Below are 144179 nucleotides of genomic sequence, written 5' to 3'. Positions count from 1 at the left end.
TTCTATAACGATTCAAACTCACGAGTAGTTTCGACAGACGAGCAGTGGTTTTAACTAACCGAAGCCTAAACTTTACCACTTAAATATTAAGTCACGCAAAGCTAAGATTAAAACGATTCAATTTCAACGTAATCGACGGTAACTGAGTCGAGATGGCCCAGTGGTTAGAAACAATGATTGCGGGTTCAAACCCAGGCAAGCACCACTGAATATTCTGTGCTTAATTTGTCTTCATAATACCTTTCATTCTCGGCGGTAATGGAAAACATCGAGAGGAAACCTGCATGTGTCTTATTTCATAGAAATGCTGCCATATATGCATTCTACCAACCTGCATTGGAACAGCGAGGTGAAATATGTTCCAAATCTTCTCCTCAAAGGGAGATGAGGCCTTAGCCCAGCAGTGGGAAGTTTACAGGCTGTTGTTGTTGTTCGTTGTTGTCGACGGTAACTCTCGTTGAAATGCGAATTTTCAACGGGTCTTAGGTTTCATATTTGTATTGAGACAGTATTAGATTAGACGTTCATATTCGAAGCGGTAAGTTGTCATAAATATTTAGAGCTTCCTCTCGTCTAAGTTGGGCGAACTACATCGAACAGTTTTGTTGACCCAAAAGTTATAGCAAGTTTATCGTGCAAACAGGCGAATCAGCAATTATTACTACGTAATCATATAACGATAACATTCAATATATTTAATTAAATACAAATAGCAATCTGAAATAGAACATGTCTCTTTGCTAAGCGCAAATTCGGAGCACTATAGCTGGTTAGCGCAATCAAAATCAACCAGGAGGATAACGAACCAGTATTATTTGACCTCGGCTGACAATTATTATTTCTTCATAGCTTATTGATGTTCTATAATATAAATAAGTAGCGACCCTCCCAGGCTTACTTTTGCAATACTGATACTAAATATACTACAGAATGTCTCACAATGTTCATAGTTTTGTTTCTTTACTACATTGTGCATGTATTATACATGTAAACCATTCTATTGAAAAAAAAAAGCACTTAAAAATCAGACAAATCAGACATCTTTAAAATTACACAAATTTTAAAGATGTAAGCATGCATAGGGATACCTAGTGTGTAAGCGACTTTGTTTTATACAGTGAAAATTGAATAATATTTTTTTGGCGGACGAGCATATGGGCCAACTGATGGTAAGTGGTCACCATCACCCATAGACAATGACGCTGTAAGAAATGATAACTATTCCTTACATCGTCAATGCGCCATCAACCTTGGGAACTAAGATGTTATGTTCCTTGTGCCTGTAGTTACACTGGCTCACTCACCCTTCAAACCGCAACACAATAATACTGAGTACTGCTGTTTGGCGGTAGAATAACTGATAAGTGGATGGTACCCAGACGGGCTTGCACAAAGCCCTACCACCAAATAAAGTACATAAATATATAGTATCACAATAAAAGCTCTTATTACCTCATCTGTTTTTATATTATACAGGTGATACGACTCTATTCCATCATAGAAAAGACATTGCAATCCATTCGATTTTTCACACGAATGAAATATTCGCGAAGAAAAATTTTAGGAACGATATCGGGTAACTACAGTGACGTTAAGATAAATTCGATAGGCGATCGGATTTTTCATTATACGCTACGCACACCCCATTTCCCAATTTATTGGTAGCTCCTCGACTATAATATGTTACTCATGTAATTTATAAGATACCATCAAGTGTAAAGACGGTTTTGTCTATATACCGAATAGTTTATTCCCATCGGTATAAGTATTGGGTCTTCCCTCATCAGCGATAGAGTTTCATTCCAATGTGTAATTATACATACCTTGATTGAACGTCAAATATGAATTTAAATTTCTTATACAATCTGAAGTATTTCATTATATGTATTAAATGGGATATTTTGGTATAAAATGGGATACGTCTGTACTAATAAAAGTTTCTTTTATCATTTCTTTTTTTGGTACGAGTCAATGTACCACATGATGATAAGTGATCACCATCACACATATAAATTGGAACTATAATATATATTTAATACCCTACATCAGCAATGGGGTGAAAATGCACCACCACCTATGGAGTGCTACTATATAGAACTATCTGTAGAATATCTGCTGAGTGAGCCGCAGCCTTATAATGATTATATTTTCTAACAAAACAATCGCTTGATTAAAAATTTTAAATTTCGAACAGTTTCTACAGATACTACGAAAATCAGCATCAAGCAAGTATTGAAGTAGGAAGTACGAGAGCACTATCTAACAATATAAATGTCTAACAGGTAAGTAGTCAATTGACTTAAAGCTCGTTTTCCTTGTCTCGGTTAGTTCTCCGGTAAAATATTACCGTAATAAGAGTCTGATAATGGAAGAAAAAAAAAGATCATTAATAGACTTATGATAAAAAGGTATATATAGTGTTCATTTTGAAACTACAGTAGATCACGTTTTGTATTCTAAGTTATAATTACACATTCATTATTATAATTATAGAATTATAGTCTATACATATGGTTACATAGAAACATAATCGCAAAGACTTAGCTGTTATTATTTAGACTGATCAAAAACAAATTTTATATAAAACTTTTTATACAGTAACTTTGTTTCGTTGTGTAGTGTTAAAATATTGTGTCGATCTTTAATAGATGAAGTGTTGACGTTTTATAATACAAAAGTGTTTCATTAAAAATTCCAATTCATAAAAATTGTATAGAAAGTGTTATTGGTTCAAGTAAAATTTTCTCTTTCCACATTAAGAACAGTTTCCTACCGAGTTAAATAAATGTTGGCAATTTGCGAAAGCGTTTATCACCCAAAGAAAAGTTCTAACGACTCTCATGCACGCTTAATCTTGAGGTTTAATATCTCAGATGATTAAATGCATTTCATTTAATGAAATCATAAACAGAACTCTTTTAAATGTAATGTTATCTCTTGTCATTAATTCCATGGAAGAATACGTATCATACTGAGCGTATTTGCGTGTAATGTAAACTCAGAAACGATTATTACGTTAGTAAAGACGTTAACACTAAAGGTGGAATCAGACTGTAATGATTGTGTTCATTTTCCATTTTGTTCATTCATTCAAGTGATTCGCGTAAACAAAAAATGAAACAAAAGTGACAAATGAATGCATTTCGATCCAACAATGTGGGGCATTGGCATTCAGCATAGAAATGAATATTTACTCGAGTTCTTCAGAGTCAATGTGTCTGATATCATATTGAAATTTATACAATGGTAAGGTATCAATAGCTGTTGAACTATTAACTGTTGTTTTTGTGGAGCGATGTATAAATGTGGCAAGTTTGATTCTGTCCTCTTGACTTATTGTAATAGCCGTTCACAGTTCAAGCTTATACTTAAATTCAAAACAAGATCGGCAGGAAGAAATGTAGATATAATTGGAAACAGATAATTGAAATTGAGAATATGATCAAAGAGTATAATTCGTAATGTGTCATGATACAGTCTCGGTCGTTTCGTCTGACAATGCCAGAACAAATGAATCAATATGATACACATATGTACGAATGTTTGCCTCCGTAACGCTTGTAACATACAAGTCTATTGTAATGCTCTTCCGGCCAGTATCCATGCTTCTGTAATTTGTAAACTCTGTTGAATTAATATTATCTTGCAATACATATAAATACTCTTCTTGAATAACCTCCTTTAATATATAACAAACCCTTGTACAGATAATAATTTTAACTTCACAAAATTAAATAAAGAATCATGACAATTAAAATATAAATATAGGTATTATATGTAAGGACATTATTTGAATTATAATTTTTATGGAATAAATTAATTAATCATAAATGTTGTAAAACTAATTAAAATACTATTGAAGTGAGATATTTTTTCCCGGGGAAATGTATCTTCTTATCCCAAGGGGAAGTTTCGGAGCTTATTCTGCGAAGCAGTTCCATTGTAGATTGGGGAATTTACATTTCAGAAATTTATTACTGACATGCAGGTTTTTTTTTCATAATTAAGCACATGATTATTCTAAGCACAGAGTAAGCATTTCAAATTGTGATGATTGTCTGGGTTTGTACGGTAACATTAACGAGTGTTAGCCACTGTGTTATTGTACCCCTGATTAATAAAAAAAGCAATTTTCTTTTCAGACGGTACAGATCGTTTAAAGAGTTTCGTACATATTGTGTCTTAATAGTATGTGCTTGTACCTGAATGGTCATCACTGGAAGAGTTAACTGGCGCCTCTCATCATGTGAACTCGACCCTGACCCGATAGTCTAGTGTGTTCATCTTGAGCACTTCACACCTAATTGTAGAGGAGAGAGAATAGTAGTGTCCTACAATCATTACGTTGATTCAAAATTTAAAAAAAGAATATACGCCTTAAATTTTTCTTTAAATAATAAATTTCACTGGCACTTTTTCGTTTAGCTAAGACGTGTTCTCAATATGTCCCCATCCAACTCGAAAATTTATAATAATAGTCTACAAATTTTCTACGAAATTGCGAAGTGTGATACTGTTCGTTCGAAAATGTCACGTGTTACGACGGAAAAAAAAAGGGAAGGATAAAAAGCGTTATATTTATTAAGAGATATAAAATAAATATCGATTGTTATATGGGTTCGGGTGTTACATATGAATTTCAAACAGTAAGAATAATAATTTAAATAAAATTGATAATCCATCACTAACAATAATTAAATATTTGATTTATATAATGAATAAAAAGTAAAGTATAGTAACAGTCTGTAAGTTTCCCACTGCTGGGATAAGGCCTCTCTTCCATTAGGGAGAGGGTTTGGAACATATTCCACCACGCTGTTGCAATGCGGGTTGGTGGAATACATATGTGGCAGAACTTCTATGAAATTTGTCACATGCAGGTTTCCTCACGATGTTTTCCTTCACCGCCGAGGCCTTTTTTTTTCTCGCTGGAAAAACGCATTACGCGCTTCCCCCACGGAAAGTGGGGGGGTGTGTGGGACTCCCCGGAGCCTTGAACCCCGAGTACGCCCAAGCACACCGGGTTTACCCACTAAAAAACCAGCGGTACCCTCTCCGTCTTTCGGCGGACGCCACGGGATCGCTTACGCATGCTACCGTGACGCCCTGACGGTCGGCCCGTCTATACGGGCCTCCAACAGCTAGGGGGGATTCCCAGGGTACTGGCACCCCCCCTGGTCCCTACGGCGCCTATTGAGGCGGAGGGAGAAGGTGCGCGTAGCGCCTTTTCCTTCTCCCCGGTCGTCTTCTGCGGAGCGAGTCAGCGGCGGCATTCTTTTCCCGCTCCCGCTCCGCTGCTTCCTTCTGCGACATGACACTTTCGCAGAAGGAGCGCATCTCCGACCAGCACATTTCGCTACCGAGCACGGCGTTGATAACGCTCGGCAGCGAGAGGTCTCCGCCCATACTCGCCGTAAGGGTGTGCCTCTGGGGCCCCCACGCAGCACACTCGTACAGGGTGTGGTACGCCGTTTCCACTAGCGCACCACACTCGTGGCAGGAGGGAGATTCTTCCCGCCGCGCTATCCCGTGCAGGTACTTACCGAAGCACCCGTGTCCGGTAAGTACCTGCGTCACACCGCCGAGGCCTGGGCCATCTCGACTTATGAAAGTTGATATTAAAATAACCATTAAATTAAAAAGCGTAAACAATATATTGAACCATTAATAAAGAATGCAGTAGTAGTAGTATTTTTTTTTTGTTGCAGCGATGCTCCAAGCGATGTGACAAAACTTCAATTGACGGATGCAGGTTTTATTTAAGTTATCGCAATAGTTAATATCTACCTATTATAAATACCGGGCGTCTCATCTCCATCTTAAATGTAATTATATTGAAAGTTATTATATCATATTACTACTTACAGAAAAAAAACAGTGTCGTACTTTACTTGGTGGTAGAGCTTTGTGCGAGCCCGTCTGGGTAGGTACCACCCACTCATCAGTTATTTTACCGCCAAACAACAGTACTCAGTATTTTTGTGTTCTGGTTTGAAGGGAGACTGAGCCAGTGTAACTACAGGCACAAGGGACATAACATCTTAGTTCCCAAGGTTACTGGCGCATTGACGATGTAAGGAATAGTTAATATTTCTTACAGCGTCATTGTCTATGGGTAATGGTGACCACTTACAATCAGGTGGCCCATAAGCTCGTCCGCCAACCTATACCATAAAAAAATACATATCGCACGCTAATTCCTTTTACAAAAGATTATATATCTACGATAGCATTATCGAAATTATATGAGTGTCTAATATAATTTAACGACGAAATCAAGAACATAGTTCGTTTGTAAATGTACACTAGTCGAAATTTTTCACCTAAAATAATGCTTGTTTTATTTGAGCATGTAGGCCATGTTTCTCTTAGAAATGAAGACAAACAGGCAACGTACGAGGCGACTCTCATTTCTTTTTTGGATGGATTTAACGGCTATGCAACAGAACGTTGCCGCCTTCGTTGATTTTCCAAAATATTCTAAGGATTTATTTACGTACGTTTACAAATGTTAGGTTAGGTTAGGTTAGGTTAGGTTAGATATTATCAATGATGTTGATATGAGATACATTTATTAAATTTATTTGTATTTTCATCATTAGTAAAAAAAATAATAGTTGCTCTTTTCTGTGTTAAATTCTTAGTTATTGAACATACTACATAATCTAGACACGCGGTAGCGCGTCAGCCAAGATCAGGTTAATATGTAAGAGAATAGTCAGGCGGGTTTTTTAATGTAAGCAAAACGTGGTCATCGTCGGAATCTCATTTCCAATGTAGATATCATTATACTCTAATATGCTTTTGTTTATTTTCATAGATGACCTTTCAATGTACAAATATATTTTTTCCTAATTATACCGTATTTTTAAATACAAAGAAAATAAAGAGTAATAAAGTTTCATATTAAAATTAAACACTGAAAGAATTTGCTTTATCAATTATTACTATTACATATTTAACGATGTGACTTTAAAAAAAATGTGGCATTTATTGCGGTGTCAATGACTTTGTCTGGTTTAAAGAACGGATTATTAGATAGTGTCTACGTAGCTGCATTGCGAACGACAACTCTACAACTAAAGTATATGTGTATTTACGGGATCCTTTATTTGTTTTTCGTAAAGTTAATCCGACCATTTATAGTATGTATATGCTATATTTGCTAACCATGTATTTAATTAGACATTATTATTGATTATTTTTTTATTGACTTTCGAAAAAAAAAATAATGAGAAAATACTCTAGTAAATATTGTAGGTTCAAATCCGATTTAGCATCGCTGTGTGTTATGTTATTTGTCTACAATAAATGTCTGTATACCACAGCGCGATGAAATTGCTTCAAAATTGGAGCTATTACTTATTTATTATTGAAAATACAATGCGGTCTTATGTAATTATTCGAAAGGCGCGAATAGGCTATTGAGATTTATAGAAAAAAGACGCTCAAACGATTTCCAATATAAATTATTCGGTAATTAGCTATCGGAATATAAATTATTTTAAAGCCCAATTTCGACCTCAATCATTTGCAACGAGTGCTCTATTAAGTTCACTGTTGTATGAATAAATGCAGCCATACCAGCTGATTTAAAAGGGCATGAAATAAAAAAGAGTTTAATGAACTTTCAGCTCTTATATAAAATCGCGAATAAAAGCTGTTAGCGACAATGCCTGAACGCAGTCATTTTATTTTATTATTTTATATAAAATATACGAGTATATATACCTAATGTAATATATAAATTTTCAAATAAGGTTACACGTCAGAAGTTATTAATTTTTGCACCAAAATAGTTTCATACAACCGTTGCAAAAAAAAAGTTTTGTGATCCAAATTTTACTTCGGATGTGTTTGTACAGCGCCTAAAGAAATTTGAGAAAATCACTAAAATCCTTGAATTTAACAACTTTTTTCCTATTTTTATTGAATTAGGTTCATCGTATCTTCGGTCCTGAAGGACAATTTGGTTGGACGAATTATCTTTTTCGGGTATTTACGAAACTATCGTCCTCAAATCGAATCGCAATAGAAAAAACGTGATACCTAATTGTGAAGATTTTAAGGACAAGGCAAAGATTCATTGAATTGAATTCATTCAAAAAAAAATTAAATATTTTTACTAAAAAAAATAATGCTTGAAAATTTTTGGCAATCTATTGGCATATCACAAAATGAAAAACTGACTTCAATGGGATGGCACAAACATACACATATTTATACATTCGGTGTGAAACAACCAATTTGATGCTTATTGAATTAAATTTCATTTCAGATAACAAAGAAATTGTTACAGTAAACACTACTATGATAAATATATTTTCCTTTTACCATAATAATAATAAACAGCAACAAAGTATAGGACATCTTTGGTGGAGATGGAGCATAAGAGCATGTTGTTTGCCGTCACGGCGTATGACTCGGCCTTACCCCCAAGGCGCGCCAGTAGATGTTTCACAATAATAAATAATATATCAACGTAATATAAATATTATACATAATAGAAATAATACACAGGATATAAAAGGCAAACATTTTCCTTTACACACAATAAATCAAATACAACCTTAATATGTTATATCATAATCAACTAATTTTGCGTAAAATAAGCGGAAACGAATACAATACAGTCAAAAGAAATTCATAGTCTCCATATTAAATCTCCTGTTATCCGACATTGAATCGGGACAAAGAAGAGATTTCAACAAGTTCCTGGCCAAAAGAGGAAAATTTACATTACAAAATAAGAAAAGGAACTTTCCAGACACGAAATTACAACCGTTGGGACCGGCCCGGTTGTAACGAAATATGGCCGCCCTCTATCGCACGTTCGCGAACATTAATTTATCACTTGCTTTTATCCAACTCTTCCGACTCTGAAATAATAGGGAAGATTCCGAAACATTTTCCGGATAGAGGCAATCTAAATGAATTATAAATATAAATTGTCTTCACTCAGTAAACGATATTCGATCAAGAAATCAATGTCTATTAAATACGTTACATATTTTTAGTTTAGCTTGTGATTACAGTGTTATACAAAAAGACAAATCACTTAGAGTAAAACTAAATGTAAAATGAAACGTAATTAATGTTATTAAAGTTATTGATTTCGGGATAATAACTTTTTTTTTTTTGTTTGTTAATGTCTTGTTCACGAGCTCAATCGAACAAATTAAAAAACTTGGTAAATATCCCGAAATTAATAACTTTAATAATAAAAATAACCATGTTAATTTAAAATCTTGTAATTAATGTTGTAAAATGTTGTGTGACTTGTGACTCCTAATTTTAAATTATATTAGATATATAACCCTGTTTATGATAATGAATGCAACTATGTAGATATAATAAACAACAAGCAAAAGGGATAAAACAATGTTAGTTCCCAAGCTTGGTAGCGCAGGAATTAGGGATAGTTAATATTCCTTTGAGCAGTAATGTGTATTGACAGTGGTGCCCTGGCTGGCTTACCCTCTATGTTTCCATCTAACTTTAACACGAAAACTATTAAAATAAAGAGAAATCATTAGATTCGCTTTGATCAGTCGCTGCCAAAAAAGGGGCATTGGTAGCTATCGGAGATTTTAGATAATCACTATAGTTAAATACCTAATAATTATTAAGTATGTTTAAGTATTAGTGATATTTTTTATTAAAAATAAATAAGTTACAACCCCCGTGGAATAAGTTCCCGCCTGTCTGAGTTGATTATAAAGCTAGTACGTTTCGAACGAGATAAAAAGATTTTCTCTTTCTGAGGATTTCTTAGTAATTTTAATTTGTTTTATAAGATATATTCGTATACGTCATACTTGTTTCATTAAAAATAAATTCTCTATAGATTTCGTTATTTAATGCTTGTTAGTAAAAATAGTGACACCAATTAAGCTCGTTAGTTGTTAGTGTGGTTTAGTGAAATATTTATAGCAAATAGTATTTTTTTATTCACGGCAAAAGTTATACGTAAATAACAATTATTTTATGCGATATATTTGCATAGTTGCAATGCCACATTCGTTAGTAATTTGACTTTATATGCGAGTGCTTTTAGGAATTATTTCAATGACAGTATTCAATGTAAATTTACTCTAAAATATTTTACTAAAATTCCAGTCAATTACAAAAACACGCGTTTTTATTAAACACCTATTATTCATTTCATTGTATAGGAAATGTAACTATTGAGTGGGGGGCTGTATCTGTTTAATTTTTACACCGCGAATGTAGTAAATAAACAGTGATCGATATTTGATGTATTTGATTGAAAGTAAAAGTATTATTTTTACGATATAGGTAGGCGGACGAGCAAAAGGGCTACTTGATGGCAAGTTAACGCATCGCCTGAGAAAGTCTAAGTACAGTAAAAAATATTAACCAATCAACGACTCACCTTATGGACTACGATTTTCTTTGTACGTTTGTAGTTTAATGGGCTCAATCACAATTCAATAACAGAATGTATCTTAGCCAATAATTGCTGATTTAAACACAGGCAAGCTCGCTGAACTTATATGTGCCTAATTTGTATTTATAATACATCTCGTGATCGATGCTGTAAGTAAACATAGAAAGGAAACCTTTACGTCTAGTTTCAAAGAAATTCTATGTATCCACTAAACCGCATCGGAGCAGTGTAGATGAATTAACCCCAAATCTTCTTCACAAAAGGCGAAGAGGCCAAGCAGGACATACAAAGACAGTTACATAATACATACCTTCAATCTTTTGAGAACCCATTTACCGCCAAAAATCAATACTCTCTATGTTGTGTTCAGGTCCGATGGATATAGTGAATCGAGGAAGTTGAATAGGCAAGGGATGAAACAAGTTTATTAATAAGTTGTTGACATTATTTATTATCTTATATTTTTCCATTGACTATATATATAGGCAGTGTCTTAAGGGAAAGGTGGCATTTTCTTTTGTATGTACATATTATATAGCAAACATTAGTTGTGATTTTGATTTTACTTACAGAAAAAGGCAGAAGGGTTACTTAAATGGCCTATCTCGACTTTAAGTATTTCCTAACAACGACTACTTAACTAACCGTGCGATCTTGCTTTCAACGCAGTAATTACTGCCTCATTTACCCTTCACACCGTACCATAACAATACAAAGTATGGTTATTGTGCGGACAATTAACTCAAGAATGGGGTATACCTACCCGAAGAGTTCAAAGCCAGCAATTACAAAAATAACTAAAAAAAATTAATGTACTAATAATAATTAAACCATTGCTAGTCAAAGTTCTAATTGCGGAGAAAATTATGAGCCAGTGAATCAAACTCATGAATATTTTTCACATTGTAGATTATTTATTTAATTTTAAAGGGAGCTTTCTCCAACATGTATCATTTTTTGGTTGCAAATAGGACAAGTGTGTGCTCAGATTTGAATGCAGTGTCTTCTGCTTTTTTAACACGTTCCCTGCGCCATCACTTTCAAAAAACTTTCAGCTGGTGCTTTGGAGACCTAAAAGATCTCCAAGCTAACCTACCATTTGGTGCGTTTGAGACCTAATCGGTCTCCTAAAGATACAGTTATCAAAATAGTTTATATCTTCCAAAAAAACAATCAAATATATTTAGAAGTTTTGTGGATGAAAGATAGCCTATTGCTTTATATTTTGCTAGGTTCGCACGCAGTTATGACATTTGAATAAACTACAAATACCAAAAAAAAATATGATATCGATTGTATCTCGTACCGCAACGGTAGATACTTCAAAATGTGTAGTAAGTAGTGATGGGAATAAAATAATATCTCAGTTGTCGATTGAAAAAGTTTTATTATAATAATTATGGAAAGTGTTTTCATTAAAACATGGTAGGCACATTGTTTGAGCACCTACTTGATGTACATAAAGCATTCAATGAGGCAGGAGAAGCTTTAGCATTTGTTTTAGATGTTTCTGTTAGCATTTGTGTGCACGAGCTAGGAGTAGATAAACCACTATGGCTACGAGAAACAGTACCACAAAATCTACGAGTAGGTGTCATAGGATCAGTAGGTACAGTAGGTGTAGTATTAGTCACCAATAATGTGGTATTATTGTTACTACTTTTTGGACTGGATATCGTATTCTGAAGCACACTAAATCGTTTTCCAGTATATATATTATTTTCATTTCTTAGCTGCGTGTGCTCCAACGTAGAAAGGTTCATCATTTTCTTTTTAGGGGCTTCAAATATTTCATAATCAGAATCACTGTCATTATTAGCCAATGGAGGGCAAATTTGAAAATTTTCCAAAATTTTTATTTTACTGGACGATGCAGCAGTATAATCCGGCGTTGATTTTTGTTGTAAATTTCACCAAAATTAATAGATTTTTTACACTTTTTTCTTTTAAAAGCACTCATTGTATAACAAAAATGATAATCAACACGTAGGTATATACGCGAGTGTTATTTCACAAACGTGCGCGCGACAACACTAAAACGAGTCACGCAGCGCCCGCGCCGCCCACCTTCACTCTCTTGCGTCTACGAGGCGTACGATTCCACGAGTACCGACATATCTCCTAACGCAAGGAATGAAAATAATTACAGTACTGTGCGTTAGGGACCTAATCCATCTCTAATTTTTTTTTTAATGTCCTTGAATTCATCTTTATGTATATTTGTCCTACTCATACCTAAAGAACTTTACACGTTAGATCCTCCCGCAAGGAGTGAAACAACACGATTATGTTCAACGCACAATACAAAAGTCCTGCAAGAGATCTGATAGATCTCGTAATGCAACGAACGTGTTAATACAATCTTTATATAAAGAATTTTCTCTTTTCTTAATTCCAGCTGAATATTTTTCACAGTGTACGGAAACCTTTGGGCTCTTGTATTTTTCTCAGGGGTATTATTTTGTGGACTAGTCGCGTGTGTTTACGATCGTCCAGCCCATTTCAGTCAAGTATAGTGGCATCCGTTCATTTGCCGAGGGTTTGTTTAGTACATGTTGCATAAACTATAGCTGTATGTACGTTTTACTAACATAGTAAAAATGTTATTTTATTCAGAGCGGCGTTCGAAACAACCATGAATATTTTCTAATTGTTTTGCATACGGTCCGCAGTGTACATTATTAAAACAATTACTCACTCTAGAGAAAAATAATTTGATCTAAATTATAACTTTTGTTCGTTGATATTAGAGGTTATTTTTAATTAGTTATATTTTTTAAATTAATCCCAGGTTTCCTTATTATGAATGTTGGATGAAAAGTTTTTGGTCTCCTGGGATTCCTAAAATCAGAATTTAAAATATTTTGTTTTGCTTGGAGTATATTTGCCTTGACACATAATCCATCCATTAGTAACGTGTGCATAACGAAAAGTAAAATAATCAGCAAAACAGTTGTAACACGTCTATCTCATTGGTGTAGTAGCCAGCTCGTTCTGTGGTACGAGTTCTAAGTTTTAACCTCGGATCAGGCCCATGAAACGTTATTCAGTTAGTCTCATATCAAAAATCTTAATAGCGGCTTGGAGATAGGGTGTTGCCAATGTTTACACTCCCCAGTCAGAGAGCTCGTAAAGCAGTTGAACCAACACTCGAAAGCTCTTTGGTCGTGTCGGTGTAGCTTCAGATGATGAGATTGAGAAAAAAGAATTCATCTATGGCACATATATTAACTCTTTTTTTTCACATTTTGATAATCTTCGACTTCCCGGGCTCTAATCCCGGTCGAGTTGATATAACAAAAAAAAATCATTAGCTTTCTATGTTGCCTTGGGTCTAAGTATTAGTGGCACCGTCGTTAATTTTGATTATCCATATCACAAGTTCTTTGTCTACTTACATTGGGTTCATGTATGCAGTAATAATGTGTGTAATGTTGTCCAATATTTATAACCTTTTTGCAAAATTGGTAACTCCCAAAATTGTCAATGTGATCGAAATCCATCTGGAAGACTTTATCGATGGATGACTTTAAAAGACAATATTTTACAATATTTATACAAACCAACGCCTTTACATCATTAGCCTTGTTATTATTATTTGCTTGCAGAATCACACTACATGAAAAAGGATTTGCCAAATTTTACGGACGATGGTTGCTTGGTGCCAAATTGGGAATACTTTAACTGGTGGCTTCACTCGATAAAACGTGTGTCGATGGCATTAAGAAATGTGCATAACAAAAAATACCCCTTAACTATGAAAATAATCATGACATTTCCTAAAAATAATATATTTTTTTCAAATAATAATTTTAATGAATTCAAGAGATATTATTCAAAACGTATCTGTGTAATTTACAAGTATATACTGTTAATTTTAGGGTAGTTGTAAGCTCTCTCTTAATCCAGCGTTTGTGTGTATAATTTTGGATAGCTATGTTCAGATTTGAAGGGTGAGTGAGTCAGCGTAATTACACCACAAGGGTTTTGACATTGTAGATCAAATGGTTGGCAGCGTACTAACAGTTTTGGGATTGATTTATACGCCAATGCAAATGATTATTATTGATGGAGAACATCATCAGCCTTTAGATAACAGATAAGTTTGAAATAATGTAATAATATATAATTGTTATAACAAATTGAATGGATAAATTAGGATTTATGAGATTCTTGCACAAAACGTTTTTATATACACGACGACATAGACGAATTTCTCCTGGTAAACATTTCTTTCGCAGAGTAATAAATGTGGGCAATTTGTGAGAGCGTTTATTACCTAAGGAAAAGTTCTGACGACATTTGAAATCGGTATAATTTGGCACTGGAATTCGTGAGGTAATCAACCGGGCTGTACGCTTATCATTTGTTTAATATATTTTATTTTGACAGTTAGGCTTAGTGTGGGTTACGTCTAATGATTCTTATTTATAGGGGTTCGGATTAAAGGCACATTTTGACGGCACTACGTTAATTTTACATTGAATTATATATTTATTATTTTTAAGGAAGAACAATTTTTATGTTATTCTAATTGCAGTATCATTTGCAATTGCATGTTGCGGAGATGAGAATGCTGAGAGGATTGTGTGGTGTGACGCGAATGGATAGAATAAGGAATGAGTACATAAGAGGAAGTTTGAAAGTGACACCGATAGCCGAGAAGTTATGTGGAAGGCGGCTATCATGGAATGGGCATGTAATGCGGAGGAATGAGGAACATATTGTGAGGAAGGCCTTGAGCATGAATGTGGATGGATATAGAGGTAGAGGATGACTAAGAAATCGTTGGATGGATTGTGTGAAAGACGACATGGTTAGAAAGAATGTTACTTGTGAGATGACATCTGACAGAGAAGTATGGAAGGAGAAGACATGCTGCGCCGACCCCAAATAAAATTGGGATAAGGGCAGGAGGATGATGACTAATTGCAGTATCATTATCATTACATTGTATAAAACAAAGTCGTTTACCGCTGTCTGTCCCTGTATACATGCACAATGCAGTAGAAAATGATTGAAGAACTGTAAATATTGAAAGACATTTTGCAGTATGTTTAATATCAGCATATCGTTCGAAGCCGGGCCGGGTCGCTAGTAGTCGTATAAATTGAAATTATATAGCACTTGAGTACATTAATTAAACTTCATCAGTTACAATGATGTGTCAAATATTGCATCTGATTTATATTTTAGTACATTGTGCTGGAGTTTTGAACAAATAGTTTATTTTGGTTGCACCTATTTAATTTGGCTCTCTTCTGCGCACAAACTCTTGTTCGTGTATTGAAAACACTTAAACTTTAGCAAACTCAAGGTACCTATCGAAAGTTAATAGTGAATAAAAAACAGGAGAAGGTTAATATTTCAGTGACATGCGCTTATACAACTGGAAAATTTATAATATTATTTCTCGAAAATCAATTTTCTCCGAAAGTACTGAAGCGAAGTTCGTGTCAACGAAAAGTCACGTATTATGGAGGTAACATACGTTGCAAAATAATAATATGTTTATAGCTTCAGTTATTATGATAGAGCAGACACGGGTTGAACGATAAAGTATGTAAAAATTGCTGTTTTATAATATGGAAATCGGAAAAACATATTTTTAAAAGATAGTTAGTTATATTTTGAAGGCATTTGCGATTGAAAGCAAAAACAAAATACTACTCCACTCTGTAACACTACTGCGCCTCATGTAATAACTAGCGACCCGCCCGACATAAAATAATTATAAATTGTAGTCTACGTGTTATTCTGATATATATCCTATATTAATGTAAAATTTCATCTCAATCCGTTAAGTAGTTTTTTAATTCTAAAAAAATTCCGCAGACATTTTTAACTTTGCCGTTTCATAAATTCAAATCTTTTATAAAAATTACAGGTAAAAAAGGCATATTATTCGATACAAGATTTTATATCTATAAATCATCTGATAAAAAAGCGTGGAGTTAATACCTCTTGACTTCCAAGCAGGATATATTAATTTAAATAATTGTATTTAACTAACTTGACTTTGTAGTTTTTAAATGTTGAAAAAGAAACTGCTGATTTTCTTGCCGGTTCTTTTCGGTAGAATCTACTTCCGAACCGGTGGTAGAAAAGTGCTTGTAAAAGCCTACTTGAATAAAGTTTATTTTGATTTTGATTTTGTGAAAGAGTAACAAACATACACATATCCATCCTCACAAACTTTAGCATATTAGTAGGATACCATACAAAAATGGCTAAAGTTTTTCTAACTTTACTTAGCGATATTGACAGTAACAAATTAATACAATTAACGAATGTTATATTTTGTATGGCACATACGAAATAACCATTGTAAAATAAAAAAGAAATAATTTAGAATATATTGTGGAGGGGCTCTAAATAAGTCCGCTTAACTAGAGACTATTAAGGCAACAGCCTGCAAATTTCCCACTACTGGGCTAATGGCCTCCTCTTCCATTGAGGAGAGGGCTTGGAACATATTCCACCGCGCTGTTCCAATGCGGGTTGGTGGAATGCACATGTGGCAGAATTTCAATGAAATTTGACACATGCAGGTTTCCCCACGATGTTTTCCTTCACCGCTGAGCATGAGATGAATTATAAACAAAAATTAAGCACATATATGTATATAGTGGTGCTTGCCTGGGTTTGAACCCGAAATCATCAGTTAAGATGCACGCGTTCTAACCACAGGGTCATCTCGGCTCAGACTATTAACTTGTCACATATTGTAATGCCAGAGAGTAAAACTTATTACTTATTAACTTATGCTTACTAGAGAGACCCGACCTTAAATATTTTATGTAAGCTGTGTTAAAGTATAAACACTATTTTTTATTTTTTTTTATTTTGATAGGGAATAGTGATCACATGACATCAGATAGACCATTTGTCTTAAGAAAAGTTATTGATTTCGGGATATTTACCATGTTTTTTATTTTTGTTCGGTAGAGCTCGATATTACGACATTATCTACGAATGTCTTGTTAACGAGAACTTGTGTGATCTTTTTCTCGTAAAATATCCCGAAATCAAAATTTTTAATAATAAAAACAACTATATTAATTTAAAGTCTTAAGAAAATTATGAGTTAAAAGTAATTGAGTTGTATATGACTAAATTTTATTTCGGCTATTTTAATAAATGCAACATTTGTTGCAAATTGTATACTAAAATGTCTAGTGATGTTGATAAATAACTTTAGATTGAGAACATTCATAAATAAGCACACAGTCCCCAAATGCTGTAATTTCATGTCTGACAAGATCCTTTTCTTATTTTGTAATGTAAATTTTCCTTGTTCGTCGCGAAGTTGTCGAAATCTCTCTTTGTCCTGGTTGAACGTTGGTTACGACGATATTTTATACGCAGTATGCATACTTCCATCTTCAAAGCTTCTAATAAACTATAAAATATTTAATATGAAATAGTAATTAAACAAAAAAGCAATAAACAAAGATAAACGAACGTCGTATGAAAATAAAAGAACATCGTTTATTGTACACGTATTCCATTTTATCAACGAAAATAATTCATTATAGTTCTTAGTTCGAAATACAAATAATTAATTCCTTTATTCGGATAAATAAGGTATCATAAATGGAAGGTCTGGAAATGTTTATTGAATCGTAATAGAAAATCGAGATGAAAGGATGAATTTTCATTTATTTTATTCCATTCGAATGCTTGACCGAGTACGAATGGTGTATCTGAACCAAATAGCTTGTCATCGATTTGGTTAATTGATTGTATACTAAGAACCATTTGATTGGGATAATACGATTACATATAATATATAAATATATTTATGTTGCTTTGGGTTTATGATTGATTGAGTCTATGAGACTGTTTGCGTGTATCTGTTTTATTCGTCTTAATTTTTATTACAAAAAAATATTATTGGTTCAATGAAACGATGTGTACAGACATATTGAAAACTGACTTACAAGACTTCGATGTAACAATCGATATAAACAGTATCGTACACTTCTTGATATTTCACGATGGCCTTCAGACTTCAGTTTGTTCATAAAGAATTGTCAGCAATGTGTTATTACATATTCAAACAGTAAGCTTTACATACTATGTAATGATGTGTTTAGATTTTTTTATGGAATAGGTTGGCGGACGAGCGTTTAGGCCGCCTGGTGGTAAGTGGTCACAATTACCCATAAACAACGACGCTGTAAGAAATATGAACTATTCCTCATACCGTCAAGGCGCTACCAACCTTGGGAACTAATATGCTATGTCCCTTGTGCCTGTAGTTACACTGGCTTCCTCACCTTTCAAACCGGAACACAACAATACTACGTACTGTTGCTTAACGGTAGAATATCTGATGAGTGGGTGGTACCTACCCAGGCGGGCTTGCACTAAGCCCTACCACCAAGAAAATTTAATTCCTTGTTTCCATTAAAATAGGTATTTTGAGTTGGGCCCATCCGCTTACATATAACAAAAAAAAGCGTATACTTAGTACTTGTTGATTTCGAGGCACGACGTATTACAATTAAAATTGTACACTATATATACAACTTTACTAAAAAATTGTGGAAAAGAGAACCTACTCAGTTTTTTACCGGTTCTAATTGGTAGATTCTGCTTTCCGAACCAGAAAATCTATATATTTAATTCATTACTATAATATGAAGATTTAAAAGTTATTTTATGAGCCTTATTCAAATAAAGAATGTTTTGATAAGATTATACGGTAAATTCTCTTCGAATTTATTAAATAGAAATTCTGTAATTGATTTATCGTTTCGCTATTTCTATAGCATGGATATAATTTCAAAAATAGATAGAGGTATTGACGAAGTTTATAAATTTTCAGTTTTACCAACTCAAAGGAATACTTTACTAAGCCTATGTTGTCAGTCTGTCTGGCAACTTTAAAACTATAATAAATGGCCAGTTATAAACACAGAATCTTAAGCGCGATGACAAATATATATAAGCGCTTTCGTTCTTGCGAATACATTATATCAAGTACAACTTATAATCAAATGACCTACTTACCAGTCAGCCTACCTATTATAAATTAATTATAAGGATTACGAAAAAATTAAAAAATATTTTTTAAGTCATGAAACTATTCATCCGATATTAGGCATATTATGTATAAATATTTTTTTTTTATTTAAAAGAAGAATATGGTTATACCCTAAAATATCTCCAAAATAACCATAATACAAAGTTATACGAAACACCCTCAAGTATAATTACATTTTTAAAAGTAATGGAATAACTGCTTACATCTTGGCACATGACCAAATTATCTTGCAGGGGCACTTGTTCGCGTGTAACTTTGAAATTCTTATCTATGCACTAATTTTCCTTAGTTCAACTTTTTCATTTACCATTAATGAATATTATAAAGTCGTTATATGTATACATATAATAAAATTGGAGTGTCTGTTTGTAATTTTGAAATAAACGCTTTTAACTAAATGTATACACATACACAGATGAACAGATTTTGATGAGACTTTCACTGGCAAGATGATGCAATTAGGCTAAGTTACTCAACTTAGGTTCTAATGATAACAGTTTTGTAAACTCAAATGTGCACGAAGTCGCGTGCACAGCTAGAGTTTTTAATATAATACGACGATACGACGAGCTTTTCATATAAGAATTTACTTCTAGATTATGTTAATTGTATTTAATAAGTACATGATATGGTTACAATATGGATATTGTTATAATTAAATTGATTGGTTTTATACTTGATCTAAAATATAAACAGTAATCCTTCTCTTATCATCTGTTACTTTTGGTGACATAGTTACCAAATCCCACGACATATTAAGTAATTATTTATATATTTATTCTAAAGACATTTAATTCGTCGTCAGTCTTTGAATTTATGATGAATGGATGGTGGTTCGCGTTGAAATCACTGGCATGAGATCGAGCATGGATCTGAAACGATGTTCATTGGCTTAGCCCCGACCTTGCACCATCAACTTATAACATAGCCATAAATAGCCCTCACCTACCTATTTTATAAAAAAAAGTAATCTCACCTACGCCAAGGATCAATGCAGTAACTATAGACGATAACCAATATGACATAGTAAATCAATCAAATGTGTATAACCTATAAAACTTAAATCACTTCTAGTATTTCATAGAAGTGTTATCAACTCTGTATATTAAATACATATACATATTTTTAAAAACATAAAGTATTAGCGTATTTTTAAATAGTATTTTTTGTTAAGCATACTTTTCACAGAAAAGTTAGAGCTAAATGCTCCATTTACTCGTTGTATAGCAAGTTGCCGCGCTGTAGAAAAGCTATAATTTACCCGTTCAGAACACGGCAAGCCACTGACAAATCTGCGCTTGCATGTAGTGCACAAGACAGCCGCGATACGCGTTCAAAATGCAACATAAATAATCCTTTTTAATTCAAAACATATAACATACAAAGTGATATTAGTTTATCGAATTGTATTCCATTCCATTGTGACAAAATTGGATATAATTTTACTCGGCTATTTTCCCTCTACGAGTGACAAATACATCATTCGCAATAAATAAGATTTTATCACATAATAACTATCAAAATTATAGTATCAGAATGCGGCGGCGTCAACGACTTTTCGTCCGGTCGAAGAGTGTCGTATAATTGGATTGTGTCTGTAGGAAGATTTGATAGCCGATAAAATGTCACTGTGGGAGAAAGATAGCTTTCTTGACGCTTTCCGATAAGTAATTCATATTATATATCGTTGTAAACTATTTATTGATAAATAATTAGTATCGCGATTATTATTAATAAAATGCATTTTATAAATTAAATTGAACGTATAATAATTCATAATTAAACATACAACAACAACCTATACATTTTTCACTGCTGGGCTAATGCCTCTTTTGCATTTGGGGAGAAGGTTCGGAACATATCCCACCAAGCTGTTCCAGGTTGGTTGAATAAACATGTGGAAAAAAATCTGTTATCTTAGTCACATGCAGGTTTCCTCACGATGTTTTAATTGAGCACATAAATAAATCAGTGGTGCTTGCCTCAGTTTGAACCCGAAATCATCGGTTAAGATGCACGTGTTCTAGCCACTGTGAATGAAACATAGCTACTATGCAAGTCTTGATTCCGTAGAAGTGCAATTCTGATTCTTTGGGCGTAAAATGAATCAGCTCTCTTCTCGCTAGTAGAATACGACAAGGTGTTATTTTATGTGGTTATCTTAAGATAATAATGACTTAACTAATATTACATTATTATATTTATTAGTATGGATGTACTTATTTTATAATGTCATCTCCGTCAAGATCTACGCTATGTGGTTTCTGTGAATTCTTTATATTATTTTCTTTTTTGAAAGACCTTCAGGGTGGATGGAATCATACTCGCGATTCGTTCTTTGGTGTGGTAATAAAATCGTTGCGAGTAGTACACTTAAAAACCAGAGTCCAATGATGATGATAATATTCAAAAATAATAAATTTAATTGTTAAAGATTTAGCAAGAGTTAATTTGTGGTAAGGATCGAATGTGTATCTACAAAATGTTGATGATTTAAGTGAGTGTTGAATATGTTAAATTGTTTAGTAATTCAAATCTGAAACCAAAAAACTGCCAGAATTATATTATTATTTGTTATATAAACTCACGCATATAATTTTTTTTGTAGACTACCTTACTTTACATCGCAAAATATCCACACTTGTTTGTACTGTAACGAATATTATTAGGTTATTGTAACATCAATCGTAGTAAGCGTAGCTATTCGACTTCTTTTTTCTACTTATTTTGTAATTTTCTCTGTATGTGATTTAAATGTAAGTATTTTGAGAAAATAAAAAATTCTAGCCGTTTACTATACTACAGCTATACTTCTATACTAATATTATAAATGTAAAAGTATCTCTGTTTGTGTGTCTGTCGAATTGTGAAATCAAATCGAATTCGATGAAATTTCGTGTAAAGCAAACTTGAACTTCAAGAACGAACATAGGCCACTTTTTAACCTTAAAATAAGATTGTGATATTTTTGATTATAAAGAAGTTAAAGAAAATCAAAAATATTTGATTATATAGCAATTACGTCTAGAAAGTGCACTTTACCGTACCGCGTAAATAAAGGAACAGAGCACATGCATCCGTGATACAACATGTGTCTCGCGATATGTGTTAAAAGGACGACCGGTGAAATACGCTATTCACGTATCTTTAACGGTGACATAAACCATTTGGCCAATTTTTGAAAATGGATATACAATTAAGAAATATTTTTTTATTATACTAATATATAAAATAAAACTTTATTAAGTCTTAGCCATTTAAGTATTAAAAACGTGTGTGCCACTTCCGATTTTTTACAGAAAAAATAGTTACATATCGTTGTAGAAACGAGTGAATTACAAATAATTTCAAGAAAATAGATATAGTTGGTAAGTCAGTAGCAGTCCACAAACGTTCACCTATTTAGCAAAGACCTATTCTTCAATGAGAAGATTTGGAGTTCAACCCACCACGCTGCTCAAATGCAGGCAATAGATATTTAGTTGAGATAGCTTGTTCCACTGAGCCATCACTCAATTCAGGTTCAATGATAACAAAAAAGCTATATCATTATAACTGAGAAAATATTTAATTTTAATGTTATGCAACGGTACACAAAATAAAATTGTAAATAATATTATTATTTTCTTATATAATTAACCAATGAAGTCCCAGTTTTTATTTAAAAAAAAATAATTTAAATTAACGCATGCCAGATATATGCGTTTCGATAGATTAATTAAACTTCAGAGGAATTCGTTTTGTTGACAGCAGCTGTCTGTCAACATTTTAGACGCTTGTTAAGTTTTCGACATTGATAATTATCTGATTCTGTTAAAACTTATTTCTATTAATTAATAATTTTGTGTTATGAATAGAACATTATTCTAAGTTCTTTTTATCGGTTCTTCTCAGATCTGAGATATTTGCTTTAAAAGTATTGTTGGATTATTGACATCGTTAAGAAATTATAATATTCTATAGGAATCCTGTATTGAATAATATTTGTTTAGACTTGATATCAAATTAACTATAATGTAATTTATACAAATTATCAATATTTATGTATGGATTTCATCTTCTCCAATTTTATCATTACTTATTAATCTAATTGAAGTTTGATTGAGTCCAAATTTTTGTTCTAGGTAAACAATATTCAATGGCCTTTCTGTATTCATAGCGCTATAATTGTTTGCGATATGTTCTTTATCGGAAGCTTTATCGCTTTAAATTGTTCAAAAATCAGCCGTAACATTATTATCCAACAAAAGAGGAGGAATAAAAATAAATCTTATAAAATTTCATACAAAATTTAATAATTAATGAAATATTTTCATTCTTCGGGAAGCGCTTGACTGTGAATCGAATAATTTCACTGTTGTATATTTAATTAATGCAAACGATTATGGGCTTGTTTTATCCAAAAATAAACTCGGCCAAGGGCTTTTGTGATAACGTTTAAAAGGTTATGAGTAAACCAAGTATAAAATTAATTAATGTTTCTACACTTCTCGTTTTTATTACTCTATAAAACTATTAATAACATCGTAACTATCCCCAATAGTAAAAAAAGTCACGATAGATATACGGAGTTGTGTACTAAATGACATAATTTCATTCATATGACATTAGATCAACAATTATCGTTATTTAACAAAATACTGTTTCCAATTTATTTAATGGAATCCGGGTATTGTCAACTTGAATGCAATTTCATAATGATCATTTGAGTATTTGAGACGATTCACGTCTATAAATAAACACATAAAGTCGGTTTAATCTGTATTAATATTATAAATGTGAAAGTAACACTGACTGTCTGTCTGACTGTCGCTAATACTACCAAACCACTGAACCGAATTTGATGAAATTTGGTATGAAGCAAATTTGATCTTCAAGGAAGGACATAGGTTACTTGTTTTGGGTAACACATGACAACCAACACCCTAAAGCGCGAGATAAGCAGCGGGCGACAACTAGTATAATTTATTTCGAACTGCAGCTTTGTTTCCCCTTTCACATATCGAGCGTCAGTAAAAAAAAAACTAAACTTCTGCTCAGTTATATCGCACGTTTGGCTTTTCGGTAATACATGCGTGAGTGTAGACAAAGTTTGCCAGGGGTTGAAAGTATGACGCATGAGGAATAAATTACTTTTACCCGTTTGTCGGTGTTTGTTGCCCTGTCAAAGTTCAACACCCTCAATCGTGGGACCGTTGTATCGTTCGGGGTGAGTAATAATATCACTACGAACAGTTTATCTTTGTTTTGCATACAGTTTTGTAGTCTGTTGTTCGAGATTATTTCGTATGACGTTTATTTTACTTAATGATTTATTTACCTTGTCGGTTGTAATAAACACTATTATATAATTATACTAATTAACTAAGACATCTAAGTATATAATGTAACAGTGTAAATATCACACCGCTGTATTTAATGCCTTCTATCCTTTTGAGGATAAAGTAGTATTTAGTAGTAATTTACAAGTAATTTTGTGGTACACGCGTAGTAGATCTGTTGCAGTTTTGTATGCGACATATAGAAGTTTCCTCACGATGTTTTCGAGACTGAACCTATAACCTTTTCTTTAAACTGTCGTGTTTCAACCACGGGAACAATTTAAAGCATTCTTATTTTTAAATTAAGCTATTTAGTGAACTATTAGATTGTTAAAAGTATTGTCATCGCTACATACAAAAAGTGTGGACAAAATTAACTTAATCGGATGAAAATTTTGTGGCGATATTTGATCCAATACATAGGAACAAGTGATGTTGAACACATACAGTTAAAAGCTACTTTAATATGTATTAAAAATAATACATATAAACTGTAGTATTTATATACATGTAACACATTTTTTATTCGTATTTTAATGTAATGTTCCTTGATATTTTTAAGGCGAAATTAGAGAACCTCTCTTATTATTTTATTTGTACAAATTTATGTAATACGCATACGTATTCTTGGCAGAGGGTTATAAATAAATATTTACATGTTATAGAAAATTATATATAAAGGTATTTTCGAATAAAACTATAAGAAATATATTGAAATAAACTTTAATTATTATTAATTATAAAGTTTTGTTTGATGTCAAAGTTTCTGTTATTCGACCGAGTTTACATATTGTTCAAATGTCGTAAGGTTATAACATAAAAGCAAGCATGGAGTTTGCAAATTGGCTTTCAGTGGCTTAACTTTATCACTAGTTTATAATGTATTTACTGAACGCGTCACAACCACCCTTCCGACATGATGCCTATTTGTTGGGTAGCTTTATCAGCCACCGGATGCAGCCGCTACTCCGCAAACTAATTAATGTTCTCTATTCACACTACATCAAACCATGTATTGCAATATCTATAACTAGAAAGAGAGGGACGAGAGGATCGCCGTTTGGGTATATTTTTTTTTTATCAAAGAAAAAAATGGCTTATTTGAAACTTTTCACTTAACGATTCAACCTCTTTGCAAACTCGATCTCATTTTATCAATTGTCAAAGTTTAAAAACTTAATCCACTTAAGGACCCTTTCGGAGAGTTCGTACTGCGCATGACGTTAACCTAGCGGGAAAACCAAGGACATTCGGCGAACGGACCCACTGCGGGTAGAACGCCTCGCTCCATGCCATTCAATAATGGAATACGGACGCGTCCGGTGACTTGTAAACAACGCGTGAATGTCAACAGGATTTATTTATTCCAATATTGAACTATCGAGCGCGTTCTATCAAATGGTTCAGACTTTTTTTTAATTTTATGTTGTGTGCCAGTAATAATAAAAATGAAAATAAGAAAAAGACTTTATTGTGAGTTTTTTTTGTATCTGCTGAGTTTTTAACTTTGACAGAAGTGCTGGTGAAGTTTGAACGATAAATATTATGTAAAGCGATCAGTGCCCAAAAACAAGACAATGAAGTTTTTAACGCTCATAGCGTTATGCGGTAAGTGTCTTTACCTGTGAAATAGGAGGGTGAAAAAAAGTAAAAACCTTTAGAAATATTATTTTTTTACGTTCCACTTTAGGCGTGTTTTAAGAGATTGTAAGAAATGGCGTGTGAATTATTAATTAGCTAATTTTCTCCAAAGTGTCTGGAAAATTTAAGTACTTTAATGAAACCATTTCAAGTTATTACGAAGGTTGTTTTTACGCCAACTTTATAAAAACTACGGAAACTAGTCATGACTGATAAATATATATCTTTAAAAGTACAAGTATAATATACGATAGTATCCGATATTAAGATAAAAAAAAAACTTTTGTGAGCAATTATATAACTAGCATTTATTAACTGTGTTATTTGGTAATTTTTATCCTTGTTTCTTTTTATTATTAAATTATTATGCGGACGCTACAAAAGTAGCAGACATTAAATAAATCTTGAATCTTTACCACTACGTAATATTAGTTCAGCACAAAGAATATTTTCTCGCGGCAAAAAGGGGTTTCCGAGTTATCATCAAAATACCGAAACGAAATGTCTGCAGCTTATTCGAACGTAATCTTTTATTATTAATCATCAGGAACATTATTATTAATGATATGATTTCCAAAAGATAATTAATACAAAAGGATTTTTATTACATGAAACATGTGACGTGTTCGTCTATTTTTGTAACGTGTATAAATATTTAAGTTATTTACGACGGACTTTAAGGAAGGGAGAGATACATTTCAATTATCTTAATGGATAATAGTAAGGGCGAGAAAAAGCCCCTGTAAGTCACCATTGCATATAAATTACTTAGATCACTGCCATTGTATAAAATTCATATAAAAACAAATGCAAAAAGTTTAATTTAAAATACAAATAGAAAAAAATTAACATCTGAGTCTTTCGAGAAGGAAATTATTATGATATGTATTTGTTGATTAGTTATATTTTATTATGTAGTTTTAATTTAATGATATCAAATGACAAAGGCTATCTGTGCGAACTGTGGTCTTTATCTCTGTATGTATTTTAAAATTGTCGGTTTCTATGATAAAAAAATATTTATATTTTAATTCAGTGGGAATTACCAAGTTATGCATATTTGAAATGATGCTTCGTAAAATATTTATAATGCATATTTTGATTGTACTATTAATATGATAGTTTTTTATTTAACTCATTGCCTTGTTTATTTGCTGCCTTGACTTGATACTTCGATTCTTATTTAAATTACTCTTTATAATATAAATTATAATTTCGATAATTTCAAACTTTATCAACATTTCAAATAAATTTAAAATAAGAACAATTCATTGTTTTGAAACAATAATTTTGTTGGGAATTGAAATAAAATATAGCTAGGTCATGACTTACGAATTACGTAATTGGTATCATCTATTGGGAATATTTAATAGCTTTGACCTGTATTGTCATACTATTTAAAATACTATGATAATAAAGCTGAATACGAATAATATTTTACTACACTAGTTTACATTTTAATAACTATTTGAAACAATTTACTCGGTAGTAGGGCTGTCCATCTGGATACGTACCAGCTACTCAAATACATATATTTTTCTGTTAAAAAACAATAGTATTGATATTTCCGTGTTTGAAGTGTGAGCGAGTTACTATAGAGAGTCGACATTGCCCAGTGGTTAGAACATAATCTTAACCGATTATTGCGGGTTCAAACCCAGGTAAGCAACACTGAATATTCGTTTATAATTCATCTCGTGCCCTACGATGAAGGAAAACATTGTGAGTAAAACTGCATGTGTCTAATTTCATAGAAATTCAGCCACATGTGTATTCCGCCAATTGTAACAGCGTGGTGGAATTTGTTCCAAACCTTCTCCTTAAAGAGAAAGGAGGCCTTAGCCGAGCAGTGGGTAATTTACAGGCCGTTGTTGTTGAGTTATAACTTATCTTAGACTTCAAGGTTGTTTGCGAACAGGCAATGTACTAAATGTTTAATATTTCTTAAAGTGTTATTATTCATGGGCTGTGATGGCCATAAAGCATATTGCTAATATCTCTTAAAAAACACATATCATCAAAGTATGAAGCATTATAGGATTAATGAAGTATACACGCGATATGTTAGTAAAATTTATAACAACGTCTATAAATAGAGGCGCTAATAATTGATTAGGGTCGAACGGAACGAGAAAATCCCTTCCTCATAGTAAGCTATAATTTGTAATTCTGTACCCCGATCCAATAAGGTTGTCTAATTTAGTGTACAAATAACACATGTGACCAATATTAACCTAACAAACCAAACTATTGTTCATAAATAAGGTCGAATTTAACATATAAGAATTATTTTTAACGGAATGATTGTTTTCTTTATTGTATTTCATTTGAATGCAAATTTTAATACAGACTTGTAACGTTAATTTCATAGATGACTTGCCGATGCTCTTATAAATTTTTAATTATAATTTGATAAGTTTTAATTGCAAGAAATGGATTATAGATTCGTATATTGAAGAGGATCAGCTAGAATATTAAGAGGTGGATATACGTTGATGTTGTTACGATATGTATAAGACGAAAGTTGCCTTGACATGCATAGTTTAATATACTGATCTCAATAAAAAAAAATTGTGATAGACATAGGAGCAAAAAGTGTACCTCTAATTAGTCAATGTACTTTGCTTATTTATTACGAATACGTTTATGTCTTTAAGTATGTAATAGAAATATATAAACATAACATTACAAACATGCTATAAATTTGTAAATATACTAACCAGCGAATTTTTCGAAAGTAGTTTTCGATAAAGATTACACGAACTATTTTACACGAGATATTTTAGATAGAAAAAGGATGCAACAAATTGAATTATTTGCCAAAAATCAGAAGTGTCAATCAAGTCATAACAAATTTCAAACGATTCTTACAAAGTCTCCTCTGCTATATCTTTAAACAAAAACAATGTCGATTTAAAGTGTATCTGTGATAAAAAAAACGCTTTACTGTACCACCAAATAATGATTATTTGTACTGCTGTTTCCCAGTTATGTTGGGTGTTACGTGTACAAATGACCATGCGTTCGTCATGATTTACCTTTAATATGCAATCCATTAAAACGTACTTAAATAATCTATATCTATATACATATATAATTCTTGATCCTATATAGAAATATAGCAGTATTTGAGAAACATTATTCAAACAATCTTCATCCTTTTAACGGCAACATTTTACCGGAAGCTGGCAACATTGTAGGTATATTAAAAATAGAGAATAAGCAATTTAAAAAAAATGACATGACTTTCAGATATTTTCTTAATGAAACCAAAGGCATCACAGACATAGTTTGTTTTAATCAAATGTCATGTATTTATGAATTGTGACGTTTTTTAATTAAAACGAAAGTGTTTGTCCACTGCACTCGCTAATGTGAGTCAGAGGAAAAACAAAGCTGCAATATTTTTCTAAAAATAGAAGCACATTTCTAAGATTAAAAACCGTCGTCGCTGAAACTGAATGCTTTATTTGTCTATGAATTTTGTCAAGAGTAGTAGTATGTTATTCGAGCCAAAACAGATGTAAGTTTTAATAGACTCGTTCATAAAATAAGATTCACGGTACCGCGTACTCGTGCCAGGATTCTGAAAAATAGAACGCATTCGTTTAAAAACTTCCAATGTGCCCCTTAATAAATCAGATGGGGATTTATTTTAAATTTTATCGCGAGGTGTATCTGTGTGTTGTGTAACAATAAATATTTATTATCTTCCACCATTAAGCTTTTGGCTTTTCGATGTTTTAATTTAAAAATAGAACACTATTTTAATACATACGATTATAAATGCGAATATCTATTCCATTTTCAAATTTGAAACACTCTTATATACAAATGTGTAAAATAAACACATCTTAGCTGTAATATCCTATATTATAACCTTTTATTTAAGATGTGTGCATTACACACATGGAAACACTATTTAATTTATCACCTGCAAGTTATTTGTAACCTTTTTGAAACTTGTCTAGGTGTGATAAAAGTAGAATTTCATTTAAATGTAATATAAAACGTTGAAAAAAATAACTTCAGTTTAGCCAAGTGTACAAGATTATAACCGCTGTTTTTTATTAATTTCTACCTGTGTCCTAGCAAAACCAGTGCTGAGGCACTACAACGAAGTCTTTCGAAGAAAAGGGTTTATACAGAGCAGAATTTAGATAAAACTACAAACAAACTTACAAAAGTACTTTATAATTATGAGAAAAAACGAATATAGAAAAAAATAATACAATATTGTTTAAACACGGATTTTTAACTAAAAAAAACGTATGTAAATCTATAACATTAGTACATTGTCATTTGTCTTATTCATTATCATACGTATTGTAAGTTATTTTCATAAGTACATATATTAAAATGAATAAATGAGTTTTTTGCATGTGCTTCTTAATCTAATATAATTATATTCAAGCTGCACTACAAAACTATTACTATTCAGACGCTTAAGAAGTTTTGGTGTTATCCATTTGCATTACCTAAATTGTTAGGTATCGCTAGGTAGCCTGATCTGCATAGATATTCGACTGAATTACTTGAATTTAAACGATAGAACATTCAAATTGATAATATAGTATTACAGTTCAATTATCGAACGATTTTTTTTTTATTAATTTTAAATAGTTCCCTTTGAATAGTTTCATTTTAATGTCAAAAGAGCTTAAAAACTATAATGAAAGATAAAGTGATATTACATTTCAAAATAACGTTAATATTATTTGTGATAGTGTTGGATTACTATTTCCCTTGAGTATTGCACCTACGTTGCCAATCTCCCAATTAATCAACTCGCACATTTTGATTTCCAAAATAAATTTATGTATTCCCCAAGCGATACCACTAAAATGATATATTTTAACCAAAAGATAAAATAAAATTGAAGTTATTTAATATTGACATTACACAAGAGACATTTATTTCTCATTAAAAATTATCTAAACAGTCTACACGTTGTAAAGAGAAATAAATATTACTAAAAATATTAGATGCTCCTCAAAAAAAAATATCCATATTATAATTTTAGTTAAAGCCCAGGCAAGCACCACTATATGTATATATGTGCTTAATTTATGTTTATAATTCAGATCTTGCTCGGCGGTGAAGGAAAACAACGTGAGGAAATCTGCATGTGTCTAATTTCATCGAAATTCTGCCACATATGCATTCCACCCGCATTGGCACAGCGTGGTGGAATATGTTCCAAACCCTCTCCTTAATGGAAGAGGAGGCCTTAGCCCAGCAGCGGGTAACTTATAGGCTGTTACTTTAAATTTAAAAATACAGATATTCGCTTGTTAAATTGCAGTGGAAGAAAGATTCCACAACGCTACTCCAATAAGGGTGGATACACATGATTTCCCTGCGATATTTGTGTTTGTAAAGTAAGATTATAACATATATAACACAGTATAATTTACGAGACGACATAGAAAAAATTATGATAAAAAAAATAGCTTAGTCATTTTCAAATTAGTTTAGCACCAGTGAGCTGTGCCTTAATCATACTAAAAGGCTTATTTAACTAATTCAAGACAAGATATAATTCTGTTAGCTTCAACATAATGCGGCCTAATGATTCGTAGCAGTAGCTACGGGTCAGTGACCTCGCAAACAGGAAAGATTTGTTAGATTGAATGCTGTCGAATGTGGCGTGGCTTTTTTATAAAAAATATATTAAATGTAGTAAAATAAAATCTTTATAGCGATTAAAGTGATTAACCGGAAACTATTTCAAAGCTTTATAAACTCCATATTATAAATATAAAACAAAGTCACCCGGCCGCGTTTGTATGCCCATATGTTCGCAATAAACTCCAAAACTATTGAACGGATTTTCATGCGATTTTCACTAATAGACAGAGGTGTCATAAGGAAGGTTTAGGTATATAATGCGATAAGGTTCTTGTGTAAGTAAGTTCAAATAGAACGACAATTGATAAACATGTCGAAAAAAAAGCAACAAAAATATAAATTATAGGAAAAAATATAAAGAAAAACTTATTTCCACTTGTGCGAGGCCGAAACAGACCGCTAGTTGAAAATAAAAATCAATTAAAAATTTAAAACGATAATTATTAAACGATAAGGATTAATATCAGATTTTATATTAGAAAGTAAAGAAGGCTTTACCCATATTTTAACGTACTGCTCAAACAAAGCAGCGCCGTTTAAATGATATAAGTACCGAACTCGCAGCCTTTCATCCATATTCTAGCTCGGGGGTGGAATTGTTCAATAGATTTCATGTTATTAATGGAACCACCTTTTATGTATCGTAAAATCCTATGATAATAATTGAAGGAGATATCACGTAACATACAAACAGTATAATCTCTGAATTCATAACCTCCTTCAAACGAACACAATAATACGTCTCTTACAAAATTATATGTATTTGTTTTGAAATGAGCAGCTATCGTGATTTTATTTGTATGGATATTCTACCGCTAAACAACAGTACGCAGTATTGTTGTGTTCCGGTTCAAGGGTGAGTGAGTCAGTGTTACAGACACAAGGGACATAGCATCACCAAGGTTGGTGGCGCATTGACGATGTAAGGAATAGTTAATATTTCTTATAGCGTCATTGTCTATGGGTGATGGTGACCACTTACCATCGGGTGGCCCATATGGTCGTCTGCAAACCTACTCCATAAAAAAAATTACATTAAATTAAACAATATCTACACGATTAAATTTATCCAATAAATAACAATGTTAAAATATGTTACTTTTATTTTAAGGTCAGCTTAAAGCACTACAAGATAACTCATGTCACGCTTATCACGTTAATATTCTAAATTTAAAACGAGTGAAACTTTAAAACACAGGTGACATTGTATACTATAATCATATTTTGATATAAGTTTTGTGTATGATATGGTTTTTGTAGCTTTTCAGTTCGGCATTACATTAAAAACATTTTTGTATTAAACAAGAACTTTAACAAAGAAAAAAACTAAATTCAAACAATATACTATTACAAAACAAAATTATATCTACTAAAAAGAAAAAAAAAATCGTATTCCTCTTCAAATTAATAATCAACTTCCTTTTTTACTCATTAATACGTATATAGTTTTTACAATTATTGTTATTTTTGGAGCTGATGACAGCCACGCTCGTTCCTCGCCAATCAAGAGAAAGAAGCGATACGATTCCCGTGATTGACACAGTATATTGTCATATAAGAGTTCATATGAAAAAGAAATATTCCTTAAATTGTTCTCGTATTATTTAAAAAAAATGCAGTCGAACTGATAACCTCCTTTTTTGTAGTCGGTTAATTATGTAGATGTTATTTTATTAAAAAATAAAAATAGCAGCCAGCGTTAAACTATCGTCGTGCATTTGACAAGAATAAACGATTTTATTTTTATCGGCTGTATTCTCTCTGAAAGTGAAGATCCTTGTGATACGAATAGACACGTGCAGCCTACGACAGAGAATATTGTAAAAATCATCAATTTTTTTCAAATGGAATAAAGAATACATTTGGATTAAACGGCTACAAATGATCAGGCTGCTCTTGCGTACTTCATTAGTTTTATTTTAATTTCTTCAAAGCATACATTTTGTACATGAATAATAAAGCAACAGATAATAAAGATACTTCTCTTAAAGTAAAATCTATACATATATATTTTTATAATCCTAGTATTTGAAATCTGAAGGGTTACTTAATTTAATTACAAGCAGCTTTAGTTGTTGAAGATTTTTTTCATGTACAATAACAGTACTCAGTATTGTTGTGTTCCGGTTTAAAGGGTGAGTGAGCCAGTGTAAATACAGGCACAAGGGACATAACATATTAGTTCTCAAGGTTGGTGGCACATTGACGATGTAAGGAATAGTTAATATTTCTTACAGCGTCATTATGGGTGATGGTGACCACTTTCCATCAGGTGGCCCATATGCTCGTCCGCCAACAAATACCATAAAAAAAATAAGTGGTCTACCTAATTGTAAGCAACTTTCACTGCTCAACATTGTCTATTTCTTACAGCATACCAATGCGCCACCATTGTTGGAAGGTACGACGTTCCTTATGCTTGTTATACTATCTCATTTATCAATCCGGAACACAATAATACTGATGACAATGCTTATACAATACTGGTGATGATAAAATATTTCATGAGTGGACGCTACCTCCCCAAATAGGCTTGCACAAAGTCCTACCTCCAAATAAAATAACTATAATGTTTAGTAAATACAATGAGTTATATGCCCATACCATATCACGCTACGTTTAACGAAGGTGCAACCACGTGGAGCATCTATTACTAACGTATGGTAATTGACTAACTCAATATTACTACAGCACCAGCATACAACAATGAAATCGCTTGGCATAATATCGTGTGTATTTAAAACGATTGAAAATATGTTTCGATTTGAAAATGTTGTAAACTAATTAGTGTGAAAATTTGACCAATCATTTATTAGCTTAAGATTTTAAAAATATTTAATCTTATCATGATAAATAATGTTTCGTGGTTAATTGGATATACATAAAAGGTAATTAAAATAAATTAAATACTTTAATATATTTCAACATAATCACTATTTCCTGAAGTACGCTTTTTTATTCGTTTCATGTATTACGTTTTTACTTGAAGGCGTTTCTAGAGAAAGTACGTTATGAGTTCCATTAAATGGTGTTCACGTTTACAATATTTGCCGGTTAATTAATTATTGTCGATACTACCGTCGAAGAAGTGTTAAGGTACTAAAAATCATCATATTATTAAAGCTTTGTGTTGTTTATATTGTCAAACATGAATTACATAATTAGGATCTCGCGTAGATATTAACTCGTTGCGTGTTATTTATACAAATCATTTTTTATAGGATATGTATTTTGTGTCTTGTAGTTATTTCTTGGTAGAATTCATATTTCAAAATCTTTGCTTACGATTTATTTTTCAATAGTACTTATATAAACTATTAAATAAAAAATATTTTAAATTTGATTTATTGGTTTCTCTTGAGGCTAGATGGCCCAGTGAGGCAAAATGGCCCGGTTAGAACGCATAAATCTTAACTGATGATTGTGGGTCAAACCCAAGCAAGCACCACTGATTATTCATGAGCTTCATTTGTGTTTATAATTCAACTCGTGTTCGGCATGTGTCTAATTTCATATAAATTCTGCCACATGTGTATTCCACCAAACTGCGTTGGAACAACGTGGTGGAATATGTTCCTTCTCCTCAAAGGGAGAGGAGGCCTTAGCCCAGCAGTGGAAAATTTACAGGCTGTTGTTGTTGTTTCTCTTATATTTCAATCACATGCTGCGCTGAATGAGACCAGTTTGGAAAAATTGACCGAAGGTTGTAATACAAAAGGAACAGGCATTAGATGTTATAAATTGATAAGACTTGACTCAATCATTGATATCAAAACACAATAATACGAAGTATGTCGTTCAATGGTACAACATAATATATAAAACTAGTTGTCGCCCGCGGGTTCGCTCGCGTTTAGGTTGTTAGTTGTCAAGTGTTATGCAGAAACAGTAGCCTATGCCATTTCTTGGAGTTCAAGTTTGCTTCATAACAAAGTTCATAAAATTCGGTTTATTTGTTTGATCGTGAAAGAGCGACAGATCGACAAACTGATAAAGCTACTTTCTCATTTATAATATTAGTTTAGATATAGATAATTCGTACTCAAGCGTGCACGAAGCCGATATACCAAGTAATGTTGACTTAGGCTCCTAAATCCTTGAATGCATATCCGTATATTACGTATTCAATTTATTTGTAAAAAATTCAAAGCGTTTCGTTTCGGGTAAGAACGAGACGTAGAAAAGACTAACTTGCATTTCGATTACTAAACGGTCGGAGAACTAATTGCGCAACTGTTCGCTAGAAACTTCCTTGTTGATTTTATTAAATGAGTTGAATTCATTTCGCTTTGCTCGCGGAAATTCCAATTTTATTTGCGATAGATTTGTATAAAATGTTTGTTAGCACTGTAATAGTTACATTGTTAAATGAAATCCTTACATAGTTTTAAGAAGGAGATAAAGAAAGTTTGTTAAATCATCAAGATCTCTTCTTGTAGAGTTTAAGTCGAAGAAAATTTAATTCATTTCTTTTTTTCTTTATAATGTATTTTAATATAAATTTTTAGTACTTAGGCTAGAGATTACTATTTTAGAGTTCAGCTTACGTCTAACTTAGGCTAGAAGAAGATTTCTAGTCTGTTGAGTTATTTATTAGATGTATTATAAAAGTGGATGATCTGTATAGTAACAGATATGGAATGCAATGAAGCATTCAGTTTAATCGTGTGTAAGAAAATAAACCTCATGTAAAAACTGTCTACTGGCAGACTGTGTAACGTAGTAAAAAACGTTTTAGGTGTCGGACGTCAGCGGCTAGGTTAAAAAATGAACGTTAACCATGTCATATCCTTTGGGGTTTTTCAACACCACAGTAAAATTTCATTAAATTTGGTTCAATAGTAGGACCGTGAACGATAACTGATAAAGAGACAGCTACTTTCGCTTTTATAAAATCCGTATAAAACGTGTAAATTAAAGTAACAGTCATTAAGGAGAGGGTTTTGGAACATATTCCAACACACTGTTCCAATGCGGGTTGGTGAAATGCAAATGTGGCAGAATTTCGTTGAAATTAGACAGATGCAGGTTTCCTCACGATGTTTTCCTTCAATGCCGAGCACGATATGAATTATAAACACAAATTAAGCACATATATATAGTGGTGTTTGCCTGGATTTGAACTCGAAATCATCGATTAAGATATACGCCTTCTAACTACTTGGTCATCTCAGCTCTATATCCGTATAAATATGTTTAATTATAGAAAAGAAAATAGTCTCCACACTTCAACCCTTATGCATATAATTTTTCATTGCTATAGTCTTAATGGTATATGAGTATATGCAGCATTTTCTACTAAGTTAAAACAGAGTAAAAATTATAAAAGATATCTCCATTATAAAAGCCATGCATGAGCCAACTCCGTGGCGATCGCTCATACGGTGTCGAGCAGTTAAACATCAATTTTTACATAGATAAATCTCAATTTATAGCGATCGACTAGTTCGAAAGAATTGATTGATTAAATACCCTTACTCAAGTTTAAAAGTATAAGTTGAACTGAGAAAAGTCATACAATAATTCACTAACTATAAGAAACTTTGAGAATTTTATTGCGAAATAGAATCAAGAATTTACATGAATATTCAGAAAATGTATACGCTTCTTTACAGTTGTAATAAAAATGCTAATCACGCTGCCTTTGCTCAACTGGTCTTATATGCTCCCGTCTGTAATAGTCACTGGATTTTAAGTTGTACGACTTTTACATAAGTTTTAGTTGCTCTTTCTTATTCTTTTATACAAAAGCCTTAATCCGATTATGTTGTGACCTTTTTTTTAAATATACATCGTTTTAATGTTTATTTCATGTTTGCGAATACAAGACCTTATTTTTGCTTTGACATTGTTAATGAGGATAATATATATGACACTTTATATTAGCTGTTCAATGTACTGTTTAAAAAAATACTTTAAACTTCCTTTACTTTTCAATGGTCAAATATTTCTTGTAATAATATTTCTTTCCCTGTATATATTAATGCTTTTGTGATTGCATCGTCCATTAAGTAAAACCTTTTTTCTTTTACCATTTCTCAATATTTATTCCATATTAAAATAAAATCTCATTCAGGTAATATTGACGAAAAGTTAACTTTTTATTCGCAACAAAATAATCGCTTTTGAATGTAGTTAAGTAATTATACTATTTTACTATTAAACAAGACCTTTTGATTTTACTTATTTTAGTCAAATGCTTACTCTAGTGATACATTATTAAGGATAAGCCTACGGTGATGTATAAGCAAGTAATGAGAACATACAACTAATTTCACGCCTAATATTTAAAATTCACTTTTACTACAAATTGTAAACATCCCAGTGACATTAAATATTTATGTAAGAGGGTTACAGTAAATGTAATTACAGAGGCGGGCCGTTTTAATCCCGTCAAAGCCCGGAACTCGGAACAACATCCAGTGAGTTCGTTAACATCTTTAAATTAATTTTCATGGAAATACGTCAATTGGTGGAATTGAATGAATTTCGCTGTCTTCGCTATGGCTGGCATTGGGCCAAACGTGTTTTCATTTATTCTTTTCGTAGGCAACGTATTTTCAAACAATGCTAGCGGAAAAAAGGGTCAAGAGTGAATCGAGCGTACCTCAAAGGAAAGTTGCCTATTATTATGAAACCACTATATTTTTTCTATATTTTGTATTATCTGTATAAATAAATAATCAATTTAGTAAAACCAATTTACAATCAAACCTATGGGGGTGTTTATTTCTTTTTAAATCAACGATATAATTGGCAACAGCACCAAATGACTCAATAGTTAAAAGACGTGGAACTTCATTTAAACTTCATTTCGACGACCTCCATGGTCGAGTGGTGTGTACACCAGTTTTCATGGGTACGCCACTCTGAGGTCCCGGGTTCGATTCCCGGCCGAGTCGATGTAGATTACCATTAGTTTTCTATGTTGTCTTGGGTCTGGGTGTTTGTGGTACCGTCGTTACTTCTGATTTCCATAACACAAGTGCTTCAGCTACTTACATTGGGATCAGAGTAATGTATGTGATGTTGTCTCATATTTATTTATTATTTATATAGATTGCGAAATTAATCTGATCCAGCGCCTAATTTTTATCGTTTATTTATTTGTGCCTAGAGCTGAGATGGCCCAGTGGTTAGAACGCGTGCATCTTAACCGACGATTGCAGGTTCAAATTCAGGCAAGCACCACTATATATATCTGCTTCATTTGTGTTTATGATTCATCTCTTGCTCGACGGTGAAGGAAAACTTCGTGGGGAAACCTGCATGTGTCTAATTTCTTCGAAAATCTGCCACATGTGCATTCCACCAACCCGCATTGGAACTTCGTGGAATATGTTCCAAACCCTCTCCTTAATCGAAGAGGAGACCTTATCCCAGCAGTGGGAAATTTACAGGCTGTTACTTTACTTTTTGTTGTCTTAAATTTTCGCAATTATTACACATTTGGTGCGAGTCACCATTGAGGTATTTGTTGGCGTGTGTGGGTTTCCTATAAACTGTGTGACTTAATGTATTGTCAGGATTCTTGATAATAAGGATGTCAAGGATAGGCGTTGTTCAAAGTCTGCAGTCTGTAAACATGCTCTGGATAAACCTAACCATTTTATCCGATTTGATAAACCACAGATCCTCGCTAAAGAACACAGATTCATTCCTAGAATGATACGCGAGGCTATTGAAATTCAAAAACATCCGAACTTCAATAGAGAAGATGGTTGGAGACTTTCCAACACCTGGGATCCACTTATTAAAAATTTAAAATCCCAAATCCAACTGCTGACTGCAAGACCTAAAGATACAGTTAGTGCCTTCTGCGTGCAACCGGAACGTTACTCAAGATACCAATTGAGAAATCGTTGGCGGTAGTTGTTAATAATATTTCCTTTGTTCTTCAAATAGACAAATGTCACCTTAGTCTACCCGTGACCACGAACGCTGTAAAGTGCTCGAAACGTCGGGATCTCCAAAATAATTAATATACGCGATTAAAATCCGTAATAACTAGTTTTATTTAAACTTTACTTTTTTTCACTTTTATTTGTGCCTAGAATTCATCTCGTTCTAGTCACAGGAAAATATCATAATGGTTCTTGTATGAAATTTCTTTCACATATTTATCAGACAGATACTCATAGCAGTAATGTTGGAATAAACTCTAAACCTCAAAAGCAAAGAATCTTATATACAGACTATTATTTTTACATTTTCAAAATTTTTTCTTTTAATGTAAGTTTTGAACAAAGGTTATTCTAATATTAACATCGTATATCAGTTTAATATGACTCTGAGTGCGCAGGAACGAACTTAGAGGCGTATGGTAAGCACTACCAAGCTTGAAAATGCAGTTTCGACAACATATTTCATATTACACTGTCAACAACAAACTAAGAATGCAATTTCTCTTAAGAGCGGTCGGAGAGTATCATGGGATTGAGGCCATTTGAATGATGCCGGTATTCGTTCTGTATTCTATTATTATTATTTATATTGGTTATATTGTGATACGTCTTTGTATTTTTTGTTTAAGCGATACGAAACCTGCGCTGCTTCTTGTACATTTATGGTTTCAATTCTAGAAAATCCTAATAAAAACTGGAGTTTCCATCAGTGCAAAAGAAAGAACCTATTTATTTCTATGTACAATTTTCGTATTTCCCGCTGATTTTCTTTCGCCGGTTCTTTTCAAGACCGAGGTGTTTATTTCCGAACCGGTGGTAGCTTTTGACAATCAATAACCAATTGTAACGTTTCTGTGTTAAGTGAAGATTTTGACTCAGACTTTATATTTTATAAAGACTGAAAAAAAGCTATCAATATTTGAAGAATCTATGTATTTATATAAAATGTCTCCCCATCAAAACAGGGCTTAAACTAAAAAAACAGATATTAGATTAAGAGAGTTCGTATATTGAAAAGTACTAAAAGTGATCATTGTAAAATATTTTTAGATTTCCTTTCTAAATGGAAACTAATTCCAATGGTACTTTTTGGTCAAAGTGAGACACGAAATTTAATCATACTCGTTTTTTTAATAAAAATGACCTTATGTTTTCTATGGGCGCAAAACGTCGACTGTTAGTTCTATATAATACGTTAATATAACCTTTTCCATTTAATATAACAAAATGTTTTAACAACTAAAACCGTTTAAATTTCGATCACCTCCAACAATGGCTTCATTCGACCATTCACAAAGAGATTTTAACATTTGAAAAAAGTTATACGAACGGAAAACGTTGAAAAACAAACAATACCTGTCGATATAATATTTTATTTGTATAGCTAGCTGTCTATGACATGAGAATCGTCGATGAAAAGCTAAATTGTTAATTCTATCGCGCCGTAACATACGAAACCATGTTTGAGCTGCGACGGCTTGGCAACCGGCCAGTCGACAATTGTAGTTTACTACAGCGATTATTTTCACTGCACAGTTCAAACTACTCTAGAATCCAGCGTCTGAATAGACATGAAAGAATTTTCGTGTGCACCGACCGACTGTAACGACGGCCGTTTATTTCTAAGGCGAACCATATACGCGATACTTAGTGAGAGAATGTGAAAAATAATATGATATTAGTTTAGCTCATGTGTTTCGTAGTCTCTAATAGTAATCGTATCATTACGGAATACGTGCAACGTGCTATTCAACGACCGTTAGGCAAAATGCTGCTTTTATGTCAAAAGTTGGCGATTTCTTTCTTTATGGTATCTGTCTATTGGGCCACATGATGGTACGTTGGTCACCACCGCCTTTAGACAATGACCCTGTAAGAAAAAATATCCATTCCTTATATCGCCAATGCACCACCAACCTTGGGTGCTAAGATATTAATTACATCCCCTAAGTCTTTAGTAACACTGGCTTACTAATCCTTCAAACCGGAACAAAACCATACCGATTACTGTTGACGGTAGAATGTCTTATGGCCTTGATAAGGGGCTACCCAAACGGGCTTGCTCAAAGCATTCATGTTTATTATCATAAAATACCATAGCCTTAAATATCAAATCTTACATAAATATAATATTAAAATAATGGTTTGTAATAAACTAAGATTTAAACACTACATTAATTTAAATCAAATAAAGAATTTTTTGAGGTTTCATTAAAAAAACGTAAGTTATGCTTCTTTAGATATTCTTTAATAAGTAATTGTTTCAGTGAAGACTTTTGCGCTATTACTTCTGGCCCAAAATAACAATATTTAACATCGGAAAAGAATATGAATAAAAGTTGTCGAAGCAAATATTAAAATATGTCGAGAACCCACTTGGCATATTTTGCTTTCATTTATATATTCAATCAATTCAATCAGTCTTAAATTCATCTCGGTTGGATTTCATTTTTCTTTCTTTAAACGACTTATATTGATCCGTTCACAATTTACTTCATTTATTCTTATACCGCTAATTGTGGTCGTAAATTCTGACATTATAGATTCAAATCCTAGTTCGGTCCAATAGCACATTACTGGATTGATCAGTTAAAATTTTTTCATCGACAGTTGGATATCTGGAAATGCTTAAAATTCCGAGCTTTGAAAAGCAAGTAAGGATCTTGGTTCTGCAAATGCACTTTTTCTAGTCGTATCAGATACTTCGCTCCATCACCAACTTCAAAACTGGCTATAATATATCCCGCATATTTTTCTGGCCTCTCTTGACATTAGTTGCCTTGGCTGTTTTCGGTCAGGACGACATTATCGTTAACACGCTAACATTAATTAATGGAATTAAGTGTACTATATTGATGGTTATCTTGTACGCTCTATGTTAAAGTCGGAGTTAGGGCTATATAAAGTTATTGAGTTTTTCTGTCCAGATAACCTCAGTAGCAGACTGAAGTTTGAAAGTTAACAGTGTTAGTTCTTCGCCCAAAGTCCGTCTGGTCATATCGAAATGCTTGATCAGTTTATGAGAAACTATTGGTAAGTCGCGGCTTCGTTCACGTTTTAGGGGTTGGTTATCATATGCGAGGCAAAAAGTAGCCCATGTCCTTTCTTGGAGTTCAAGTTAGCTTGGCACCAAATTTCATCAAATTCGGTTCATTGGCTTGGTCGTAAAAGAGCGACAGATAGACAGACATAGATACTTTCACACTTATAAAATTAGTATAGATAGTGAGTGCCGGCCTTTGAGAAAGGAGTAGGCTCTTTTCTTGAAGGTTCCCATGTCGTATCGGTTCGGAAAAACCGCCGGCGAAAGCTGGTTCCACAGAGTGGTTGTGCGAGGCAGAAAATGTCTAAGAAATCGCGCTGTTGTGGATTTTCGGACATCAAGATGGTGCGGGTGAAACTTAGAATTTTGACGAGATGTCCGAAGGTGAAATTCAGTAGCCGGGATTAATCCGAACAATTCCTCGGAACATTCCCCGTGAAAAATTCGGTAGAAGATGCAGAGTGATCCAACATCTCTACGCAAAGCCAAAGGATCTAGGAGATCGGAAAGGGCTTGACCGTCGATAATTCGAGCCGCTCTACGTTGGATGCGGTCAAATGGAAGGAGCTGGTACTGGGGAGCACCCGCCCAGAGGTGAGAGCAGTACTCCATGTGAGGCCGAATTTGCGCCTTGTAAAGTTTTAGGCGATGGGCCGACGTGAAATACTGTCTCGCCTTGCTGAGCACACCGAGCTTCTTTGAAGCCAATTTGGCTTTGCCTTCCAATTGACCGCGGAACTGAACGAGGCTCGAAATATCAACGCCAGGTATTCCGATACTACCTGTAGCGGCTATCGGGATGTTCTCAAATCGTGGAGATACGACAAATGGTGTTTTTTTAGCGGTTAACGCGCAAACTTGCGTCTTTTTGGGGTTGAAATGGACTAAATTTAGCCGGCCCCAGTTCGAGACTTCGTTTAACGAAGACTCGATTTCAGACACAAGTTTGTTCCGGTTTTCTTCGACGTTTTCCCGAGAAATATTAGCGCGGCCGGTCTATAAGGTGTCAACGGTACTGTCGTCTGCACAGCAATGAATGTTCCCGATTTGCAACCAATCATTGATATGCAGAAGAAACAGAGTGGGTGATAGAACGCAGCCTTGTGGAACACCAGCATTGACGAATTTTAAGTCAGAGCATGCACCGTCGACAACGACCTTGATGCTCCGATCTGCCAAAAAGCTGGTAATCCAATTGCATAATTTCCCGGGAAGCCCATAGGAAGGAAGCTTCGAAAGAAGCGCTTTGTGCCATACACGATCGAAGGCCTTCGCTATGTCCAAGCTGGCTGCTAATGCCTCCCCCTTGCTCTCAACTGCTTCAGCCCACCTGTGAGTAAGGTAAACTAGAAGATCACCGGCTGAGCGACCCCGACGGAAACCGTACTGGCGGTCACTAATCAGCTGATTCTCCTCTAGGTACCGCAGGAGCTGGCAGTTAATAAGGGACTCCATTATCTTGGAGAGCAAGGAGGTGATGGCTATAGGCCTATAATTGGACGGATCTGAGCGGTTGCCTTTTTTAGGGATCGGATGCACCAAAGCAGTCTTCCAGGAGTTCGGGACGACGCCTAATGCGTAGGATTGCCGGAAAAGACGCGTTAAGACCGGTGCCAACTCGGGAGCACATGTCCGTAGCACGATTGGAGGGATGCCATCGGGTCCACTCGACTTGTGAATGTCCAAGGAAAGAAGTGCTTTCCGAACTGCACTTTGCCGAAATTTAACCTCCGGCATCGTCGTATCACATCGCGGGATTGATGGTGGTGACTTTCCTTGGTCATCCAGAGTCGAGTTCGACGCGAAGAGAGACCCTAAAAGATCGGCCTTCTCCTTCGCAGTATGGGCCAATGACTCACCGTCCCTGTGCAAAGATGGAAAAGAAGGCTGACAGAAATTCCCTAGGACAGCCTTAGCGAGAGACCAGAACGCACGTGTTCCTGATGGGAAGCGCACCAGTCTCTCGCCAATTCTGCCAATGTACTTCGACTTCGCCTCAGCTATCAGGTTTTTGAAGGACCTGGAGGCAGAGTTATATTCCTTTCCGAATGTGCTGGTGGTTGTATCACGAGACGCCGAAAGCGAAGTCGAGAACAGATCTACCCGCATGATCAGTGGTGCGTGATCCAAGCCACTCTGTATGATGAGCATTGAAATCGCCCAGAATAATGATCTCTGCGGATGGAGTCTGCTGCAGCACGGAATCTGTAGCCAATTGGACGTACTCAACCAGTCGGTCGGTTTCGGCATTACCGCTATGGGACCTATAAAGGCACGCGTAGATTCGCGGATGGTCGTCGCAGTCTACGCGCAGCCAGATAATTGATAGGTCCTGCCCTTCAAGGCTGCCGAGGCGTCGAGAGCAGATATCATCTCTGACGTAAACGCACACCCCAGCTCGTGGCACAAAAGTATGCTCCAATTTGTACCCGGGGTAATAGAGAAAAGACGTATCGGCAGGAGAAGATATCTGGGTCTCGGTATGAAAGAGCAAGGCCGGCTTCGCCGTTTCAAGGTGAAAGTGAACGGCATTCAAGTTGGAGTTGAGTCCCCTTATGTTGCAGAAGTCCACAGCGAGTGTGGTAGGGGTTGCCTTATGATGACTGCTCCGCTTGCCCCGTACAGTGGCGAGCGCAAAATTGCCCCCCCCCCCAGAATTCGGAGGGCAGCCTGGGCATCCCTGCTCAGGCGATGTACGTCCTGAGCATGGATGCCCAGAGAGGGATTCTCCACCGCAGTCGCTGATGGTACCCTCCTGGGGTAATGTCACCAAATTCTGCACAACCATGTTTTGGGGGGAGAGGGATCGGGCCTCCGGAACTCTCACTTACCGGACGAAACGCGGTAGCATAGCGACCACTTCACGCCGATTTTAAGTGAGAGAGTGGTACTTCCCCGGGCGTGCCGGCCCATTCGACTGCAACCGAGAGGTATGCAGTGTGGCACTACCACTTGTTAACCTGTTTTTAAAAACATACTAGAGTACTGTTTCATATACATATTTTAAGTGAAGGATACCTTCTATAACATACTTCAGTACTTTTGTTATTCTAAGCAATTTTTCGTTGAGAAACAGACGTACCAGAAGAAGGATTCCTTTTACCATTGCAATTTTTCTCAATCGTCATGTTTGGTAATACTGCATACCTACTATATGACACATAAAAAACACTAGCAATATTAAAAATTGTAACTGAAACAGAAATAAATCGCATCTTCCATATAAATTGTAACAAAATTACGTTCCTCCGAGATATAATTTATTGCCCAAAATCTCTCTGTAAATTATACACTACACAATGAGCCGCGACTTACAAGGAAGCCAATATTGGGCGTAATAATTTATAACTCAAACACTGAACTCAAATATTAATTTCATTACTCTCACTATTTATCTTATAAAACAAGTTAGATTACATTTGTTATTAGTTTGTAAGCTTTTAATACGTAACTAAGTCAGAGTCGTAAAGTTAAAATGACACTCACTCATATAACTTTCAACAAACATGACACCTACATAACATTAATTTCTGAGTTTCACAGTACCAATTAACCCGTTCCACGTCGTAATGGGACATAATAACCGTAGCTAGGTTCTACATATATGTTAACACACCTAGGATATCTATACGTCTATTACGACACGTTTTCACACAATATTTAAGTACCATGCATTATATAAAACAGATTATATAAAATCCAAAAAGTTTATAAATATAGTTATCGAATTTTTATGCAATTCTTTACCATACAATTAGCGGTTTACCGTCAAACAGCAATATTTAGTACTAGCTGTGCCCGCGACCTTGGACGCGTTTGAATTTAACAAAAAATAAATGTTATTAAGCCTAAGTTACTCTCTATTATATCAGATATCTGCCAGTGAAAGTCCCGTCAAAATCGGTCCAGCCGTTTCAGAGATTAGCCGGAAAAAACAGATAGAAGACTGACAGACAAAAAATGTAAAAAAATGTTCTTTTGGCATATGTACCGTGTATAAATACATATGCATTGAGTAAAAAAGAGCTATTTTAATATTACAAATAGACACTCCAATTTTATTATATGTATAGATCGACGAATGATTTGATGGTGACGTATTCGTTATGTCAGAAGTGGTAGAAATGTCATACGGTACCAATAGCTATGGATGGAGGTACATACCATCAGATGACGTATTTGAGCCCGCCTACAAGTCATAATATTTTTTAATTTAATTATAATTTTCAGTTATAAAAATGGTACTGTAATTTTATTCATATCGTAAGACAATCTTAACATATGAATTAAGCTAAGTGCATGACTGCCAGTAAATCACATATTGTCGGATGTAGTTTAAGAATAAGTCAACGCAGGGTACATTAATGTCACCAGCACACATTAGCTTCTCGTCACAAGACTACTTACTTTAATTAATGTCTTCTTCACTACATATTTTATCAAACAAAGTCTCCTGGCCGCGTCTATCTGTCTGTATGTTCACAATTAACTCTGAAACTACTGAACGGATTTTCATGTGGTTTTTACCAATAGGCAGAGGGTTTCATAAGGCAGGTTTAGGTATATCACTTATTCAGGTTTTTGTGTCAATAAGTTGAAGTGTTAACAATATAAAAAAAGCAAAACAAAATATCCACCTGTGCAAAGTCGGCACGGGCTGCCAGTATAGTTATAATTATTATTTTCACTATTAGTGTCATTTATTTTTGCTTCAATTATGAGTAATATAATACGTTATATCATAGCCTTAACAATAATTAACAAAAATAAACATATATCTAAATAATCGTTCGTGTAGAACTGGCCTAAGATAAAACTGAAATATTTGACTAACTACCGGTTAAAGTTAAAAGCATGTAAAGTGTATACAATCGAAAGTTCATCATGCTCATGACCTTTGTTAAAGTAGGTTTGATGTCAAGGGACATTATTTTGTAACTTATGACGACACGCCACGTAATTATAATTAATATACCATTTATTACGCGACACTTGATATCCTTATATAACGCGAACCACATCGAATTGTTGATTTACAATAAAGGTATTATACCAAGATATCGTGTGAGTTAAAGAAATAACAACAATAACCTGCAAATTTCCCACTGCTGGGCTAAAGCCTCCTCTCCCTTTGAGGAGAAGGTTTGAAACATTCCACCAAGCTGTTCCAATGCGGAGTCGTGGAATACACATGTAACAGAATTTCTATGAAATTAGACACATGCAGTTTTCCTCACGATGTTTTCCTTCATCCTGGTGCGAGATGAATTATAAACACAAATTAAGCACATAAATTTTCAATGGTGCTTGCCTGGCCTTGAACCCGCAATCACGGGTTAAGATGCACGCGATCTAACCACTGGGCCAAAACATATGGTCGATAGAACATAAGTTTTGTAATACGACAGTATTACAATTGTCAATTTCCTTTATGTGGATACGAATGTATTATAAAAGTCGGTCAGATGGAAATTAACTATTTTCTTATTCTAAATTTAATTAAAGAACACTCCATGAAAGTCCCACAATGAAACACTAAGCGCGCTGCAAATAAAAATAAAAATAGCAGTTTGAAATGTTTGATTCGTTTATGTTGTTTCAATATTTAATAAAATTAATTTAATACTAATTATCTGTTTTTAAATAAATAAATCTAACAGGAAACAATTAAGTCGGTATATTATTAAAATATTGTCTACTATTATGATGAATGTAATGGGCAATAGCATGAAAATTAAAAATATAAATGATATTAAAATTACTTTTTTTTAAATATTTCTTGCTATTTTATGCAATCGTTCAATCAAGCCATTGTTCAGACAAGGATATTCCAATTAAAATAATAATGTTATGCCCTTTTTGTAAAGTAAATTGAGTATAACAACAGAAATAGTCCGCCTTTCACAAACAATTAATGTTTCATTAACAGTATTAAAGCAAAAACTTTGTAACGAAAGACTATATTAGTTATTGTTCGTGAACATCCTTCAAAGAATTTTGCGCTATTATTTATTAACCATAGATTATTTTAATTTTTTCTTTATAAAACCTCTTTTGAACTGCTCATAAAATACACGCCGTCGAGAAATTACAGGTAAAATAAAGAAAGATAAAATAATAAAAGTGCATACCTGTGTAATAACCAAGAATTAATCTCACAGTTGGCAACACAGGGGTAACTTTAGCTATATAGGGCAGTTTCATATGCGTCCCACAGAGAAGTAGAACGATGGATGAGTGCATATTGTTCATACGCGTTAGCGCGTGATACATACCCCGAGTCGAGGCTTACCTTGTATTAAAAAACGTACGTTAAAAATCATCTGCGATACCGTTGCGGTGATAAAAACTGCAAAAGTCATAATATATTTATCGTATGCTAATTAGATCATATTATATATATTCGTATTACAAGCTTTAATAAATATGATTGTTTTTTATTTATAAATATAAGACATCACATACATTACTCTGATCTCAATGTAAGTAGCTAAAGCACTGTGTTATGGAAAATCAGAAGTAACGACGGACCACAAAAACCCAGACCAAAGACAACATAGAAAACTAATGATAATCTACATCGTCTCGGCCGAGAATCGAACCCGGGACCTCGGAGTGGCGTACCCTTGAAAACCGGTGTACACACCACTCGACCACGGAGTCAAAATTAATGTTTTACATTTTTGATGTTAACATTTATAAATTAAGAAGATTTATATAATTATTATTAATGTAATAATATAATATTTATGTGTACTTACAAAAGGGCAAGTGAGCCAACTACAGGCACAACCGACATAATATCTTAGTTGTTAGTAGCTTGGTGGCACTTGGTAGCGGTAGTGGTATTTCTTATAGTATTAATGTATTTTAGCAATGATGACATAAGCATCAGACTGCATATTTTAAATAAACAAAAGTGTCATGTATAACAATAATTACTATTTTCTTCGCCAAACATCTGTAACAAAACTTTTCTTTTTAGCGACATCAAAGGCAAATTAAAATATTTTTTAAGTGTAAAGGTAATAATATAAGCAATACAAATACCCAAAACACATAAACGATTATATGTTTTAGTTGTGTAATAATTGTAAAAGGAAAGTAAAACGATTAATTCCTCGTATTTAATATAAAATGAATTATAATATTTTAAACCAAGATTGCAATAAAATATCTGTAAATTTTGCAACTACATAACACTAAATCTAATAATAAAATAAGAATGTCTGTTTATATAACTTAAATAAAGGCTTTTTTTACTAAATTACATTTGTTCTGAAACATAATTAGCAACAAAATGTAATTAAAACGAAATTATAATTAGTCATGGCAAATCTATTTTTCATGTAATCTTGAAACTTGCTTAAGCAATGCGAAGTGAAAAATACGACGAAAGCTCACAATTGTAAGAAGCGATGTTGGCTACCAGCCAGCATTGGTGACAATCCCACGTTTTTGCTGCTGATAACATTCCCCCGCGCAAAATATTTTATACTACAACTACTATTACGTACAGTCGCTGTAAGAAAAGGTTCGTCACATTAAGATCTATTTTCGTGTGTTCAATATGAGCGATAATCTGCTTTACCGATCGAGAATGACATATTACGTCGCAATGATTTGATGTTTAGATTCAAAAGGTACTAAGAGCTTAAGATTTGATAAAGGAATTAAATAGAAAACTGACGGAACCTACGTCCTTCTTACTCTGACTGTACAAACTAACATTTTCAATTACGTAAAGAGAATCAGTTTTTTTTTGTTTTACTTACACGGCTAATCTCGTGTAATATAGGATTCTCCTCAAGGGACATGTTGCTCTCAGTATCTTAATAGTTCCTAGTAGGTAACTAGGAACTATTAAGATCCTGAGAAATTCTCTACTAACCAAAATTAATAGGTAACACGATTTTACTTTTAACTTTAGCTGCATTTGTTAACTAACGTCGAACGTTTAAATTCAGATTAATGATCTCGGATAGCAAATTGCAACAATTTGTGGAGCCTTTGTTGGGGTTAATGTGTGCGTGTACTGGCTTTTGTCAGTTTTAGGCTAATTATCAAACGTCGATTGATAACTATCACGATATTATAATCGTCGTCGTTCAATACACATAATTATTTATATATTTTCAAGTATATTATGTTTAAGTTATAAATATTTATATGACAAATATTTTATTAATTAAAACATAAATAAAATTGTTCTTTATTTCTGTAATAATTTGATTTACATGGAAATTTTTTTTTACGAATATTTCCGGTAATAATCGATTTTGACTACGCAGAAACATGTGCTATGAAATACTCATATAAATACGAATAGCAACAAACGTGAAAAATTTAACTTTTAATACAAATTTGTTTATTGAAAACTGACTGAATAAAATATCATTGAAATTAAAATTAAAATTAACTATACTGATAATATTTTTGATACTTAAGAATAATGAAATATTAAAATAAAATAAAATATTTTGTACTTTTAATATACATTTTAGTAAGACGTAATTGTCTAACGTATTAATAAAAATAAAGCAACGGTCACCATCATCATGATCAATGACATATAAAGATAATGCGTTAAAATATATAATACTTGATAAAATTTGAGAAAATTGTAATATAAAAATAGAAAATTATATGAACTAAAACACTTTTTTAACTCCAATTTATAAAGTGCTGTTTGAAAAGAACATCAATCTTTGTTATAACAAAGGCCATTTCAAGAACACTTTACGATGTAGTAAATAAAAAAAAACTACACTTTAAAAATAAGAGATGCTCAAAAAATGTTTTTTTTTTAATAAGAACTATTTTAATGAAGCTTTATTAAATACAAGAACATGAATTTTCCTCACTTTTAGAGACTAACGAACTGAACTGCGAATCGCAGCTTATATATTACAACCTTTTTGACAAGCCGTTTTTTTTCTGGTCATGATATCGTCATTTACGACAGTGATCAGCTGGCTTTGCTTTGTCAGCACGATCGTCGGTTTTGAACCCTTACCCCCGGAATCCATGGCTAGCGAAACAGTCGAGTTATTTCGGTATTAGTCTAGGTTTTGTTATTTGTTAAAAAGATATCCTGTGCTATTTTTCTTTATAAAGGGGAGAAAACAATGGACGACTTTCTCCCACAGACAATCGAATTAGGCACAAGGAGCGTTATATCTTAGTCTTCAGTTGTATGGCGGCGCATTGACCGTATAAGAACTTATATAAAGGTATTATTTTTTTTTCTATTGTATTATATACACATATATAACAATTATTTTCAATAGTCTAATTTTCTTAACTTAGATATCACTTAAAACAAAATATAGCAATTCATGCTATTTGATGGTAGTGGTAGTAGAATGGTATGGTACCCAGAGTCTCTGCACTAAGTCATATCTTAAGGTCATTATTAATAAAGGTTTTATACGTAACAACATCAAAAGACTATGTGTATGAAAAAGAAATATGCATCGTTGTTTTAGGAATTGAAAATTACTTATTATTCATTCAGGTTTATGTAATGAATAGGTCACTATTTTTGGTGGTAGGTGGTGGTGGTACTTTGTCAATTTAGTAAATATTATTCTACACTTTTATAATCATAATAGTTATATTACAGAACAAAACAAGTAAAAATTGCACCTTCACTTCTGGTCGAGTGAGGAGTACACCAGTTTTCATGGGTACGCCATTCCGAGGTCCCGGGATCGATTCCCGGCCGAGTCGATGTAGAAAAAGTTTATTAGTTTTCTATGATGCGGTCTGGGTGTTTGTGGTGCCATCGCTACTTCTGATTTTCCATAAAACAAGTGCCTTAGCTTCTTGGGATTGGGATCAGAGAAATGTATGTGATGGTGTCCAATAATTATTATTACTATATTAAAATACAAAATTAAAATAAAATAAGAATATTCAATGATATTTATAACAATTTTGTAAGGTTAAATATACATATACATAATCATTAATATAATTACTTTATAGATATATAATATATACGTAACATAATAATAACACAGCTATAACTTTACGTTTAACGTACGACAAAATTTAAAGGTTTTTAATAATTAAAAAACTTACATTAGCAGTAATAAATTGTAATCAATAAAAAAGGTAACCCACTGGGAGATTAGACACACCCTCATACGAGTATTCGCAGGGTTGAATATATGAATTAAGCTAATGTGTTAGACACTTACTTAAATATATTTTAGGTGTAATCGGTTATTATATATTTTACGTAACTATGATTCAGCATTCTATGTGAGCTAGATTTTTTGTCACTTACGTATATGTAGAGACGGTTTGACATTTTTATGTTATGTATAGTACGACACAACTTAGATGTAGCATCGGCAAAATTCGTGAAACCGATCACATACGAATTAAGTACGCCATCCCAAATTATCAATATTTATTTCTTATGTGAATATGATCTTTAAGTAAACGTAATAACTTGTAATATCATATTATATTCGTCAATTTGACACGTCGATTTACATGCACTTGCTGTGTCGGGTTGAACTGACGCGAGAATCTATAGCGACGAATAGCGTCGAATGGCGCGATAGGGAGCTATTTCTATCAATTGTATAAATCGGCAATGATCGGTATTATTGAATTTGCCGATGCTACATCTAATTTGTGTCGTACTATAGTAGTTGCGTGAAAATTTTCCAATTTTTTTGTGTATGATATACAGCATAGTGGGTATTGCTAATACGTTAAAATACCAATCCTATACAAAAAATATTTTGAAAAAACCAGTCACATCAGATATTCTGATGAATAAAATTACACATTTCGTTCCTATTAAATAATTAACATTAAAATATAACGCTTTCAACTACAAATTATTAAAAATTACTGAAACATTAGCGACGTCGCGTTTTCAGAAATATTTATAATTTCCCATTTGTAATTAACATCAAATTATATATTCTGTTTCTCTGCTAAGGAACTCGGTTATCTTTTTTTTTCGTTTACAATCGTCAGTAATGAACCTTAAATGTAATCAACGTTTTAATTTAAATAAAGACCGAAGTTTTCTTTTTTTCGTAAAATAAATTAATTATAGCTTGATTGAAATGCAGATATATATAATTTATTTTCCTTCTAATACAAGCAATATTTTTATTATTTCATGGCATACAAACAAAAACAGGATCGGTGTTTATCGTCGCCGTCTTTGTGTAATTATAAATAATAGTGATCGCCCTTTACTTGTAATTCGATCGTAATTCATTTCTAATAAAATATAAGATGTATTGATTCATAAGATACGTTGGAAAATGAGGCTCAATTGGACAATCACCTCGCCACTAAAAAAGTATATATGAAATGTAAAAAAAATGTAATACATTTCTTCTTTTACACGACGTATGTTGTCATTGGTAGTACGAACGTAAAATGTGAATGTTTCATATTAAAAATTATGTAGATAAACGTGTATGTGTAGTGTAGCATACATAATGCAATGTTTTTATTCGAATCTAATGCATATTTAGCTTAAGAGCTTATTAGCTAGCAAAAATATTGGCTTTCTACGCTATACATAAACTCTAACAGTGCCAAATGTCATACACCTCCATACCCGGGGTTTTTTTTTGTAAACAAGGTGTGTAAAGTTATTACTTTACGTATTCATATAAAGATACCATTGCGTTATAATGATTTTTTGCTCTTTCACGACCAAGCCGCTGAACCGAATTTGATGAAATTTGGTATAAACAAACCTGAACTTCAATAAAGGACATACGCTACTTTTTGCAAGCACAAGCTGCGGGCGACAACTAGTATGATAATAATTAGTTGTAGCAATTAATCCAGTGGTTGACATTCCTTTTTTACTTTATAACCTTCCACGAATTTCCTTTAATTTTTCCTGTGTGTATCTCTGGCTATATGTACGTTCGAAATTTGAATCCTGTTTTAAAAAATATTTTTAATAAATTATACTATACGTTAGTGTCGTTTAATAACGTATATTTTTTAAAAGTCTAGTATTCATGAATGCCAATAATTCGCTTCATTGATTTCCATACGCCCTAAACAAATTTAATTGTGATTATTGGGCTCTATAATTTTATTTGAGGAAAAGAGTTTCTTGTTGTACTTTGTCAATTTAGTAAATATTATTCTACACTATTATAATCATAATAGTTATATTACAGAACAAAACACGTAAAAATTGCACCTTCACTTCTGGTCGAGTGAGGAGTACACCAGTTTTCATGGGTACGCCATTCCGAGGTCCCGGGATCGATTCCCGGCCGAGTCGATGTAGAAAAAGTTTATTAGTACATTCGAAATATGAATCCTGTTTTAAAAAATATTTTTAATAAATTATACTATACGTTAGTGTCGTTTAATAACGTATATTTTTTAAAAGTCTAGTATTCATGAATGCCAATAATTCGCTTCATTGATTTCCATACGCCCTAAACAAATTTAATTGTGATTATTGGGCTCTATAATTTTATTTGAGGAAAAGAGTTTCTTGTTGGTTTTTCTCGTTTAAATTTATTTTCCCAATGGTGGTAGCTTTACATTCAATTTAATCCTGCCCATAAGAGCCTACTTGAATAAAGTAAATTTTGTTTTTATTATAATCTCGAGTAATTTTCGTTCTCATTTTATTAAAAAAAATAAGAAAAAGACACCCCAATTTTCACTGTTCATAATTTGAGGTAAATTTGTAGAGTAAATAATTTAGTTTATAAGAAAATCATAATGCTCTTAAGCTTCATAAATATTTTATCAGAATACGTTAGACTAATTAAACAAAAATATACCGTAGCTATTATTATTATAATTATACTAAACTGCATAGTTGGTTAAGCGTTAACCTACTCTATCTCTCTAAGGCGAGTTTCGCATAGTCACAAGCGGATCACGGCACAGGAGGTACTATGGACGCCTGATGCACAAATAATCCCACACACTCTTCGACTTTGACATCGAATCATCAAAATGGTTTTAGTGAAAAAAAAATCCTTATAAATCTTAATCACGTCTTCAACGCTTGGATATCGTACGATACTCTGCGTCAAAATATACATAACCGAAATCTTCTACGGTGACTGAAATTAGGCCAGGAAAATTATATTATTATCAGATGATATATCTTTCACATATTTAAACGTCAACAGTGATTTATGTGCAAATCTGATAAACAAATAAATTTCAAATGATATTAATTTGTATAATTTCGTAATTAATTTACTTCCTAAAATATTTCGTACAAAATGTAAGAATTTTATTTAAAGGTAAACGTTTTATATTTTGATCAACAACGTTGTATGCGTCGTTTATATCCAGCAACTAAACAAATTACACTGGAAACTCCCAAGGATAATTATTATTCAACCTTTTATCTTGGCCGAATCGAGTAAATTCGTTCCAAAATTACTTTTATTGAAAGCATTTCTTTCCCTCCGACGAACCAAAGTGCTAAAGTAGGGTAAATGGACTGGAATTTCCGTTTGAGGAATAAATTATCCAGGCGCATTACTGTAAATAAGTTCATAATAATATGAAGACAATTTGTCACAATATATTGTGGATTATGATACCTTCGATTCTTTATTATCTTATAGATCCGAAGCGTTCACCACTCCATTGACATTGGATCTATAAGAAATATTAATAATTCCTTACATGCCAATGCGTCACCAACCTTTCTTGGTGGTAGCGCTTTGTGCAAGCCCGTCTGGGTAGGTATCACCCACTCATCACTTATTCTACCGCCAAATAACAGTACTCAGTATTGTTGTGTTCCGGTTTGAAGGGTTAGTGAGCCAGTGTAACTACAGGCACAAGGGACATAACATCTTAGTTCTCAAGGTTGATGGCACATTGACGATGTAAGGAATAGTTAATATTTGTTACGTCATTGTCTATGGGTGATGGTGACCACTTACCATCAAGTGGCCCATATGCTCGTCCGCCAAACTATACCATAAAAAAACCTTGTAAACTAAGATGTTATATTCCTTGTAACTTCATTATACTGATTATTGTTGTTTGGCAGAAGAATTTGTTTATGATAACAAACCAGACCTGTTTGCATAAAGTCCGAATAAATCAAAACAATACATTACATGACACTGTTTACGAATCATATTTGTCATTATTAAATACCTCCGGATGTTTTGAAGTCGCTGTAATATTAAACTTATACATATTATTTTTAATTTAATTAAAAATACTAAAAAATATTCAGTATCAAATTTTTTCACGTTATTCGTTAAATTTACTATTAAATTTTTCAATCTGGTTCAGTGCTCTCTATTTCAAATGCTAATAATAATACTAGGATCGATTAGAAACAAATGAATAGAGGGATTGTTATTAATTATTAAATATTGCTTATTAATTAATTGTACTCGTTTGATGTACGATTCAATATTGTCTATGAATAAAACACACAATTGTATTTCGTCAGTAACATTTATACGACAAGTTCATTCTCATTCTTTACCTAATTATAAGCTGACGATATTAATTTAAATCAATAGAATATAAATACAATTAAAATTATAATACGCACTACCGTGACCTATTAAGTTTCTGTCTGTCTAAGATTTCTCAGATTGTTAAGAATTTTTATACGGAAAACTTACCCTACATAAAACATGTTTAAGTTGATGCAACAGGCTTATTAATTAATATTATTAACATTTCCATACTTACTTAATGATATTTAAACAATATAAAAGATGTTTGTACTGATATGCCTTTTTACATTGGTCAGCGTTTAAAGATACTGAGTATCTGGGTAGTATTCTATTCCTGGGTCAGATCGATATAAAATTATAATGATTTAATGTTAAAGTATTTTCAATTGCAATAAAACCTTCAAAAGACATTTGTTTGTGCCCTATTAAGCAAGTGAAGCTGCTGATTTGAGCTCCCATCGCATTAGAAAAGTAAGGCTAGAAAGTGACACCGTGTTTATGCACACATGTGCAGTTGGTTAGTAACCATTGAACATTTTCTCTGATGTGTGAGTGTAATCATATGAATTAATAACGCACACTATTACGTAATAACTTCGCAGCTGGATGAGCAATAAGACATGTGTCTTTTGACGTAAAACATTCCCAAAAGTATTATCCCACCAAATGTAATACACCCTTCTTTATTAAGAGATATCAATCAAGATATACAATTAAATGTAACAAGTAATATTGTGATATCTATTATTATCAAAATTTCATTAACATGGCAGTTGTACAGCATGACAACTTATTTACAAGTTAAATAAAGATGTTGTACATTGACTGTTATTTATTAATAGGGTACAATAAAAATTCAAGCTTTAATACTTATATAAAAAGGCGTATAATATAAGGCATTATTTCTTTTTTGTAATTTGGCGAATAGTTTTGGGCGGTAAACGTATTTTAAGAAAACACATTTACTCGTGAAAAAAGATACGGAGCAGCACGTTTACAATCTATTAGCACTTTATTTTGTGCGTGATCGTTGAGCGATTGAATTTTAATATATTTGAAGATTGGCTACCCAGTCTATAAAAAATCACGATGAAAATGAAAATCATAAAATACATTAATCAATTCTTAATATCATGTCGTACTTAAAGATGAAGTTAAACTTCGTAAGGAAACCTCAATGGAACAAATGTCATCAAAGTTTTGGAGGTATTTATTAGCTAGCAATGTATATACTATAACTAATATTGGGAAATCAGTAACGATGGCGTGACGTCACTCTTTAAACGCGGTGTAAAAGAGGCCTAACAACCTTAACTTCTCACGTGCTGGGATGAGGTCTCCTCTTTCCATGAGGAAAAGGTTTGGATCTATTTCCATTACATTGTTCCTATGTAAAGGGCATATGTAGGCTGATAGTTACCTACGTACCTTTTTCTACGATACACAAAAATAAGCACAAGTCGTAATTAATCATGATAATTTCCCTTCCAAACTTCACTATTATGTAGTAAACTTGCTGAATATTATTAAAACGAGTACATTTTCAACGACATTGTTGAGAAGTTAAGACAATATCAATAGTTATTAGCTGGGAGATAGACGAAATATGTGTTCTCTCATACATATGAAATTTTGTACTTATTCGGAATAAAATAAATGAGTATCTTTTTCTTATATGTATTAAAGATTCAATAATATAATAACAATACTTGATCTACTTGTATTGGAATAAAGAAAATAAATACTCTCATAACTAATTAAGATACACTCAAATCAAGTTGGTCTTTTCAATCTTCATTTAACAATATATATTAAAATAATAGCTCTTTTCAACCGACTTCCAAAAGGAGGAGGTTATCAATTCGTCTGTATTTTTTTTTTTTTTTTTTTTTTTTTTTTTTATGTTTGTTACCTCATATCTTTTCACTGGGTGGACCGATTTTGATATTTTTTTTTTTGTTTAAAAGGTAGTGCTTCCCGTGGGGTCCCATTTTTTTTATTTTTTTTTCCGATGATGGTATCCATGTGAAAACGACATAAGTCTTAAATTTGCGTTATGTATATGCGCGACAAATAGGTGAATAACTGAAAATCACGTTAACCAATTTTGATAATTCTTTTTTTATTATAAAATATATACTTCAAGGGTAATTTGGTGAAAGTTTGGTAAGGTTCTGAGCACAGGATCCATGACAAAGTGACGGAACGGAAGGGAACGGAACAATTCTGAGGAGCACGTTAGCGATACTCAGTCGAATCTTTTATTTATAGGTTATTTGGATATTTGAGTCACCTTCCGTAATGTGGTTATGTTTATGTAATTATCATAGTCGAATATTATAATCAACTAGCTACCCACCCCGGCTTCGCACGGGTGCAATACTGATACTAAATATACTACAGAATTTGTTTATATACGACATCACATCGCAAACTTCTAAAATTATCAGTGTTTCTTTACTATATTGTTCATGTATTATATACACGAACCTTCCCCTTGAATCACACTATCTTTTAAAAAAAACCGCATCAAAATCCGTTGCGTAGATTTAAAGATATAGGGACAGAGAAAGCGACTTTGTTTTATACTATGTAGTGATGGAACTCCTATACGGCTCGCAGTTAGGGTGCGATATGGGGCAGAATTTCTTACTATCTTTAATCAAATTTTGTGTATGTGATGTGATGTCGTATGATGTACGAAATATAGTTGGTCTTTTTCAAAGTTTTTTTGCTGAGTTCGATTACAGCTCTTTCGAGGGATCCTTGTAGTTCACGCCGCGTGACGTTTAAATCCGCATTTTCGAAAATCTATTTTTGCTTTATTCGCAAGTTTCCTTTGAAATTGTCCTCGAAGTAGTTTCTGACTCATATAAACGAAACGCTTAATCTATTCATATTAAAAAAAAATTAGTTAGTCAACATCAGTTTCACTTAAAATCAAAAAATAAATAAAATTTTAACAAATAGAAAAACCGACTTCAAACAAAACACTATTTTAAAACAAATGAATATGCACGAAAAAGTAATAAAAATAATTGCGTATTCAACATATTTTTTAGAGTCTTCCTAAGTTAAATGAAATGAAAAATATTAGACTACTTAAAAGTCGATTAAGGATTATATCATGTAGTTATAATTATTGTTATATTTGGAGTCGGTGTCAGCCAATAAAACCCTACAATATATCTATCAAAAAGCAATACGAGAATACTTTAACAAATATGTTTTTTACAAATTACCTTTTACACAATAATATACTGGATCAATCAAGGGGCTCGTATCGCTTCTTTCTTTTGATTGTTGGGGCAAGGGCACCGTGGCTGACACCGGCTCCAAATATACCAATAACTATAACTACATGATATAATCGTTAATCGACTTTTAAGTAGTCTAATATTTTTCATTTCATTTAACTTAGGAAGACTCTAAAAAATATGTTGAATACGCAATTATTTTTATTACTTTTTCGTGCATATTCATTTGTTTTAAAATAGTGTTTTGTTTGAAGTCGGTTTTTCTTTTTGTTAAAATTTTATCTTCCAAACGGACAATGAAATTCATCAATCTATTTTATGTATATAAGATTCATTGTAATTTTTTTATGAAAATCAATAAATGCTAACTTCAAGCTAGAAAATCGTTGCTTGAAGGATATTCATTGGTGATTTTAAAATGATATTCGGGATGGAATATAGAATCAAATATCCTGTCTCAGGATGCAAAGTCAATACATCCTGTATTGAATTTTCAAAGACGAAAACTCAGTGTCACTAGATCTTCTGTTTTATACATATTTGTGAATGTTTCGATCAAAATAATTGATGTCGTTATTGCAATAACAACAACAACAGCCTGTAAATTCCCACTGATGGGCTAAAGGCCTCCTCTCTTTTTGAGGAGAAGGTTTGGAACATATTCCACCACGCTGTTCCAATGCGGGTTGGTGGAATACACATGTGGCAGAATTTCTTTGAAATTTGTCACATGCAGGTTTCCTCACGATGTTTTCCTTCACCGCTGAGCACGAGATGAATTATAAAGACAAATTAAGCACATGAATCAGCGGCGCTTGCCTGGGTTTGAAGCCGCAAACATCGGTTAAGATGCACGCGTTCTAACCACTTGGCCATCTCGACTCTGTCGTTATTGGTTTACATGATATTCTTGTAAATATGTGACGATAATTAAATATTCGTGCTTCGTTGAAAACATTCCCAAGGGTCATCTTAGATTGGTTGGTTTAATAAATATTATATGTCTAAACAGTTACTGCAAAGTGATACATCAGAAGGAATGATATTATGAAAATAATCACGATATACACAGCGAGCGCTGCCGATAGTATTGTCTAACAAATCCAATCATATGTGCTACTGAGTAGTCTATATGGAATGACAAATGAAAATTCCAATGGAACTTTGAATACAAATTAATTTCTGGAATAATCAAATTATAATACATCATTAAAATTATACTGAGATGTATATATATTTATTATATTAACAACAACAACAGCCTGTAAATTTCCCACTGCTGGGCTAAGGCCTCCTCTTCCTTTGAGGAGAAAGTTTGGAACAAATTCTACCGTGCTGTTCCAATGCGTATTGGTGAAATGCACATGTAGCAGAATTCCTATGAATTCAGACAAATGTTACTTACAACGTTTTCCTTCACCACCAAGTACGAGATGAATCATAAACACAAATTAAGCACATGAATACTCAATAGTGCTTGTCTGGGTTTTAACCCGCGATCATCAGTTAAAGATGCACGCGTTTTAACCACAGGGCCGTCTCGGCTTAAACGTTATTTATATTTATATACATCAAGCTAAATCGACTATCTATCTGTCTTTTTCTAAATAAATTTTAATTACCATAGATAGTGATATCTTTTATGTAGACCAAAAATAGGAATCGACCAAAAGTTTTTATGAAACTTCCATTTTAGTTTAATTCCAGAAAAGTTTATCTCATTTACAGTAACTTGTTAATATTTCATACCTAATATGAAGCAATAAGATCAAGTGCTTTTTCTTGAACTTTTAATGTTTAAACTTTGAACAAGAACAAAAGCATTTCGTGCCACAAAATTGAATGCTTTAGAGATATCACAGATTACACTAATATAAATTTGATTACTCCTGTGTAATTTACTTTGTGATAGGGCTTTGTGCAAACCTGTCTGGGTTACCACTTACTCATTCGGTATTCTGCTGCTAAACGGCAATACTTGGTGTTGTTGTGTTTCAGTTTAAAGGGTGAGTAAGTCAGTTAAATTACAAGCACAAGAGATATACCACTTATTTGCCGCTGCTCTTGCCGAATTGGCGATGGTATGCTTAATATTTCTAGCAGTGCCAATGTCTATGCACAGTGATGACCACTTCATAAACTGCTTGAGTCAGTCAGGAAAGACCACTAAAGAAACAGTATTGCTATCTATAAAAACGGTCTTTTAAATCGATGGAACAGTATCGTTGAAATAAATTTATATATTTTACATATTACATATGATCTATATGTTTTTGACGTTTTTTGATTGAATTAGAAATATGTGAAATGATTTATAATTGATCTATCAAGAAATTTTACTCTTATATACAATTTAATAATTATACGATTTGGACAAGGTAATTAACATGAAGTGTAACGCCATTTATTTAACGAGCCTATGTTATAATTGTCACACGCAATCACATATTTATGAGAATAAAAATCATTTTAAGAGTTGGTTTAGGAAGAATAATTTTCTTAGGAGCATCGAACCCATAACTTTTCAACACTCAGCACACTTCATCAATTTAGGCTATACGTAAGATTGAACGCTATAGAAATACAAATAGCGTTCAATCTTACGTAACTACTTCACAGTTTTGTATGTTAAATATGTCAAATATTAATAAGAATAATTATTATTTTAGTTCAAATCACCAACGATTTGTGACTTGAAAAAATTATAACTTAGAGTGTAATCTAGTCTCTATAACGTGACATAAGCTTTTATATTTGTATGTCGTTTTAGTATGAACAAATTAAAATACAACCTTTTTCTTCTTTAGATTTGACCCTTTCGTTTATACAATGACCGCTGAAGTTTTTGACACGATCCCCAACTTTACACCTTAATTTAGTCTGTCAGTTTGGGACTGCATAAACTTTAAATTAAAAAATTTAAATTCAGCTAGCGAAAAACGAGTTTCGAACTTTTTAGTTTTAAGCGCTACAATAATCTTAAAGTTGCGCTGTAGTTAAAATTTGCTGGTTTATTTGTTATACGATAAAAGCACGACATTATAATGATGTGTGTTTTATAAAGCACTTAATGCTGGATATGGCTTTATTTACACGAACTTCGATTGTCAATATAGTTTCTTGTACACTATATTCAATACTTTTATTTAGTAGGCTTACATAAGACATAAACTAAGTTCTAATACTTAACAATTTTATAAGAATACCGGATGTGCCCGTGACATCGTACGCTTTTGAATTTAACAAAAAAATGTAGCGTAATTTACTCCATATTATATCAGTTACCTGCCAGTGAGAGTCCCATCAAAATCGGTCCAGCCGTTCCAGAGATTAGCAGGAATAAACACACAGAAAAACAGACCGACAAAAATGGTAAAAAATGTTATTTTGGGTATGTACCGTGTATAAATATATATGCATTGAGTAAAAAATGGCTATTTTAATATTACAAACAGACAATCCAATTTTATTATATGTATAGATAAAGATAAGTTTTCTTTATAGATTACTTAAAAATAAAATCATTGTAAATATTTTATTAGCTAATTCTAAGAAAAAAGTTTGTAAAGATTCAAAGGTCTTTTTATCATTATCACATAATTTGATAACCGTAATAGCTCATCTAAGAATTTACGCGTTTTGTCTTAATTGAGTTTTCGCAAACGAATCGCCAAAACACCGTAATGTCAATGATTATTACGACACATTAACGTAACAACTATAAACTAACATTTTAAATGTAATATGTTTTCCATACAATTTTTTACATGGTAGTTCGTTCCGTAAGGGTGGAATATGGTTGAAAGACTAACTCCTGTTAATTTTTTTTTTATCGTATGTGAGCAACGCAAATAGATCAACAACTTAGTCGAATTAAATTCCTCTCCATCCTTTCAAATCAAATCTAAATATACTTTATTCAAAGAATTCCTTACGAGTATTTTTGAATTGTCATTTTTCGAGATTAAATCATTTGTAAAGCAACTCTCAATTGTTATAAGTTCTAGAAAGAAGAGTAAAAATATAGAATTTAATTCCGAATTCTACTTTAAGATCTACATTATTTCTTGCTTTAAATGTTGATTAAAAATTTGAAATTAGAATTAAATATTTTCGGTAGCAAATTAAATGACATTATTGATTTAATAACAATATTTGGTCAGTTTTAAACAATGATAATAAATTGTCATTTATATTATATTGGCAAATAATACGTAAGTAATATTACAAATGTATTATCTCATATATTTATAAGAAGAACATAAGGGGACGATACAAAAGACTATCCCATTAGAGAATGCTTGTTTAGTTTTAACTTATGTATGAAGCTTTAGATCAAGAGATTTCTCTTCAAAACCTTTTACAGATAGTACTCAATATAATTGGCAATATTTTTATATATATAAAATTTTCTCTTTTTATATATTTCTGCCAACCTTTCTTAGTGGCTTTCGTTATTAATATTAGAGTCAGTGAATATTAAATGTACATATAGATAACTAAATAATTAATATTGTTTTTTTGGTAGAAGGAATTAGTGTAAGCGTGGGTATCTACCATTCATATCTTATTCTACCACCAAAAAGCAAAATTTATTGTGTTTCATTTTGAAGGGTGATTGAGCCAAAGTAACTGAAGGCACTAGGGCAATATCGTTTTAGTTCCTAGTATTGGTGGTATATGGTGATATAAGACAGGTTTACAACTTCTTACGGTGTCATGATTTTAGGTGACTCCATACCATCAGGTGACATTTGCCGACGATTCTTTTTTTAAAATATATATTTCTTTTGCCTTACTTGACACTAATATATTTAAAAAAATGTGTCTTAAAAATTGACACAAAATAAACAAATATGCGAAAATTATAATGTAATGTTATTTTTTATTACACACAAAGGAATTGTAATACAATGTACGGAAAAATTAATGTACCTTGGAACATAAAAAAATAAATAAAGGCAATAGTGTGAACAGTACATTACCGTATGAATTACGATCGAGAATAATGACATAATGTTGCATTAAGAGATGAGCGAAATGAGGAAGCCCAGGCGAATTATTTAGATTGATAATACTCTGAGTCACTTTCCTACTTTATGGCCCACCATTTCTCGTGCCGTTATTATTATGTCACAGATACGTATAGAACGACACAACTTAGATGTAGCATTGGCAAACCGTTCGTAAAACCAATCACACCTGAATTAAGTCCAAATTATCAATATTGATTTCTCATGAGAATATAATTTTTACAAAAAGGTAATAACTTGTATGCATGTATTCGTCAATTTGATACGTCGATTTACATGCACTTGCTTTCTTGGGTTGAACTGGCGCGAGAATCTATAGCGACGAATAGCATCGAATGGCGCGATAGGGAGGTATTTCTATTGGTTGTGTAAATATTTTTTTCTTTTTTTATGGAATAGGGTGGCGGACGTGCATATGGGCCACCTAATGGTAAGTGGTCACCATCACCCTTAGACAATGACGCTGTAAGCAATATTAACTATGCCTTATATCGTCAATGCGCCACCAACCTTGGGAACTAAGATGCTATGTCCCTTGTGCCTGTAGTTACACTGGCTCACTCACGCTTCAAACCGGAACACAATAATATTGTGTACTGTTGTTTGGCGGTTGAATATCTGATGAGTGGGTGGTACCTACCCAGGCGGACTTGCACAGAGCCACCAAGAAAATCGGTTTTACGAGTTTTGGCTATGCTATATCTAAGTTATGTCGTACTATAACTACATCGCCGCCTCCATTTCAAATTAGGAACAAAGCATTCCACATTGTAACATGCGTTTAGAGTCCGTGCCATCATTATGAAAACATCTGATTGTTGATTGAATTTGCGATCGGAAATGAATTGATAAACTAAAGATATTTGTGTTATTTATGTGACTAACTTTCAGAATCATTACATAGTATAAAACAAAGTCGCTTACCGCTGTCCGTACCTATGTATGCTTAGATCTTTAAAATTGGGCAACGAATTTTGATGCGATTTTTAATAGATAGGGTGATTCGATAGGAAAGTTTTCGTATATAATATGTGGACACTATAGTAAAGAAACACTGATAATTTTAGAAGTTTCTAATGTGTCGTAAATGAACACATTTTGTAGTATATTTAGTATGAATATTGCACCCATGCGAAGCCGGGCCGGGTTGCAAGTACATGCACCAACAACAACAACAGCCTTTGAATTTCCCATTGCTGGGCTAAGGTCTCCTCTCCCTTTGAAGAGAGGGTTTGGAACATATTCCACCGCGCTGTTCCAATGCGGCTTAATACACATGAAACAGAATTTCTATGAAATTAGACACATGCAAGTTTCCCGTCGATGTTTTCCTTCACCACCGAGCACGAGATGATTTATAAACACAAATTAAGCGCACGAATATTCAGTGGTGCTTGCTTGGGTTTGAAACCGCAATCATCGATAAAGATATACGCGTTGTGACTACTCGACCACCTCGACATACATATAAATACAGTACTCCAATAGTAAAAAGCCAATCGATATTAATCTTAACTCATGTGCACGCTTAACAGAACACGCCAAATTACATACTATCGTACAAAATCCTTGACCGTACATCAAATGCCTCCAATAAAGCGAACAGTCAATTTGCCGTGACTACTGGCCGTAGATTGATTTATATCAATGGTCTAATCTCGGGACATTTGACAGCTTCTTTCGTTATCGTAATGACTTCTTTTAGGGGACGGAAACTTAGTATCCGCTGTCGCTAAGTCATTTTATTCTATCGATTTTTTTTTTAATTTTGTTTTTTTTTTAACATTTACAAGATATAATTATTTCCTTTTCCATTTTCTTTAACATTTTATGGATTACATTATTATTTGAACTATATTAAAGCTTCTTAAAAGAACAGGATTATGCTGATTAAAAATTTAAGACATTTTTTTATATATAAATTTATATTTATACATAAAAAAGATAAAAAAATACTTATCATGTTTAATTATTTTTCCTTCATAGAAAATGTCATTTTATATGCAATCCGATATCTAGATATGATATAAAACATTCAGCTAAATAAACAATCTTATATTAAAGAGGCTGATTAAATAAAAGCCTATTTTTAAATAATACAATAGAGAATAAAAAAGTAGACCAGACTAAAAAAAGCCATTATTTTTATCGTCCAATATATTAAAACGTTAAGTTTGTATTAAAATTTATACATTTTATTATTTATTACTTTATTATGCCCATTCATAACAGTAGCAATAAATATATGCGTCAGAGCTGGCGGGATTGCCACTTCAGTGAAGATTTTCAATTTAGATAAAGCTCAGTGTAAAATGGGCACTGTTTTATAGCTCTCCAATTATTATTGTTTCAAACAAATATCGTTGTTTATTTTAAGTAGTTTCGGAGTAGTTGTTCCTTTTATGCTTTTAATGGTGGAAAATAACTCTTTTCATTTTGAAATAAATTTAAATAAATTGTTTTATGGTACGTATTTAAATGTATTATTGTAAAATTCAAAGCATATTGTTTATCATTTATTCCCTTATCTAATTCATCTGTAATGAACTTATAAATATGAAAGTCTGTGTCTGTCTGTTGCTCTTTCATAGCCAAACCACTGAACTAAATTTGATGTAATTTGGTAAAAAGCAAGCTACTCTAAGGAAGGAAATATTTAAGGAAAACTTTATATGCTTAACACGTGTCGCTCAACGCGCGAAGCGAAGTCGCGAGCGACAAATAGTTAATGTACAAAAGATAAAACGATCACAATCCTTGTCAGTACACTTTTTATTTTAATTTATTCAAAACGATTTATATGTATATGGTAATAATAAAAAATATTCCGTTTACTTAATTAATGTTTCTTACGATTAATTCGTGTTTTTATATATATATATCTGTGCATTTTTATCGATATGTAAAATAAATAAATAATATTTGTGTAAAATTTTTATGTTAAAAAATGTGTTTAAAATTAGATTGCAAGTTTAGATTTAAAATATTGATAACTGAACATAAAATATAAAATCGTATTATAATAAAAGAGGTAAGCGACTGGCTTTATATGATGAGGAATTAGTGAAAACTGAAGCTTCAGCTTCAGTCAAATTAGTTGCATGTTTGTGTAGACCGGGCCCGCACGACCTCTGTAAACATTTGTTTCCTTTCCTTATTATGTTTGCAATGTACATATTTTGTCTAATTCTAGAGCGCAGGCAATATGACGTTGCGTTTTGTTTCAGCATTCGGATTTATTATTAATATTGAACGTGTTCGTTGTTTACTTGTAATTATATACAAATACTCATTAGATGAGCTTAGATGGCCCAGTGGTTAGAACGCGTGCATCTTAACCGATGATTGCGGGTTCAAACCCAGGCAAGCACCACTCTATATATGTGCTTAATTGTGTTTATAATTCATCTTGTGCTCGGCGGTTAAGGAAAAAATCGTGAGGAAACCATGTGTCTATGAAATTCGAAATCATCTTTCATCGTAATTCTGCCACATTTGTATTCCACCAACCCGCATTGAAACAGCGTGGTGGAATATGTCCGAAACCCTCTCCTTAATGGAAGGGGAGGCCTTAGCCTAGCAGTGGGTAATTTACACGCTGTTACTTTACGTTACTTTACTTTACTCATTAGAAGCATTATTGTTCAGTTGTGTGTCAATATTAGTCTGCTCTATTATAATATATTTACAGCTTAAATTATTTTGCCTAGATCTTCTATTAGTATAAGTATAATAGTAGTTATAAATTGCGTTTTGTTCGACGACGATGACGTCGTTTCAGCGACGTTATAATAACATTGTTAATTTCGAGAGCACTCACTGTATGTGAAACATATCAAGCATATTTTGACGTATTTGTGAATAAAATTGCTACTGAATAAAATAAGTGTTCAATGAAATAGACACTCATCATAAATATACCCTATTTGAAATTTCATTCAAAACACGTATACATCATTTGTGTTATTTGTAAACACAATTTGAAAAAATATAAGGAAATCAATATTCTACTAAGGTATACTGTGCTCGGACAATTTACATACTTGTACGCAAACACGCTATACCAATTCAAGTGTCAAGAAGTGCCGTAACAAGTGTCAAGAGCTACCTACGAGTATATGTTTCGTGTAATTTTTGTGATCGGTTTTATTCGGATGAGGTGTCATATACCTATTGTATATGGCTGTATTGTGAGCTATACTGTACCGCGTTAGGAGAGTAATGGACGGTCAATGACCTTTACAATGATAATGTATTGCCACAAGTGAAGTGAGCGATATATAGGAATTTACGTCAAACGTTTATCTGAATGTAACATTCAACTATCAAAAATAAAACTTAAAATATACGAAGCGTTCATAGCTAATATTAATATTTAAGCAAAATTGATTTTTATTTGCTTAAAAACTTTTTGCGCATAATTGATTAAAACATGTTAATTATTCGTTTGTATACATTATATCTTAACTCCGAGACTCTCCTAATGAGATTAATTAATTAACGTTTTCATCTTTTAATCATATTAAATTTTATTAAGTACATAATTTATTGAATAAAATTATTAACGCAGATATAAGTAATCACTTCTAATTTTTCATGTTCTTTTACATCTTTCGACGCTAAATCATCTGTTACCTCACAATTGGCGTGGTGGAATAAACTCCAAAACAGCTTCTCAACATATTTATAGTCTACAGTGACATATGTACAAGATGTTGCTTTCACATAGATTATAAAAAACTAGACACCATATGCAGCGCCAAGGTATGGTGCCGGTGATTCAAATTAAAAGTACCAACCTATTGTCTACATACACCTGTGTCAAATTTCATATAGATTTCTTCAGCCGTTTTAAAGTGTTTGTTGTTCAAACGTTCATATGTAATATTAGTAACATCTATGTAAATATAAAGCATTAATCTTATTTTATATATAGAATGTTACCTAAATCTCAATTCGCAAATTGTTACAAAACGAAGAGTACTGAAGTATGCGCACAAAACCATTAGGCTTAAGTTTCTGAAATATATTCTGTGTTTATGTTAATGTACGAAGCCACTTCAACATACGTGATGTTTCTGTAAAAACAGTGCAGCCTGGCGTCGCATTGAAATACAAGTTCGAAAGTGTTTACCACTTAATATGGTAATAATAAATTTACATGAAATAATAATGTTTTGTTAGCGCAGGGTATTGTACTAGCTCTATGTTAAGTAAAGTAATTACATTTGTTCGTTTGGATTCAATAATTTATTCAATGTTTTTGGATATGAAATAAATTTAACAATATATGCTTTTGTTTTAATGGTTAGGGAAGAACTATCTAGACGCACTGTTAACGGAAGGCGAAAAATTTATAAAACATAAGCTGAAATAAATATTCGAATTATAGTTTTTAACGTTTAATTGATTGTTTTTTCGCTTATTTCTTTTATATACAATTAAATATAATCTGTATTCTAAAGTTTGGTGAATATAAAATATATATTTAAAAACGGGCATTTCAACAAAATATTTATAGGAAATAAAATCTTCTTTAACTAATCCATCGCAGTACAGAATATTTTGTAATTTATTTTATTTACTTATTTATTTAAAAGACACACCATCGGCATACACACAATAAAATAGTAGTTAATAAAAGAACATCAGACTTATTCTGTGTGGTACAACATTACAGGCGTGTTACTCTACATACATTAAGAAGACGTTTTATTCTTTGTAATGCCTGAATAAAAAAAGTGCTAAAGTTTTCATATCTATAAAACTTCCTCTTAAATCAAACTTGTTGTTGATTAAAACAAAGTTCAAATACATTGCGTAGTTTAAAATATCTAAGCGTACACATGGCAGGAAGCAACATTGTTTTATACTATGTAGAGATTTTACATACATATTCGCTTTCCAGTATCGCTTGCATTTAATTTATACTTTTGATTTTGATAAACGCCATATGATTTATTTATAAATCTATAAACAATACCTTATTAATAATATTATTATACGTTATTATTAATAGAATTGTATCAATCATTTATATAATACTCATTTATTAAGTCTTATTAATGAGAATAATTAATATTAAACGCTTAAATATAAACAAATATTAATTAAAAATAATTACTATATAAATCTTGAGCACATAGAATAGTGGCAAGAATGGTAACAAGGACAAATGGGATAAAAATAAATAGAAGAAGACACTAATATTTCAATAAAAATCAATAACATGAATGGACATAGTAAATGTTCCTATAAACATCGTATTAAATCTCTTCAAAGTTATTAAGAGAGGTGTAATAATACGAGTACATTAAAGTAATTAATATCTATTTAAATATCGTACTAATTAGCTAAGTCGGTTTCCCGAAAAGTGGAACAAGATAGGTTGTCAAAATTAATTTAATTAAAATTTTTAAAAACCTCCACGGACAGCGTGACGTTCTGAATTAATATCTTTGTCCTATTAATATGCTAACGGAAAACGCTGAATGAAACATAAATTTCATTCTTTTAAATTAGAAATATATAAAATAACAGTTCCACAGAGTAATTAAAAGATATGACATCTTTTCGCTCATAAAACGATATTTATGTAAACAGACTGTTGTCTATCACAAAAGTAATATTTGAAAACAAAAGGTTTTTTTTATTTTTTGTTTCAAAGGCTTGCATAAATACAACACGAAACGTTTTACGGACTTTAATTAAATATAATAAAAATGTTGCCATGCGCATTAAAATGCGTGTAATTTTTTATATAGTGAAATACTTTTTATATCTAAGTTGGATTAGCTTAGCTTTATTTTAGAGCCAGAGAAGTATTGATATTTCATATTGGTACGCAGTTTAAATATATTTTACTATGCCTGTAAGTTCTTGCAAAACTGGTCTAAGTCGGACGGTATTAACTACTGAGTTTTTGTTTACGGAATATATTTAAATTTATGTGATGACTAGCTGACCCGGCAAACTTCGTACTGCCATAATCGAAATGCTTAAATTAGTCCCAGTGTGATGTGCATAGAAACCATTGCATCTCAATATCTCATTCCAGAAAATAATTGACGTTAATCGCAGAACTTTTTCCATAGCAGAATTGCTCGAAATATTGCCAATTGGATTTTCAATCATCTGTATATTTAATGGCAATTTTAATGCGGAGTGTGCGGTTCGACCATCTTCTAAAAATTCCAGAAGATGCAAGTCCCAATGCAATTTTTTGTTACGATCGAATTGTTGCTAAAATCAATGATTTAACGAACGTTTTGCCTGTACCGCCAGGCGTATCCAAGAAATATAATCCATCTGAATTATTGGGAACGGCTTGCATGAATGTGTCATATACATGTTTTTTCTGAATATTCAATTAGGTAATATTCGATTGTAGAAATAAACGCAAATCATTAGAATTCGAATTCACGTTGCAATTCTCGATCAAACAAATCATGCATCTCACGATTTGTTGCGGTCATATCGAATTGTGCTAATACTTTATTTGCAATTTTTAGACACATGTGTTTAATTATTATCAAAGCTTCGTTGTACGTTTCCAAGGTAATTAACAAATCAGGATATCTTGCATGATGACACATACGAACTAAAATATCTTCTGCCATATAATATTTATATTTTTTCCATAATTCAAGTGGGTTTGATGGCATACATGTTGATAATATAATGGAAAATAGCATTCGTATTTGCTGTAGATGAGCTGAAGTAGATGCACCATGAAATGTTGAATCCCAATATCCAACCATCCTCATCATCCTCCAACAAATGCAAGTGTTGACATTCATCACGATATTTTTGACACAAATGACTGATGATTGATTGAATGATTTTGGGGCATTGACCTTAATCAATCAATCAATCGCAAATAAAAACACTCAGCATTATTTGGATGTACTGTATACGGTACATACATGGATATATATATCCACCCAATTGCGTCTGTTTGAATAATACCTGGATACCCATCGACTGCTGTTTCTTGTTTACGTATCTGAATTTTTTTCGAAGACTCATTCCGTGTGTAATACTGAGGCATTTCATAATATAACAAATTTATTGTAAATGTATCAGTTTCGAATAATTTGAAAAAAGCTGTTAACGAAGTTGCTGGTGGTTGCGCTACACATTCCAATATATTTGCTTCATTAAACTAAACAGGTTGGCCATGCTCAAGATGCACAGCCCCACGAACAACCACAGGATGTCTTTCGTGAATTGGAAACGACAGAATTCTCCAGATAGCTTAATTACTACTAATATAGCATTTGATACTGAGTAATTTCATCATTTATATTATTACCAGCAACATCGATAACAGTCATATCACTCCCTTTATTTACATACTTTCAAATATATTTGAAAACGGGTTTGACTGAATTACAGTACTCCACATTTATATGAGCATTGAATATTATCGATAATCATGGACAACCATCCAACGATTACCAACTTCAACGTCCTGGTTACGCATCCTAATGATCTGGATCCACAGTTTGATCGGGAATTTCAGTTAATATAACGGTATCGATTTGATTCGGAGTTATTTACCAGCCAAATTAATATATGTGCATGCGGCAATCCCCTTTTTTCCATTCAATGGAGTACATATGGTACCGCACCTCTCCAAAATCACATAATTTTACAATTAAATCCATAAGTGCTTTCAATTTTTGCAGGAAAACTCGCGCTGTAATGTCATGACGATCAGTTGTCGACTGTTCTTCAAATAAATTGTTTTTAATATCATAATGAAAAGATCCGGTCGACCATATTTTCGTACATAAGACATTGCATCTTGTGCACATTCGTTCATATGCCGTGGACTACCAATAAACATAGATGGCAATATAGTCAATCGCCCGTTGTCATTTACATTAGCATCATTCGCTATTGCATCTTGCAAATGAATATATTCTTCAGATCTTAATTTTGCTTGCTTGAAACGAATTAAATTAAGACGTTTAGTTTTTATTTTGGCATACATGTCAAGGATGTACTGATGATATATGTAGTTTTCCACATCCCAAGATATAATTCTGAGCTTGTTTACGAACCATCAATCCATACGAATAAAAATTCATGACACTAACTTTTTTTAGTTATGTAGACCTATACATAAAAGCAAATGCTGTACTTTTAAATGTTTTTTTTTTTTTCGAAATAATAAATTGAAATAAGACGTATTTACCTATTGAAACTGGTATACTTACATTTAATTAGACATCATAATTCCCCATCTAAAATTCACCATTAACAAAATGACGCGCCATTTATTGAAATCATTTGTAACAAAAAATGTGATAACTGAAGAACCCCTCGACCGATTTTGTGCAAACTTCACATAAACCATCTACTAAATAGTCCGAACAAACCATGAAGATTTGGTTTGGATAGTTGAGCCCATTCTTGAGTTCTAAAGTGACAACGAAAATTCCATTTATCTTTATTTATGTAGATTCGAGAAATAGATGTAAAGATTTTTTAAATTATGCAAAATCAATTTTAAAACATCAATATTTTATTGTCTAACATCGATAAGCATAAAAAATCGATGATAATTCGCTAATAAATCTATTTCTATGGAAAAACATAGTTGTTGTTTTAATTATATTCCTAGCATTTATATCATACTTACTCACCTTATAAACCTTCCCTGGACTTCCACAAACAATTCAAGACAAAAATTAGCCAAATCGGTCCAGCCATTCTGGAGTTTTAGCGAGACTAACGAACAGCAATTCATTTTTATATATATAGATAGAATAACATATTTCGTTAGGATTTTAATAATGTAATCGATGGTGATCAATATAATACAATTATTTTTGTTCTTAATTTGATAAATATCTATATATTTTAATTTTTTTTGTCCTAAATCACATTATTATATAGTTTTTGAGTGGATCCGCACATCAAACGCAACTTGCTATTATACATTTATTTATACAATCTATATTATAATAGCAACTGTAATGTTTCTATAATTATATGTGTAATTCGATGTTGTTTCGTAATAAAAAAAATATCATAAGCAATAACGAAAATGTTATATTAAAGGCTTAGATTTTAAATATTAAGAATATGCGTCAAAATTCGTAATTTTGTTCCAGCTATAACATCGGCGCACAAAATCACTCAACTAAAGGTCCCGCTGTATGCTGATCCTCGGCGAGCGGCGGAGTTGAGCTGTCATTTCGAAATGGACGATCAGAAGCTGCACTCCGTCAAGTGGTACAGAGACATACACGAAATATTCAGATACAATCCCTCACAGAAGGTAACATTGATTTATACTCTGTGGTCTATTTAATTTAAGCCTTGAACTCACGTATTTATCACGTATGTATTAACCTCTTTGCGTGATTTAAAAAAAATGTTTCTTTTCTGTTTTTTTTTTAAGTTATATTTAAGTAAAATATAATTATTTAATGTTCATTAGTAATAGGCTATTTGACTGGTTTTTAAAATCCATTTTATATTATTTAGTAGAGGTTAAGGAACCCAGTAAAAGATGATTTTTTTATTTGTAGTACATATTTGCCGAAAAATATCATTTTAAAAATTCCATATTTAAATAACGCGCGAAAACATTACTTGGACAATATGGAGCAGCAATGGGGTCGGTGACGTCACTGTGCTGTATTTTAATCTGTGGCACATATAGAAAAGCAAGGTTTACAAGAAATTGACTTCACCATAAGCCCGGCCAATTAGTAGCGTTTTGTGTCACGTGACAAACGTTTGAAAAAATGCATTTTTATTTATTGATTTTTGAATAAATTAAGTATTATTTTCGAGTTTCGTTAGTAAATAACTATTTTTAAACTCATAATATACACTGATTACAATAATTCACAATTTATTTTTCGCATTGTCAAATAGCCTATTACATTATAATTGGTTATTATTTAACAAATGTACTAACGGATAACCGTTAGTACAATACATACAATACATAAGTACATAACATACGGTAGCTGGTGGAGTGTAAAATTTTACAAAATAATAATAAGAGTCCGTATAGCAGCGTATTGTCCTATCGAGTATCTAGAACTATTTAAAATGTAACCTAAATTATGATAAAAAATGTGCTATCTATATTGATTTTGATTTTATAATGAGTTGATAAGACAGTTCCGTGGTCATGTCGAGTAAGCTCATTGGACATTTTAATATGACACATAGTCAGTACTTAAAAGTATACAACATTTTAAAGTCCTGACCATGTATTAAATTTTATAAAACTCATTAACAAAATTAATAAGGATTTTAATGAAAATTTTTGAGGTACAATATTACTTATTTTTACACAAATTAATTTCGTCAGACGACAAAAATAGTATTACGTAATGGACGAAATAAAAAGTAATTACCGAGACACTTGTTCACTCCTCTCGGTAGAATCTACATTCAGAAACGGTGGTAACTTTGCATTAAATTTATCCTTGTGAAATGACGATTCAAATGCTTGTAGGAGTGTACTTGAATAAAAACATTTTTATTATGTCAGTGAATTCGTGTAATTGCTTTCGTTTGTGCACTATAAAAAACTCTGAATAGTGCGACATGGGAACTAAACTTTGCATAATGAGACATCCCTTATGTACGGAAAATAATTTAATAATTTATAAAATTTTAAACGTAAAATAGAAAATAATTATAGCTCACTTTATTGTTAATTGCACTTGTAAATACATTTATATATTGTATAAAAAAATAATAATAGTTAATCATTTCACCAAGTTTACCAAGTTACCGACTTTGCAAAGTCCATAAATACATCTTGAGGCTAGGTATCTGTTTCTAGAACTAACTTTGACATTCGTAAAAATACATTGGTAAAGAAGGCATTTTATTCAATAGATGATTATGCAGACAAAAAAGCGTGAAATTAATACTTGTTAGACTTCCAGTCAGGATATATTACATACATATATAATTGCAATTAACTAACATGATTGTATTTTTAAATGTAGTAAAAGAGTATCTGCTAAGCATCTTGCCGGTTCTTCTCGGTAGAATCTATTTTACGAACCCACGATAGCTTGACTTAATATTTTAGTTAAATGCGAATCAAAAGTTCTTGTAAAAGCCTACTTGAATGAAGTATATTTTGATTTTGATTTATTTGCAGCCACCTATCCGCCTGTTCAATATAACGGGCATCATGGTGCAGGGGGGTGATTGTCAAAAAGACTCTTGCATGGTACGCGTAATGCCACCCCCCATCGCAACACGCGCAGCATACAGCTGTGAAGTATCTACAGAAGGTCCTAAGTTTCAAATTGCGAGGCAAACGAAACATATGACTGTTGTTGGTGAGTTTCATTTGTTTTTATTATCTGTCTTTGAATAGTATTTAAGTCTTTTGATTCTTCAGTCTATACCTCCGGTTTCTTCTTTTAAATACACACTAATAAATAAAATGAATATTTATATATTTAAATGAAGTGTATGTAGCGCAATGGTTTATGGTCCGAGGTGAGTACTAAGTATTGCTGCCTGGTAATGTATATAACTTGAGGTATATACTTCAATTCTTAATACTTTTTTGGTTTGAAAAACAAGTGAGCCAGTGATCACTACAGGGGCATAACATCTCAGTAACTAAGGTTGTTGGCGCATTGGTTATGCAAGAAGTGATTAAAATTTCTTATGACGCCAAGGTGATTATATTAATAGTCACCACTACCAATCATTACCTTACTGAGTGTCACTCGAAGTATCTCTGGATTCAAAGACACTCCTTTGACCATTGCACACATTTTGAGCAGCTGTGAGATGGAAACCTAAAATTTCAATGTCATTAATAGTTTCTCTTAACGTCATAAGTTTTTGGACTAAGAGGGTCTAATTTTTGGTCTAATTTGATTTTTTTAACTAAGCTATTCTGTTTGAGTATTGACAATGGATAATGGTAAAAAAGTCATTACATCCATTGGAGACAGAAGTCAATTTAAAGATTTTACCACAAAGAAGTCATTGCTCTTTGGTCACTTGCAATAAGTCTTCTTACCAATTCACGAATAATAAAGCATTTTATGCATTTGAAAAGTGATGTGAAATATATAACTGGTTACCTGTCAAAACTGATGTTTTTTAAATAATGTGGGTTCCACCACATATTATGTATTCAAGAGTACCCTTCTTGAGTTTTGTATATTGCAATATGTCAAGGCCATTCACCGGATTTTGATACGGAACCACTAACAAGTTACAAATGGCCCATCTGATGATTACATCACATGGACCATTTATAACTTCTAACTATGTCATAGAAAACGAGAAAGGTTTTACTTAGATGTATAATCTATAAATAGCTTTGGACGAAATAGATGAACTATGACGAAGGTTTCAGAAAAAGGTTTTGGACGCTTACGTAACTAGAGCCAGCCAACGTCATATATCAAAACAATATAAGAGAACATCGCATGTCTTAAAAAGGCTTACAGATAAGTCCTTCGTAAGTCTTTAATAGCACATTGTGTCCATTTTGTAGGGTACACTCGTAATAACTTTTTTTTATCTATTACAAGCTATATGAAAAATATGTATTTATGGGAAGCCATTTTTTCACTTAATAGAATTCAGTTAAATATGTTATCTACTTTGGACATTTAGAGAGTATTAAAGTTATCTTTTACATGATCTAAGTCTATATAATGTATTCGAATTAAATAAAATTCATCATAAAAATATTTACTGCGAAACGGTTGCTTGGATAGTTATAGCACTAAAATTTTTCACCTCTGCGCTTAAAAATACCTAAATCGTATAAGCTGTGGACAAATTGTGATTAATGTTTCAGAATAAAATGACGTCTCAAACTGTTTTTTATATTTCTTGTTTATGATGTACGTATATAACTAGTTAGTTGTATATAACTAGTGTGTAGTAAACTAACTAGTTGTAGCTCTCGACTTCCCTCACGACGTAGGCGTAAGTCGTAAGGTTTTAGGCATCAGGAGCTAGCCAGGAAAAGAAACAGACAGACAGCATCTCTTTCTCATTTATAATATCAGTATAGACAATGAAATAAATTTTGTAAAAAAGTAAAGTAATATACCAGCTTTTATAACTTAATATGTTTTTTTGATTTATAAATTGCGTTCGTGCTAAGACCGGCTGGTTGCTAGTAGTATATAATTATCGGTTGACAGTGTTAGCATTCCAATTACATTGGCCTCTAAGAAATTTAAGTGATTAATTATCCCACGCATAATACATGACGCCAATTACATGCCACTTCATAATGATGCTTAAACGGTTCATATCTATCTATTCGCATCTACGCGTAACATGACAAACCAACCACAAGTCAAAATTACCGTTTGGTTGTATATCACAGATTTTTTATAAGGTGTCACAATAAAGAAATATCTCTTAATTAATTAAGTAAAGTATTTAACTATTATTAAATCTGTTCTTACCACAAATATACTTATATAATTGTTATTATTTCGATTTCATAATGATTATTGTTTGTTTTAATTAAAGCAATCTAAATTCAAGTTTTGTTATTTTGTAATCACCATGTATGTATATGTAAATTATAGAATATTCGGGCAAGTTTATACAGTAAGTAGAATTTGACGGGCGATTTGGTCCTAAAGTTAGGATTAACAAACATGTTTGTCTAAGCACATGAGCTCAAACTCTACGTTCGTATTATGTAATTAATAGTTCCGCCCAAGGCTTGCAATATTAATTTTCTATATAAATATAATCTTTTTTTAAGTAATATTAATAACTAGCGGCCCACCCCGGCTTCGCACACTATAATCATTATATCAATTAAAAAAAACCGTATTGAAATCCGTTTCGTAATTTTATATAGGGACAGACAGCGTTTTATACTATGTAACAACAACAACAACACCAGCCCGTAAATTTCCCACTGCTGGGCTAACGCCTCTGCCTTTTTGACGAGAAGGTTCGAAACATATTCCACCACGTTGTTCAATGAGGGTTGGTGGAATACACATGTGGCAGAATTTCTATGAAATTACACATATGCAGGTTTCCTCATAATTTTTTACTTCACCACCGATTTAGGTGAATTATAAACACAAATTGAGCACATGAATATTCAGTGGTGCTTGCCTGGGTTTAAACCTGCAATAATCGGTTAAAATGCACGCATTCTGACCACTGAGTCACCTCGGCTCTCACTTTGTAAAGGTAAATTATTTTAAGATAACTTATATCCATATTCACCTTCCAATTAAGCTTGCAGCTTACGCTAGGAATGAGAACGACAATAGCCCAAGGGGTCAGGATCGAACTTTAGACTTTTATCATCGCCTATTGACTAAATTTATTAAAAAACTAATAAAAATTAATTAAAGCTTAGAAGTAATACAATAGGTTTAATATGAAAGCTATTAAAATATCATATAATAGACTATATATGAAAAATAGCAATTAGCTAATGGGAAAATATTTTTAGGGATTTCCACGGCTTTGCATAATTTAGTCATCTTGTTTTATTTGTAAAGGCTAAGGGTGCATTTTCACTGCGTTCTCAAACTTAATGTTCCTACCCCTGTTCCATCTATTCAGCGACCTAGATTACGAAGTTTGACATAGTAAAAAGTAGTTAAAATTGTTCACGAAATGGTCAGGATTTTCTTGTACTTGGTAAATAATTTGTCACTAACCCGTGAATTCGAAATCCAAGGTCATTCGAAAAAAAGTTGTAATTAATCCTAGGAATCGGATTTGAAATTATTTTCATTAAACATGAAATGGTCACAATTGGTCAGTTATTTTTATATTTGGCCAATCACAAATTCACAAATCAATTTTAAAAAAATAAACAAAGTTTTGATTTTTTTTTCTGGGTTTTCTCTTTTCTCTGTAGTTCTTTTTGAACAGCTGCGATAGTTAATAAGTTCACGCTTTTGTCGCGGGCAACGTTGCGTGCTGTACGGTAAGCACTCCAGTTGACGGCGGCTTTTGTGGGGAAACAAAGCAGAGCACTATGTTCGTGGCCATTGGAGCAGTGACTGGTGCATATTTAGTCTATCAACGTAGTGGATACGTACCTTAAAAAGCTGCTCGTATTTTTCCTATTAGAGATACCTCGTTGGATCTCACTCAACTCTTTTAAGCGCGCCCAATATTTGATGAGTAATGGAACTGCCACACTCTACTGTGCCAGTGATCTCATATTTCTTACTTATAGACTTAGACTTAGACTTTACTAAAATATGCTGAGAGTGTTAATTGATTATTTTTTATTCATTGAATATTTTTTTACGTAATACATTGTATAATAAGATGATTTGCTATAAACGGAAGGTGTTATGACTGAATGCAATTCTGGCCTAAGTAGTCTGAGCGATTCTAGTAAAAGGCTAGGTTGCTTATTGAGTGAATCGTTATTAATCTAATTAAGAACATGTACATTATAAATGTTGTAAATGAGGCTGCAATTACAGACTATGGGTTAAAATCGCAAGCCAGGTTAAAAACTATTGACTTTTTCTAACAAGACATTTTCAGTAAAACCTCAAAGTTTAATAGTTATCGTATCGACATTCTAGTAGCTTGAATAGTATGTATAGCTGTAGATCCGTGTAATCATGAATTGCTGTTCTATTGGATTATGAGTGCGAGGTAATTCACAGAATACTTATGTTTGCGCACGCTTGGACTCGATACAATTTTCTGGACCGACTTTTAATATTATATGTTGAAAAATCTTGACTATATTTCTTCAGGAGATCATGATTAGACTAAATTATCAGATCTGACAATAAGTCTTATTCGAAATTCAAATTAATTTTCGACTAATAATAATCATTTATCTTTTCCAGCACAGTTTTAGTAATACAGATAATGTAGGTAATATATGAAAATATAAGTGTATTTTTTTATCTCTATGTTTAAACAAACTTGAATGTAAGGGTTTATTGGAGAATGAAAAAAAAATGTATCAAAGTAACTTAAAATAAGTCTCATATTAAACTTCTATAACACCAATAAAGTTATGAAACTAAATAAACCAATGAACAATCAAAACTTGTACATTGAAAGTCACACATAAAAACCGGTCCTTATCTGTTTTTTTTTCTACGTGAGAAGTCTGTATCTATGGAGTTATATTATATTTACACAAAGAAAAAAATCTATGCTAAATATATTAATTTTGTATAAAATAAATGTTACGTTTGAATCTTTTGAATAAAAAGTTCTAACCGAAACATTCGGTTACAATATACTTTTCTGTATATATCACTTTTTTTTTAATTTTTATTTCAAAGTTACTTATTTAAACATTCTCGCAAGCATTGAACAGATTTACTTTGTAAATACATACATATATGTATGCATATCGACAAAAGTTTTTGTTGCGGAGTTTTTATTCTTTCTATTAAAATTTTCTTACAACTGATTGAAACAGCAGACCTTTAAAGATTTAAACAAATCAAACATACGCAGGACAGACCTCTGTATAGCTTTATTTTATCTATAAGGGGCTTTGGTATATCGTCTTAAACAATTAACTAATTAGCACAATTGGAAGTTAAAATCCGTAAATATATCGTTAGTTGGTATTGAATAGCTAGTAAGGGCTTACATTCAAATGCGAACTAGAAATTCGAAGCTAGACTCTAACAAGACCAAGTTGTACCGAAAACTTTAATTACGCACACATTTCTACTATTCCACACAAAAGCGCTTTATGTTACTGGAGTTCCTTTATAGGATTATCTTAATCGCCAAGTTCTCTGCTATTTAGCTAACGTCCCTCTCACTTCCTAATTCAGACAACGAAACTTTATCCGAACTTATAGATGTTTTATGACTAAACGACATTGATGTTCGAAATTTGAAATCTTTCACCGTTAGACATGTTCTTTGTCTGTTAAAATATTTGGTTTAGTATTCATGTTTTTTTTTTAGTTACGCACGTTAGCGCACAGATATGTTTTCTAAGGAAGAATTTTTAGAACTTTTTATCATTGTACATTTTTGTCTCCTAATTAAATTCAAAAATGGTTTTATAATTGTTGACGAAAATAACTCTGAACTGGTGATTTTGTCATAGCAAGGTTTTAGGTCATTGAAACGAGATTTATTAACGTAATATGTCAAATTAGCTGTGCCCGCGACCTTATATCAGTTATCTGCCAATGAAAGTCCCATCAAAATCGGTTCAGCCGTTCCAAAGATTAGCTGGAACAAACAGACAGACAGACAAAAATTTTAAAAAATGTTATTTTGTGTACATGTATCGTGTATAAATACATATGTGTAGTGAAAAAGGGCTATTTTAATATTACAAACAGACACTCCAATTTTATTATATGTATAGATATCAAAAAATAAAAAGATAAATATTAGCATTTATATTTCAATTTAAAAAAAAAAACAACACAGATTACCATTTGATAACAATTTATGTGACCAAACTCGAAACATTATTTGTACATGAGTTACTTAAATCTATTCCTTTACAGCGATGCCGGACAAGGACCCCATAATAATTGGAGCTCCCAAATTAGTGAAGCCTGGGGAGCAAATACTACTCAACTGCACATCCGACTACTCGCTTCCGCCGTCTGACATTAATTGGTATATAGACAATGAACTCGCAAAGGTTCGTATATATTCACACTTTAACGACAAAGAAATGCTTATTCGTAATGCCTTATAATTTTAAGCCACCTTTTGCATGTTAAAAATACACTAAACTATTCATTGATATTTATTACTTAAACCATGTCATAATAAATACTATGGAATATTTCTTACTCTTAGATCTTGTTTACATTTAATCCAGTTGCTAAGTAGAGTGTTTTAATAGCTGTCAAACTAAAAACAGATGATTCCTTATTTAGACCGTAAAATAACCAAATTGTGTTTATAGTTAGGTTAGGTTAGAGAAGTAAATATTTGTTTTAATTTTGAAAAAAACTACTTATGTCCGTGGAATATTTATATGGTCACAAAATACATTACATCTTTAGTAATACTGCAGTTCAAGCAACGAAGCGCTACACTAAAATAGCTAGCAATCCAAAAACGTAGAGATTAAGGTCTGCAACCTCTCGCGGAGAGTCTAGCTCTATGAAGTTAGAACTTTATTGTCACTTTATTCTTAAAACGGTTGCGGGATTTCTCTCCATCTTAAAACAAAAGTGGTATTTGTTCAGACCCTTCATCTTTCCGCTTATATTGACATTTACTTTCATGCGAATGTGGAGCTCTGGGCTAAATGAGAACGATTTAAAATATGTTGTATATGTTTTATTTACGGATTGTGTTTTTAAAGATGCACTTTTTCGAGCTCAATTAAAATTTTAAACTTTTTCTATATATTATGTTATATATAAACAAGAACAGCCTACAAAGTTCCCACTGCTGAGCTAAGCCTCGCCTCCTTTGAGGAAGGTTTGGAATATATTCCAACACGATGTTCCAATGTCGGTTGGTGGAATACACAGATGGCAGAATTTCTAGGAAATTAGACACCTGTAGGTTCCCTCACCGCCAAACACGATATGAATTATGAACACAAAATAAGCACATGAATGTTCAGTAGTGCTTGCCGAGGTTTAAACCCACAATCATCGGCTAAGATGCACGCGGTGTAACACTGGGCCGTCTCGGCTCCTTAATAATATGCGTTATATTCGAGTTACAAAAGGGATCATACTTCTATTTTTATTTATTTATATAGTCTGACGCGATTTCAGTTCGATCTGTCATGAACACCAGCTGATGATCACGCGTTCTCTGTCATTGACATTTAGTATCTTTATTTCTTCTTTAATGGTCCAAATAGATCAGCTGATACAAATAATTTAATTTTAATTTTTTGCTTTGCTTTTCAAACGGCACTTGTTTTTATTGACCGTCTAAAAATAAAATTTTAACAAAAAGAAAAACCGACTTCAAACAAAACACTATTTTAAAAAAAAATGAATATGCACGAAAAAGTAATAAAAATAATTGCGTATTCAACATATTTTTTAGAGTCTTCCTAAGTTAAATGAAATGAAAAATATTAGACTACTTAAAAGTCGATTAACGATTATATCATGTAGTTATAGTTATTGGTATATTTGGAGCCGGTGTCAGCCACGGTGCCCTTGCCCCAACAATCAAAAGAAAGAAGCGATGCGAGCCCCTTGATTGATCCAGTATATTATTGTGTAAAAGGTAATTTGTAAAAAACATATTTGTTAAAGTATTCTCGTATTGTTTTTTGATAGATATACTGTAGGGTTTTATTGGCTGACACCGACTCCAAATATAACAATAATTATAACTACATGATATAGTCGTTAATCGACTTTTAAGTAGTCTAATATTTTTCATTTCATTTAACTTAGGAAGACTCTAAAAAATATGTTGAATACGCAATTATTTTTATTACTTTTTCGTGCATATTCATTTTTTTTTAAAATAGTGTTTTGTTTGAAGTCGGTTTTTCTTTTTGTTAAAATTTTATTTATTTTTTGATTTTAAGTGAAGCTGATGTTAACTAACTAATTTTTTTTAATATGGATAGATTAAGCGTTCCGTTTATATGAGTCAGAAACTACTTCGAGGACAATTTCAAAGGAAACTTGCGAATAAAGCAAAAATAGACTTTCGAAAATGCGGATTTAATACGTCACGCGGCGTAAACTACAAGGATCCCTCGAAAGAGCTGTAATCGAACTCAGCAAAAAAACTTTGAAAAAGACCAACTATATTTCGTACATCATATGACATCACATCACATACACAAAATTTGATTAAAGATAGTAAGAAATTCTGCCCCATATCGCACCCTAACTGCGAGCCGTATAGGAGTTCCAACACTACATAGTATAAAACAAAGTCGCTTTCTCTGTCCCTATATCTTTAAATCTACGCAACGGCTTTGATGCGGTTTTCTTTAAAAGATAATGTGATTCAAGGGGAAGGTTTGTGTATATAATACATGAACAATATAGTAAAGAAACACTGATAATTTTAGAAGTTTGCGATGTGATGTCGTATATAAACAAATTCTGTAGTATATTTAGTATCAGTATTGCACCCGTGCGAAGCCGGGGTGGGTAGCTAGTTGATTATAATATTCGACTATGATAATTACATAAACATAACCACATTACGGAAGGTGACTCAAATATCCAAATAACCTATAAATAAAAGATTCGACCGAGTATCGCTAACGTGCTCCTCAGAATTGTTCCGTTCCCTTCCGTTCCGTTACTTTGACATGGATCCTGTGCTCAGAACCTTACCAAACTTTCACCAAATTACCCTTGAAGTATATATTTTATAATAAAAAAAGAATTATCAAAATTGGTTAACGTGATTTTCAGTTATTCACCTATTTGTCGCGCATATACATAATGCAAATTTAAGACTTATGTCGTTTTCACATAGATACCATCATCGGAAAAAAAAAATAAAAAAATGGGACCCCACGGGAAGCACTACCTTTCAAACAAAAAAAAAATTATCAAAATCGGTCCACCCAGTGAAAAGTTATGAGGTAACAAACATAAAAAAAAAAAAAAAAAAAAAAAAAATACAGACGAATTGATAACCTCCTCCTTTTGGAAGTCGGTTGAAAAAACTTTTGATTAAGTATCTTTACGCTATCTCGAATCACCATACTGGTCATAACATTTATATCGTATGTATTTGCTTATCAAATACAGCATTAGATTTATGAGACCCTAAACAAATTGAGCATGAGCTGATATCATATGCATCAGATACTAAAATAATGAAATAAGACATGATAGTGGTTAACTCCCGGGTATAAAAGAAAATATATATAATTATCAAACTTATCTATAGATTTTTTTCAAGTAGCTATTAACAACATTAATTACTGCTAAATACATAAAAAATAAGAACTAAAACTAGTTACTGTATAAATCTTGACCGCGTGGTATGGTGGCAAGAATGCAGCAGCATTACTGCATAAATAAAAAATGAATAAAATAAATAAATTTGATCAAAATTAAAGAAAACCGATAATTTTAAGTTTCTGTATATGATGTTTTTTTTCCATTTCAATTCAATATTCTTACGAAGTTAAGTTATCGAACTATCTAAACGAAAATAAAAATGTAAATTTGATTGAGGTGTAAAATTCACGACCCATAAAGAATATGTATTTATGCATGTACTAGCTGCTGTATCAGTATCGTGTTAGAGGATTTATGCGCCTGTATTGATTTTATGTAGCACTTTTGAATTAAAGCTTCTTAGAGTTCGATAGGAGTAAATATTCAAGAGAAATTTAAAAAAAAACGTTCTTATATCAAAACATTTGATGATAAGACTTATTTCTGTCGCATGTATTGGATTTTAAAACATTTCCAAATTGTATAAATTGTTATTTAAATTATTATAAAAATTAAATTTTTGCAACACAACAACAGCCTGTAAATTCCCAATGCTGGGCTAAAGGCCTCCTCTCCCTTTGAGGAGAAGGTTTGGAACATATTCCATCACGCTGTTCCAATGCGGGTTGGTGGAATACACATGTGGCAGAATTCCTATGAAATTTGTCACATGCAGGTTTCCTCACGATGTTTTCCTTCACCGCTGAGCACGAGATGAATTATAAAGACAAATTTCTGCACTGCAGATTATTTCATAAGAAAGTCTTTCCCAATGAAGCAACTTGAAACTAAGCCCCAAATCAATAAAGCCTTTTTAGAAAAACAATATAAAATAATAAGATTTTTTTAAACGAATTCTTTACAATATTTTTTTAGTATTTGAAGTGCTCTATATATTAATTTTAATATTACCAATTTCATAAAAGCAAAGAAAAAAAAGAGTATATAATTAAACATATACTACTATATTTCCAGTGGAAATTTGAACATATGAAATCTAAGAATAAATAAAATTATGTTATAAATACGTTAAAATATACGGATGATGTTCTATTCATTGTATCAATTGTATTGTTCCAAAACCGGTCGTAAAAAACGTGGATCAAAACTTATTAATTAAACAATTTCCAATATAATGACAGGTTTATTTAGTACATTAAAAAATCGTTATTATTCGATGCGCACTCGATAATATTCACAAATTTTACACCAATAAATATTGAAATGGCGATAATGCTATATTTCAAAAGTTACTTAGTATTTATTCAAACATTTTTAAATATTCTTATCTTTATTCTCTTAATATATTAGAATAATAGTGATTGTCAATTAATCCCATAATGTAATTAGGAACCATTAGGTTTAGGTTACGGGGTCATGTTTAATATCGTTTACAACGTCAATGTGATTAGCATATCATTGGATTACATAGCGTCCGTAAGCAACTCACGCTAAAGACACACAGGTAAATATATAAATATATGTATATAGAAATATATCAATATATAATAATACTATCATCATTACATTGTATAAAACAAATTCGCTTACCGCTGTCTGTTTCTATATACAACAACAACAGCCTGTAAATTCCCACTGCTGGGCCTGGCCTGGCCTCCTCTCCCTTTAAGGAGATGGTTTGGAACATATTCCACCACGCTGTTCCAATGCGGGTTGGTGGAATACACATGTGGCAGAATTTCTATAAAATTTGTCACATGTAGGTTTCCTCTCGGTGTTTTCTTTCACCGCTGAGCACGAGATGAATTATAAATACAAATTAAGCACATGAATCAGCGGTGCTTGCCTGGGTTTGAACCCGCAATCATCGGTTAAGATGCACGCGTTCTAACCACTGGGCCATCTCGACTCCAGTTTCTATATATGTATGCTTATATATTTAAAATTACGCAATGGATTGTAATGAGGTTTTTTTAATAGATAGATTGATTCGAGAGGAAGGCTTTTGTATATAATACATGGAAAATATAGTAAAGAAACACTGATAATTCTAAATGTTTCTCTTGTGATGTCGTAAATAAGCAAATCTTTTGCTATATATTTATCATCAATATTTTAACACATGTTTCAAAAGTTAGTGGGCGGTCTTCGTAGAAGCTCTTCTGGTTACGTACCGCCCACTCATATACTACCACGAAACAGATATTTTGCAAAAAATAAAATACTATAATTGCTCTGACCACACTTACGCTAAACTGTTCGCTTGAAAATAAAAGCAATTATTTTTTATCAGTGACTTAATTTTCTACAATACCAACAAAACCAACTAACATAGAAAGAGAATTAAAAACAACTTTTTTTTAAAACAAATTATTCAAAAATTACAATTCGCAACTGAGTATATTTCAGAATACCCTTTAAATTAAAGCCAAGGGTGTGTGTATTTGCTACGTTTCAAAACAAGCTATGAATATGCTAATAACAAAATGCGCTCGTTACAAAAACTACGAAACTAGAATTTTTATTTTTACATAACCTCATATATGGATTTCAGTTCCAACTAGGTAACTAACCTTCACATAACCCCTCATTAGAGAATTGTACTGAAGCTGGGTATTCATAAGTATGTCACTAACATTTTATTGAAATGTATGACAAGATGTTTTTCTGTTGTATTTTTAACTATTCCGTTTTATGGACACGTCTGAAACATGTTTGGGGGTTTGACGCTGAATAATAAATTATTCTGTCTGGGGTTTTGTGTGCTATAACATGTGACAGTTCTATGAACTTTGAATTTAGACTCTTAAAGTTGATAATCATCTACTTGTAATGCAGTTTTGTTATTATATTATTTAAAAAAATAATCTGCTTAATAAAATCTTTACAAAATCGATGTTCATAAGTATACTAATATTTTTAAGAAATATAATTTTAGAATTAATATCAGTAAATTGTTTTTAATATGCAGAGTTTATTTAAATTTTGTTTGTATGTACGTATTATATCAATACGTCTATGTATTATACACACACAAAGATATTAAATTATGAAAATAATTTGAGATTTTATTTATCACTCAGACAAAGTCAGGCAAATTGTGTATGTTTCTCGATATCGCCGCCAATTGGGATCGAATACGTATTTTAAAACAAATTGGTTTATACTCGGGATAAATATTTAAACATCGGATATATTTTGTTAAGGGATTTGATTAAAGTTTATAATTTTAATAAAATCCATCCATTTCGTGATTTTTTCGAAGACATACATATATTATGTAAAACACTTCAAATCTAAACATGTATCTTGGTCATATATTAAGAAACGTATAATGTTGTCTTAAATTTTCGCGATTACACATTGAAATAAAACTAGCAATAACGGATTTGAATAGACTCAATAGGTAGACTCAGTCTACCCGTGACCACGAACGCTGTAAAGTGCTCGAAACGTCGGGATGTTAAAAATAATTAATATACGCGATTCAAATCCGTCATAGCTAGTTTTATTTTAAGAAATTTATCTATTTAAAATGTTCACATAATAAATAATTTAAAAAAAGTATAATAGCTTTCTTAAGAAAAAGCATGATCTATATATATTTTGACCTATCTACACACATATGTACACAGGTTAAATATAGATTTAAATTTTTTCAAACTCCATTGTTACAGATTAAAAATCTCCGTCGAAATGACAGCAAACTAGTTGAACCAAAAGCCTCTTGTAAATAACTTATGTTTCAATACGAAAGTTTTTTTACTGAATAAACACATTTTCTTAATGAAATCCACAAGCAAAAGCCGGATAACCCATAGTGCTTTCGACGCAGTAGGCAGTGCACTCAAGAGATAGGCTAACTCGATTTAACTGTTTGCTCTCTTGCTCGCCTAATGGAATCAGGAATCCAATCTGACTGGATTAGGTACTATCAATTATTGTGATTGAGCTTAGTCGGCAATTGAATCGACAAATTAAAACAATTGCAAATTCAACGATTCCTTGATGTAATTTTTACATTTTCTCTTCAGATTGAAATAGCTTGTTCTTTTTTACTAAAAAAATAATATGCATTTTTATATTGGCTCTGTTCCGGTTTCGCAAATTACTTACGTTTTCAGATTTTGCTTTTCGCATAGTAAAAATAAATATAATACTATTTCCAGATTTTTAACTCCATTTAAATAGAAAGCATGTTTTATGAGTTGAAAGTAGGTACATCATTGTTAAGTAGCACATTAAATTAATAGATAAAATTTAAATTTATTAACTTTGTTTGCCTGAGCATTTAAAGTTATGTTTACTTGTTGAAATATGAAATTTTTACTATAAAAACTTTTATAGGTCTAGTTCACGAAGTAAAAAGATAAAAAGAAGGCAAAAAGAGATATTAAAATGTTATAAAGTTTTCGGTTAGTATTTGAGTTAGATGATGAACGCTCAAACAGTATCTTTCTAACAAGGTCTTTTTATAGTATATTTAGATGACGAACTTTTTTTTGTTTTCTGATTACTTGACTCGGAAAAATGTTTGGTCTTTCGATCGAAATTAAAAGTTAATTATCGTTCGAATTTTAATCTTGGAGTCTCTCATATATGCCCTAGTGGATAGAACACATATTTGATATATTAATTTTAACGGAAGTTTGTTGGTGCACAAATGATTTTCATGTGCTTTATGTTCATAATTCATTACACGCTTGGCGGCGAATGAAAATTGTATTGTAAGAACTTGGTAGAATAAGTTCCTTTTCAAAGAGAAGAACACGTCCTCAACAGGGCGTATAGGCTATATATTGCATTTAATTACAAAATTAATTTTCATACTTTGATACGAATAAATAAATATAGAATGCACTACCCACTGATATACGGCAGTCTAAATCCAGGGCAATCTTTAAGCATCGTTTGAGAAATTATTACCTATCCATATCTAAATAATGTATGCAGGTATGTAATAATATGTAGTTTATAATTATGTATATATATATATTGATTTATGTGTATTATATTTATATGTGTGTATTATTGGGATGTATTTATGTGTAGTTTATTATAATACCTTAGTATAAATATTATTATATTAAATTCTTTATCTTTTTTCTATATCTTTTTCTTCATTTACCTGTTTTCGTTCTAACCACCCATCACCATGGGTTGTCTGTGAGAGATCTCTATAAGAGATAAGAACGCCTTTGCGCACCATGTATCTAATTGTTTTCTATTTCCTGTATATTTCCATGTGTTGTACAATAAAGTCTTTAAAAAAAACCAAGCTATATTTAAGCTATACAATGTCATAAAATTTGGTAGTGTTTGACAAGTTCGAGTTGATAATCATGATATAAAACTTCTTTCTTCTAACGTTCCATGTTTCGCTTCCGTAATTTATTCTCGATTGAGTTCATAACAAATAAATATATTCGTCTGGCATTTACTCAATCAATCGAGTCGGGATGGCCCAGTAGTTAGAACGCGTGCTTCCTAACCGATAATTGCGGGTTCAAACCTAGGCAAGCACCGCTGATTCATGTGCTTAATTTGTCTTTATAATTCATCTCGTGCTCAGCGTAGAAGGAAAACGTCGTGAGAAAACCTGCATGTGACAAATTTCATAGAAATTCTGCCACATGTGTATTCCACCAACCCGCAATGGAACAGCGTGGTTCCAAACCTTCTCCTCAAAGAGAGAGGAGGCCTTTAGCCCAGCAGTGGGAATTTACAGGCTGTTGTTGATTTACTCTATGGCAGAGTAATCTTCGACACTGTGTGTTTTATTTAAAAAATGCTCAACCGTGAAAAAAAGATTATCATATATTTATATTCATTAGTCTATTTTAAACTAATATTATTTTAATGCGTTTTATCTTAGTTTAAACATTTATCTCATTGTTTTATTATAAAGAATGATATTTCTTACACACGAATAAATTTGCATTGCAAATAGAATAATAAAATATGCGATAAAATAATAATAGGACATTTTATCAAGGCAATGCAAATATATTTATTTCTACATATACACAGTCAGAGTATTCTTACTCTACTACCTTCGTCAGTTTTCAAATTAATTCCTTTATCAAGTCTTAAATTCTTATTACCTTTGAATCTAAACATCAAATCATTGCGACGCAATATGTCATTCTCGATTGATAAAGCAGGTTATCGCTCATAATGAGCACACGAGAATTACTTAAGGTGACGAAACTTTTCTTACCCTGACTATACCTATAAAGGAGGATGATAGTCGGTCACTGTCCTAGCATAAACAGAAGCCGACATCTGTCATGTGTAGTGTAGATACAAGTAGTTAGTTCCTACAATACGATAAGCCACATGGTCGATACCACATTATCATATCATGATACCAAACCACAGCTTTATTGCAGCCGCCTCTAATAATAGTTATATCTTCAATATAAAAAAATAGAAAATTATCCATACATTTTTAAGTACAATAAGGCAATATGTCCATCGCAAGGCCTTAAGAGGTTGAGCACTGAGTAGTCAAAGCGAACAGTTTATACTAAACACAAAATATTAATTTTCATAACTTTTTTTTTTAATTTTCTTAACGTTTTTATTGAAGTTATTAATATTATAACTTAATTATATTTAATTCTTAATTTGAAACTTACATTAACAGCTAAGGGGCGTATTATTTACGACAAGGCTACCTTCACCAAGGAACCTTTATAGTAACTTGAAGCGTTTGTTTTGTATGCTATTAACTGAGCTCATTGTTGAGACTTAGCAGTCGAGGCACTTTAAATCTTCACTAACGGCCTTTTAAAATGGTTAATATATTTTGCGAAATACTCCTACACTATGCACTAAATTTTATTTTAAAATATCTACTGTATTTATTGTATGGCTTATTATACTGCTATGAAAAATGGTTTCAATTTTGCATAAATTTTGTATGAACATTAAGAAAATACCTAAAAGAAAAAACATATATAATTAACTTTTAAATGTTTTAATATATGTATTTAAATTGCGTAATTATTTTTGAAATATTTGTATTAAGGTAGTTTCTCAAATATAGAATAAAATGAAATACGTCGTCGTTTCATCCTAATAGTGATATCTTGTTGAAATAAATTGGACGCTATTATGCGATGTCAGGCGCTATTATGGACCATAAAGAACGGAAATAATAATAATAATATTTAAGTAAAATATGGATCAATAGTTTTTTTCAATACGTATTAATGAAATGTCTCCTTATTTTAAAATAACTAAAACGACACCAATGAAAACGGAACTAATATGATACAATAAATAATCAACTGTATTCTGTTCTCTAGTTTAAGTCATAATTTTAAATGACAAATACATTAACTTATACATATTAGATAATTGGATGTGTGTATTAATGTGTAAATTTACATAAGCATGTGTGATAGCTGTTTTAATATATTTAATTTTAAGTATAAAACGGTGATAGTCGAAATGATAACAATTATAAAACTAGTTATAAGTATTCTTAAAAAAAGTTAGTTTCAATAACGAATTAAATATTGTATACGCTAAGAGCATTCAACTAAACAGCTTAATAGCAGAGAATATATATTGTGTTCATGGAAATCAACGAATTATTACACTTTAAATTACCCAATACATTGAATTTATTGCGTTGCATTGTTTTATTCATAATAATATTACTCCAACAGACCGAGCCGTGGCAACGTAGAGAGCTAAGCGCTCCCCAGCCGGGAGGTCTACGCGCATCGTGGCGAGTGCTACGTGTATCCGTACCCACTACAGCGAGCGGCGCTCTACGCGTGCGATGCGAAGCAATGCTCCCCGTAGAACCTCCCGTAGTGCGAGATACAGTCACAACTATAACTATATATTCACGTACACAATTGTCCAAGTATGTTTCTAACAGAGGTACGTATTAATGTTTAATAATTTAATAATGGTTTGCAGGTGTTAGCAAGTTTAGTTCGACGTCTGTTTTTGTCGCGTTTAATAATAGGTACATTCTCTTTGGTAAAATATAACTTTAATAACAATCGGTTGACTATTTTGTTCGTTAAATATTATTTTTTATTACTAATACTCATAGTAAGCTAGCTTGAGTATTTATTAATTTGATTTATTAATATTGATATTATTATAACTTTGAAATTCCTTGACTTCATAATTTTTCTCCATGAATATATTACGATCTAATATATTAGTTTGTAGTCATTCTGTTGATAATTTAGTAGACATAAATCAATATTTTGAATACAAGATATTATCATATAATATATTGATTAAGTGTTAAGAAATTGAACTATCAAATTATTTATACCGGCGTAGTAGATGCGTCACTAGGTAAGTCCATCATAAAGTATTTCTTACTCACGATATTGCAGCCCGTTTTACGTTCAGTCAGAGTGACATTAATAGCCGAAACTATACGATCACTCTAGTCTAAAAATTTATAGTCTCGATCGATAACGTCATCACATGCATGCCGACGGATATCTACCCAAGGCGGCTATGTGATATGAAACCAAGCTACATTAATTTGGCTACTTTAGTTGGCTTTATTTTCCAATTATAAATATAAATAAAAAATAAAAATAGCCTTTATTCCACCACAAAACATGCACACAATATTCCAATGATATTATATCCAGTATATATTATTTACATTTTATTTAATATTCATTTCATTAATTTAATTGCTAATTATACTTTTTTTTAATTATTAATAATATTATCATTCCTAAAACATGCAGGTAATGTTTGTAGAAGTCACATCACTTTCTCAGTCTACCTCTACCTCTTTGTGTTTGATTTTCCGATAGCGTATAATATATTCTTTGGTATAATTTTGAACAATATCACTGTAACTGTCGGGTCATGTACACAAAATACACTTACATAATATATATGTAAATTACTATATGTATACATTAACATATCAATTAGAGGGATAGGCGAACAAGCAAATTGTATAAACATTCATTAAAGTTTTGAAAGCATGTAATTCTATTTGCCTAAGATAGTGGAATTTGTATTACCTCTGATTAGTTACTGACCTTAATTCGTCGATTCGTGTGACATTTGTATGTATTTATTAAATAATATATTTAATTACACACACAAACATGATCATGATCATATCATGTGATATACAAAAATTTAAAGTAAGAGATAATGTATAATGTCAACAGAAACGTTTTAATTTTCAAGATAGAATTTAGTCTTAAAGGTAGAGTCACGTCACACAGCTAAAATATTAGTTATTTATTTGCACAACGACTCCAGTTCGAGAAATAATTTTCGCCTTAGGTACCAAATTCTCGAAGATTTCATTAATAATTCATAACGCTTCCCTTCAAGTTTGATAGAAATATAAACGTCTATTGCGATGTTCGTCTAGCGGTTTATGTAATCGCGTAAAAGAGATAGAAGACAAATATTCTTGCAACATGTTTTGCAAATATTACTTTGCTTGGCTATATCGAGTCGAGATGGCCCAGTGGTTAGAACGCGTGCTTCTTAACCGACGATTGCGGATTCAAATCCAGGCAAGCACCGCTGATTCATGTGCTTAATTTGTTTGTCTTTATAATTTTTCTCGTGCTTAGCGGTGAAGGAAAACATCGTGAGGAAACATTTTTTTGCATGTGACAAATTTCATAGAAATTCTGCCACATGTGTATTCCACCAACCCGCATTGGAACAGCGTGGTGGAATATGTTCCACACCTTCTCCTTAAAGGCAGAGGAGACCTTTAGCCCAGCAGTGGGAATTTATAGGCTGTTGTTGTTGTTGTTGGCTATATTTAAATTATCAAAACAAACATTGAAATGAGACATATTTGAAGATATATATAATAAAATAAAATATGTTCTACTCTATATATAAACCTGAAAAGTTAAAAGACAAAGTTCAACTAATGCCACCACGCTCTTTGGTGGATATATGTATGATTAACATAATTTACGAAGAATAACAGGCTAGAGCCGACCTAGACTTAAGCCTTGGGAAGCACTACGAAAATTGAAATGTGATTAATTTGTCTTTATAATACACTTCCTGCTTAATGGTGAAGGCAAACATTGTGTAAAAAACTACATGTGTCTAATTTAAATCAATAACAACCAGTATTGAAGTAGTGTGGTGAAGTTTAGTCTAAACCATCTTAAGAGAAAACAGGCTTTAGTGGAATTAGCTGGCTGTTATTTGCAAGTTTATATATAAGTTGATTGGCAATGATTTACGTCATCACTGAGCGCTATCTAGCGCTTACTCATTTGAATTGACAATCTTATAAATTCGCGCCGATTTTAAGCCTTTGAATTTTCATTCCATTCTACGGCCAATATATTCACAGTGACTTATATTAAAAGGCGTATTTGATTTTAACCATCTGGTACTAAAAAATATATAGTAAAAAGAAATTGGTACTAAATTTATATATCTATAAATAGTTATATATAGCTAACTATACAAATTGCTATATTCGCGTGAATTGTCAGAAAATAATGTGCAACTTTGAATTTAATAATTATAACACCAATTTTGTTTAATTGTAAGTGCGAGAGACAAGTAGACTGTATTGAAATGAGAAAAAGAAAGATATATATCTATAAATAGTTGAATATAGCTAACTATATAAATTATTTTAAAAAAAAGGAGCTGTTTCCTCGAAATCCGGGCGCTTCCTTTAAATATACTTTCTTTCAAGTATTGCTTCCTTTATGAACACACATTTGAAGAACATAGCTAAGGTGTGGGTGATATTATTTGTAGGATAGGAGAAGGATAATAGTTCGTTACACCAGCTAACAATACACGTTGCTACGGTACACACAAGAATGGAAATACGTCATACGCCAAATTCATACCATTGACAATTACCAATGTTTCAATATACATATGTATTATCCTAAATACAACACATAAAGGATATACGAATTAAAAGCGTATGACCGTAAATCGGTTTCCAATAATTAACGATTGAAATACGAAATGATTGATTATTGAGTGGTCTGTCCGAAGCTAAAAACAATGGGTTTAAATTCTAACTTAAAAATCATATGACCATAAATCATATATCAACGTTAGACGCACAGGAGAAGTAAAAGTAAGTAAAGCCTGGAAATTTCCCACTGCTGGACTAAGGCCTCCTCTCCCATTAAGAAGAAGGCTTGCAACATATTCCACTACACTGTTCCAATGCGGGTTGGTGGAATGCACATGTGCCAGAATTTCAATGAAATTAGACACATGCAGGTTTGCTCACGATGTTTTCCTTCACCGCCGAGCATGAGATTAATTATCAACACAAATTAAGCATACATATATATACAGTGATGCTTGCCTGGGTTTGAACCCGAAGTCATCGGTTAAGATGCACGTGTTCTAACCACAAGGCCATCTCGGAGAGGAGAAGTACTAAGTCTGATAATATACTTGATTACCCGCTTTTCATACTAACGTAGATCAATTGAAAGCCATTTTTTCGTGTGACAGTTTAATTAAGAAGTGAAATGAAATAGGTACATATTTAAGATTCAGAAATAAAAATATAATGTCATAAGAAAAAAATAATATTTGATAACAAATACAATAAAAACTTAAAGTGTTCTACAATAGACTAACGCGGGTTACCGTTTTAAGCTGCCCTGGGGAAATTAGTGGCTAATACTGGCAACACTGAATAAATTTGTTATTTATGCAGTGGGTTCTCTCTAACCACTTATTTGTAGTATAAAACAAAATACACTTTTAGACTTCAGAACGAGCTGATTATAACTTCGCTTTCTCGAATTGGATGATTAATATTTCAAACGTAATGCATGAGAGAAATTAGACGGCTGTCGTTTTCTGGGTTTCAAACTCATGCTACAAATTACCAGGATGTAGTACTTACTTGATTTATTGCCGGTACGTCTACGATACGCGGAGCTACAAAAGCATACATACAAATTACTTAGTTAGCTGTGAAATACATATATTTTTCGTAGATGAACAACACACCTACATAAATCTCTGTTAATATCAAATTATTATAAAATTAAAAAATAATGCAATAACAATAACAACCTGTCACCCACTGCTGGGAGAGGAGGCCTTACCTCTCCCTTTACGGAGAAGTTTTGGAGCATATTCCACCACGACATTGACATTTGACATTGACATTCTGACTGATTGAAATAAAACTAGTTATAACGGATTTGAATCGCGTATATTAATTATTTAGACCCGTCAGTCTACCCGTGACCACGAACGCTGTAAAGTTCTAGAAACGTCGGGATGTTAAAAATAATTAATATACGCGATTCAAATCCGTTATAACTAGTTTTATTTCAATGTGTAATAATCGAGAAAATCTAAGACAACATTATTCTGATTGATTCACATGTGGCAGAAATTCGTTGAAATTAGACACATACAGGTTTCCTCGCGATGTTTCCTTCACCGCCAACCTCGAGATGAATTATAAACACAAATGAAGCACATGAAAATTCTAGTGCTTTGCTATGTTTGAACCCACAATCATCGATTAAGATGCAGGCATTCTAACCACTGGGCCATCACGTATCTTTTAAAAAAATTTGGGTCAGATTTAAACCATCAAGAGAGTGATCTGATCGGAGCACGAGCTACAATATTATTCCACATAAGCTTTCTTAGGAAATTTTGCCACTTTACTGACGAAGAAATTCTACAAATTGAATATATTCTATTTTTAAATATTAATTAATTTAATTTAAAATTTTGTTTCAGGTACATGCATTGAATTTAAAGCTATGATCGTTTTGATCTGGACTTTCAAAGAAATATCGAAGTTTATGAGCTTATGAGGCTTGGTTTGAAGTACTTTAACAGTGATACTAGAATAAGTGTAGATAAATGCTCGGCCTCAACGCATACATATATAGTCTAAGAGCTACAAAACATTTTAGAACGACCTGTGAACATAATTAAAGGCTATTTGAAATGGGTTGATATTCTAACAGTGGTCAATGATGTTGAATTTATCTCGTCAATGTAATAAATGTTTGCTAGCTCTTGGACTATAGACTATAATATTGTGTACGATTATAGATCGTATATACTACAAATAAAATGAATTTAATTCAGTCTATAGATATCAATAGGTCAAATACACTGTATGAACTTATTATTTTTTGTACATTCCAAAGTGTTGTTTATTATAAAATATCGTCAAAATGTATGTATAATATATAAAATAAACTTAATAGATAAATTAATGAAATCTAAATATATGTAGACTTCAAATTGTATAATTTATTTTATTTACCATTTCTTGTTAATATGGCACTAAGCTTTATTTAAGATACACAACAGATTGTCGTTAAAATAAATATGAATAGTAAAATATTTAAAAAAAAAACATATTTGTCATGATGTGATTGGTCCACAGTACAAGTTGTAACTACCAAAGTAAGTTTTTAAAGTTACCGTCAAGTTAAATTGGTTGTACAAAGCCATAAAAGTCTTGTAACATGCAAATGCATAATATAAAATACTTGGCAGGGGAAAATTTCAAGATTAAACACTTATTTCTTTTCAATTACATATTCATATTTTGAAATAAAAAATTACTTAATTTTAATCTCGATAACATACTAAATCTTACACATTATTTTTCCATCATTATCAAATCGATCTTACTACATTAATGAAACTTCTAAACTGTAAAGTTAATTAAAATATTATTGTTTAATTTTAAGAAGAAATATAAACAAAAGAAAATAAACAAATGTGGTCTTTACATAATAATTTAATTAATGTCTAAAGGAAACTGGAAAGAAGAAAGTTTATACCTAATATTACCGTCAAATATTATCATATACATGATACCATGCATCTTTGATAAAAACTATCATAAATACTATACGCTTTTTAAAGCTACATTTTATGGACAAAGAATTCGCAGAAGTTATCGAGCGCTTTCACAATTATAAAAGAGTAGACCGCACCGTGGCCCGCTTTTTAAATGGACGAAGATGACAACGTACGTACTTTTCATACATTTATTATCAACTTTACGTAGCTGTGCTACGATGTTGTAACGGCCTTAATAATGAACGTCGTAGCGGTAGAACAGTGAAACACATTTTTATTTTTCTCTCATCAATCAGTGGATATTTAAAGGAAGAATAAAAAATATTGCGTAGCTATACAATCTCTCTACAATGCTTATTAATAAATAACATATTTAAGAGATGTTATGTAATTGTGGTATTACATTTCATTATTTTAAATCCTCATTGAAATTTAACAATGTTGTAAGTTCTGATTTAAGCAGCATTAATATGTTATTATTACCGTTTTAGTTATATGATTTGGGCACAAAGATATAATGAGCACCTATTTCTATTAAGATATAATAATTACATATTAAACTGTATGAATCGAAATATCAGTAAATCGTAAGCAATTATTTACGTACATCAAAAATGTTTTCATTTGAACGTTCAAAACTGTACCTCAATATTCAAAGTTCTATGTAAATAAAGCCGAGGGTACAATAGCTCTTGTACCACCACAGTGTAACAACTCAATGACAGCGAACAATTAAAATACAATTCCGGCGTATACCATATATTTCGATATTCAAATCTGTCACCTGCCATAACATTGCACTGAGATATTGTACGGGCCAGTGGAAACAGGTCACAAACAACAATATATTTGGAGAGTTTGAATAACCTTTTATTGTTGCTTTTTCAAGTTACACTGGTAACACCGACTTAATGCTTGGACTAAGTTTTAATTAGAACGTTTTCTGCTTAGCTTGAAATATAACGAAGTTGATATTTTATATCAGAATAAAATATTATTTTGCAATCACTTGTTAACTAGACAAGTACAACTTTTTCATAGCGTTGTAACATTGAAAGTATAAGTTATAATCGCTACTTAAAATGGTTAATATATGTGCATCTTAAAGCTTAATGTTGATATCTCAAATGTAATTTTATGTTATGTATATACAACTTATATTGGGTAAAAAAATTCTGAATATTTTCCTAAGTCATTTTATTTAAAAGTATATATACGTAATATAATTATGATTTTTAATGCAATTTTAATATTATGTACTTATGTATTTTCTTGGTGTCGTATTATAATAATACAATGGTAATAAAATTATAGATAATTGAAGGAATGATTTATTAAATAAAATTAAAACAGTGTTTGCTAAATTATCGTTTATATTAAAATGCTCTTGTAAATACTTATGAAAATAAAGTGTAATATTATCTGATTAAATTTGCATATAAATTCCAAGTAATTTATTATTTGGTTGAACTTTATTTTAATTTCAAATGAAAAATAAAATAGTTCTTTGTATTAGTTAAAATATTTATAAAATATAGGCGTTAATCTATGGCTGTGTTTCACTTAAGATAATGTCAATTCTTTGCACGAGATCATCTTTTATCTTTAATGTACAGTTAGACAGAATATTTGTTTGAATTAATTTGTTGTAAATTAAATGGAATACGTAAATAAATTATGATATGAAAGTATGTTTTTTATTATTCAACTTATCTACATATCCTATATACATTCAACAGAATTGATATTGTTCTCATTAATATTATAATAATATTAAACATTTTTATTTGCAAGCTCTTATTAAGCTTCATTTGTCTCGGTATGCGTGACTAATATTAATAGCACTGATACCTTTTTTATATACATTTAATTGTCATAGCTCTTTTTCAGTGCCATTACGTCATACCTGCTGCACTCAAATATATTTCCAGGCAAGCTCTTTAACATTATATATCATAGATACAAAATTTTGGTTACAACATCAATTGTTACAATCCGTTTAGGTGTCATTTTAATATAACTACTATTCTATTCAAGAATGGCTCTCATATTCACATCACTTAACAAAATTTAACAACTTATATTACCTATATTATTTCACTATTTCTGTTTTTTTAACGTAATCTGTGACATTGTTCTTAAAGTGTGTATGTTGTCTCGCGAAAGAATTACTAACCCTTATTTATATCCCTTGATCCGACTAGTTTAATAGCAATGTATATTTATGGTTCTTCCTCGTATTTTATGAAAAATAATCTTGATTTTTTATTTATGTGTGTACATAAACTGGCCTTTACATCTTAAACTGAGGAATCAGTTTTACTATCGAATGAATAATCAGACCAGATACAATATGTCATGTAGAACATAGAATAAGTTAATTAAAATCGAGTCACACAAAACTAAAATTTTATATTTAAACTTTTTACAAGAATTATACTGGTTTCGCTGTAAACATAGGTTCGAATGCTGAATAGCATTTGAACAATTTGGTATTACCTAAACACTTCATTCAAATAATATCAAAATTTGTAACAAAAATAAAAACAAACAAAACAAAAATACTGAGTATATCTGTTTGACGGTAGGTTATATTAAAAAGCCCAAGATAACCAAGCAGTATTTCGAAGGTTTTGCTTACTTGAATATAAATAATTAAACTATCTATTTTCTTCTTTACTTCTTTTTGTTCCTGATATCAATTATGTTTCATTAATCTTTCTGAATACGGATTTGTTTAGAACATCTATCCAACCTATAAAAAATCTTACAATATATATAAGTATAGCTTGTCTTTTGTGGGTTCGATATTTACTAGAACTGTGATGATGATTATGAGTTGAATCTATCTGGAATATTGTACATGCGATAAAAGCATTTCAGAAAAGTGCTAGGAATAACAGAATTGCATAATAAGCTTAAGCTTAGGATTAAAACTGTTTAAATAAAATACGTGAAGAAGAATCTCACAAATAACTTACAGTTCGTGTGGCATCCCGCATAGATCAGTTGATAAGTTTTAACAGTAATTATACTATAAAAATCGTGCGTTGAAATAATGAGATGCTATCTTTGCAAATAAATGATAGCACCTCATTGCATTTCACCTCACAACTCACCTCAAGGAATTTTAAAATAATGTATCAAGAACTATATAACTATGCTGGACACCTCTAGAACTAAAATTTAATTATGTGATGTTAACATTTCAAATGCTTATTTGATACATATACCAAGATAATAATTATCCGTCATTTTAAGAAATCATATTATTTGTAATTTATAAAGGAATAATTATTAATTTAATCAAAAATTTTATGAATACTTGTGTGATTTTATTTATCCATAATCATTGATTCAGTTTCATTCAATTTGATTTTTATTTAAATCTTCGTCTTTCTTTGTAAGAATTTAAAACACGTATGACGTAGAATGTGATTACCGATAAAGTAGGTACTTCGTACAGATTATAATCCTTATTTCTTATCTTTTGATATCAAAAATAATTTTATTATAGTAGAATCTCGATTATCCGAACATTTCATCTAGAAATATTCATAATCCATGTTATCGATATCAAAAAACTATGTTAATTGTGAAATTCGGTGTTATTATTTTCGAATGGTGCGATGGGATATCCCATGGGAACATTGTTCAGTATTATTTTTAAGTATTAGAGTTTTTATTAATGTTAATATACTTGATAGTATTACAAACACCAACATACATCACAAATTCACGGGATCCCATTACTTCTTATTTTATTTGTTTTTTAATACTTGATAATATATTTGTAAAATATTGTTGTAAAGAGTGAGTATATTTCACATAATTTTTACAAGATACAAACAATATTACGAACGAATTGGAGGTAAAAAGAAAAACTTTCATTGCTTTTATCATCGATAGTCGGAAGGATATAGGTAAATGCTACAGAAAGAGGACTGAAGGAGGCAAGATGACCTCGATATCGGGAGATTAACCCGGCTCACGTTGAGAGGATAAATCAGGACAAGCAATGACATCAAAGTATCTATGACCACTCGAGGGTCACTCAGGAAATTTTGTTTACGTAAACGTAAATCTAGATAACAATAAAATTGTGTACGAGGATTACTCAAGAGGGAAAGTATAATCTTTGGTCTTTAAAATAAAATAAATATAAAAATAATCAATAATCGATAATCGAGCACACTTTCACTCGGCTGAATTAAACTTTTTATATCTTGTTTTCAATTGCACAGTTTAATACCAAAGATCAAGGAGACGTGACCTGTTTTAACTGAAGATTGTGCCTTCAAAACCAGTAAAACTTAATGAGTTTTCTTGAGCTTTATTTGTGTTTATCATTCATAATGGTAGTAAAGATAAATATTATAAAGAAATTTGAACGCGTTTGATGAAATTCTATCAATCCGTTTTGGAGCAGCATGGTGGAATTTCTTCAATGAGGTTTCTCAGGAGGAGCTCTTTGTCCAGAAGCATTTACAAGCGATATCTTTGTATAGGTATGATTAAGCTGTCACATTAAAACTTTTAAATACAATAATAATAAAACATACTTTTTTTTATCAATTCTAGATTTATAATAGGTGGCAAACGAGCAGGTGATGTACAATGATGGAAAGTGACAACCACAGGTAATGGACATCTGTAACACCGAGGAACTTGCAGGTTTTTTTTGAGATAGGTGGCAAACGAGCAGGCGCACCTGATGGGAAGTGACTACCACCGCTCATGGACATCTGTAACACCAAGGGGATTGCAGGTGCGTTGCCGGCCTTTAAGGTACGACGCTTAAGAAATATGTAGGCTCTTTTCTTGAACGTTTCCAATAGTATCGGTTCAGAAAAGCCGCTAGCGGATCCTGGATCTGGTATTTGGTAAGGATGAATTTCCAACGCGATTTCCATACAATACTCCTGAAGAATGCAGAGAGTATTACAAAGTTTCTACGCGGTTGAGTGGCGAATACGTTGCAGTAGTGATTCATTTAATTCGAATTAATTTTTCTTCTGCTACATTGTTTGATTGATAGTAACAAGATAATTATTTTTTGTATGACTCACAATTTCTAACCCAAGCTGGAGCTTACAGATACCATTATTGATTAACTTTAAGTCTCATAAATATAATAAGTTTGGCACAACTAATTCGTCCGCGCGTACCTTATATCCTCGATTAAAATTGTATATTTATCGCGTAAATTAAACTTAAGTTAAATCTTCTTTTTTAAAAAGAGGTCAAATTCTTCTTGTGTATAATAATAATAGTATTCTTACACAAAAACATTTAGATTACTCAAGAAATATAAAAAAATGTTTTTTTTTGTTGACGGTACTTTATTAATGTTTCGGATGTAAAATCATGATTTGACATACCGAATTCACTCATTTAACGCGTGCTCCATGCAAATTGGCCGTTGTTAAATAAATTGTCGGTTTACAAACCATACATGTCAATTTTGGTGTGAAACTCCTCACGACAAATTAAACTAAAGTTTTTTTTTTGTCAGAACGCAATTAATGTATACATTTTTCAGTAAAATTAAGTAATTATAACGTAACCTTTTTAATTAATTTCAAAGGTGATAAATACTTTATTATACATACAATTAGAAGTCAGTTTTCTAAAACGGAATAATCACAGGATTGTCAAATTTATAGCCTAAATTGCGCAATGTCTAATCTGTAGTCTAATGAGTCTCCCTGTTGAATAATTTGTTGAAATCGATTTTTCATTCATAGCCCATACATATTCAGATGGTCCCGTCGCCTTCGGTGACGTTCAGTAATAGATTGCTTCGAGGGGCTCCCTTGAGTCAAGTAAAAATCGAGGATTCAGTTTCGATTACAGTTTTATTAAATTCGCCTTTAATGGATTCGTAAATATGTTGATGTCAATAATGGCGTATCTTCTCGAAATAAAGACAATATTCTTAAAAATTGACAGTTATGGAACGGCATCAACAAAAACATAGACCTTTTTAGATTCGATAAAATTAAATATATTATTATTATTATCTATTTTTAGTATGTATATTTTATTAAGTTATCAATTGTAGTTACCCTATTTTGCCCGAGGACATGACAAGAAGGGGTGACCACTTATCAGATGTGTATTTAATTATGTAATTTTCTAAGATAATCCAAAAAAATAAATATAAATTATAAAATTAAATTATACAAAAAATAGAAAAAAATAAGTATTAAAATTATGATAAAATTATTCGATGAAAGCTTTCATTGCCTTATTTCCATTTATTCCAGACAAAGATATGAAATGTATCAAAATACACCAAAGGTTATAAAATTAGCAAAAGAAAATAATAAATAAGCAACAATTATTAAGCATTAATTATTCTCGCCCACTTCTTGATCATCCGAAGGCTTTTAAAATGAATTGCGAAAACGACCAAGCCCCGCGAGACTTTCGAGTAATTTGTTCGTCGTCGTTTGAATCATATTATCTGTATTCCTGATACAAATGATCCGCAGTTCCGCTGGGACGTGCCAAAATGGCTAAATTAAAACTGAGTACACTTTGGACAGCAAATTTGTTGCGTACATAAAAAGCCGCAATGTTCCGTGCGCCTGGCGAAAGTCCAGAATGGCGGCTTGTCAACGAGACTTAATCCACTCGATTTCTATTAAGATAAATGATTATAATTACTGACTTTTAAAATATTATTTATTACATATTTTATGCACTTAATGTATCCAGTAATTAATTTAAGGCCGGTTTAATTAATAGAGACAGTAAAATTATGGTAGCTTTTTATTATGATTAACTTGTTTCGTTTTTGTAAATTAATAATTTTGATTAATATTAAAAAGTAATCTTGTCTTTTATGTAAGCTACTTCATAATAACAACAAAATATAATTTATCTATGTATATTCATGTTATATTTGTATGTAGGGGTAATTTCCGGAACTTATGATCCCATTCTGAACTTTCCGTTATAGTAAGCATTATAAGGTAATTTAATTAATATTATTAAATTTAAATTTAATTCACTTTGAAATATATTTAATTTGGAACATTTTACGATAAAAAAGAAATAAATTATAGATACACAAACGTTGTATCGGAAGTAAAGTTAAAAAAGTATTAATTTTAATATTTCATATATTATTGGCGTGTATCTCATTTTTCAAGATAATATGAGCTATATTAAGCGGTTAATTAGAGGTTTTTCCTGTGAGCTATATCAGTCCAATACAATATTATATCATCACGATAGATTTATAACTAGGACAGTTATAAAATACGTATTTAAAAATCTTTTGTTTATTTTTACTAACTCATTATTAATTATTTATAATGCAATGTATGTAATACATAATGGTTGTCAATATAGCAACAACCCAACTTATATTTTCTTACTATATATCGAATAACCTTCAACCTTTAGCTTCATAATATTAATTTCCTAAAATAAATAAAGAAAGTTATAAGTGACCGAACCAGGTTGTGCCAGGTCAAAGAAAATACCTTTAACAGGTCATATAAGTTCAAGGTTAAATTAATTTCATTACAAATTATATTTTTTATGCATACAAAATTAACAGTTCAAAAAGCTCTCATTTAGCAGCAGGGCTCCTCGAACCCTCGCCTCATTTTTTATGTAGATTGCGTGGAAAAGTTTGTTAATATTAGTCCTCGACACCAGAGGCCGTGGAACATTCCTCGGGGTATCCTCTTTATTAAATTGAACTATGTTTTTCTTTGTGTAATTTAAATAATTCGATACTTCGATGATAATGCTAACTTTTTTTTTTTTTAAAAATGCATATTCCATTCCAAATCCAAATTCACTACAGGAAAGACTTTAAGCCAAAACAATTAAATATTTGATTATTTCATATTAATGGAACATTTTCCTCCATTTAAAACAAAGCACTTTTATTTTAATTTGAATGTTGCATTTGCTTATTGCAATCATTGCCTACATTATATATGCAAAAGCGTGTTTCGGTTTGTACATCTTACATACATCGTTGGTGTTGTAGCTAAGACTAAGGTCGTTGAACCTGAAGTTTTTCAAAACTAAAAAAAAACACTGGACCTCTTTTTAGATTCTTATATTTTTTTTCCTTTTAACTAATAGCTAGTTACTAACCAGAAGTATGGAATGTGGCAGTACTTTCATCATGCTTCAGGTAGTTTAATTTTCCTGGTGCAATAGACTGATCTCCATTGAAAATGGCTGCTGTGGTCGATATTAGTCATGAAGACATCATTATCTCCCTTCTCACACCCAGCAACGAGATTCAGAGACACTTTATCCCGTAAAAATTGACGAACTAAACCTAACTAATAACATTCTATCAATACAAAATGAAATCTAATCGTACGAGGGAAATAATTTATAAATTATGCACTTAATTAATTCAATACCGAAAAAAAAAACAATTCAACCAAAAAAGTATTCCACTGAAATTTGATTCCATATAAATAAAACTGAACCCACGTATAAATGGACATTGAATGAGATTTACAAGCACGCAAGTGAATAAGCATGCACGTATTAAATTAATGGAGTATTTTATACCTGCATTACGTCGAGAACTAATTTAAACTTTAAAATTTAGTGAAATTTCGACGAGGTTCGTTTGCTATTAACGAAAGCGGACAGTGCGCATTACTTGCGGTAGGATTCCGCATTTCATCTTATTGTTGCTCTGCCCTGGTTTGCAAGCAAATATTTTATAACGCAAGCTGAAACGAGTCATCTCACGTTTGGTCTCTACAACGTCATAATCATGATATATTCCACATTCGTTTGACATATTTACATATTTTTAATTAGAAACAGCTACATAACATCATTCGAAATGATAATTCCAACTTATAAATAAGACTATGTCGAAATACAGGACAAGTTTTTTTTTTGTTTATTTATTTAATATCACGTTATTTTGTCGCTGTTATAATTTGATGCGAAATTACTTTAGATTCAGTTATAGATTTATGTTTATATAAAACATGATAGAAATGTTAAACTAATAATATTATTTAACTAAAGTAAAATATATTTTTATATTAACGTATATATAATATATTATAATATATCAACGTATTGTCGTATTTTTTTGTATATATTTTCTAATATATTACCTCCAAGTAATTTGACGATTATTAAGACATTTCCTCAGTGGAACTATACTTTCTAACCGATACAACTTGGGATCCCTGAAGAAAATTGCCTACGCATTATTTAAAGGTCAGCAGCAAACCTGTGCGGTGTTTCATATCTCGTTGGGTGGAAGTAAACAATATTTATCAGGTGAGCCAACAGCTCTTTTGCTACCTATTCCATAAAAATGAACGAGTATTCCACGACTAGTATGTTAAAAAAATGCAGTTGGCATGTGATGGACATGTTATCAATAGGTTTCAAAATGTCAGAAATAACAATATAAAATATTAAAGTAATAAAACCTGGTATTATAATGTTTGGAACAACAAGATTGAATATTGCAGCTTGGCACTAGAATATCTGTTGAAGTAGGTGAGTGATGAGTCCGTGCATTTCCAGAAGGGATTGTACACAGACAACAAAGTTAGAATGGAACTGAAAATTGAGAAGATATTCTCCTTAAAAGGAAAACCTTCAGCAGTGGGACATAACTTAACGTGTATGAGTAGTTTTTGTGCCTGAAAGAAGAAAGTTCACGTGGGATTTTAAAAATCTGTTTCACTCACAATATCAACCTAAACGAGGTCATGTGTAGCTTTTATCGGGGTAATATTATTCGCAATAACGTTAAATATTTTATGAATTTGTGTATATAAAGTATAATCTCGCTAAACGTCCAGAGTGGTTGGGTATATCATAACCGTGAGCTCTCAGTTTATTCCACCGTTATTGCACGTCTAGCGTGCATAACATTACTCTAAGCTTCAAGATGCATCGTTGAGCTCACATCCTATAAAAATAACACATTTCTCTGAAGCGCTGTAATAACGCAAATATAACGTATTATATGGAACAGTTCGTATTTCAAAAACCTTTTAAGTAATTCTGTGTTGATGAAATTAGGTCAAGGAATAGTTCTTAGAAAAAGTTGGAACTGTACTTTCCATATCCATATGTATTCCAAAAATAACACACGTATTATATTCAATATGTATATTCCTTTTCAGTAATATCATTTGTATATCCGATATTCTTGATTTCAGAAGATTCAAGAAATACATAATAAATTAAATAGAACTAGTAAATTAATTCTATAAGTAAAACTGATCTACAAAATAGGGGATTTTACTGTCTGCGTATTTTTACAAAACTATATCTAAATATAGTTTCTGGCAAGTAAAGCATGCTAATTACTACCATCTATATATTATATATTTAGGTTGTCGGCAAGACTTCAATGCAAATATGCAAGGAATAACGTACTTCTACGGTTAAATTCATCATATTCGCTATAAAACCATATTCACTAAATTTCCTAATAGTATTTCAAGATATATTTTATTAATAATAATAAAATACAAAACTTCAAAATGTGATCTGACATAAAAAAAACTCAAACTTTCCTATTCGACAATATTCAATTTCTCCTGATAAAACTGATTAAATCGTCAGTCTGTCTGTTTATGTTGTCAAAAATAAGGAAATTCCCTTCTTTTTAGGAATTTCCTGTTCAAAGAACTGACAACCCCGTCATTCTATTTGTCAATTTTATTCCTAATTTTCAACGCAAGAAAACCCACCCAAATTTTAAAATACATCATATTTACCAGTTACTTCTCTATATAATATTCATTTAATACTCAAAAACAATAAATGTGTAAAACTATTTTGCAAGATATGCTTTGACGAATGATCAAAATTCCATTGTGATTGCTAACGAATAACAGAGCAGACTGCACTGGCTTTCAAACAAATAGAACGTGTACAGAATATCTTGCAACAGCGTTGTAAAAATTGCTAAGGCATGTAGAACAGTTGAGCTTGAACACGTTTAACGTATGTCAGACGACCCATAAGCAAAAAGGACTACAAACTGATATGAAAAACAGTTCAGAGCCCACGGCTAACCAAAAATGATGGAGAGTAAATATGATACATTTAGATAAAAATATTGTACCGGGAAGCCTGGGAAGGATGTTCTTATAATTATAGAATCATATTCATTTAGTTGTAGATGAATTATTAAAGATAATTTTAATATCTTTATTAATCATGTTCATAATTATTTTTGCAAAAACGTTTTGTGGGTAATATATACCTATTGACTTTACGCACTACAATTTTCTTTACTTATGATTCATTGTAAAAATGATGTACCTATTTTAGAGTTAAATTTGCTATTTTTTCATGAGGCCATATCAAAAATGGCCGTTTCGAAAGTAGCACGTAATAAAAAGGTGTGGACTATGTGTAACCCAATCTCTCGTTGCTGGAAAAAAAAGAATCATTTTCGAAGCGAAACAATGCCTCGACCGATACAAAATGAATTTTCCAACAAGAAACACTCTTAACTACGTTGGAATACATTTGCTTTTCAAATAAAACACCTAATACTTTTTCAAATTCGATGCTAGTTATCTAGAAAGTAAATATTGCGTATATAGCCTTACAAAAGAAAATCCAAATATTACATTTAAAATTTCACTTAAAATAGCCTAAAACTGCAAAATTATAATATTTATATGGCTTTGATTTTAAGTCCTAATTCCTCAGATTGACGACTTAGAACAAAAAATGACATTCCTCACTATGCCATTACCAATATTTCAACAAAAAAAACAATTAAAATTGGCGTAAAGTGGTAGGTAGCTATGCTACTGCGTTTCGTCCGGTAAGTCAAAGTTCCGGAGGCCCAATCCCCCTCCCCCCAAAACTTGATGGTTGTGCAGAATATGGTTAAATTACCCCAGGAGGGTACCATCAGCGACAGCGGAGGAGAATCCCTCTCTGGGCATCCATGCTCAGGACATACACCACCTGAGCAGGGATGCCCAGGCTGCCCTCCGAATTCTGAGGGGGGCAATTTTGCGCTCGCCACTGTTTGGGGCAAGCGGAGCATGCAATAGCATAAGGCGACCCCTACCACCCTCGCTGTGGACTTATGCAACATAATGGGACTCAACTTCAACCTCAACGCCGTTTACTACCATCTGGAAACGGTGAAGCCGGCCTTGCTCTTTCTAACCGAGACCCAGATATCTTCTCCTGCCGATACGACTTTTCTTTCGTACCCCGGGTACAAATTGGAACATTCCTTTGTACCACGAGCTGGGGTATGCGTTTACGTCAGAGATGATATCTGTTCTCGACGCCTCGGCAGCCTTGAAGGGCAGGACCTTCGATTATCTGGCTGCGTGTCGACTGCGATGAATCTATGCGTGCCTCTATGGGTCCCATAGCGGTAATGCCAAAACCGACCGACTGGTTGAGCACGTCCAGATGGCTACAGATTCCGTGCTGCAGCAGATTCCATCCACAGCGATCATTATTCTGGGCGACTTTAATGCCCACCACGCTGAATGGCTCGGCTCACGCATCACCGATCATGTGGGTAGATCTGTTCTGGACTTCGCTCTAGCATAATATGATCTGACACAACTGGTCAACTCGCCAACGCGAATACCGGATGTGGAGGATCATACACCTTCCCTGTTGGACCTTCTGCTGACTTCGCATCCGGATGGTTATCAGGTTATCGTCGACCCCCCTCTGGGCTCCTCGGACCACTGTCTCGTCCAGAATACAGTGCCGGTTGTGCAGTACTCACGGCCTCGCTTTGTTGGGTGCCGCCGAGTATGGCACTACAAGTCAGCAGATAGGGATAGGATGCGGTTTTTTTTTGCGTCTTACCCATGGGGGCAGATTTGATGAACGCTGCTGCTGACTCTGTTGCCGATGTGGTGCTTCAGGGTATGGAACTATTTGTTCCTTACTCTGCAGCACACATCGGTGGCAAGTCCCAGTCTTGGTTTGGTCGCTTCTGCAAAATGGCATTACGCCGAAAGGGGGAACGGTATCAAAACTGGGCTAATGTATCTGCGTCTCGTGATGTAAATACCAGCGCATTCAAAAAGGAATATAACTCTGCATTTACTACATAGTCTCCACCAACAATTCCGCGGTGTGATACTACGATGGCGGAGGTTAAATTAAGGCAAAGTGCAGTTTGCAAAGCACTTCTTTCCTTGGATATTTATGACTCGAGTGGACCCGATGGCATCCCTCCAATCGTGCTAAGGACATGTGCTCCCGAGTTGGCACCGGTCTTAACGTGTCTTTTCCGGCAATCCTACACATTTGGCGTCGTCCTGAACTCCTGGAAGACAGCTTTGGTGCACCCGATCCCTAAAAAAGGCCACCGCTCAGATCCATCCAATTACAGGCCTATAGCCATCTCCTCCTTGCTCTCCAAGGTAATGGAGTCCTTTATTAACTGCCAGCTCCTGCGCTATTTAGAGGAAAAGCAGTTGAAAGCAAGGGAGAGCAGCTTGGACATAGCGAAGGCCTTCGATCGCGTATGGCACAAAGCGCTTCTTTCGAAGCTTCCTTCCTATGGGATTCCCGGGAAATTATACAATTGGATTACCAGCTTTTTAGCATATCGGAGCATCAAGGTCGTTATCGACAGTGCATGCTCTGACTTAAAATTCGTCAATGCTGGTGTTCCACAAGGCTGCGTTCTATCACCCACTCTGTTTCTTCTACATATCAATGATTTGTTGCAAATCGGCAACATTCATTGCTTTGCAGACGACAGTATCGTTGACACCTTATACACCGGCCGTGCTAATATTTCTCGGGAAAACGTCGAAGAGAACCGGAACAAACTTGTGTCTGAAATCAAGTCTTCGTTAAACGAAGTCTCGAATTGGGGCCGGCTTTGGGCGGGTGCTCCCCAGTACAAGCTCCTTCCATTTGACCGTATACAACGTAGAGCGGCTCGAGTTATCGACGATCAAGCCCTTTCCGATCTACTTGATCCTTTGGCTTTGCCTAGAGATGTTGGATCACTCTGCATCTTCTACCGAATTTTTCACGGGGAATGTTCCGAGGAATTGTTCGGATTAATCCCGGCTGCTGAATTTCACCTTCGGATATCTCGTCAAAATTCGAAGTTTCACCCGCACCACCTTGATGTCGGTTTTCCCGAGCCGATATGACATGGAGACCTTCAAGAAAAGAGCGTATTCCTTTCTTAAAGGCCGACAATGCACCTGCAAGCCCCCTAGTGTTGCAGATGTCCATGGGCGGTGGTAGTCACATTCCATCAGGTGAGCCTCTTGCTTGTTTGCCACCTATGTCATAAAAAACAAATCTAATTTGTAATATGTTTTATTTACACTCAATATTATCTTTTTCCTCATAACAGAACACAAAAATAGAATTTTGTTAATATTTTTTTAATGAGTCTTTAATTATGTATAAATACATCAAAATCAAAACACATTTTATTTACTTAGGCCTTTACATGGAATTTTGAGTCGTCATTTTACAAAACTACAGTAAGTGAAGCTGCCATCGGTTTGGAATATGGATTCTACCAAGTGGAACCGAAGAGAAACACAGTCTTTTCCAACACTTAATTAATACAATTATATACGTACTGGTATATATCTGTTGAATAACACGTTTTTTTATTAATGTTTTTCTTTCAAATTATTTATATTTAAGAATCATCAAAGTTAAAAATATCTGCGGTATTTTATTAAATAAATAAAAATTATAAAAAAGTTAATGTAAAAAATAACCGCATGGAATGGTCGCTGAAAGGCGCTGAAAGGGCAATTTAAATATCCAGTCGGTGTTTATATTTTATCGTTTTGCTATATAAATGTTTTGCCCAAATCTCTCAGTTCTTGTCTGAAGTTTAATAAGTTTAAGTTATAATATCTAGATATCAATTCTTCGCTATCGATTCACACTATCCCATTGTCTAATTTGGCTTAATTTACCTTGAGGCTCTTTAGATTTGAGACGTAAGTAAAAACTTTTTTGACAGAAACTTTATTATATTTTAGAAACGTTTAAAAAAAATAAAGTTGAGTTATTAATTTCAGGTATTTCAATAATAAAAAAAAATCAATGCCTAATTACCTTTTTATGATATATTAGAATGTTATTGTTTTAGTATTTTTGTGCTCGCAACTATGAGTCTAGAATATTTTCTTCATTATATCATCATTAATAAAATTATTAGGCTGATCCTCTTTTCATACAGAATTTAAGGTTTTTAAGCTTAACTAGCTTTGGCCTTCAATTTTGACCGTGTCTGAGGGTATGTCAAGTTTTAGATATTAAAGCCTATTCTCATTTATTGGGTTCAAATTTGCTTCATAGCAAATTTCATAAAATTAGATTATTATGTTCGCGTATTTAGGTTTAGCCGTGAAAGCGTAACAAACAAAAATACTCATTTATTTTCGCATTTATAATATTGGAATAGATATGTATCAAATTTATTTAATTATTAACGTGTAAATTTGACCAAAAATTTTAGTATCGTCTTAATATTCCTAAATGTCGAAAATACCTTAACATTCGTCCCACGCCACTTCCTGCTAAAACCAATTATCCGAAAGTTTTGAGACATTATCAAATCCCTAGACATACGAGTAATTTTATCGCCTGTTAGATTATATTATTAACATTCTTCGTGTAAACAATACTCACTTCCGGCTGGATGTGCCAAAATGGCTAAATTAAAACAGTTTTGAGCCGTCGAATTAGTTGCACATATAAAAAGCCACAACGTGTCGGTTCCCTGGCGCCCCTCCAGACTGGCAGCCAGTCAACACTCATATCCATTTGATTTCTATTAAGATAAATTGTTTTTTACTGTGTCAATTATCATGCATATATCCCCGAATGCATGCTATGTAACAAAGTTTTAATATAACAACATTATTGTGCTAATTAATATTGTTAACTATTTTTAGGTAAAATATTTTTAAATTAAATTAATATTAAAGAATAACACTTGTTTGTCAATAAAATCTACCAATACTTGAAGAAATTAAGCGGGATATGATACTCACATCATAAGTTTTCTTATGTATTTAAATTAGAAATTTATTTTTACAATAATAATAATAGTTACAAAAGTCTTATGCTTTACACATAAATAATTATTATATAGACTGATAATATATAGTAGTAGTATAAGTAGATACGAAAAATATAGTAAGTAGTGACTGAACATTTATATTTAAAATTTCCATAAATTTTCAAACAAACTTCATTTATATCATGCACAATGCTCTTTCTATTAATATTAAATTACGCGACTCGGATAATTCACGGTTTTTAATGAACATTTAATTTAAAAATTAAAAAAAAAAAAAAAAACAAAACGAGGAAAACGTTATGAAAGCAAATCACAAAAAGGAAAACTGAATGCGGAACGGCTAGCTTGGGCTTGAACTATAAAATATTTGCATCCAAACGAGAACGAAGCAACAATAAGATAGAAATGGTGAATTCTGCCGCGAATAATACGCACCGTCCGCTTTCGTTAATAGCATATTTTACTAAAACTGAAGTTTCATATTAGCTATGTGCAGGTTTCATAACATTTATGTGCTTATGAAATATTTTGTGCTCGCGGCCGTACTCAACCTAGTTATTTACCTGTTGACGATGAATTCTCTAATTTTATTTAGATTTTTTAATAGCTATATTATTTTCTTGAAATTAAAATCTTTTTGGTTTTGGTTTGTCCACATTCAAATGTATATTTAAAAATCTGTTGTAACATTAATATGTTAATGAGTTTACCAGTGGTAAAAGAAAATTAATTGGCTTTAACGTCCCACTGTTGGGCAAAGGATTTTGAGGAAAATATTTTGAGCTCTATCACGCTACTCCAACGAGATTAGATGGATTATTATTATGGTGGATGGAACGTATAATTTTCTTTCGTTTGCTTTTTTTTTCGCCACGAAGAAGGTTTAATAATTATACCTTAAGCCTCGATGGAGATATTAACGCAATCTTATTCCGTGTGCAATATACAAACGCAGCAGGTTCTTCCTCCATTGTTCCAAGCTACGTAAGTAGAAATTAATTTTAACGAATGAAAACGTAAATGCAAGGTTAAAGTTTTCTGACAGTAGTTTCATAATGTTAAGCGTTCAATTAAATCCTGCAGTGTTAAGATTTAAAAGTGCTTACAGGTATAATAAAAGTAATAAAATTTAATTAAATATTATTTACGAAAATGAAACTGTAGTATGTTTATAGTCATGTTTAAACATTATTCGTGTATTACACAAATTGCAAATAAAATATTTGAAGAAGATTTATCAAGATTTAAATGCATTATACAATCCATTTAAAGCTCATAGTCATGTCACATAATCGAATGCAAAGTTTGTTATGATTTTTTTCTTATTATTGGAGACGTATATTTGAAACAAATTTATTTGAATAATATGAGTTTGATAATTTTACTAAGATAAAAACTAACTAAGATCAATATTGCGTGGAGCAATATCCGTTCCAATTAAATTAAATATCAAAATTGCAATGCAGTGAAGCTGGCTCTGCTCTCTGATTCAACGCCCAAGGTGTTCTAAATTCAATTACAAACTATGCTCCCTATTAACGTAAAATATATTTAAATTATGGATACGATAAATTTATAAGTCTAAAATGAACGTATTTTTATTTTCAAGTAATAATTGACACGGATAATGATGGCTAATAATATAAATTCGAAAATTCGTCTTAAATTTTTTTAAGCGTTTGAATACTAAAGAAGACACGAGCTACTTTAATAAGCACTTATGAGGATGAAAATGACCACGTCAGTTAGTAAACCTTACTTTTTTTAACAATGAGAAGTTTAAAATCAATACCCTACATATATTAGTATTATAGGTTATATCGATTATTAAGAAATATTTACTGTTCGAATTAATAAATAACCGCTTTAATGGTCTTTTATGATATGAACCTACTTAAAGCAAGTGTGCCGAATTTACTTGGTAAGAAGTCACTAACACTTATAAACATTGTTTAACCATTCATTCATTACCAATGCGCCACCAACTTTGGGAACTACGATGATAAATCCTTTATCCCTATACTGGCTCATTCAACCTTCGAATCTTAACACAACAATACACATACATATATGAGTAAAATCCTAACATTGCAACGTTTACTTGCTCGTGAAGAACGCGCTTCTTTTTATTTATAAACTGTCAAAATAATTTCCAGCTCTAATGTGTGTATTGTATTGAATGAGATAGACGAAATGAAAACGAGAAAAACATTATGAAAGCAAATTACAGAGAAGGGGGATCTAAATGCGGGACGGGTCGCTTGCGCTTGAACTATAAAATATTTGCATCCAAACGAGGACGGAGCAACAATAAGATGGAAATGGAGATCCTTTCACGAGTAATGGTTTCAGTCTGCTCCTGTTAATAATCAACGAGCGACTAACTCAAGTGAATTCGCACATGAGTTGTTGAGAACGCGTCGTAAGATCCATTTTCATTGCAAACATTTTCTGGTCTTCAAAGACTATTGGATATTTCATTGATGACTATAGTTGACAGCATTTTGGTCCTTGTGATTGTTGAATTAATAGTTGATTCGATCCTATGACACCAGCACACAATATGTATGTGATTCTGTTCACTCTCACCAATTATTTAAAAACGTTAAGTGCGATAAATTTATTATCTTCTTTCATATATTAAATTATTTACTATATCTCATATTAAATTATACACTATGTTATTCCAATATCTTATTAGGCTTTCAGTAATAAACAGTAATAATAAAAAAATTGTTGACTTTTAACAATTTATTATTTCAATATTAAATTTCTTTTTGTCATGTACGATTAGGCATTAAAACTTTTTATCGCATTTCTAAATCCTTTTAAATTTGGAACTAGCGAAATGTTTTTTCGCGGTAAAACAAAACTGGTTCAGCCAAAAGAGCAGAAATTAAAGAATCGCATTTTAATAAAATTATAAAACCCATAGAGCCGTTTTATCTGAAATTTTAACATAAAACGGTTACATTTTAAAGAAGATGCTTGGCGAAATCATTGTTCGTGTCCGTGCATGCGATCACAGAATTCTAATTTAATTTTTATATCAAGCTCAATTTCCTACTCTCCCGCTGGGGTCTTAAAATTTGAACGGTGCAAAGAAAATATAGCCAAATTTAATACTTACAAAGCCTCAAGGAGTTTTTTCGTGACCCTCTCATGATACGGACGACTATCCAGATTTTTTTCCAAGCAATCTACATAAAAATAAAGCGGGTTGGAGACCCGCCGTAAAATTTCTTTCGCACCAAATTATATTACACAAGACAATAAATATAATAATCTATAATGAATCTGTAAGACTTCATGTGAAGTTACTTAAATAATTAAAATTATGTCAATAAATTACTATTATTATTATAATGTTATGTCTATAATTATATATAATATATGTTTATCTTTTACGTAAAGATATATGAAATACGATTTAAATGTAATTCAACAGTGATGATCCACGCAAGTACCAAAAGCAATACAAAATTATAGTAACGTGTATCGGATGAATTATACAAACGTGAACGCATAGAATACAAATGAAACTAATCATTCATTTCTACACATAAATCCTTAAATACTCTTTGGAATATATTAAAATTAAATTTAGAATTATAAGCTTTAATTAAAAAATAATTTAATTTAATTATTATATCAACTGATACATAGACAACGATTATGATTTTATGATATTCCCTTACCATTTTGGTCATGCCAAGTATTCGCAAGTAACTGCAGGGAACATATTATTATAGAGAAAAAATGTGGGCAAATATTCTATTTTTAAATCTGACGCGACCGTAAAAATTTCGAGTGCAGATACACTGCGAGTTTTGAAATTTCTTAAAAATTTTAAAATTTTTTTCACAGAAAAACGTTGACAATTTTTGTCTGCAAAACCTGGGGTCTGAAACAAAATCCTTGAGATCTGCAACACTAACTAGATCAAAAAGGCAGTCATTTATGCATACTTACTAATAAAGGTCTATCTAAAGTCGATTTAAAGCAGTTATCTAACAGGGGAATCGTTTCAGCCATACTGTTGATTGGTATGAGAATGAAAAGATCGGTTTCCGAATCGAATTAAATAATTGTTGAATAACATTTGAAGCTAACCATTGTCATTATTCAGATATATTAGAAATTCAAAAATTAGTGCTGTCTGAAAATATAAAATTAGTAATTTGAATATAAATAATTATAATACAATGAATCGCGTCCTTGCCACTCCAGGGCAAGCTTTAATAGAGGCAAATATTTATTGTAATAATATATTTTGTTTAATAATTGGTTAGTTTTTGATCTTGTTTAATGTAATGGGAAAGAATAATCCCGAGCATTCAATTCAAGGTCAATGTTTTGATATGAAACATTCTTCCTATTTACAATAAATTTATAATATATACATATTTTATCACAACAGCAACTACTAAGTTAGTAGCGATGGTTATCGAAATTTTTCATTTCGAACCGATGATAAGTTTTCGTTTATAGTTAAACGAAAAGTTATTTTTTAAAATGAAGATTCGAAAACGACTGTAATTGAAAAAAAGTGTGTTTGGAATTTTTCATTTCAAGATAATTTGAAAGAACTTGTTTTATCTGTGGTCATTAGACTAAATAAGTAATATTGACTTTTATTAGATATAAGAATATTTAATTTACAGCAATCGGCATCTGACACAATTTTTCATGTTGTTGGAGTCTTCTACTGATGATGATTCACTTTAACGTTTTCTTAGGAAAGAGATCACTGTTCTTTTTGGCGGAGACTATCTGCTGTCAAAGACAAGCCTAATATACGAATGAAAAAACCAGATTAGAACGACGTGCATTCTGATCTGGTTTTGTGGTTTTCATTGCGACATGGAGTGAGCCATATAATATTGTTATAAGCCAACGCTTTCTATAGTAACGTTATCTGTTAGACTCAACCCATCAACTACATCCGTACCAGCTTTGATTGTGTTGTCAAAGGTGACTATCTCGGGTTTTTGTTTTTGATCATTATTATCATCAATTGGATTGTGATCATACAGTATTTACTGAGCAACACCATTTGTATCTTTTTTTGGGAAATGTGATCCAATGAAGTATTCTTTTGGATCCAAATGGGGAACTGCTGACTTGCCCGAATTTAGAAGACTTCAGGTACTTGTAGTTTTGCAAACTTTCCAACAGAGGTCATTTTTATTTATCTGTTTAAATACTTCATAAGATAACCAAAATATCTGTTAAAAAATGTAATGTTTCGATCATTTTTTGACATGGGTTGCATTTAACAGACATCAAAAGCTTTTTTATTGAGTAGGAATGGTTGATTGGATTGTTTTCCGGCAAATCTTTCAATTTCAGGCCTTAGAATGTTTTTGTATCAACAATAGCGTATATCTTATTTCCATACTTTGCAGACTTTTTTGGAATATGTATATACAAAAAGGTCGAAACAATATATGCATTTCATCAATCGTTAAATATTCCGACGATACATAATGTTTCAGGTAATTATAACATAAGGCAACAAAATTATCAATCATTTCCTTTATTGGAGCTGCGTTATATTTTTTTTTTGTTTGGCTATTTGAATCACTTGATAATTCTTACAAATTATTATCGAAGTCAAGTCCTCTATGATTTTCCTCGTAAGACATTTTAAAGTCTACGCACCAATAAAGAAATCATTTATATTATTAAAATTGATTATAGGCATAAAATTAAAACATAACATAACGTAAACTAAAATATTTACATCGACTACGAGGTCGGGTACAATGTACCCGTTTTATGTTTACGCACGTGTAGTTCAATCCGCCGCTGGCGCAACACTGCTACTATCACTTAAAATCATTATTCGCGCCACCCCTTCCAGTTACCAAGCCGGCTAATTTCCTGGAATCGCAAAGCTGCGAAAAAAATATGTCATACAAATCGACAGATAATGAGATACCTGATTATACTTTAAATTTAGCAATTCATAAAATTTCATACGATAGCGATATCTAAATATTTGTCAAAAATATACTTTTTTTTTCTTGACAATTTATGTTCTAAAAAATTCCACGAATGAAGAATTAAAAGCGAACGTGTCTCCGAGCAATGATTTATGTATAAGGCTATGTCATGTGAAATAAGCTAGGTAGCTCCATCAAATCAAAATATGTTGATAGTTCATCATTATCGCAATATTTGTGAGCTATTTTCTTAAAACGAGACCAATCACGATCTTCTGTTGATTAAGACATGACAGCTACAACTGTTAAGTCAGTTAAAGAGTTACGAATTAGTGCCATCGCTGCGAAAACTTCACAAAGTCAATTTGCATAAAAAATGAGACGACAACCCTGAAGCCGTCATCCGTTTTTGAGTGGTTAATCCGCTTTACATGAGAAATGTCGGAAAATAGCTGTTAGAATTTCAACAGGAGCACGTACTTACAGACGTTGTAGTATAAGTACTGTTATTGTCTTAGACACGTAAACAATAATTCCTCAGGTATTTATAATTTAATTAGTAATAAATGAATATTCAAATAATTTTAAGTAAGATAAATAATACAGAGATAATTAAGTGAAAATCTCAAAATAATAAAGCTTGAAAGGCATGCATGGTTCTTGAAGTAATTTTTAACAGGAAAACCGATGAAATTAAACGAAACAAATATTTTTGTTTAATTACATAATACACTAAAAAAATCAGATGTAGTTTGGCTGTAGGTTGCTATAATACGGTTAAATAAACATATTTTATGTAGCATACATTATATACATATATTTTTAAATGTATTTTGTTTTTTCACCGACACATATGCATCTTACTAATGTTGAAAAATCTATGTTGTATATATATTCCTATTTTATGATTTCGTTGCATTGTTCGTATTCATTACATATAATATTTATTTAATTCCATTTAATTGTGATAAAGTATGAAACATTAAGAATCAAAGGTAATGTAAGTAAGATCGTGCCTTAGTTACGAAAGCGGCATATCTATCATAAGCTAAGTTCTATTTTATAGCTGTCTCTTGTCGCAACTTCATAAACTGAACTTGGAGCCAATCCCGGCGAGATCCTCTCGTGACCTCCAGCCATGACATTTAACTAGTTGAGACAAGCTAATACCGAAATTTATAAAAGTCTGTATATTTGTGTCGTATTGCGGTAAATACGATTTTATCCTTATTCAGAAGCTCGGTGCATAAAACTAAAATTGTGTTTTGATAAATGAGACACACTTTACAAAAGAAATAAAGTTATAATAAGATCATTTCTTGCAATAGAAGTGGCTTTTCAGCATAAAATTTTGTGAAAATATTTCTATATTTTTGTATTTTAACTCTGTATTTTAATTTGTTTTATTTAAATTCAAATAAATATTTCATTATGAACATACAGTAGTAAGAAATGACTTGTGTAAGGGTTGATTGTTCAAAAATTAAATAACTAAACGAATAACTAATTAGTGAATTATAATTGTGAAGGGCAAAAGAAAATTGTCGCATTTATAATTGTTAGGTAACAAGTTAAGCTCAACGACCTCCGTTGTCCTGAGTTCGATTTCCAGCTGAGTCGATGTAGATTATCATTATTTTTCTTAGTTGTCTTGGGTCTGGGTGTTTGTGGTACCGTCGTAACTTCTGATGGTCCATAACACAAGTGCTTTAGCTACTTAGATTGGGATCAGAGTAATGTATGTGATGTTGTCTCATATATATTTATTTATTTAATAGCTATACATGTGAATTAAAAAATCAGCCTTAAGACAAGCACAACTATTGTCTATTTTTAATTGTGTTAGCTAACCTATTCGGTTTAATTCCCTTTAGTAATAAGTTATTTAGTCTTTTGGTTAAATATATGGAATATTGTCCGTCTTCATTACTTCGTCGTAGTAATTGCCCGTATTCCGTTTTTTTTATTCTGTACGAGACAAAGATTAATTAGGTAAACAATTGGACCGCACTATCGATAACAATGTATTGTCAATTCGTAAAAGCCATTTGGGTATATATTAAAGCCAATAATAAATAAAAATACGTGTTGAAAAAGTTGAAAACCAGTGGCGTAGCTATCGTAGGGCCAGGAGGTGCAGTGCACCAGGGCCCCGGAGTTCAGGGGGCCCTCTAAACTAAACCTTAAGCTTCTGAAGCTAGGAAATCACGACACAAGACTTCTTATTTGGTATCTATAACTTTAAAGGGTAATTATTAGTTAAAGAGGGATGAGAAAGTGGGGGAGAGGGCCCGATTAATTGTATATGCCCCGGGGCCCTCCTCACCTAGCTACGTCACTGTTGAAAACTATAATGTAAAAGAAAATAATAGTTTTTTGGATTAGCATTGTATAATAAAGCTTGACGATATTGTTCATGTAATTCTTCTGGACTAGTGGCTGTTTATATGAATCCCATAGAACCTGATCTGAATAGTACCCAGTATATTTCTGAAGATTTTCTCTGTTTGAAAAAAAAAGTGGTTAGTTATATAACTGCTAATCCTGAAACCTACCTAAATGGGGCTGATAAAATGTTATTGAATTTTTGTATCGAAAATTTCTCTATAATAGCACAAAGACTGTAATTTGGAAGTGTGTTCAACACTGTGCTTCAGAACGCACGAAAAACCATTTGTCTTGCGTCTGAGCTCTTTCCAGTCGTACTGGATGAGTCGACCCATCGAATTATGAGAGAATGGGAATAAAGATTACACCTGCGTTTGCACAAACGGTAAAATATGTCCTGCGTAGTTTATATTTTTATGAAAATGACTGCCGTGACCGAAATTGGTCACACCTGAATTAAAATTGACAAAAGAGAATATCAGCTGACTTTCTTACCGATTCTTCAAAAAAAAAAGAAAGAAAAGATTCATTAAGGTGTAAATTTAAAGAAATGAAAATAATGACTGTCGCTTCTCAATTTGTTTTTGATAATGTTATGTATGTACGCAACAAGAGAAATGGTTTTTCCAAAAATTTTGACGTAAATTCCATTAATACTAGGAACAAGAATAAACTTGTTACGCCTTGTACCCGATTACACAGGGTTAATAACTCTTTTTTGGGGCTATGTATACGTTTTTACAACAGGATCCCAGAAAACGTTCAACAATATTCAATTATAAAATTCAACATAATCATTATTAGAGAGCGTTTGTGTGCTAAAAGATATTACAGCACTTATGATTTTCTTGCACTTTTTCTTCTCTCAGTCCTTGGGAATGAGATGATCACCTCCAGGCTGTTTCAAATAACAAAAATATGTTTATTATTGTATATTGTAAATTGATGTTATAAAAAAAAAAAGATCCCGCTGAGTTTCTTTCACCGGTTCTTCTAAGGTCTAAGGTATTATATTCCGAACCGGTGGTAGATTTTCGACTATCAATAAGAAAATGTAGGACTTTGACTTTGACTTCTTAGAAGAATTAACATAATAAGAACGATAAAGATAACGTAAGAAGAATATACATTACGAATATTTGCTTTTGAGACCACTCTCGAATACAGTATACTTTTTTTTGATATATCTCACTAGTTACCATTTTGGACGTGAAATTAGGTAAAAAATTAAAAGGAAAATTATCCCATCATTGGACATCTATTGTTTATTGATAAATTAGAAGGTTTTCGTTACTTTTGAATTATAACAGTAAATTTTGATTATTTGTTGGACTATGGGCAACGCAAAGCTGGAAGCTTGGGCGAGTCAGCACTGTGTTAATATATCGTAACAAAATACGTGTCATCCAGAAACTGTCAAACATGAAGTGGAAGCGCCGACTGTGTACGCTGGCACTGTTCATCGGACGAACTCGCTTCGTTACCAATTGAATCGTGCTCCATCTCGTTAATCTTGTAATATTTTAAAGTTATTGTGATTTAATATTGAAAATATATTACTAATGTAAATGGGTATACTTTTATTTCGAAGGTCATTGTGCCGGATACCGCGTTGATGCCTTAGACCTCGTTATACATTATTGAGCCGTAGTGAATGCAGAATACACGGAACGACGTAAATATTATAGCATTGGCTGCATATTTCAGCCTTTTGTAGTGTAAATCCTTGTACTGTGAAATCTATATATCTGGTGTTTACGTTAGGTTGCCTCAAACCAATTACCAAGTCAATACCTAAGAAAATGTAGACTCTTTGGAGCTTCGCCATGAAAAGTACATAAGGCATATGGGGAGTATTTGCCAAAATAACAGTGATCACTTCATGCTTAATATAATAAACCAAGTAATAATTTCACGATTAAGAGATCAATATCTGTATATTTTTAACTTAAATCATTAACCTTTTAAACCTTTTTTATTAATATTGTTTATGATACATATGATATATGATAATAAATTAATTAAATTATTAGCAATTAATCTGAATGTTATTCATATTATTATTACGTGCTTTATTTTATAGATAATTATAATATTATAGCATGGTTTTCTGTATTTATTAATTAACTATACTTCCGGTTCCGTCCGCGTAGGCGTTTACGATTTTGAGTTGATCGATCCATCGATACTCAAGTAATTAAAATGTTAACATAACAATCAATCAAGCAATTTCAAATTGATACTTTTAGTTAATTTAGAGAACATCGACTAATTAAGAAAAAATATGTTTCTATCAAAAAAAAAATGTGATTATAAAATATTTTGTCTATTAAATAAATTTAAAAACGCAAAAAGAACACATTCTTATTCTTTCATATATATGTATGTATATGATACAAGAAACTATTTATATTTGATCTATTTTAGCTTTTGATTATAAACTTGAACACAATAATTTAACAGATACATTTTAATTACCCTTCAGAATATAATTACCCTGTATCATATCAATATAACTTAGTAGAATAAGCACATTATAATTAAACTTCTGTATATTAAATTTTAACCGTTGAATTAATTGGAAAATGGTAATTGCCGTATTTTAATAATGTCAAGTAACAAATAGCCAAATTAATTTTACTATTATAAATAAAGAATTGCATTGATTTCATTCTAATTAGTCGTAAGGTTCCAAGACAGAAGTGCCTAATGCCTAATTTTTGAGTTATATCCTGATAAAATATTAAAATTGTCAAAAATGGTTAAATATACACCAAATATTGAAAGAAATATTTAGAATTAGAAGTGTTTCTATGTTTGATGTTAAATAATACCAAGTTAAGGCGTAACGAAATCATAATATGATGCGTTATGTTTAATACAATTATATTATTCGTCTTGGGGAAACGTTCTTTGATTGAAATTTGTATTGCTCATAATTTACTTCTGTGGGTTTGAAAAGATTTATTTGATTCATATTTATATGAATCGTTTATTCTTTATTATAATTAAATAAAGAACAAGAGCGTTTTTCGTATGTTTATTTATGATTTCTTTACTCAATTTTATTTCAGAGGACTTTAATAAAAAAAATAAAAATAAAAAAAATAGCTGTTGGAGTGTATTTTATTTATAATATTAAGTGTGCACTGTAAAAAAACGCTTGCATTGATGGTCAATATAATTTTATAAGTGGAGAATGATTAACTAATGTAATTCACGCTTATTATACTAATTTTAACGTGAATACATGCAGCATTACGATTGATTTAGACCACAATTTAGATTTATTAGCTGCAATTTAATCGATTTAATTGACATTAAACAAATTGCTGGTCAGTAATCAAATTATTATATGAATGAGACATTGTTGAATAATATTCAACAATGCATTATATTACAATTCGCGGATTATTATAGTGTGCACATATAAGTGCATGCTCTGTTCTCATTTTCATAATCTTGGACGCATTGAACTAAGGAATTATATCAATGGAGTTCCGTTCTGAGTATAAGTAATTTTAACAATAAATAAAAGGATAATTCCAAAAAAATATTTTATTGACAGTCCCCGAGGTTGGATCTCAGAACATATAATATGTAGCTACATAAGCTAGCTATGAAACCTTTTAAATAACATATTAATGTACAACAACAACAGCCTGTAATTTTTTCACTGCTGGGCTAAGATCTCCTCTCCTCGGGCAGGTTTCCTCACGATATTTTCCTCAACCGCACGAGATGAATTATAAACAAAAATTAAGCACATATAATTAATCTAATAAATTATTTTTACAATATATTTTATTTAAATTATTAATGTATGAAAATGTAAAAAATTGGCCGTAGCGTTAAAAAAGCATGTGGATATTTATGAAACAAATTATATTTACAATTTTATCGGTCCAATACCAAATCGGAGATCATTAATATTTGATTTTCAATTGCAGCTCTGTTTGGTTTATTTGTAACTGTCAATATTGTAAATTGCGGTTTCATCCAACATGCAAGCATATGACCGAAATGTGTTGGTCAAACGTTTGAACTAGTTAATTATGATACATTTAAAATACTATCTGTCCAGTCCAAATATTTAAGTGAAAGATTTCTATTTATTGTCGTGTAATCTAGTATACAATTTCCATAATGTACAAATTGTTTTGTTATTTATGTGATACTAGTTTTCTTCTTTTAAGTTAATCAGGTATTAATCGTACAATACCTTTATAAATTATAGCCCATATGCTATTCGGATGTATAGTCTATATTATTGTAAAATTTTATCAAAATCCATTTTGTAGTCTTTTCGTGAAGGATCGAAAAACGTCCTATAAACATAAATAATCATTTAAACTTTCGCCTTTATAACATTAGTAAGGATGTGTTTAGTAATTATAATGAGAAACGACTATCGACTTACCATTAGGCTAAGATCGACCGATGTTCACTTATACGGCTATTACCACACTCCGACTGCTCTCCAATCGGCGTAACACTTAGACTATTATATGAGATTAATTTTACTACGAAATGGAAATCAATATGAATGTTTTACGTCTACCAGGCGTCTCTTGATGATCAAATATGTTTTTATTTCATTAATAAGTCACAATTAACACATTCTTGATTTGACATTATGTACAGTCGGGGTAAGAAAAGGTTCGTCACCTTAAGATCTATTTTCGTGTGCTCATTATGAGCGATAATCTGCTTTACCGATCGAGAATGATATATTGCATCGCAATGATTTGATGTTTAGATTCATAAGGTACTAAGAGTTTAAGAATTGATAAAGGAATGAATTTGAAAAATTACGAAGGTTTTCAGGTTAATTCACTATGCGGTTTTAATGATATAATATGATATGTGTACATCAAAAACATATATATTGCACCATTAACAATCAATTTTATTTATTTACGATAAGGTATATATGATTCGGTCAATGAACTAAACGATATATCAAGTTAACAATCTATCATCGCCTTGTACTACGAGAAAGCTCATTTTCACTTTCTTTTCCGCCACAACAGAAGGTACGGCCTAATTTTCATTGTTTCCTATCACATTTGATGTTACTGTGAAACGTGCAGTATTCTCTCTCAGCAGAATATTTGTATCAACCAATTGTACAAGACAATATTGAAGAACATTTATACAAAGACACTAGTTTCTTTAAAAGCCGTTACATAGATTGGTATACCAATTAAATCGTATATTTATATTATACACACTATAAAAGGATAAAGAGTCTTATTTATAGAGTATTCAATAATCTAGTAATATACGTATAATAATGCTGTAGTTACTGTAGTACAGAACGTGAATACAATTAACATTAGATTACACGAATCCCATTGCTTAATCTACGATGTAACTTCGGATGTGCAAATGTTACAACTCATGTTTCGTACGTATAACTTTACTACATAACTATTATACTATTCCTACATACGTTCAATTAACTAGTTACACTTAAAATATACAACTAATAATAATTAAATTTATTATATGGATTATTTTTTGTACACTTTACAATCATATACATACACACAAATAATTTAATCTGACTTTAAGGTTATGTTACAATTTTTTTTATATAAAATATACTACCGGGCAGGGAGCCTGGCTTCGCACGTGTGTAATTTACAATACCCACCTAAAATGTACTGCTACAGATTTTTATCTTGTTTCCTTACTATTGTCCACGTATTATATACAATAACCTTCCTCCCGAATCTCATATATCTGTTAAAAAAACACGTTTCAAATCTGTTGCGTCATTTTAAAGACCTAAGCAAAAATAGGGACGGACAGGAGTAAGCGACTTTTTTTATATAGGTAATTAAATAAAATGATAATTAAATTATGATATGTTTTTTATACCGTATCTATAGCAAATAATTTTAAGAGAAAGAAATTCTGCCATTTCTCGTCAGGGCACAGGTCGCATATCACATCACACCATCACATCATCAGCCCGTTTTTGTCAACTGCTGGACATAGGCCTCTCCAAGTGCACGGCGCTGTGGTCTTTCTCCGCCTACTCGCATCAAATTGAGGGTTACGGTTTCTTCTCCCTCTCTACGGACTTCACATAGCCCTAATCTCATATATCATAAAATATTTAAATTAATTAAATTTTACATAAAATACCAAAAATAAACGTCAAAATTTAGTTCATAATACAATGTCGCTAACGTACGTAGTGCAACGAGTTCACAGCGTTATTCTAACTACATTCAAGTTGTAGAGCAAACATTGTTAAAATCACAAGAAAAACAAACTTATTCGACAATTTCCAGTGAACTGACGTGTAAATTCAAATTAGGAATTCAACCCTTGACTATATTATTATATTACTAGCTTTCCACCGGGCTTCACATGAGTACGATATGTGGATAAATAAAAAAAAAATATATTTAAGAATAAAGAAGAAAATTTTTTGAGCTCGGAACCTTGACAAATGTATGCAGATTAACTCAACAGTTTATTTCAACCAGGATCTAGGTCTCCAGGTCATCTATTAGACCAGGAATTCCATAAAAAAAGAAATTGTCTTTTAAAATATAATTTTCGTCAGAGTTATGAGTCGGTTCTGTAAATAATTAATTTCAAAATTAATCATTATCAGATAAAATTTCTTTTCAAACTGTAATATTTGAAATGTAATAATTGATTTATTAATTACTTCTATTATTATTTTATTACTTCTTTTATTATATTGGTTAGGTAATATTTAATGTAAAAATGATACACATATAATATAAGTGCAAAGTAAAACATTTTATATTCGGGTATTTATCGAACGACGAAAACATATATAAAAATAGAAACAGCAGTTTTTAAAATACGTGAACCTTAACCGAAGTTTGAAAATCTTGTACCTACATAAACTTCACACCGTAATCGGTAATGAAGGAAATCATCACATAAATTTTTTTTCGCTGGAAAAACGCATTACGCTTTTCCCCCACGTAATGGAAAGTGGAGGGGGGGGGTGTAGGACTCCCCAGTTCCCTGGACGCCAAGTACGCCCAAAATCACCGGGTTTGCTTATTAAAAATCCAGCGATACCCTCTCCGTCTTTCAGCGTTCGCCACGAGATCGCATACGCATGCTACCGTGTCGCCACAACGGTCGGCCAAACCAACCTGCATTGAGATATCACAGTAGTAAAAGCCCACGCAGTCTTTAAAATAGGAAGAAAAGAGAGTCTTTGGGCAGCAACTGGACATATACAGCTGCAGACAATACTTGGTGGTAGGGCTTTGCTTTAGTCCTTTAGGGTAGATATTATCCACTCATCGTATATTCTACCACCAAACAGTAGTACGCAGTATTGTTGTATTCCGGTTTGAAGCTAGAATGAGCCGTAACACGTTATTTTGCAATCACGCGGGTAAATTGTATATGTTAGGAATGGTTCGTATTTTTACAGCGCTATTGTTTACAGCTTACTATAAGGTGGTGGTGGTGGTGACAGCTTACTATAAGGTGGCCCATTTGCTTCTCGATCTACCTATCTCATAAAAAAGGCGATTACAATAATTCTTATTTAACCATTTACTAAAATAAAACATATAGTAGGTAACAATTATTCTACCACCAAATAACAGTACTCAGTATTGTTGTGTTCTTGTTTGAAGGGTGAGCGAGCCAGTGTAACTACAGGCAAACGGGACATGACATATTAGTTCCCAAGGTTGGTGGCACATTGACGATATAAGGAATAGTTAATATTTCTTACAGCGTCATTGCCTATGGATGATGATGACCACTTACCATCAGGTGTCCCATATGCTCGTCCGCCAACCTATAGCATAAAAAAAACAATAATTTATTACTTATTAATAATCACATTATGCTAACAAAACGTAACATAAAATAAAATATCTCCTCGAACTCTCTACGCAAGTAGTTATAGTCATAGTTCGAAGTATCCATAAATCAGTATTTCGTGGTCGAAAAAATATATATTCGGCGATAAAAAGACACCTGTGTACATTCTCGAACCGTATTGGCGTTTTGAGGAAATTGATATCACACTGCTGTACCCACAACCTTTCGTGGACTTTCAGTTGATATTTAAAAAAATAAATTATTTTTTGGCTTTGATATCTCTTCTACGCAGAAAAAAATTACAGGGTGTGAAAATTTTTATACGTGACGTGTAAAAGGAAAAAAATAGTAACCCAAATTTCCCACAGCTGGGCTAAGGTCTCCTCTCCTATTGAGGAGAGGGTTTTTGTAACATATTCCATCACGCTGTTCCAATGCGGGTTGGTGGAATGCACATGTAGCAGAATTTCGATGAAATTAGACACATTAAGGTTTCCTCACGATGTTTTCCTTCACCGCCGAGCACGCCGAGCCGAGATGAATTATAAACACAAATTAAGCACCTATATATAGTGGTGCTTGCCTTGCCTGGTTGAGTGCTGTGCGTGGTGGTTGAACCCGAAATCATCGGTTAAGTTACACGCGTTCTAGCCACTGGGTCATCTCAGCTCTTTCCGTGACGTGTAGTTAAAATTTTTATTTTAGAAAATGTAACTCAATGTTACATATTAGGTTAAAATGAAAAACGACCTTGAAAATTTTCTCCAGAGAAAATAAATTTAAATTTGAGAAGTACACTTTAAACAAATATGGCATCTGTCAAACTCACAATATAACAAGAAAAACTATTTCATATTGTTTAATCTAAAATACACTAGATTGACTTGATCTAATGTATAAATAAATTGAAATTGCCTAAATAGGTTGCAAACAAGGAGGGCTACTTAATTGATTGATAGATTGAAAGAAAGCGAGTTTGATTGTATTGGGCAGATAGCATCGACTCGTCAGTTACTTTACCGCTTATTCACTCCCGTTTGCTTCATGATTATCCCAATATATTAAAGATAGATAAAATATAAGTAATGTATAATTATAGTATATAGCTGAAGTGGCAGTGTGCTGGTCATATTTGTCGTAGAATCGACAACCGTTGGGGAAAAGGTGTTCTGGAGTGGAGACCGCGTCTCGGCAAACGTAGTGTAGGACGTCCTCAGGTACGGTGGAGTGACGATATACGTAAGGCGGCAGGCAGGAGCTGGGTGCGAGTAGCCGGAGAAAGACCACAGTGGTGTGCGCTTGGAGAGGCATATATCCAGCAGTGGACAAAAATGGGCTGATGATGTGATGATGTGATAATTATAGAAAATATATAAATGCAAAGTAATTAAATATTAAGTTAGTCAGTACTATAATATTAAGCAACGAGTGGCGTGCGTGGCGTACGTACTAGGCTTACGCGCCAACAACCACGCTGAAACAAAAGAGTGTTGTTGTGTTGTGCGGCAAAAGGCGTGACGTCATAAGAGCCGCATGCCGTCACGGTACACGGTTCGACCCTCCAGACACATCAATAGAACATTGTCATTGAAACAGATATAACGTGCTTTCTGCATGTTTTATTTTCCTATAAATGCTAAACAGGAACTTATGCCTTACGAGAAAATTATAATTTAGACGCTTTATTTACAAACGTGGCCTTGTTATAAGCTATAGGAAAATTCAATACAATGTGTATGGAGTTGTTTTCCAGTGGAAATAAATGTTACGATTATTGCAATTGGAATGGAATTGAACGCCTTCGTCACAACCTTTTCGTTTATAACCCTTTTTTTAATATCTTATTTTTTTAGACGTAACATAAAAGTTGTATTGAAATTAAATGCAAAAACGATTCTGAAATAAATTGTTTGAAAAAATATTAAGTTTTTTTAGTGTTATCAGAATATTTTCAATATCAAAATCAGAACAAAATATACTTTCTTAGTGTAGGCTCTTACGAGACAATCTCAGTAGTTGTTAAATAAAGAACAATACAAGACTTTCGATCGAGTTTTTAAAACTTCATCCATTTAGTTAATTTTACAAAAAAAAAACATCAAAGATACTCTTTCAAACGAAAAAAAATATTCATACAACAAAAAATACCTGAAAGATATATCACTCTCGCGAAGTTCTATCTTTCTTTAAACCTACAAACAATAACGTGCTCGTAGCTCTTTCCAGTCTATCACTTTTCGCATACTTAGAACTAAAGTTTCCACTTTGAAGGAACAAGTTAGCTCCAGCGCGGCATTTCCTTGCTAATTAACGAGCAACTAGCTGCGAGTCTGCATTGTTGGGCGCATCTCGGTTTGTCGTAGGGTTGTCACGTATCATCTCGGTTAATACGTTTAATTACATTTAACGCCTTGACATATTATGTATTGTTAATTAGTACAGAGTCGCATTAGGGAGTTTTCCAACTTTAAGCCATGGAAATGTATTTATATTTTTAATTTTTATATTCCAATGTTGCCATAGCTATAAATTCAGCCTTGCGCGAATATAAAAATTCATTTTAATTTATATTTAAGTTTATAATATTAATTTTAATTTCGTCATGTCAATAGAGCCCTGTGCATTAGATAGTATTATATAAGACAAGTGTATGTACAAACACAACCAACATACTTACTAGAGCACAGATTTATTACAGCGTCGGATTTTTATATTCATTGTGATGACAACTAAGAATTTATTGAAGGCAAAAAATAATACTTTTTTTGATTCAAATTTAAACTTTAACCAGGTTTTATACAGCCAATATACAAAATACTCTTATTCATTTGATATGAAATATAGAACAAGATATACATATTTTAGCAACCCTGTGAGGTTGTAAAATTAACTGGGAACTTACTTAAGCTTGGTCGGAGATCCTCATTGACGGAAAATGTGCAAAATTATTTTACCGGAATTATTGAATGTTCTAGCAGTGTTTTGGTACAATTATATTTATAATGACAGTAACGATGAAATTAATTATATATATTTCATTTACGTAATACTAGCTACCTATGCAAATACTACTAATTCAAATATGTTATCGTATTTAATATTCAAATTGAATGTTTAGGCCTTCCTAGTTCTAGCCTGTCTATCAATCAATATTGTCGCAAGGCAGTACAAATAATCTAAGAATAATCTTTGACGGTCCAAATTTTTCATGCCGCAGTAACTTTGAATAAGCGTACTTACACGAAAAACCTTTCAAGTAAAGCCAAGAGGTTTTTTTTGTAATTCACAGCAATTTTTTATAAGTCTTTATCAATCTATTGAATTTAAAAAAATCGAAATTCGAAATATGTTAAAAAATGCTGTGATTACCAAGTTCGTCTCGTCAGGCCACACTCAACCATCATATATTCTGCTGCCCAACAATACTATACAACAAATTTAGTGTTGTTATGTTCCGGCTTCAAAGGTGACTGTCCCAGTGGAAAATGGACATAAAATATCACTTCCTGAGATTACTGGTGCATTTGATTTATAGGAAATGGTTACAGTTTCATACGATGTCAATGACATTTACTACAGATTGTTTAAATTAAGCAATAAATGAGGAATTCTCTTTTTAGGGTAGTAACAATTCTGATTTAAGCTTAAAGGAATAACTGTTAATCGTAATTAAACGAAAAATCGGATAGTTGATCATTGAATGTTTTCAGCTACTATAAATTGAAAGACGGATAATTTCATTACATCATGTTGCAAGTCACAACATATTTAGAAAAAAGAATATGCTTATCATATTCCTCATTTTCATAGAAACAGTTACTCATACACAAAAAAAAAACACCAAAAAACAAGATCACGTTTCTATCGTCGAAAAGAAATAGCTGAAAAATCTTTAATCTAAATCCCTTTTTAAATCTGATGATAAAGTAAAACAGCAATAAATATTACATACTAGCTATACCTGCCCGCTTCGCTGGGCATTAGTCGCAGAAAAATAAATTTTTAATTTTTCATTTTGTAATTAATTACTGATCATCAACAATCAAATAATAAAGAAACATGCGAGATCTAAACAAATTCTTAAAAAAAAAAATTAAAAATCTATTTCATCTTCTTCAATAATGTTCACGATAGGCTGCAGATTGGTCATAACACCCATAAACTTATACGATGTTATATAGGTACGATGAAATTTTTAATTAAATTTCTATAGTCTGTAAAAGTTTGCATCAAACCAACACGTCCTCTTTTATTATGAACTGGTTCTATCGAATATTTATGTTATTACATCTACAACCTTGTCAATACTTGCGGACGTACGTCAAAGCATCCTGAGCATATTCTTGGACTTCCACTGTAAGAAGATCTTTGTTCAATATCAGCAGCTGTTTTATCATTCGATATTGTGTCTCGTAAATAAATGTACTCTTTGGCTCAGAGTTTTGATTGGTTGTATAGAATGTAGTTTAATCGTTCGTTCTCGACCATAGCGTACATGTCAACAATGAATTTTTAAAACAGTTGACGACACTTCAGAATATGGTTAGATTGATTATCTCTAATCATTATACGATACGCAAAAAAATCCATACAACTAACTCTTCGATGTCACAGAGCCAGTCGTGAGAATATTTTGATACAGTCCGAGATCATATCCATCTTCTGCTCGCATAAACAAAATTGGATAATCGTAATAATTGTCATACGATTGATGTGTTTCAGCGACACCTTGATTGTTTTTGTGTTGGTTAATGATAACAATACCTCGTTTTGTAATTTCTGTACCAACAACTACAGCTGTGACTTCAGGAGCTACGGCAGCATTAAAATGCCCTTCATTCTCTGCATTCAATGGCGTTCTATATGCATTGATTGACTTTGAATCATTTGTTGTTTCACCTTCTAGAGCAGTTTTAAAATATTTAACTAAACATTTATTGTCATAAAGCATAGTCCTAAATTTAGCGATGATTTCTCGATTCGTTATAATGCTGAACATGCATCGAAGATTAATATTTTTCTACGTTGTCCTTGTTATATATGTCCGGAAATGGGGATTTTATTTAGATACTGGAAGAAGTGAACCATTTATATGTACAATATTTGTTGCTCCAAATGATGTCATTTAAAAGCAAGAATTGCAATTTATAATATGCTTAAGGAAATATTCAGACTCCTCAGTAGTTCCCGTAACGTGGATAAGAAGAGGTTCTGGCGGTTCATCCAGTTGTGGTAAATACATTTTGCCAGTGGAGTAGCACTATACCAGCAGTTTATTTTAGACATCATAGCGTGACAATATGGGCATACTATATTCATTGAACCAATGATTACATCGGGATTTATTGAGATTGGTTCTAGTTCTTGACTTAGTCTATTTTAATCGTTGATCATCCAGTCGTTGGGCTCGCTCGTCAGGCTTTTCAGTTCATCTCTTGATGAAGATGTTTGTTCGAAGGTCTGGAACTTGATCATTACGTTGACTAACTGTTTTGGCAACTCTCATAGTAGAAATTCGGATTCTATTTGTTTTTTAACGTATTTCTTGTTGGTGTGTTGTTTCTGTAGCTCTTTTGGATGACGCTGCGCATATATTGTTGATGTTCCGATCTTTTGTTTCTTCAATGGCATGGCGGTTTCTATTTATATAAATTTTTGATTCAATGATGATCAATGATTTTCATTTTTTATTTCATATTTTATACTTATCGGTTGATCAGCATAGAAATGCATCGTGATACTCGTAAATCTATCATTTGTTTATTTTTATGATACGGTTGAAATAATCACTTTCTCCGCGAAAAAATACTTGTACGTACTCATTTTCATGACAATCGGTTGAACGGTGTAGATATATTTATATTGCAGCGCTACCTGGTGGCGAGTTAAATCAATGGGGATAGCATAATCTCTTTATTCATTTAATCTTAATGATCGATCAAATAGTTTCTGAGTTTATCGATGACACACATACAAACACATCCACTTTTGTATATAGATAGCCTATCATTTGCGCAAGCACATATTTTTCCTGTATACCAATTTTTATAAAGATCGGTGCATCTGTTCTCGAGTTATAGTAGAACATACAGACAGACAAAAATGTTAAAAATGGTAAAATTTATGTCAGTCAATAATAAAAAGAATACTTATGACGAATTACGACAGAAATAAATGTACAGACAGACTCTAGAGATTTATATAGTAGGATAGATTTAGTATTCACGTGCGATAGCTTTATTATTAGTGTATTTCATGTATAACGTTGGTGTTTCTATACCGATTTCTTTTTTATGAAATAGTTAATACTGTTAACTTTTTAAATTTGGGATGATTGAGAATGTTATAAACGCAGGAATAGACAAATATAATCAGAAAGATTCGAACTACTAAGCTATTGGGAGTGACACGTGTTATTGTGAGTCAACCATAAAAGATAGACAAAGGCTGTCATGGGATATTTTTTACATAATTTTAAGGAGAACATTTCCGTGATACACAATTTCTATGTAACTTTAACCATTAAGGTTTTACACGCGACGGAAGCTTAAAATATGGAGTAACTTCTCCCGTTTTCTGACATTTCCCTTCACTGCTCTGCTCCTGTTGACTGTAGCATGATGAAAAGTATACTATAACCAGCTCAGGAGTATGAAAAATAATTGAACCAAGTTTCGTTAAAATCCGCAGAGTAGTTTTCGTTTCTATAACGGTTATACGGACAGACAGACAGACAGACAAAAATTTTACTGATTGCATTTTTGCCATCAGTATCGACCCCTTTTCAACCCCTGATAGTTATTTTGGAAAAATATTTCATGTACAGAATTGACCTTCCTACAGATTTATTATAAGTATAGATTACAACATTATTTTTTCTGTCGGATAACATATAAATGAAACGTCTGGGATGAATAATTAAAAGTCTTTAATTAACACAGCAATAGAATTAATTAACTTTGTGGCAACGAGTGACTACTGAGATTCTTGACAGTTTTTACATTCCGAACCGGTAGTAACTTTAAATTTAATTAAATTCTGTAATATGACGACTTAAACGTGCTTACAAGTACAACGAATATTTTGATTCTTTTGAAATAAAGTATTGATACAAAACGATCTATAATAAATATGTTCCCGTTTGATATTAAGCCGTTTTTATTTTACTTGCCCTGTTTCTTCTTTGGGTCAAATTTAGTAATCGAAATTTATCCCTTTGCTGTGTATTGATTAATCTGATATTGTTTATACACATTTAGTTGTGATGGCAATACAATTAAATATATTCATACCTCCCAGTGGTTAGAACGCGTGCATTCTAACCCATGATTTCAGGTTCAAACCCAGGCAAACACCACTATATATAAGCTTAATTTGTGCTTATAATTCATCTCATGCTCGGCGATGAAGATGAACGGCAAAATTCTGCCACATGTGAATTCCACCAACCCGCATTGAAACAGCGTGGTGGAACAAGTGGAAACCCTCTCCTTAGTGTTAGAGGAGGCCCAGCAGTGGGAAATTTACAGGCTGTTACTGTCCTATTACATCAATAAGCAAAATATACGGAATGATATTGAGATATAACAACACATAAAGATAAAAAAATGTTCATAATAAACAGGCTATTGTTTTTCATGTTTCACTTTTGCAGTTCCTTCCGCAGTCGCTTAACCTTTTTCTCGAAAACGTGCCTACTAGCTAAACTGCTTATAATATCCCTTTTTGCCCTTTATAGAAAGTTACTCATAGTCAGCTCGTTTTTTCGTATTTGATGTGATGAGATACAATAATAATATTGATGTTGTACTGTATTCATATAAAAGTAATGCAAATTGGTAAATATGCTTCTAGCGGTAAATCGCCACTAAAGGATGCTGTAAAAATATTGACAATGCCTTAAATCACTATTGTATCAAAGAGCTTGAAGACTCTAATGCTATGTCTCTTGTGACTGTAGTTACATTGGCTCAATGATCTTTGGAACCAAAAATCAATAATACTAATTATTGCTGTAATTCGGTAGAATACATGATACGTATATCATGCCTGTGTTACATACCCCGACACGAAAACAGAACCCTTCAAACGTTCTACAATTTCTTATAAACGTTCCTTAATTATACCTTTTGAGAGAAAAATGTTAACAGTTACATCTATTAGCAAACAATAACAGAGTACCGTTTTTGTAATACAAAGTTAATTTCGAGATAACATATGTTATTTTGTGAACAGTTTCCAAGTAAACAAGCAAAGTCCGGTCAAAATAAGACATTACCTTGCTATCGCGGTCCCTGTATAAACATGTTTATCGCAGAAAAGAATCGAACCCGACCCGAAAATCCTCGTAAAGACGTTTTAAAAATTATCTTTAGTATCAATCGAAGGTATCTAATACAAAATTATATTGCATCTTCTATTAGTGTATTTACATTATATTATATATTATAATTGAAATTATTTTTTACAAGACTATACTGTGTATATGCTACTCCATTGTTTTGACAAGCTAATTCGGCTTCAGATTATAATCTCGATTACGAATATTATGTTGCGTCAATAAAAAATACATTAGAATATTTTGACAAGGACTCTATATATAAGTATATGTAAGTATATATTGTACACACAATGTTGAGACCAAATACTGCACGATAAAATATAAATATTGAATGCATATGGTGTAAACTATAAACAAATAACTAAATAAACCCACATTACAAATAACCAATCAATCAATTATTTTTTTAGTTCAATGACTTTTATTCGTATTAACAGGGTTTGATATAGAATATAAAAAGTTGCCATTAGAAATGTCATGTTGTTTCCTTAATAGAGGTAAGTAGTTCTATTGTATTTCGTAATTAATTTTTTTTAATTCAGTGTACTTATACATACACATACATAAATAAACATACGTTAAATAATTAACTGCATATGCACGTGTGTCAAAAAAAAGGCTATCATTTGAAAGATGTTTTAAAAAAGTGTAAATATTATAGATCCCTTTTTTAAAACACTTTTCTATTTGGGCTCTCGTCGATCCTGGTTGATATAATTATCAACACGCTGACCAAACTAATAGTGTTAAAATCTGGTTCAACGGTATTACGTTTACAACGCTTCACACCCCGTTATCGGTATTAAATTATACTGAGAAAAGATGGTCCTGTAGTTAGAACACGTGAACCTTATCCGGTAATTGGGGCCTCAAAGCAAGCACCACTGGATTTTCGTGTAAATGCAAAATATCGTGAGGAAATCTGCATCGTAATGATATAAGCTCCAAACTTTCTCCTCGCAATTTGAGCTTTAGGCTATAAACCTGGCCAATATAATATGATTGTATTTTTTTTTAGAGATTTCCAGGTAGAAATAAAAAATGTTAACTCATTAATTTAAATATAATTAGTTATTTATAAATACGATTGAATGTACACATTTCTACGATTATATTTAGTATACAGTTCTGAGATTTCGTGATTAATTAGTGAGTGGTATTTCGCGTTTCTATAAATAGAGGTAATGCATTTATTTCCTTTATTTTCTTGTACTCTCGTGATCCGATTAGACTCAACGAGATGGGATAGATCATGACCAGCGGTTTAATGTGCTTTTTGTGAAACATAAATAAAATATTGCCAATTTTCTATAATCAAAGACGTATTCTAAGTCCGGGATTTGAACACGACACTTAGATATTAGCAATCTCATAAGCTTACAAACTGAACCAACTCGGTCGTTAGAAAATGAAAAAGCCTCATGTAAAGCATAATTATAATTTCATATAACATTTTAAACCATCCGCTTGCTATTATGTATAATTATGTGTAATCATTATGAAGAGAGAACATTTTTTAAAAGGAAAAACTTTAATAAACGTACACGCTTAGTTTAAATTCTTTCATGACTTACATAACCAAGGACACATGTTTCTATACAAAGAAATACATAATTTATAATTTTATAATTTATAATAAACATCTATAACATTTTTTTCTATACATGACTAAGGAATGAATACTAATACTGCTGAAAAATATATTAGCAATCAAAATCACGCCCCCCCCCCCTTCTTTGACAGTGAATAAGGAGACCCGCTGTCATCGAACTTGATTGAATCCGTAGTGGAGAAACTAAAGAAACCGACCCATAGTTTTTGGGTATATGAGATGAACTCATATCTTAGTTGACCGCAAGAATGAAAGAGCAGATATGTTCGTTAAAAATGATCATCACATTAGATAAGACATAATAATACACACATAAAAAAAAGTTTTAATTTTCTAGATACAAATACATGATGATCATTCGATGCAGGAATCTATGTAGTTAAATATAAATAAGAATATTTTAATGTAAGAGATCTACTGCCCCTTGGGAGTAAGACCGATATTATACCTTGACGGCAAAAGGAATAACGCTCTCTTATGCCACAATATCTAGTCTTATTTTTATTTATCGTTCTCCATCGATTGTCGCGCATGCTATAGCATATGCTATGTGTGTTGAGGTAGCCAATA

General features: G+C 32.1%; 1 protein-coding gene across 1 annotated transcript; it reads left to right on the top strand.

The window, feature by feature from the left end:
- The first annotated feature begins 26048 nt into the window (after nt 1–26048).
- Nucleotides 26049–103112, top strand: LOC124530010. Its single transcript, XM_047103983.1, has 6 exons — nt 26049–26392; nt 75883–76049; nt 77907–78090; nt 84241–84380; nt 95280–95499; nt 100345–103112. Exons 1-6 carry the CDS (start codon nt 26362–26364, stop codon nt 100419–100421), a joined length of 819 nt encoding a protein of 272 aa, XP_046959939.1. The 5' UTR covers nt 26049–26361; the 3' UTR covers nt 100422–103112.
- Nucleotides 103113–144179: the final 41067 nt, after the last annotated feature.

Source organism: Vanessa cardui, chromosome 5, assembly GCF_905220365.1.
Source record: "Vanessa cardui chromosome 5, ilVanCard2.1, whole genome shotgun sequence".
NCBI classification, from domain to species: Eukaryota; Metazoa; Arthropoda; class Insecta; order Lepidoptera; family Nymphalidae; genus Vanessa; species Vanessa cardui.
The sequence above is the reverse complement of the archived record's forward strand: the minus strand, read 5'-3'. Positions and strand labels throughout refer to the sequence as shown.

Bases quoted from the DNA above. Each gene is read 5' to 3' on its own strand.
- LOC124530010 (XM_047103983.1), top strand. From the start codon at position 26,362: ATGAAGTTTTTAACGCTCATAGCGTTATGCG. The intron at 78,091-84,240 runs GTGAGTTTCATT...ATTCCTTTACAG, and splicing joins GAAACATATGACTGTTGTTG to CGATGCCGGACAAGGACCCC. The intron at 95,500-100,344 runs GTACGTATTAAT...ATTTTGTTTCAG, and splicing joins CAAGTATGTTTCTAACAGAG to GTACATGCATTGAATTTAAA.